Genomic DNA, 144,179 nt, shown 5'->3' with positions numbered 1-144,179 from the left:
TTTGCGATAGAACTCAACTGTTAAACCGTCGTTTCCCGGTGACTTGTTTTTTGACATAAGTAATAGGGATGATGTACATTCCTCTAACGTTAACGGCAAGTCACATTTACTCTTGGCGTCCGAGGGTAACTTTGGAATATTTTCTTGTCCTAAGAATAAGGAGTTTTGCCTCGAGTCGACATTAGGCTTTTTATATAATTGTGTATAAAATGATTTTATTTCAGAATTAATATTTTTCATATCTGTAAGTATGGAATCACCTTGCTTCAGCTTAAAAATTGATGATTTATTTTTGTGGCCTTTTTCTAAATTAAGAAAAAATTTAGTATTTTTCTCCCCAAATTCCATCCAATTTGCTTTAGACCTTAATATGATACCTTGTGTTATATAATCTAAATAAGACTCATATTCGCTTTCAATCTTTTTATATTCCTCAACATGCTTTTCACCCTCGGAATCCAACAGAAACTGCAACCTTTTTAGCCTGTTTTCCAGTTCTCTTCGCCTTTCTTTCCTTTTCCGTGCCTTTTCAATACTGTATTTACGCGAAAATAGGCGAATATTATACTTGAGAAATTCCCAACCTATTCTCATATCATCAAATTGTGAAATATCTTTAATCCACAGATCTAAATTTTTTGTCATTTCAGAACAGAACACTTCATCGTCGCATAGGGTATTATTAAATTTCCAATTCATAGCATTACATCTTGTTTCTTCTTGTACCTTAAATTCTAATTTTCAATTATACTGAACGTATTTGTGAATATACGCGCTATGAATAAATTGAGAATCAAGCAGTCTTTTCTCCAGACCCGGTTATTTAAAACTGAAAACTAAAACCCTATAGTAATGCCTTCATATAGCACAAAAGTCCAGTCTTTTTCCAGACGCAGTAGTTTCAAAAATTATAATGTAAGTCCAAAGTCTTTTTTCCAGACCCAGTTATTTCAAAAATTATAATATAAATCCAAACTATTAAGATACCATAATGATATTCCAGTCGAAAAAAAAAAGAAAATCGAGCTTAGCCTTTTCTCCAAACCCTGTTATTCAAAAATTGTAAATAACAATACAACAACAACAAAAACCGTATAAAGACCCCATAATCTCATTAATGCTGGATAACATGGACATATAGCGTAGTCTTTCAGCCAGACCCAGTAATTTGTTTTTCAATTTTAAAATAAGGCTAAGAGTAAAAATATAAATAACTCCAAATCTAATACCAAGCAATCCTTGAACCTAAGAACATGTTTTTAAAATGAGGTTTAAAATGTTGTCTTTATTCCAGACCTAATCATTACAAAAAAAAATCTTCTAACATAAGACCCTATCATATTCTCTTGGAATAACATGAGTTGTAAAACGTACTCTTTCCTCCGGACCAGGTTATCTAAGAAATGAATTAAAAGAGAAAATCAAATCTAAAACCAATTTTTAAAATTTACACCCAGTAAAAAATATGTCTGTACCCCACACCCAGATTCTTTTGTATAATAATACTAAGACCCCTACAAAACATTGTATTTATGCATTTGCAAAGAAAACGTCCATTTTCCAGACTTGGTTATTATTTAAAAATAAAATTGTCTAAAACAAATACCCAATAATCTAACTACTGTGGAATAACATGGAGATCGATTGTAGACTTTCCTCCAGACACAATTATTTCAAGAATAAAAAAAAAAAAACGAAACGAATCTAAGAACCAACAATCCTCCAAATTCAAGGGAAATCCAGCCTTGGCCACAAAATGTGTTAGGAAGAAGAAAAATGAATTATACAGAATGGTGAAAGTTTGAAAGAAATCGGACGAGCAATAAGAAAGTTATAGCTGCTTTAAGATTGAAATCACTAATACTATGAAGATTTCAAATTGGCAACTGGGTAAGTAAATAATGACAAGTGGAAAGGACAACTTTCCCATAGGCCATGTACTTTATTATCACGGATTTGTGGGTTTTTTCCTAAGTACCCATTCCCCTGGGGCAGAAATCTAAATATAGCCCAGGTAGTATATTGTTTTATGTCCTCATGAAAGAAGAATATGATTTTAAATAAAACTTTTGGGGAAAATGACATTTTAGCCATAATATGTATGGGAGTTTATGGAAGAGTAGTCCTTGCCTTACATCACTATGACATCCCATATGCTGCCAATTTGAAGTCTCCATGGGTATAGTGATTACCAATATTTACAACTTTTAGAAATTCATAACTTCCTTGTTATTTGTACAATATTGGTCGAACTTTCACCTAACAACTTGTCTGATTTTCCTTTTCCTTATAAAAACAAGTTTTTATTTGGGTTGGATTCCCCTTTAAGACCAAGTACAAAAGTACATGTTTAGAGCGTTGTCTTTATTCCAGACCCAGTCATTTACAAATTAATTCAAACAATCTTAAAAACATAAGACTTTGTCATACTCTTATTCCTGTTGAATAAAATTATTATTATGCTTAGACCTTCGTCTAGACCTAGCTATTTATAAGATAAACAAATATTGAAAAAAATCAAAGCTGAGACCAATCTTTAAAATTAAACCCAGTTAAAATGCTTGGGATTAGAGAGTTGTCTTTACCCCACATCCAGTTCTCTTAAAATACAAATTAAGCAAAAGATTAATCTAAAAACTTAGATACCAGCATCTCCCAAACTATAAAACCCTGTGATAAGGCATACCGTAAGTTGGTATACAACTTGTTTTTGTTTGATGGAAGTGAAATAAATAAAATTGAATTGAATTGAATACCACAAAAACGTCAAATTAATAAAAGGTGTAAATATTCAGATCTGAATTGTACGCGCCTTAAAAACCAAAAACAACAACAACAACAACAACGTTATTCTACATCAATGATATTGTGGCGTCTTTGTTGATATAGTTTGTCTGTTTTTATCGTTTCTAATAATTTCCTATTTTGAAATAACTGCATGGGTCTAGAGCAAAGACTACACCATATTTAAAGACTTGGCGTTGTGCGCCTGTAATCCAAGCTATGTGGGGAAGTTACAAATTGATGCAGAGGTTCGAGGTTCGAGCCCTGGTCACGTCTTTCGGATGGTGACGTTAAAGGTCGGTCCCAGACGTAAATAATCATATCTGAATGAGACACGTTTTACAAAACTCAAACACACACACACCCACACACGTTTGCCCCCTGGGAAGATTAAACCTCAAGATGTTGATGGACCTGAATCCACCGACGGGACAGCCTAACTCCGTAACTCTGGTACGGGTGTGGGAGGGGGCTCTTCTTTCTTTGCCTGTCTCTCTTTCAGTCATTTCAAATCAGTTTTTTTTCCTATCTTACCACTTCTTGATCACATAAATCCCCTCTCTCTCTCTTTACTTAACGGGTTAATATAACCCATGAAAATATATCTTAGGCCACTGAGATTATTGGAATTGTAACTAATAAAAATAATGCTGAATATATTACAAATGGTGCTTGGTACACTGAAAATTTAAAGTACCGAAGAACTTGTTAAAATTTTATCCCCTCTTGCTAGAATGATTTTCTTTTATATAATATCTCATAGATCGTCGATTAACAAGCTTATCGTTTACGGGAAGTAATCCCCATATTGTGTGCTGATATCTTATTCCTCAGTTTTTTGTTTTATATGTTTTTAAAGGTTTTGTGTTTTTTTTCATAAAAAAGGAATGAATATACAAGAAATAATAATAATGAACAAGTGGAATGCCTCTGACCGTCTCATCTGCATCACGCGATTCAACATAGCAGCAGTGCTGACTTTGAAAACTACTATAACTCGCACAAGATGTTAAGTGATACTTGGTTACTCTTATTTCCACGTTTTATGAACTAGACCAATACACTTACAGAGATAGGATGGTAATTCAACAAATACCCCCAATGTGGCCAAAATTCATTGACCTCACATGACCTTTGACCTTGATCTTGTGACCTGAAACTTGCACAGGATATTCAGTGATACTTTATTACTCTTATGTCTAAGTTTCAAAAGTCAGATCAATAAACTTGCAAAGTTATGATGGTAATTCAACAGATACCCCCATTATGGCAAAAGTTCATTGACCTTTGACCTTGGTCATGTGACCTAAAATGCACACAGGATGTTCAGTGATATTTGATTACTCTTATGTCCAAGTTTTATGAACTAGACCAACATACTTTCAAAGTTATGATGGTAATTCAACAAAAAAAAAACCAATTCGGCCAAAGTTCATTGACCCTAAATGACCTTTGACCTTGACCATGTGACCTGAAACTTGCCCAGGATATTCAGTGATACTTGATTACTATTATGTCCAAGTTTCATGAATCAGATCCAGAACCTTTTTAAGTTTTGATTGTAATTCATAAGATACCCCCAAATCGGCCAAAGTTCATTGACCCTAAATGACCTTTGACCTTGGTCATGTGACGTGAAACTCATGCAGGATGTTTGATGATACTTAATTAACCTTATGTCCAAGTTTAATGAACTAGGTCTATATATTTTTTAAGTTATGATGATATTTCAAAATCTTAACCTCAGGTTAAGATTTTGATGTTGATTCCCCCAACATGGTCTAAGTTCATTGACCCTAAATGACCTTTGACCTTGGTCATGTGACGTGAAACTCTGATAGGATGTTAAGTAATACTTGATTAACCTTATGGCCAAGTTTCATGAACTAGGTTTTTATACTTTCTAAGTTATGATGTCATTTCAAAAACTTAACCTTAGGTTAAGATTTGATGTTGACGCCGCCGTCGCCGTCGGAAAAGCAGCGCCTATAGTCTCACTCTGCTATGCAGGTGAGACAAAAAGAAGTAATAAAAATAATACTAAATAAAAATTGTTACCCTACTTCTCATACAGTGGGTGGCAAAAATAGTCAATCAAGACTTATTGCCAAATAAAAACATGGAATGGAATGGTTATCCCCTCTTGTTAGAATGTTTTTCTTTTATATAATATATCATAGATCGTCAATCAACAACTTTATCGTTTTCGGGAAGTAATCCCCCTACTGTTTACTGATATCTTATTTCTCATTTTATTCATATGTATTTTAATGTTTTGTTATTTAGGTGTTTTCAAAGAAAGAAGGAAGGAATATACAAGAAATTATTTTTTTTAAAGGACAAGTCCACCCCAACAAAAACTTGATATGAATAAAAAGAGAAAAATTCAACAAGCATAACACTGAAAATTTCATCAAAATCGGATGTAAAATAAGAAAGTTATGGCATTTTAATGTTTCGCTTCATTTCACAAAACAGTTATATGCACATCTCGGTCGGTATGCAAGTGAGGAACTGATGACATCACTCACTCACTAATTCTTTTGTATTTTTTAAAATGAAATATGAAATATTTTTATTTTCTCGTCATTGTCATGTGAAATGAAGTTTCATTCCTCCCTGCAACACGTGGCAATTTATTATTTTAACATTTTGTGCTTTAGGCAAGGAGGTCCTAATCGTCAAATTCGTAAACATTGAAATAATGTATAATTCAAACAATGAAAACCAAAAGAAAGAGTGAGTGAGTGACATCATCGACTCTCTCATTTGGATGTAGCTGGCTCGTTCATATAACTATTTTGTTAAAAATAAACAAAACTTTGAAATGCCATAACATTCTTATTTTACATTCGATTTTGATGAAATTTTCAGCATTGTGCTTGTCTGATTTTTCTCTATTGATTCAAATCACCATTTTTCTGAAGAGACTTGACCTTTAATGGTTGCAGGGTCTTTGTTTTGTTGTTGTTGTTGTGTTTTTAATGACTTTTATAACTGGGTCTGACAGAAAGACTACGCTACATTTCCATGTTATTCAACATAAATAGGATCGTGGGTCTTTGTTTTTTATAATTATTATAATTTTTGAAATAAATGGGTCTGGAAAAAAGACTTTGGACTTATATTATAATTTTTTGATTAACCGGGTCTGGAAAAAAGATTTCGCATTTTTGTGCCATATAAACACATTACTATAAAGTTTCAACTTTTAGTTACCGGGTCTGGAGCAAAGACTATGCTTGATTTTCAATTTACCATTAGCGTCTGGAGAAAAGACTAAGCTCGATTCTCATTTTTATTCCACCGGAATATCATTAATGTATCTCATTTGGGACTAAAATTATAATTTTTCAAATAACCGGGTCTGGAAAAAAGACTTTGGATTCATATCATGATTTTTTTAAACACCCGGGTCTGGAAAAAAGATTTTGGATTCATATCATGATTTTTGAAACAACAGGGTCTGGAAAAAGACTTTGGACTTGCATTATTATTTTTTAAACAACCGGGTCTGGAATAAAGACTTTGGACTTATATAATCATTTTTAAAACAATCAGGTCTGGAATAAAGACTTTTGGCTCATATGATTATTTTTGAAACAACCGGGTCTGGAATAAAGGCTTTGGACTTATATTATTTTTTAAACAACCGGGTCTGGAATAAAGACTTTTGATTTATATTATAATTTTTGAAACAACAGGGTCTGGAAAAAGACTTTTGATTTATATTATAATTTTTTAAACAACCGGGTCTGAAAAAAGACTTTGGACTTATATTATCATTTTTGAAACAATCGAGTCTAGAATAAAGACTTTTGGATCATATGATTATTTTTTAAACAACCGGGTCTGGAATAAAGACTTTGGACTTATATTATTATTTTCTAAACAACCGGGTCTGGAATAAAGACTTTGGGCTCAAATTATTATTTTTGAAACAACCGGGTCTGAAAAAAGACTTTGGACTTATATTATCATTTTTGAAACAATCGGGTCTAGAATAAAGACTTTTGGATCATATGATTATTTTTTAAACAACCAGGTCTGGAATAAAGACTTTGGACTTATATTATTATTTTCTAAACAACCGGGTCTGGAATAAAGACTTTTGATTTATATTATAATTTTTGAAACAACAGGGTCTGGAAAAAAGACTTTGGATTTATATCATAATTTTTGAAACAACTGGGTCTGGAATAAAGACTTTGGGCTCATATTATTATTTTTGAAACAACCGGGTCTGGAATAAAGACTTTGGGCTCATATTCTTATTTTTGAAACAACCGGGTCTGGAATAAAGACTTTGGATTTATATTATAATTTTTTAAACAACCGGGTCTGGAATAAAGACTTTTGATTTATATTATAATTTTTTAAACAACAGGGTCTGGAAAAAGACTTTGGATTTATATTATAATTTTTGAAACAACCAGGTCTGGAATAAAGACTTTGGGCTCATATTATTATTTTTGAAACAACCGGGTCTGGAATAAAGACTTTGGGCTCATATTATTATTTTCGAAACAACCGGGTCTGGAATAAAGACTTTGGATTTATATTATAATTTTTTAAACAACCGGGTCTGAAAAAAGACTTTGGACTTATATTATCATTTTTGAAACAATCGAGTCTAGAATAAAGACTTTTGGATCATATGATTATTTTTTAAACAACCGGGTCTGGAATAAAGACTTTGGACTTATATTATTATTTTCTAAACAACCGGGTCTGGAATAAAGACTTTGGGCTCATATTATTATTTTTGAAACAACCGGGTCTGAAAAAAGACTTTGGACTTATATTATCATTTTTGAAACAATCGGGTCTAGAATAAAGACTTTTGGATCATATGATTATTTTTTAAACAACCAGGTCTGGAATAAAGACTTTGGACTTATATTATTATTTTCTAAACAACCGGGTCTGGAATAAAGACTTTTGATTTATATTATAATTTTTGAAACAACAGGGTCTGGAAAAAAGACTTTGGATTTATATCATAATTTTTGAAACAACCGGGTCTGGAATAAAGACTTTGGGCTCATATTATTATTTTTGAAACAACCGGGTCTGGAATAAAGACTTTGGGCTCATATTCTTATTTTTGAAACAACCGGGTCTGGAATAAAGACTTTGGATTTATATTATAATTTTTTAAACAACCGGGTCTGGAATAAAGACTTTTGATTTATATTATAATTTTTTAAACAACAGGGTCTGGAAAAAGACTTTGGATTTATATTATAATTTTTTAAACAACCAGGTCTGGAATAAAGACTTTGGGCTCATATTATTATTTTTGAAACAACCGGGTCTGGAATAAAGACTTTGGGCTCATATTATTATTTTCGAAACAACCGGGTCTGGAATAAAGACTTTGGATTTATATTATAATTTTTGAAACAACCGCGTCTGGAATAAAGACTTTGATCTCATATTATTATTTTTGAAACAACCGGGTCTGGAATAAAGACTTTGGATTTATATTATAATTTTTTAAACAACCGGGTCTGGAATAAAGACTTTTGATTTATATTATAATTTTTTAAACAACAGGGTCTGGAAAAAGACTTTGGATTTATATTATAATTTTTGAAACAACCAGGTCTGGAATAAAGACTTTGGGCTCATATTATTATTTTTGAAACAACCGGGTCTGGAATAAAGACTTTGGGCTCATATTATTATTTTCGAAACAACCGGGTCTGGAATAAAGACTTTGGATTTATATTATAATTTTTTAAACAACCGGGTCTGAAAAAAGACTTTGGACTTATATTATCATTTTTGAAACAATCGAGTCTAGAATAAAGACTTTTGGATCATATGATTATTTTTTAAACAACCGGGTCTGGAATAAAGACTTTGGACTTATATTATTATTTTCTAAACAACCGGGTCTGGAATAAAGACTTTGGGCTCATATTATTATTTTTGAAACAACCGGGTCTGAAAAAAGACTTTGGACTTATATTATCATTTTTGAAACAATCGGGTCTAGAATAAAGACTTTTGGATCATATGATTATTTTTTAAACAACCAGGTCTGGAATAAAGACTTTGGACTTATATTATTATTTTCTAAACAACCGGGTCTGGAATAAAGACTTTTGATTTATATTATAATTTTTGAAACAACAGGGTCTGGAAAAAAGACTTTGGATTTATATCATAATTTTTGAAACAACCGGGTCTGGAATAAAGACTTTGGGCTCATATTATTATTTTTGAAACAACCGGGTCTGGAATAAAGACTTTGGGCTCATATTCTTATTTTTGAAACAACCGGGTCTGGAATAAAGACTTTGGATTTATATTATAATTTTTTAAACAACCGGGTCTGGAATAAAGACTTTTGATTTATATTATAATTTTTTAAACAACAGGGTCTGGAAAAAGACTTTGGATTTATATTATAATTTTTGAAACAACCAGGTCTGGAATAAAGACTTTGGGCTCATATTATTATTTTTGAAACAACCGGGTGTGGAATAAAGACTTTGGGCTCATATTATTATTTTCGAAACAACCGGGTCTGGAATAAAGACTTTGGATTTATATTATAATTTTTGAAAAAACCGGGTTTGGAATAAAGACTTTGGACTTATATTATAATTTGTTAATTAACCGGGTCAGGAAATGAGACTTTGCACGTTTGTGCTAAATGAACGCATTACTATACGATTTTAGCTTAGAACGGATTTTTCAAAAACCCCTTCAAATTTATTACATTTGTGGGTAAAGTCATTATTACATTTGTGGGCGATCAAAAATTATTACATTTGTGGGTAAAGTGCATTATTACATTTGTGGGTGAAATTATTACATTTGTGGGTAAAGTGTTATTACATTTGTGGGCGTTATTACATTTGTGGGTAAAGTGTTATTACATTTGTGGGCGTTATTACATTTGTGGGCGATTATTACATTTGTGGGTGTAACAGGGGGGTCGTGTCCACCTTAGATTTGAGGTTGGGGGATGGTCCCCCCCAAAAAGAATCTGGTTTTTTTTTCTTTTTTCTTGCTTGTCAATGTTTTTACCTGTGTCCATCCCAAAATTTCAGGTTGACCCCCATAATTTTTTTTTTTGGCTTCCGCCGCCAATGACAAGCCTTACGGCTTTTCAAAACTAAATGCTGCGTAAGGCCTCCCGGCATATCATGCTGTGTTCAAATTCTGATAAAAAAGTATATATAGAGAGATACACCTGGGTAGAGCTTCATGGAAGGAATTGTCGGACGTTTTATCCGTCAAGACAGTGCTTCTCGGTCGATACAGATCAAGGAATCTGTTAGATCTGACAACTGGCCTGTCTGACAGAAATGTTGCTGAAACACTCACCAGGCGCTAGACGACAAATGATATAGGGATTGGGAAGTTATCTGTTCCGTTGTTAGCTTTTGGCAGTGCACATTGGCATTAATTGGGTAATAATGTCATCATCATCATACCAATAATTATCAATACTTTTTTCTCTACAGTAAATGAGATGAAATGAATATCGAAAGTAATAAATAATCACCAAATCATGAATTCTTGTTAGTTAATTTGAAAACCATCTTGAATATTATCTCAAATAAACCTTTCTCCCAACTCTCACAAAAATACTACACCAGACATGCTTTGGTCTATATTATAACCCATCGGTCATCTTCGCATTCTCTCAAATATTCAGAAGTATCTCCTCTGATACTGATAAAACATCGTAACCAGTGGAGGAACGGGGGGAGGGGTGGGGATAGAACTTCGCGTTCGCATAGCATATGGTTTCCGTGGCATGATTCAAATATAGCTTTATACGATTAGTGAGAAAGTATGATCTTCAAGAATTTCTACTAACATTCCTTAAAATTGTCTTTTGAGTCCTAAAAAATTATGATCTTTTCGGTGGAATTGTGAGTCACTTCTTGAGCGCGCAAGAGACTTTTTTTTCGGGGGGGGGGGGTTTACCTAAGCCGGAACTAACGTTACAATATAAAAACAATATAAACCGATACACCCGCAATTAAACCACACCCACTCACTCCAACCACACCCGCGACTAAGCAACACATCCACACATTCCACTCATGACCATCCACACCTTAAATACCAACCGACACACCAACACTCATCCACAAATTGAATACAAACCAGGACACCCACTCACTCCACCCACACCTTACATACCAAACACACAACCACAGTCCACAATACATACCAATACACCTGCTTATTAAACCACATCCACTCACTCCACCCACATCCTAAATATCAACCAACATACCCACACATTCCACTCATAATCATCCACCATTCAATACCAACACACCCACACTCCAATTTACATACCAAAACACCTGCATATCAAACCACACCAACTCACTCCAACCACACCCTCAACTAACAAGGCACACCCACACTCATCCACAAACTCAATACATTACTCCCACATATCAAATCCACAACCACTCTGTCCACTGACACCTTAAATGACAACCTACACAACCACACTTCACAATACACACCCACATTAAACCACACCCTCAATACCAACATACCCACACATTTCTCTCATAATCTTCCTCACCTAAAAAAGAACACACCCACACTCAACAGTATATACCACTACACCTACATATCATAGCCACACACACTCCACATTAAATACCAATACACCCACACTCCAGAATAAATACCAATACACCTGCATATTAAATGCACAACCACTCACTTCACCCACACCCTCAGTACCAAAAAGACAACAACACAGTCCACTCATAATCATCCACCCTTCAATTCCAACCAGCACACTCACTCATCCACAAATTGAATACATTACTCCCGCATATTAAATCCACACACACTTACTCAACCCACAGCTTGAACACCAACAAACCCACACTCCACAATACATACCAATACACCTGCATATTAAATGTACACCCACTCACTCAACCCACACCCTCAATACCAACAAGACACTCACATATTCCACTCATAATCATCCACACCTCAAATACCAACCAATATACCCACACTCCACAATACATACCAATACACTTTTATATCAAATCACACCCACTCACTCCAATCCCACCCTCAATACCAACACACCCACAAATTCCACTCGTAATCATCCACACCTCAAATACCAACAAACAGACCAACACTCCACAATAATACACCTGTATTTTAAACCACACCCACTCACTCCAACCACACCATCAATAGCAACAAACATACCCACTCATGATCATCCACCCTTCAATACCAACCAACCTATCCAGAAATATCACCCGCACAGCACATCTCACTCACACATTACACCCACACTTTGATTACCATAACGTACCAACAAGTATACGCACACATTTCCCACCTCTTCAATGTATCTATTTCTTGTGTACTCCTACAATAGGATATTATGTATTTTTATGTATATATCAAGTGGGTCAAATCTGCACCTAATCTCTTCAAATGCATGGGAACCCCCATTCTCATAAGTGGAAAATGTTTGAATTAGGAATATGATCACAATGATCACAGCTCCCAGCTTATTTCAGAATTGACAGACATAATATTAAAAAAGTGGCAATTAACAAAGGCATGCCATTTTTACTAATTTGTAAGGTGATCTTTTTAAAACATGGATATTACAATGTTTTTTTTAACAATATCTACATTATTTATGTCCATTTTCGCTGAGTTTTGAAATTACTTGAGCAGAAGCATTATTATAATGCCGTCAACAAAAAATAATGAATAAACAATATATACCAATACACCCGCAATTAAACCACGCCCACTCACTCCAACCACACCCTCGACCAAGCAACACACCCACACATTCCACTTATGATCATCCGCACCTTAAATACCAACCGACACACCAACACTCATCCACAAATTGAATACAAACCAGGACACCCACTCGTTCCAACCTCACCTTACAAACCACCAACACACCCACACTCCACAACATACACCTGCATATTAAATGCACCACTCAATCCACCCACACCCTCAATACCAACAGCAAGACACCTACACATTCCACTCATAATCATCCACCATTCAATACCAACACACCCACACTCCACTTTACTTACCAAAACACCTGCATATCAAACCATACCAACTCACTCCAACCACACCCTCAATACCAACAAGACACACCCACACTCATCCACAAACTCAATACATTACTCCCACATATTAAATCCACAACCACTCACTCCTCTCATACCTTAAATGACACCCAACACAACCCCACTCCACAATACAAACCAATACACCCACATATTAAACCACACCCTCAATTAATACCAAAACACCCACACTCCACAATACATACCAATACACCTGCATATTAAATGCAGGACCACTCCCTTAATACCAACCACACCCTTAATACCAACAAGACACCTACACATTCCACTCATAACCATCCACCCATCAATACCAACCAGCACACTCACTCATCCACAAATTGAATACATTACTCCTGCATATTAAATCCACACCCACTCAGTCTACTCACACCTTAATACCAACCAACACACCCACACTCCACAATACATACGGCCATGCGTTTTAAGTTGGGCCCGCAAATAGGTGGTATCGTTACATTTGCACGACAAGCACAGAAATAATTAATGGTATAAAACTTGAAATACATGTGCTACATGGGTATATTTGGTATCATATTAAAGGGAATCTTTATACCAATTACTTAAAAGAAAAAGAAATACTTGAGATTACTTCGTTTACCAGTAATTAGCAATTATGTAACATCAATTGGCCATTTTTGCATGGTGGTAGACGAGGGGAGCATAAATTTTCATTTCATTAAGAAACTAAATGTGTAACATCACAGTACCTAAATATGTAATAGTTTTGGGGCTCACTAGCTTATTCTTCAATCATAAGTGGGTCAAATTTAAACTTTTAAGTTTAAAGGGTACCTAATTAAGCTAATTAGTATAATTAATTGATGTAAAACATGAAATTAACATGATTGAAATTGTGACTGTCTGATGTATAGGAAATGAGGAGAAATAAAATACAGTTGTGGGTTACACCTTGAATAAAATTTAGAAGAGCTCTGCATAAATTTCAAAAAGAAAAGCACAAACTAATTAAAGGCTTCAGAGACAAATCAATCTATTGTTTTAATAATTATGACCTCATGGTTTCAATATTGACAGCGTAGACTGATAGTGATAACTTTGTGTCAGAATCTTCAGAGTACTCTGGTAACATAGATATAAATACACCTTTTATGCAATTTTAATTAATGAAAACTTGTTTGTTGCAATAAAGTCCTCATCTGATTCTATTTACTTTTTTCTTAATGTTACATCACACTGCTTCTATAAATCAGTAAATGACACATATTTGGCTGGCACAAAAGTGTTCAGAGAATATTTTTCCAAATTATAAAAAAAAACTAAACAAAAAACTACTTGAGAATGAAACTGGTACAAAGATTAAACTAAACAGAGGCAAATGTACCCATAGAAATATGTTCTGTGCATTGACATTCAATTGACCCAGTACCAAGAGACCATGTCCTGCAGAATGTTGAGCAAGAGGGTACTGTATATTTAAAATATAACACTCTAAAAAACATAAAGTATTTTTGCCAGGTGTCTGGATTTATTTATAACTTGTCAGTTTTTTTTGTTGACACTAATTTTAAATAAGCTTAAGCAGTAATGAGAACTTTTCATTGTGCATTCACATTTTTCCTATATTTACATGTATATGTTAAACCTGACTCTCAGTTGTCAACCTGTGGTCCACCGTCTTTGAGCTAAGAGGTGACAAATCCCACAATTTGAGTCAAATGAAATCATTTTTTATTCATAATAACCACAGTAAATATATTATAAATATACTGGTTAGTGTTTGCAAGTGTATTTATGCAACTAAAGGCAAGACTAATTGATATTTTAGGGGTAAATCAAGCATTGATACATATTTACCCGCAAAATTGTGATGTGAAATTTGGTCTTAAAAGATGATTGCGCCCAGTTATTTTGGTAGAGTTATCCCCAACAAGTTATATATCACTGGAAAGGTCTCACTCTAAAGAGTTGAAATATGCATGTTATTTCCCTATAGGGTGTAAAGTTTATCTGATTCTCAGATTTATGAGGAAGTTTTTATTTTTCACAGTTTTCCACATATTTTGACCTTTAACTTTTTATGACATTACCCTATGCCTTTTCTGATTGCATTTTTGAATTCCTCAGACAATTTCCTTTCAGAATATATATACTTTTATGGGTAAAGGATGTCAAACATAAGAAAAAAATACAATTGTATAAAATGGTGCGATTTTCGAGGAAAATTTGAGTTGTAACGGAAATGGGCCCAACTCAAAACGCATGGCCACACCGACACACGAGCATATTAAATGAACACCCACTCACTCCACCCACACCCTCAATATTAACCGACACACCCACACATAATCATCCACCCTTCAATACCAACACACCAACACTCCGCAATACATAACAATGCACCCGCTTATTAAACCACACCCACTCACTCTATTTACACTTTGAATACCAACCAACACACCCAAAATCCACAATACATATCAGTACACCCGCTTATTAAACCCACATCCACTCACTCCAACCACATCATCAATACCAATAAGACACCCACACATTCCACTCATAATCATCCACCCTTCAATGCCAACACACCCACACTCATCCACAAATTGAATACATTACTCCCGCATATTAAATCCACACAAACTCACTCAACCCACACCTTCAACACCAACCCTCAATACCAACAGGACACCCACATATTCCACTCATAATCATCCACACCTCAAATAAAAAACATACCCACACTCCACAATACATACCAATACACCTGTATATCAAATCACACCCACTCACTCCAATCACACCCTCAATACCAACACACCCACACATTCCACTCATAATCATCCACACCTCCAGTACCAACCAACAGACCAACACTCCACAATACATACCAATATTTTAAACCACACCCACTCACTCCAACCCCCATAGGCCCTGAGCAAATTATGTTTCATAAAGTTATGATAAAAATGTTTCTTATGTAATGTAACATAACATAATTATAATATAACATTATAAAGAATAATATTTTCTTCTTTCCCACTACGTTTCTCTTCCTTTATCCCTCTTTTTCTCCTTTTCCCCGTTTTTTTTTTTGTCAGCCGATTGGGGGGCACGTCCCCCCCCCCCCATGTAGTTATGCCACTGATTATGGTTGAACATTTAAGAAATGAATTTATTGAATTTTCACCAAAATTTATCCTCCATCTAAATAATAAAATGTCTTACCATGTTTTTAGAGTGATTAATAGATGTCTCATTCAACAGGTAGAAGAGCTGCTGTCGAGGTGCGAGTCGTAAACGCAAATGTACACAGTCATGACAGTAAACAACTACCTCGAGCAGCGGCGGCGCCACTCTCCAAGCCAGGGATAAACAAAAATCGACTCATCCACAAATTGAATACAAACCAGGGCACCCACTCACTCCACCCACGCCTTACATACCAAACACACACCAACACTCCACAATACATACCAATACATCTGCATATTAAATGCACAACCACTCAATGCCAACAAGACACCTACACATTCCACTCATAACCATCCACCCATCAATACCAACCAGCACACCCACACTCACTCATCCACAAATTGAATACATTACTCCCGCATATTAAATCCACACAAACTCACTCTACCCACACCTTGAATACCAACCAATACACCTAAAATCCATAATACATACCAATACACCCGCTTGTTAAACCACACCCACTAACTCCACCCAAACCTAAATATCAACCAACATACCCACACATTCCACTCATAATCATCCACCATTCAATACCAACACACCCACACTCCACTTTACATACTAAAACACCTGCATATCAAACCACACCAACTCACTCCAACCACACCCTCAAGACTAACAAGGCACACCCACACTCATCCACAAACTCAATACATTACTCCCACATATTAAATCCACAACCAGTCTGTCCACTGACACCTTAAATGACAACCTACACAACCACACTTCACAATACACACCCACATTAAACCACACCCTCAATACCAACATACCCACACATTTCTCTCATAATCTTCCTCACCTAAAAACCAACACACCCACACTCAACAGTACATACGAATACACCTACATATCAAAGCCACACACACTCCACATTAAATACCAATACACCCACACTCCACAATACATACCAATACACCTGCATATTAAATGCACACCCACTCACTTAACCCACACCCTCAATATCAACAAGACACCCACATATTCCACTCATAATCATCCACACCTCAAATACCAACCAACATACCCACACTCCACAATACATACCAATACACCTGTATATCAAATCACACCCACTCACTCCAATCACACCCTCAATACCAACCAACACACCCACACATTCCACTCATAATCATCCACACCTCCAGTACCAACCAACAGACCAACACTCCACAATACATACCAATATTTTAAACCACACCCACTCACTCCAACCACACCATCAATAGCAACCAACATACCCACTCATTCCACTCATGATCATCCACCCTTCAATACCAACCAACCTATCCACAAATATCACCCGCACAGCACATCTCACTCACACATTACACCCACACTTTGATTACCATAACGTACCAACAAGTATACGCACACATTTCCCACCTCTTCAATGTATCTATTTCTTGTGTACTCCTACAATAGGATATTATGTATTTTTATGTATATATCAAGTGGGTCAAATCTGCACCTAATCTCTTCAAATGCATGGGAACCCCCATTCTCATATTGGAAAATGTTTGAATTAGGAATATGATCACAATGATCACAGTTCCCCCCCCCCCCCCCCATGACATGACGTCAGAACTCAAAATGAACATTGTGAGTGAAGACATCACATTTTCATGCAAATCTGTCTCTAACTCAGTAATTATTGATTATCTTTCACCTAATTTTAATATGTCGTAGCTGAGGCTCATACTGTTTTATATGATTGTTTTTATTTTAGAATTGACAGATATAATATCATAATAAAGTGGAAATTAACAGAGGCATGTCATTTTTGCTCATTTGTAAGATGATCTTTTTTAAAAGATGGATATTACATTGTTTTTTTGTTTGTGAACCATATCTACATTATCATTTTTGTCCATTTTCACTGAGTTTTGAAATTACTTGAACAGAAGCATTATGATAATGCCGTCAACAAAAGATAATGAATAAAAATATCTTGCTTTTCATAAGTCTTTGATGACAATTTAAGCTTTTGATTTTTGTCTATTTATTCAAATTAATTTTGCAGATGCAGCGGCCTTGTACCTTAAAAAGCAAGAATACATTACAGAAGTAAAATGTCTCTAAAAATATGAATGAAATATTCTCACTATTTCTTGTTTAGTTTTTTATTGGTCACTGAATCATTAAAATGTATTTAAAAGACTTACTATTATGGCTACTTTGTCATTATTGTAAATGCCATACCAACATGGTACAGGAACTAATCTAAATAAAGGTTATCATGGCACTTATCACATAGGCAAAGCTTTCATGATTGCATTTTAGTGAAATATATTAAAAGCTGGACAAACACTACACATTTTTCATCAGACGTCTGTGAAAATCATAAAATATGAGTCGGATGAATGTAGTTCTTATTCGTATTTATAACATGAAAATAAATGAGCATATATAACACAAATATTAAAGAAGAATGGATAAATAATATCAACTGTTCTGTAAAATATCAATATCCCATTTTATTACAAATCAGTAAGAGAAAGTAAATGAAAATAAAATACATTAATACCACTGTGAAGCAATCACATTCATTTTTGGGGTCTTAAAGTATCAAACAGGAATGCAATACCTATAACAATGTCCTAATAATTTTTTTTTGTCTTAAACTTTCAAATTTCAATTCCTTGTGACAGCAGTCATCGTCATTGATTAAAAAGTTGCAAGACTGCTGCCATCCTAAAAAGATAACAAATAAACCATTGTAGGATTCATGCAATCCAAACGGTGAATGCAAAAGCTTTAGTTGTTTTAAGTTTTAATTTGGCAAGCAATTTACCTTTCAATCATGCTTATAATACTTCTTAATCATTCACATCCATTGTTCGCATCCCATTTCACCCCCCCCCAAAAAAAAAAAATGGCTGTGACAAATGGTTCTCTCAATAAACTATTTCTAAAATCTGATATGAAAAAGAAATAAATAAAATAAATGATGCTTATCACATTTTACGAGAATAACATTTCTCTACGTAGCTGGTACACTGCTACAAGAATGTTCTATGATTTAATGAACAACATTTCTTCATCCCTCGCTTGACATGAAATTGGACAGTTTTTAGTGAATGTATACTTTTCCTATTAGAGAATATAAGACGATAAATAAGACGATAAATAAGAATAAAACAACCTTTAGGCTAACAATGAAATTGACCACTTCAAAGTTTTTTCCCCTGATTTAAGCTCAAACAAATTAAGAACTTGGCAACACACACCAACCACCACCGACATTCCACGTCATATAAATACAGCAATTATAAATGAAAATTACAAAACATGATACGTTTAGCACACATCCTTTTTGCATTTAAACTTTAATAATACAGGCATTCAATTCCAAGTGTTGATAGTTGTTGATAGTGTTGACAGTGCACAAAGTGATATGTTGTTCGAATTTGTGGGTGTGTAAGCGGGAGGGTTGAGACAATCATAACCACTGAACAATAGGTTCTTCGCTCACAACTATGCTAGTACAGTTTATTTTCAATTCGTCTAATGCCAATACATCCAATGACCAACTCGTCTACTAAAATTTGGTTTACGATCAGTTCGTCCAATATCCACATGGTCTACTTTCATTTAGTCTCATGCCATTTCATCTAATAACCAGTTGGTCCAATAGCTATTCAGTCAATTTACCATTTGGTCTAATTGACCAAGTATTAAATTGTGGAAAATTAATGAAAATAAAATGGATATCAGACCAACTGGTTATGACACGAAACGGTGATCAAAGTGATGATTGGAACAAATGGTTGTAAGAAGAAATGTTGGATGGAATGGCATTAGACTAAATGAAAGTAGAACATGTAGTGAGTGGATGAGTTGGCAGTAGATGAATTAACAATTTACCGCTAATTAGTGGTAGGTAGTAAGAACATGACATTGATCGCAAACTTGCTCTAGACATGTAGAGTGTCAAATCATCTGCCTAGAAAATATTTAGAGTATCAAATGAAAGGACTTGTTGGATGTTTTATGCGACAAAGTCTGCTTCCTCGGACGGAGACACATTTACTTCGGCGATAACTCCGGGCTTTATTTCGTCCAAAATATAGGGTTAGGGTTCCAATGAGGTTTTTTGTTCAGTTAAGGATAGGCTATAGTGTTAAATCAAGTAGTAGGTCCCTGGTTAAATCCAGGGTTGAATTGGTCGTTCCATTAATGTGTGGAACTAGCAGCAGAGCAAATGTAATAATAAAAAATAATAATAATGTACATTTATATAGCGCTTATTACAATAGTTTCTAAGCGCTTAACATTTATATCTTAAAGCAATACAAGTATAAGGATTATGAATTATATCACATTACGTTGCATAATGTTACATTAAATTACATTACAAATGTCGCCTGAGCAAACGTCATGAAACCTCCTCAGACAATTTTCACTGGAAAATTCTGACAATTTGTGCCTCTCAGCCAATCAAAAAAAAAAGGAAAGATGTCAAATCGGACAACTTGTTGGACGAAAAACGTTGGTGAAATGCTGGAATCAGTACAATTTGTAACAGTCATTTCTGGCATGTACTTGAGTAATTGATCTAACCGCCCTTTCACACAGTAAACAAATCGTAATTTTAATGATTCCAGTGAAAAAAAATTCTTAAAGTTCAAGTTTTCCTCAAATCATTGGTGGCGCTGGTGAAGTCATTTCTAAACATATGGTAAGCCAAACAAGTCAAAACTTTATTATCACTGTAGTGTATACTGCATTAATGTTTCATGCTTCAGTGGTGCTTTGTTAGTGAAAAGCTTACATGTATTTAGTTATCACTGCTACACCGTTTCTAATTCTTTGGGTTTCAAATAAGGACCCTGTTTCATAAAACGTATTATAATAACACATGCACTACTTCTTTAAGGACAAGTCCACCACAACAAAAACTAGATTTGAATAAAAAGATAAAAATTCAACAAGCATAACACTGAAAATTTCATCAAAATCTGATGTAAAATAAGAAAGTTATGGCATTTTAAAGTTTCGCTTATTTTCAACAAAATAGTTATATGAACGAGCCAGTTACATCCTAATGAGAGAGTTGATGACATCACTCACTCACTATTTCTTTTGTATTTTATTATATGAAATGTGGAATATTGTTATTTTCTTGTCATTGTCATGTGAAATGAAGTTTCATTCCTCCCTGAACACATGGAATTTCCTTATTTTAACATTTTGTGCTTCAGGCCAGGTCATAATCATCAAATTCGTAAAAATTGAAAGATTGTATAATTAAAACAATAAAAAGAAAATAGTGAGTGACATCATCGACTCTCTCATTTGGATGTAACTGGCTCGTTTATATAACTATTTAGTTGAAAATAAACGAAACTTTGAAATGTCATAACTTTCTTATTTTACAACTGATTTTGATGGAATTTTCAGCATTGTGCTTGTCTGATTTTTCTCTATTGATTCAAATCAATATTTTTTGAGGTGGACTTGACCTTTAACAAGTTTACTAAAAGCCAATCAAATCAACCGATTTCAGAAGCTTTAAACTGCAAATTTGTATACATTACACTTTTCATGAACAGGCACCAGCTGCTCAACATAGTGTCAGATTTTAACTGCTGATAGTGGCACCACAGATTTAGACCAATGCAAGGATGAAATAGAGCACACACAGAAATATATTTTTTAAATACATATTTGTAAGCTGCTAACAAGAACAATAAGCAAAATTACCATTGAATACATATTTATAATCGTTGAAGTACTCAGAAATTGTTGGTGCAGCAATGAATCACAATATACATTTATATAAACACACACACATTCACATATACAATAATTTGTCAATATTTGAATGAAAACTAGTTTTCATCAGAGGGTACACTCGTTACAATTCTCGTGAAAATATCTTCTCATGAAAAAAAAAAAAATATTATTATTATTATTTTTTTTGGGGGGGGGAATATATAACAAGTGGAATGCCTCTGGCCGTCTCACCTGCATCACGCGTTTCAATATAGCAGCAGTGCTGACTTTGAATACTACTCTAACTCGCACAAGATGTTCAGTGATACATGGTTACTCTTATGTCCACTTTTTTATGAACTAGACCAATAAACTTACAGAGATATGATGGTTATTCAACAAAAAACCCCAACATAGCCAAAGTTCATTGACCTTACATGACCTTTGACCTTGATCATGTGACCTGAAACTCGAACAGGATGTTCAGTGATACTTGATTACTCTTATGTACAAGTTTCATGAATCAGATCCATAAACTTTCAAAGTTATGATGTTAATTCAACAGATACCCCCGATTCGGCAAAAGTTCATTGACCCTAAATGACCTTTGACCTTAATCATGAGACCTGAAACTTGCACAAAATTTTCAGTGATGCTTGATTACTATTGTGTCCAAGTTTCATGAATCAGATCCATAAACTTTCAAAGTTATGATGGGAATTCAACAGATATCCCCAATTCGGCCAAAGTTCATTGACCTTTGACCTTGGTCATGTGACCTGAAACGCGCACAGGATGTTCAGTGATACTTGATTACTCTAATGTCCAAGTTTAATGAACTAAACCAATAAACTTTCAAAGTTATGATGGTAATTCAACAGATACCCCCGATTCGGCAAAAGTTCATTGACCCTAAATGACCTTTGACCTTAATCATGAGACCTGAAACTTGCACAAAATTTTCAGTGATGCTTGATTACTATTGTGTCCAAGTTTCATGAATCAGATCCATAAACTTTCAAAGTTATGATGGGAATTCAACAGATATCCCCAATTCGGCCAAAGTTCATTGACCCTAAATGACCTTTGACCTTGGTCATGTGACGTGAAACTCATGTAGGATGTTCAGTGATACTTGATTAACCTAATGTCCAAGTTTCATGAACTAGGTCCATATATTTTCTAAGTTATGATGACATTTCAAAAACTTAACCTCAGGTTAAGATTTCGATGTTGATTCCTCCAACATGGTCTAAGTTCATTGACCCTAAATGACCTTTGACCTTGGTCATGTGACATGAAACTCTAATAGGATGTTCAGTAATACTTGATTAACCTTATGGCCAAGTTTTATTAACTAGGTCCATATACTTTCTAAGTTATGACGTCATTTCAAAAACTTAACCTTAGGTTAAGATTTGATGTTGACGCCGCCGCCGCCGCCGTCGGAAAAGCGGCGCCTATAGTCTCACTTTGCTTCGCAGGTGAGACAAAAAGGGAAGCAATTCTACATTCTATGGCCCGTATTCTGAAGTCGGGTTTTACTTAAATTCAGGTTTAAAGTTGTGGTGTAAGTATGGGAAGCCAAAAGTACCAAAATTTTTATTAAGTTGAATGTTTCTTATGTTTACTGTGCTCTTTCCTGATTCATCGATGGTGAAGACAATCACCTATTTATATTTCCTACACAATTATGAATGATTTATTAGAGCCATATGAGCTGAAGTATGATATCCCTACTGTTAATGATTATGTAACAATTGGCTGTCCATACTTAAACCACAACTTTAAACCTAAATTTAAGTTAAACCTGACTTCAGAATACGGGCCTATAAAGTTCACTCATCTGCAGCATCATCAAGTAAACAAGTTGTATCTCTGATGACTAAACTACCTATCAAATTGATACTATATAATCCGTTTACGAATTTGGCTTTGGCACATTTACATTTTCTAATATCAAGTAAAAAAGTCTTGATATACGATTTCTTATTAGACAACTATAGACTTAATTTACACAGTTCATAATACATGCGCGTGAATTGCACCATATTTGAGGAGTCGCTCTGCGTTCATTTTGTAAGATTGGTTGACAACATGATATATGCACTTATAACAGTATTTGTTTTCAAATTTTATAAAGATCTAATTCAAACATTAAGACTTTCAAAGTATCTCACTTGTACTACTGATTTATCCCTATTCTTGGCTGCACTTGAATTCAGAAAACTAATACTTCTCACTTTTTCTCAAGTCTTACTCACATTCCATGCTAAAAAGTGGAGTACCAATATGTCTCTCATAATAATGAACGACGATGGTGCATGTATTATGAAACACATAGTCCCCGTTCTCACTACAGTCCTAAAACTAGTTTAGTGGAAGCCAGTTAATTGGAAACTAGTTTAACTTGTAATGGGAATGCTTGACGCAGTCTTGGAAGCAATCTCCTAGGTTTTCAAGACCGCTTTGCCTTGTTTAGCTAATTTGAGTGTAGGTCATGACACAAGCGTTCTATGAGAAACATTTGGCATGCTACTCCACACACTGTGTCTAGAATGTCTATGTTTCAATTTCAAATTTCATGAAAAACATTGTTACCCCAATGGGAGCATTCCCATAGCAACAAGACCACTATACAAAAAGTTTTTTCAAAGACCACTGTCAGGTGATCAGATGGGAATACTAGCAAAGAGATCTTTCAAACTGGTTTGCTCAACTTGTTTCTTCTACACTAGTTTTCAAAAATATACTGAGAACAGGGTCATGCATGTATATTGCAAAGTGAAATCAAATGTCAACACCACTTATTCATCTTCGAGATTATTGCAGAGGAAGAATTACTGTGATTATTAAAGCACCAACTTAGAAGCACACGCCAAGCAAGGAAGTTTCTATTTGCATCATCCCCTTGAAAACCTGTCTCTTTAATCACCCGAAGATCATTATATGGAGGCTTTTGGCTCAGTCGGTAGAGCGGGAGTTTGATCCACACCATCAAGTGTGTTTGGGTGATACGACTTTGCTCTTTACTTTATTTCATCTCTGATATAGGATTAGGGTTGCAACATGGTTTTATGTAAGGTTTAGGAGATGGTATAGTGTTATATACAGGGTGGAAGTTGGTCATTCCATTAAAGGAATGAAAGGAATTTGCAGCAGTGCGATTGTTATAGAACCAGGGTGCTAATGCCCTGGGGGGGTCAATTTTACCTCCCTCGACAACTTTCGTCACTACACCGTCGCCAAATATTCTGACCGCGATACTCGCTGACTTTTTACTTTCAAGTCTCGTTCATCTTTTTAGATCAGATTTTGCGATGCCCGGGTACGAGGTTCCTAAATCATGCAATATTTTGTAAGTGCATGTCAGACCCCAAATTGCTCAAAAACGTGATTCAGTGTACAAAGTCAATGTAAATTATTTTTATCAATAAAAAATTTAGAGGCATATTATTTGTTCTCATACTGATTAAAATCAATTAATTTCATCTTGGGTATGGTCAAAGCCTGTGACAATTTCCATAGAAAAAAACAATAAAAACAACAAGTCAAAAAACAAAGAAATACATGACAAATTTATAAAACAAAATACATTAAAATAAAATGTGAGGTTGAAATATCTTTAAAGTACATTTGATCAGAATCCTTTAAAGCAACTGTGAACCCAAAATGAGTATTTTAGGGGCATCATTTAGTCAATTAGAACTTTTGATTTTACACATAAATTAGTATATTTAATTAGCAATGAGATTGTTCGCAGAATTTGACCTCATAATTTAGATTTAACATGGGTAATAAATCCCCATGCCAATTTTTGCTGCGAACGCACAATCGATAGCCGAGATCATAAGGCATCGAAATAGCCCAGTCTATTTAGGGTTAAACGATTAGTCCTCTGGATGCTTTTTTTGCAATCAAGTAAAAAATCACTACCACCACCATGAAAAATAACCAAACTAAAATTCACCAAAATCACTTAATTACACATCTATAACTGTTACCAACAACTCTCCGAAAGAAAGGTAACAGGCCCACATAATGCACAGCAGTCTTAGCACAGTGATATATCTATCATTAGCACACTCTGACATTGTTATCTACACCAATTTTTTGGGTATTTTTTCTGTTTTCATTTGTTTCACTGCCTACTTCCCACACAAATCTTGAAAGGAAAAAATATAACAATCAATTGTACACTTCAAATAAATCACAAAATATAAGGACACTTGTGAACACATAATTACCATCATGACAGACGATATAATGCAAATAAATGAAAGTGGATGGCTGATGAATATTTACTGTTGAAAAAGACCTCTAAAAAAGGCCAAAAGAGTAAAAAAAAAAAATGCACTTGTAATTGTCTTGGATACATTCAGTGTATGGATGGCTGTGTGATTGAGGCTTATCATGCCATGCTATGGGAACCGAGTATAAAACAATGTTTAGTGGTGAAAGCAAGGAACATTGACTAAAATGCCTATCTTGTGTTGTCCGATTTCCAACAAAAGCTTCATGCAAACGATGATCTCAAATTCCATTCGTTTCTTGGTGGCTTTTCTGTAAAATAATTCATATGGTCTGGATAACTACTGAAACTTTCTCCACAGCGCTATTTCCAACTGCTGTTCCCACAAAAATGTGCATAGAACTTTTCTCTAGCCTATCCCATAAATCATTGTTCTTTAGTGTTCTAACCTAGGTCCACCAGAGTTAGCATACCCAAGGGACAAGACAGTGACTTGGATAAAGTCACTCAGATAACACACAAAAAAAAGAGTAAGACGATTGATTGAATTCATTGAGGTGGGTTAGTACCATAATTCATAGGTAGAATTTAATACTCTAGCTTAATTATTCATTGCACATAAGTAGCTAAAATTCACTCATGGGGTAAATTTGCACAACCATGATGGTATTTTACAAATTTTATCATTCGGTTGGCAAATTTATTCCATGAGCAGAAATAATGTCAAATGAAGAGGGATAAATCCTTCATAACTTCCTGAACTCCTTCCTCGATATCAGCCAGTTCAAGTTCTACGTTCTGCTTCTCAATCTCTTCTTTCTCCATCTCATACTTCCTACAAACAGCGTTCTTTCTCTTATGCAGCTTCATTTCTTAGGAACAATCTCCCCCTACAAATTCACAATGCTAACAGTGTTAATACATTTAAAGTTATGCTTAAAACTCATCTTTTTAAATCTTGAATTGATCATATCATACGTTTATCGGCCCATTTGATGGTATTTCTGTATTCATGATCTGGTGAGAAAGTTGTAAATCGTAATATTAGTTTTGATATATTTTGTTGTGCAAAGTATTTCTATTTCCTTTATACTTCATTTTCCTCTCTCTTAACCGCTTAGAGGCAAATTTGCGATTTTGCGGTATATAAAATTGTTATTATTACTATTATTAAATCCGACAAATTTCTTTGTATGCATACGTTGACCAGTAAAAGAACCTTGAATCAACATCCAGCATCATACCCTGTATGTCGAGCTTTGGTCAGGTTAAAGGAAAATCAAAGAATAAGATCAAAGCAAGTTTGAGGAAAATCAGACAAAAAATGAGAAAGTTAAGATCATTTTAATATTGCAAACACTAATGCTAAGGAGATCCTTCTATTAGCAATGCAACAAATATTTGTGACGTCTCATGTGAACAAATTTCCCATTGATGGACTACACAATACCAAGAAAACCTCTATTTTGCTCTAAGAGCGATACAAACTCTTTGTCCATAATGTATTTTTTTTAAATCTGTATTTATACATGTCCTCCTATAGAAAATATGCATGATCTTCTGAAAGATGTGATGAAAGAGGGAGTTCAAGTGAATATACAGATAAAAAATGGGGAGAGTTGTTCACATGTGACATCATACATCTTTGTCGCATTGCCAATAGGAAGATCTACATTACAATAATGAACAAAACTTCAAATGCTTATAACACTTTCTTATCATTCATTCAATTTTACCCAAACTTTTGTTTATCTGTTTCTTTGATTTTCTTTTTTCGCACAAGCTATCTTGTTACAAGGGCTTCACTTTCCTTTAAGTGATATGAAGCCATTCTCATTCTGTCTTTTACATAGCTGTTCATATTGAATCTTAACTAGTTAAGAAGATTCAGATGATTTCATGATTTCCTGACTTGACAGACACTGAGAATATAAAAACAAGAACATGGCTAAGATCTTTCAATTAAAAGTTAATTCTATAAATAAGTACATATGCACGAGTGCAAATTTATCATGATAAAGTGCTCTCATTCAGTACCATAAAAAACAAATCAGGAAGTGCACAGTACATATGTGGCTTTGAATATAATTTGCATAAACTATAATTTCATCAGATAGAGCCGAGCTGTGTAAATCTACTTTTATTTGCACAAAAACAGTATAGTACTTAATCAGGAATCTTTCTTATCCCCATTAGACAATGGTATCTGGTCGCCATTTGATGTGACCCCTGACCCTGTGTCGATTGACCTCTAACCTTCTGCTCTTCGTTTCCTTACTGCTCCCATATGTTGATCCTTTCGTCACATCAGTCACTCTCATCATGGACTTGGAAAATCTGAATACTGCAATGACACGGAACAAGGCAATAGACTCTGTAACATTTGACCTTGTCTGGCCATAAGTAAATCAACCCTAATAGATGAAATTTGGAAAACAGTGATTCTGGCTTAGGTATCAAACTGAAGACCAGGGGCCCGTCTTACAAAGAGTTGCGATTGATCCGATCAATCGCAACTATTGATGGCCAGCAAAGTCAACATCTATTATACAAGTTTGCTCAAAATATTTTTTACCTTTGATTTATATTCATTATTCCATGTTTTCTTGAAAACTCACTGTGCTTCTCTTTGTTTACCTAGGACATTGTGCAATTTCCTGTATAAAAAAATATGACACCGATGGATTTCCAAAGATCTACGATTGATTAGATCAATTATAACTGTTTGTAAGACAGGGCCCAGGGGTGGTATTCTGAATATTGTCATGACTTTTCTTGTAACTCAGCAAGATAACAGCTCGCTAAAATTCTCCTTAAGTCGGTATTGTGAAAATTGTCTCATCTCTGTAAGGACGTCCGTTATTTTAGCCCTGACTTGCCTAATATTTTATCATCAATAAATCATTAAACTTTTCATATGTTTCGGTCAACCAAAAGAAGCGTCCCTTCTAAAAACAATTAAGTGCATTGTTGACAAATGGCATAATACACATGGCTTTCCTCAGAGTCGTATTTTCTCTGCAAAGATTCATCATCTCGAATGCCAATTTTCAATTGCTGAAAAGCCTACTAATTTGTCGTTATAACGTCTTTGGAATGTCCCCTTTTTGTAAAACATGTTCTTGCGGGATGCAGCAAGAAATTATTATTGTTGACCCAAAAATATCAAATTCAAGATTAAGTTACAATAGCCCCCTACCTCTTGTAAATTTTCTTGTATTTTGCAAGGAAGTTAACAGAACAAAAAGATAAGAGAATTATCAGAATACTTTTAATCTTGATATGTTATCTTGCATACAGAGATATATGCGCCGTGATTAACTTTACACATCATTCTTACTCTGACGTCATAAGCGCTTAGTGAAAGTTACAAGAAAAGATAAGAGTTTTCAGAACATGGATTTAATCATATTTCCATAAAGATACAAGAATATTTCTCTTCAGACAATTTTCCGAATATGGCCCCTGCCCTGGGCCCCGTAACACAAAGGTCAGCGATTAGTTGCCAAATGAAGCGGCCTATCAGGATCCTCATTACATGCACATTTTGGTCAGTAGACTGACTAGGAACCAATTAGAATTGCTCTTTCAAATTAGCGATTAATCACTAACCTTTGTGTTACAGAGCCTTAAAATTGATCTAAAGAACTCTGTGTTATACTCACCAGCGTAACAGGCTCCACAGATCGTGACGATCAGCACAGCTGATCCAGAGAAGAGCATGGCGAAGGAATAGTAGATGATGGGTAGACCTACAACCAACATCCAGAGCAACATCACTACCAGAGGCAGGAAGGTGGGCGGAGGGATGCACCCTGGTCTAGTGGCATCGTAACCCTCAAACGTGTTGTTCCGAAGGAAGTAGTCGTAGGCCTCATCCTGCGAAAGGACAAATGGAATGGTAAGAACAGTTCTGAGCCCCGTCTTGCAAAGAGTTACAATTGATTCTATCAATCATAACTCTATGGAAATCCAAAGTGTTATAATCATATACAAAAAATTTGCAAAACATTCTTTGTAAACGAGGGAGAACGTACCAAATTGTCAAAAAATCAATGAATTTATGGATATACATTCATATCTAGACTTTTTTTGAACAAACATGCATTTTATGTGAAGACTTTGCTGGCTTCCCACAGTTGAGATTGATCGGATCAATCGCAACTCTTTGTGAGACTGGCACCAGGCTTCCTATTGAATGGTCCCTTCAGCAAAACGAAACTTGACAATTATTTCAGAACATTTTTCGCACGATTAATTGCATCGATTACAATGTGCAATCAATCGTGAAATCAGAAGTACGATTAATCGTTACAGGACCCATGTGAGATCATAAGGATCCAATTGAAGCCAGACACGGATTAGCAGATTTTTTTTCTTCAGAGGCTAATTTTGAGCTCAACAGCCCAAATTTCCTATATTTATTAAAGTTTACATTGGTCCCAAATGAAATTCTGGGGCTTTTTTTATTTTTCGGGGGCTCTTTAGGGCATTTCGGGGGAAGAATTAGTCTTGAGCCCCCATTTAACTATTTTCCTTGGGGATTATAACACAATGAGCTCAGACTAAGTGGCATTTTAGCATGGACCTTACCTTTTGTTTGTAAATATCATGACAATACTGTGCTGTAGCTTCTTCTGAATCAGTTGGTACTTCATCCAATGGAAGATCTCTGAAAAGGAGAAAAGTTTTATCAAAAAATTAAAGTAAAAGAATGTAGTTGTAGCAAACATTTATTTCATGCACTTAACCCACTCCACCCCACACTACCTCTACACTTCCCCTGACTCAGTTTAATATAGCTATTATCAATTCACTGTTGTCACTCATCCCCCTCACTCTGTGCCTTTTGTTCCTTTGCTTGACCGCACTAGTGTTATTGCTCTCTTTATGCTGTACTTTAATTCAACATTAAAGGTAAATGACAGTAGTTGCAGCAAACAATTATTTCATGAGAAGATTTCATGAAAAATTGTTTTAAAATCAACGTTAATTGCCACCTTATTTAGATGTAAATCTGGTACATAAACATATCCTTGTAAATTCATGAAATCTTGGCTCAGAACTGATAATTCAGATGATCACTCACACAGAGAAGAATATGTGGGACAGTGTTCTAATATTACTTCAAAAAATGCCCGATATTTGATGGAATTCAGTGTTTATTTTTCTCATTTCCAAGCAATTAAACACTTTCCTCAAGAGCCATCTATTGTCACATACTTATACATTCACATAAAAACAGTTGGGTGGTCTTTTTTCGAGATTCTGTTGGAGCTCAATTAGAGATCATCACCACAACTGGTATTTAATCCTATAATCTTATCATCCACACTCACAACCTATATGGAGTAGTGACTCATAAAGCAGTCAGTGTATGCCTCCACCATTGCCAAACAGAGAATACATTACACACCTCAGTGGGTACTGTTCCCACTTCAATAGTGTGGACTTCTCTTTCCACCGAGTATTAAAATCATGTTATTCAGTGCATTCTTTACGAGATGTGGTGATACTCAAGGGAACTTGAGGAGGTAATATCTGAAATAAGGAATAAACAATTTGTGAAAAGGCAGATTTTGGGTGCGTTTCATGAAAGAACTTGTCAGACATTTTGGCAGACAATCTATTTCATCTGACAGTTAGCACAGCAACAGTTGGTCCCTTGTGCCTCTCTGCCTCAGACAAAGAACCTTCTACTACTCATAAGCAGAATGTAATTACAAACTGGTATATTCATTTTGCATCAAGTCTGCATGACAGTCTATGATCAAATTACACAATGATAATTGCAGTACTCAACGGAAAATGACGAAAAAAGATACAATGACCTTATTCCTATGAAAAAAATCTGTTTAACTACTCCCCCCATTGTGAACAGGTGTGGATCATATGACATATGACGGAGGGGGTTCTCCATTGCGAAATCACACATATTACGCATATAAGAATGGTATAATTATGGTCGTGCTCTGAAGTTACCCAGTATTTGATCTTGATGTATGATAGCGCTGAAGATGAAATTTTTTAACAAAGAATTCAGACGGTAGAAATTCATGAAATTACATCATCTTTTATTCTCTACAACTCCAAAATCAGAGATCTAAAACGGAAATATGCATTAACAAAGAAAACAGTCAAGCCCGCATCATGTTGCAGGCACAGATCCTGATTAAAACTTCATCAATAAGTGGGTCTTCATCTGAGACTAGCACAAATAAAATTGGCTGTTATAAAGAACGAGAGGAAGCTTTGATGGACAAGGCATTGGCAGGGACCTCAGACTGCATATTCAGACCACTAAATACGGGTAAAGGGTTAGCCAAGTCACCCTAGTGAACTAGAAATTCTAAGTAAGTCTCACCTGACATAGAAATGAAAGTCAAACTTTTTTCCACAGATAAGATCATAGATGGAGGGTTGTTTATTATCTTGGTAGGCTATTGTAACATCAAATATCACAGGAACTGTCAAAAGAAGATACGAAGTGTACAATGTTCGATTTAGGGCTAGTCATAACAATTTTTGTTTTGACCAGTTACTGCTGGTCAGTTCTCGCCAACTGGTGGACCAGTCAAATAAAGGAAAATGCATATGAAACTCATCCTCAAGCACTTTAAGACCTTTATTTATTTTTTAATCTAGATCTATGTACAGTATATCAAAACTTGCACATGACACTCTATTTCAAACATGCAGGACTTGGAATTTTCTTGCCTGAATCTTTCTCCCCTACCCACATATATTATACTTCCATTGCAAAGGTAGCCAATTTTTGCGATTGGCCACTTTGAAATCTTATAACTTTCTTCTTTCACATCCACTATTGTCTCATTTATTTTCTTCTTTTTATACAAATCAACGTTTGGCTGAGGTGAACTTGTCCTAAAAGGACCCCCATTGTGAATTATACAATGTTTAAAGGGTGTCTCTCTACTGACCTTTGCCTTTGAAGGCCTCTATACACAGGTTGAAACCTTTTGTCCTTGGAACAAGATGGTGCTTCAGACATGGTAGTCCATTCTCCCGAGCAAATGCTTGACTCTTCTCGTACTTCTCTTTGGTATAACGTGTGCCTTCGCAAAATATCAGTGTCTGCATTGGATGAAAATTGCCAAAGCAACAGCATAAATATCAGCAATAATAATAATAACAATACATAACATTTATATAGATAATAAACAGCAATAAAGATGACAACTGTTTTTTGAAATTTTGTAATTATTTTGGTTCTTCCTTGAAGGTCAAGTCCACCTCAGAAAAATGTTGATTTGAATCAATGGAGAAAAATCAGACAAGCACAATGCTGAAGATTTCATCAAAATCAGATGTAAAATAAGAAAGTTATGACATTTCAAAGTTTCGCTTATTTTCAACAAAATAGTTATATGAATGAGCCAGTTACATCCAAATGAGAGTCAATGATGTCACTCACTATTTCTTTTGTTTTTTATTGTTTGAATTATACAATATTTCAATTTTTACGAATTTGACGATTAGGACCTCCTTGCCTGAAGCACAAAATGTTAAAATAATGGAATTCCATTTGTTCAGGGAGGATTGAAACTTCATTTCACGTTGACAATGACGAGAAAATGAAAATATTTCACATTTCATATAATAAATTACAAAAGAAATAGTGAGTGAGTGATGTCATCAACTCTCTCATTTGGATGTTACTGGCTCATTTATTTTTTCAAAATAAGTGAAACTTTAAAATGCCATAACTTTCTTATTTTACATCCGATTTGATGATTTTTTTCTCTTTTTATTCAAATCAAGTTTTTGTTGGGGTGGACTTCTCCTTTGAGGAATACAATTTTAACTTAAAATTTAGTTCATTGGTATGGATCCAGGCCTCCAAAGAAAACAAAAACAATAACTGAACATAACATCATACTAACAGGGCCAAAAGAAACCATAGAATTAAAAAATTTGAAAAAGCAAGAAGAAAATAAACAATACTGATACAAGATTACCATTACACCTATTGCCAAAATATGTCATAACATATAAATAACTATTTTAAAAACAATAAAGAATTACAATGTTAGTAGAGATACAGATACATGCATAAGCCATCTGGTTAAAAATATTTTTTTAAATGCAACCAAAGACCAATAATTGTATACTTTTCTGCTGCTACAACAACATAATGAGAGAAATTCAAAGCAGTTTCATAACTGAATAAGAAATTCCCCTACTGCGGTTCTAAGGCAATTTTCACAACTTTGCCCATCTAAAGATCTGTTGTGAAGGCTACAACACTATAACATCCATTATTAAAGTTGAAGTTGCCATAAAAGAATGATGGTCAACTCTTTTTTAATGGGTAGCCTGCAAGCTTCATACATGTAGAGAATAATTTTGCTTTACAAATTTGAATAGCATTTTTGGTCACGAGAAAAGTGCTCAACTATAAATGTACAGTCCTTTGTAAAAATAGGTTATACAAAAGACTTCATGCATAGCAGTCTTTCAAAAATGTGGAGCAACTTACAATGCCAGGAATATTATTCCCTGGAATGGTATCTTACCACAGTGGGAAAGTCATAAGTTGTAACGTTCTCAAGTTGTTTCATTAGACTGGTCTTGTCTTTGGCGTAGTTCCTGTTGACGAATAGCTGTTCGGTCAACCAGAATGACCATCCATAAAAGGGAACGTATTTGATCTCCTGCTTCATCAGACACTTGGCTCCCTGTGAAAAAAAAAGGATCAAAGCAGTATTAAATAAAGGACACTACATAAACATATCATAATAAAGGTGTTATGCAGGGCTCAACATTAGCAGTGGCCCGGGGCAACCAAAGATGAGAGTTGGGCCACAAAATTCTGTAAAAGCCAACACTTGGTTGCCCGGTTGGGCTACCAAAGTTAGATAAATTCTGTTGTTTTCTATTGTTTTAGGGCCACTAAATTTGCTTTACGGACCATCGAAAATATGAAATTTATGATTTCGGTGGACTGATCAGGCCACCAAGAAAAAAAAAGTTCAGTGTGGAGCCTTGTGTTATGGATGAGTTGATACACTGTAGGTGACAGGACTACGAACCATGAGGTCCGGGGTTTGAATCCCACCGCAGTACTCTCATACTTTTGCAGGTGTTTATATTTTACATTTTCCAATCAGGTGTAGTAAACGAGTACCCTGTATCAAATTCTTTGAAAGCTTGAGCCCCAAGCAGGATAGCCGTACTAAGGCCAGGGTAATAATTACAATACCATGTAAAGCAGGGGCAAGTGGGAGAAATGAAGTGGGTATCCTGGGTGAAGTAAGACATTATTATTATTATTATTATCATAACTGCACTGGGGTTGTTACAAGCACCTGTAATGCAAGCAACATAGGGGAACCTGCAAATTGATGTAAAGGTTTGAGCCCTGAACATGTCTTTTGGATGGTGACATCCAAGGTCGGTGACACAACATATTCTCCTAAGACATATTTGCTGCAGTCTTAATATATCAGAAGGCGTAGAGTTAGTGTTAGGAATGTGATAGAGTTTTTTATTCATAAAAAATTAAAGATAAGGAGTAAGCTGTATCTATTTTTGGAGGTTTGATTTTATGCTTGACTTAAAGTACAGATTTTCATCGGAGCAATTGTCGCCGGAGCAAATGTCATGGAGCCCCAAGGTCGATCCCAGGCATAAATATTCATATCTGGGCCCCCATCTTACTAAAAGTTGTGATTGATCTGATTAACCGATGGCGAGCAACGTTAACATCTAAAATTTTGTTCAAAATATTTCTAGATATGATGTATAATCACACATTCATCATTCTCTTGAAGATTCAGTGTGATTATCTTTGTTTACTGGGAGATTAGGGTATGGGTGGATTTCCATACAGTTGAGATTATTTGGATCAATCATAACTCTTTGTAAGACACATCTGTAAATACACATCTGTAAATATTCAATTACAGACATCCAATGGGATAACAAAAGGTGTATTCTTTTCATATTTGTGATCGATCTAATCAATAACAACTCTTTGTGAGACAGGGCCCAGAAGTCACATGCCTAATATCTTGCTTCATCAGATTTTTACCACCCTTTCAACTACATAACGGGGTGTAATTCGAACTAAAACTATATAATCTCAGTCGGGCAGTTTTTTTTTTTTTTGGGGGGGTCTAATCTTTCATATTGAGGTAGTGGCAAAAAGAGAGTATATATTTCAGTGTGGAACACTCAAATATGTGACTGTGTATATGTAAAGCCCGTCTTTTTTGCCACTAAAGATTGTCCCCATTTGAAAGAAAAAAACACGCAGATGAAGGCCACTTGTCTGCAGTTGCTACTTTTTCCCTTTTTATTGGCCTTAATAGATGGGGATGTCTGTATCTGAACATGATAAAGAAAATCAAAGGCATACTGTACATACACAATGGTATACAAAGATCACGGGTACATGTATACTATCAACATTTATCAACCATGACTCATGCCTTGGTCAATATTTGGGGGATTAATGGAAGATAATGCAGTCTACCCTTGGTCTTTTCTTAGAAGATTGTAGCTGACGTTAGCAGCGAGTCTAGCAAGGTTAGACACAACACATATTAGGGGGAAAATAGTCAGACTCTCAAACCTAATGGCCCGTATTCTGATGTCAGGTTTAACTTAGACCATGGTCTTTAAATAAACTCTATGCTAAAATTATGGGAAGCCAAACATGTCAAAATTTGTAATAAATCGTAAGTTTCTTTTATTTACTGTGCTGCTTCCTAATTCATCGATGGTGAAGACAATCGTCTATTTATAATTCCTAGATAATTATGAATGATTTAAGAGCCAAATGAGCTGAATTAAGATATCTCTACTGTTAAAAATTTATGTAGCAATTGGCTATCCATACTTAAGGCACAACTTTAAACCTGAGTTTAAGTTAAATCTGACTTCAGAATACAGGGCCAATGTGTCTAATTTGACTTGATCTGCGCCTATCTGACAAACAGATGATTGATAAAAAATCATAATAATCCGCTTTTATACATCGAAATGATGTCTCTAATCACTTCAGAGATATACATGTACTAGTACGCCAGGCTATTTTGAAAACGCATAGCCCGGGGGGGGGCTATTTATTAGACCCCCTCAGATATCGGCCGTTTATCGACTGATTGCGACCAAATTTGGTGTGTGGGTGTCTCATCATGTATTTTACAAGAATGCGTTGTCAAATTTGTGATATTTATTATCATTTTTTATTTATCTAATTAATTATGCAAATATTCAAATTTTTTCAAGGAATTTTCACTTTTTTGTAGTTCCCCCCCCCCCATCTTTTGATAAAATGCAATGGAATCAAGCATGTTAGTAGCCAGTCATGTAATCTAAAAGACAGCTCACTCAACTGTATTGAAATTGTATAATTATTAGATTATAATAGTAATTAATTATGCTAATTTTTATCGAAATTCTGAATTTCACATATTGATTACCACGTCTGGGCATAAATTTTTTTTTCTAGTTGTGTACTGAAGAAAGGTGATATTTACTTTATATTTTTACATTATATCATCAAAAAGTGAAAATACTTATGCAAATTAGAGATAAATGAATATTCTTCTGACAACACTTCTTGTACAACCCATACATTGTACACACAAAAGTCGATGGAAATTGCCATTTTCGGTGACATTGGTCATGGATATGTGCTATATCTCCACAAGTGTACCCCCGATTTTCTTATTTTTTTGCATTTAGAAATTAATTATCACGAAAAATGTCGAGGGGGGGACCTTTTAGGCACCCCCCGGGCTATATAGGGTTAAGCAAACAACAGGTCTCTCTCAATATTATATTGCCTGCTGAGTTCCTGAAACAATGACTCGTAAACAGCGAAGTGATGACCTTTGAAGTAAATCAAATCTGGCAAGCACTATCGGTACCTTGACATTCACTGACTCTCAATATCACAATAAACACACAGGTTCCGTAAACAAAAATTATTACAGTTTATTTTTTTTTATAGTGAAATAGAGAGTAAATGAACACCAAATGCTACTATTTCTAAATTTTCCCTACGTTTTACCGTTGCTTGAGTTTGCTTTTTATCTTGATTGGATGGATGTGGGGGTATCCAAACACATTGTGAATGCAAACTCATTGTGTTAATTGCCACGCACGACTTGAGTTGCAGATCTCATAGTCATTGAATGGACAAACGAATAAAGTCTGATCAACTCGACCCTCTATTAGCTGAATAACAATGATAAACAATAATATGTCCATTTATATAGCGCAGCTACTATCAGGCCTGTGAGTGGGGTTTCAAAAAAATAGCGGAAAAATCTGAAAATTTACCTTATTATTTACTATCGCTAAGCCGCTGCATTTGCCCATCACGATTCACAGTGTATTAGACCAAAAGCTTCAGTCTCTGTAGTTTGGTTGTTCCGCTGAACTGCGTTGGCTCACTCACCAATACATAGACCGAAGAACATGGAGGTCCGTACGTACAGACAACGTATTTTAGCAGTAACGTTAGATCTAACAGTGGAAACCCGATTTTCCGATCGTTTTTTGTACATAAAATGTCACATTATGAAAAAAAATCACATCCATATTTACGAAAAAATGCTCCAAATTCAGAAATATCGTACCTTAGACCGCAGTTACCGCTAATTCCTTTGAAATAATGATCGAAACATCGTCATCTTCGATCCTTTCGTTGGTCAACGTAAGTTGCCATCTTGGATGACGTCATCATCCTTACAGACGTATTTACCAGTCACAAAATATCGCGATTTGAGCCGCTGCTTTGCGTTTGTATGCAAACAACGGCAACAGTGCACGGTGTGATCCGCAGCAGTTTCATAGAGTTACATATAGTGTATACTAAAAATTCGAAACTTCGCGAAGGCAAAATACAAGGCCCCGTAACGTGTATATTCACAACACACACATTCTGCTCACATCCATTTACCTAGACTTGTTTTCCAGCCGTTTTGGATAAAATAGCGGAATTTTAAGAAACAAGTGGAATGCCTCTGGCCGTCTCACCTGCATCACGCGGTTCAATATAGCAGCAGTGCTGACTTTGAATACTACTCTAACTCGCACAAGATGTTCAGTGATACATGGTTACTCTTATGTCCACTTTTTATGAACTAGACCAATAAACTTACAGAGATATGATGGTTATTCAACAAAAAACCCCAACATGGCCAAAGTTCATTGACCTTACATGACCTTTGACCTTGATCATGTGACCTGAAACTCGAACAGGATGTTCAGTGATACTTGATTACTCTTATGTATAGGCCGTTTTGAAAGTCCATTTTTGATGCACGTGTACACGTAAACACTGTGAGAGCGAGTTCTGTTTTCATGTCGACACGGACCCGCATCAACATGTCATAAAAAAGGGTATATATAGCCTAAGTCACGGTTTTAAAGCTTACCTGATAAGTTTGAAGTTACAATCCACAAAAATTGGTGCAAATTAAAAGTTTACTCGGCTTAGCAGCGCATTGAATTAATAAAGAATGCAAAACAAAATCAGTGCAGGGCCCGAGCTAGCGCCGACGCTCGTTGGATGCGCATTTTGTATACTGTACCGTACATGCATGCACAGATCGCTGCAGAATAAGTGTAACTGAAATTATCGATTGATTTTCATTATTATGTTGCCAATTTGAAGAGCGTTTGTAGGCTTGTAGCACATGCATGCGAGCGTATAACACGTAAGTTGAAGCGATGATCGCTATCGCAATTGGTGATTCTCAAATTGACTCTGAGTGTGATTGAGCAACGCTTTCGAGCTTTCGAGACCGGAGCAGACCCATTTTGTGGTACAAAAACGTGAGTCTCCAGAAAGAATGTGGATTAAATTGGCGATTTTGGAAGTGAACTCACTCTGGATTAATTGAAATATATTGACATATTAGTATTTAATACATGTGCAGTGTCTGAGAACTAACATTTAATGTGAGGCTGTGAGCTTGTTCAATGACTTTGTAGCCCCATGCAAGCTTTATGCAGATGCTACCGTGTACACGGTGATGGAATTTAGTACACGTGCACTGACTTGACCGTGCGTGTACACGTGTACCCGAAACGGGCCTACTATGTACAAGTTTCATGAATCAGATCCATAAACTTTCAAAGTTATGATGGTAATTCAACAGATACACCCAATTCGGCCAAAGTTCATTGACCTTTGACCTTGGTCATGTGACCTGAAACGCGCACAGGATGTTCAGTGATACTTGATTACTCTAATGTCCAAGTTTAATGAACTAGACCAATAAACTTTCAAAGTTATGATGGTAATTCAACAGATACCCCCGATTCGGCAAAAGCTCATTGACCCTAAATGACCTTTGACCTTAATCATGAGACCTGAAACTTGCACAAAATTTTCAGTGATGCTTGATTACTATTGTGTCCAAGTTTCATGAATCAGATCCATAAACTTTCAAAGTTATGATGGGAATTCAACAGATATCCCCAATTCGGCCAAAGTTCATTGACCCTAAATGACCTTTGACCTTGGTCATGTGACGTGAAACTCATGTAGGATATTAAGTGATACTTGATTAACCTAATGTCCAAGTTTCATGAACTAGGTCCATATATTTTCTAAGTTATGATGACATTTCAAAAACTTAACCTCAGGTTAAGATTTCGATGTTGATTCCTCCAACATGGTCTAAGTTCATTGACCCTAAATGACCTTTGACCTTGGTCATGTGACATGAAACTCTAATAGGATGTTCAGTAATACTTGATTAACCTTATGGCCAAGTTTTATTAACTAGGTCCATATACTTTCTAAGTTATGACGTCATTTCAAAAACTTAACCTCAGGTTAAGATTTGATGTTGACGCCGCCGCCGGAAAAGCGGCGCCTATAGTCTCACTTTGCTTCGCAGGTGAGACAAAAACGGAAATGGAACACAGAAAAAAAGCAGAAATTGAAATCGGTCTTAAAAATGAAAATAGCGGATTTCCGCTAGATAGCGGAGATTTCACAGGCCTGTACTATGTGCATATACTCAACTGAGCTTTGATACTTGGTATCATATTTCCCCGGCTGTAGCTAAGCCGCCATATTAATAGGCACTGAAGCATTCAAGGAATAAATCCTACCGGGTACTCATTCACCTCAAAAGGGTCAAGTGAAGTACAATGTGTATAAATATCTTGCCGGAGGAAATTACTCCATGGCTGGGATTCGAACCCATGACCCTCTGTTTCCAGAGGCTAATCCACTGGGCCACAACACTCCAATTGAAAGAAAATTTTCAGAATAGATTAAACAGCACATGTGTTAATTGTTTCCTTCTTTGTACGTGGGACACATTAACAATGGGCATATGTGGGCGTTGTGTGCAAAGAATCCATAATTTGATCAGCTAAGTATAATAAAGGAGCAAAACCAGTAGATACAGATTCAATTAAATTACAGTACTTCATAAGCAAACCCTGTGTCAACAAATTATGACACACAGAGATGCCAAGATCAAAGACCAGCTATGCGTGAGATTTTCTGTGAATCTGAGTAACATTACAGACATTGTGTACAATGTATATGGGGATAGGCTGTGATAGTTGCGTGAGACAGAGACTTGTGGGGATGAACAAGAGTCCAAAATGCTTGAGTCTCACGCATAATGCGTGAGACTTGGTAGCTCTGGACACAATCATCATGGGGGAAATTACGATGGTTCTAGGCATCATGTCAGTAGTCAAATGCATGTCTTTCCAGTAGGAATCCTGCAAGCCCTTTTTCATAATAATAAAAATATAGGATTTGTATAGCGCACATGTCAACCTTGCTAGGTGCTCAAGGCGCTCCTATATTACCCCAGCTAAACTGTAGACCGATTCTGATGCGCACAGCTTTTTGAGGAATTAATTCCTGCCGGTACTTATTTACCTCACCTTTTCGTTAGCAAGCATCGCATTTCGTATTGGGTATTACATGTAAAAGCAAGATAGTCATTACAGAAGAATGAAACCATTGGAACAAGATAGCTTGTGTGAAAACAGAAAAATCAAAGAAACAGATCAACAAAAGTTTGAGAAAAATCGGACAAATAATGAGAAAGTTATGAGCATTTGAATATTGCGATCACTATTGCTATGGAGATAGCAAATTGGCAATGCGACAAAGATGTGTGATGTCACTGATGAACAACTCTCCCCATTACTTTAGTATATATTTCACTTGAATTGCCACTTTTATCACATATATCCATAGATCATGTGTTCTTTCTACATGAGGGCATGTAATACATATTTTTTAAGAATACATAATGGATAAAGAGTTTGTATCATCGTAAGAAAAAGCAAAAAGAGACATTTTGAGGGTATTTTATAGTCCACCAAAGGGAAAGTTGTTCATCAGTGACATCACACATCCTTGTCGCATTGCCAATGGGAGGATCTCCATAGCATTAGTGATTGCAATATTCAAATACTCATAACTTTCTCATTATTTGTCCGATTTTTCTCAAACTTTCTTTATTCTTATTCTTTGATTTTTCTGTTTCTACACACGCCTATTTGTTCCAAAGGATACATGTAGGCAACACAGACTTTTGATAAATTGCCTTTTGGGGACTTACTCTCAGCATCTTGAACCTTTCGGCTATTTGCCAGATGACCAACCAGTCCACGTCCTCCTTGTGATTAACCACCAGAAGAGAGTGGTGTGTACTGACTGTCTCCATGAGTCCTGCTCTTCCATAGAAATGAACTCTACTCCCTGACCAGTAGTCCGTCAACCATACACATTCTGAAAGAGAAGTAATAATAATAGCAATACTCAATTTTTAAAAAGGGCAAAGTACAGTTAAGTCTCTTAGCACTGTAAGAAGTTAGAATGAGAAAGAGAAAGAAAATGAAAAAAAAAAGTAATATGGAACCAACTTGTATCATTATTGGGAAAATTTTGATTTTTCTTTGGAAGACGTAACACTTTAACAGTCTTGAATAGATCAGAAGACCATTCTTTAATATTTTCAGGAAGCTTATTCTATAGTAGCTCAATGGTTGAGTCTCTAGACTTATTAAGCATAAGGTCTGGGGTTCAAATGCCACCACAGCACTTTGTCCTTTGACAAGGCATTAATCTACATCTGCCACTCTCCATCCAGATGTAGTAAATGGGTACCCAGTAGGAAGGAATTCTTAGACCTAGAATGCCTGAGTGTCCGATCAGGGTAGCTGTGCTAAAGCCGGGGTAATAGCTTGCAGCAAAAACATCTGTATTAAGTGCTCTAACTTAGAGCTACATGCATATAAATGTTGCATTAAATATTGAAAGCGAAAAGCAAAATCCCACAAAGCGCACATGACCTTGGGCAGCATTGCGCATTTAGCCAGGCTTATACGGGTATTGCACCTTCGTTTTTACTAAGCGTAATGAATAAAATTGTACTGTGGATGGTACGCTTGTTTGCCATTCAGCCTATTTCCTCGCGTAGAACAAGCTAAGTCGGCGTTGAACAATACAAGGACATCAACTTACGCAGCCACATGAGATTAATGAGGTACCCGTTGATTCTCCGATACCAGCTCTTGCTGAAGGGCCATATTACTAGGGTGAACAATTGCCCCGACGTAACAATGAGGGCGCTTATTATGTGGATACAGAAGAGCCAGATGTGAACAATCGGTGACTGCTTGACGAGCGACACGATGCCCATGTTGGTGGCAGGTTACCTCTGGAGCTGGATCAATGAAAAGAAATACACAGATCTATGAATCACTCATTAAAGGTCCCATGACACCAATTCCATCTTATTCTAGATACATATCTATTATTAGGTAGTTTTACTTAAAAAATACGAATTTGCCATCAGTTCCCGAGTACTACGAACCGGTGTTGAGTTATTCCTTGGAAAAGAACTCCAATAGTAACGCCCATTAAATTTTTTTGAAAGAGTCAACCGATCGACCTGTCAATCATTGTGATGTCATCGAAGGAAGGTTTTCCCAGCTGTGCAGCCAGACCCCTAGTTATTATACATGTTCCTCGTGTAGTTGCTGTTTTGACCGAGCTCATCCTTAACGGATTTTTAAAGATTTTTATGAGGTTTTGATCATGGCTGCAGCATAGTCATCAGCTGCAACTGATTCTTCAGACTTTGAAGATTCAGGTTCTAAATATTGATCCAGCAATTAATTTCCTTTGAATCCACACGTGCAACCACAATAGGCACTTCACGCTTCAAACGTCAACAATATTCAGCAGCTTCCTTCCCTGAAGTCACAATTATCACATGATATACGAAACCAATTCGAGCTGAATTTTCGTGGGCGGGGCGAATATGGCTCAATTATTGACCGATCACCTGCGATAATCTAGCGCCAGCTTTCGATATAAAGACATTTGTAAACATTTGATCGTCTGCTCGGTAAGAAGATGTTTAGACTACAGTTTATGCTTTGACTTTTTCCGACATTTTCACTAACTAACTATTAAAACTTGGATTTCATTAAAATTGGATATTATTTAAGAAAAGAGCACAAGACCATCAGAGTGACAAGAGAAGATAAAAGGTAAGCCGTTATTCCGTTTTTTCCTTTTGTTTAAAATTTTTGATCCAAAATATAAAATATACTCTGCCATAATTTCGAGCTTCTGGTTAAAACTATGGACCAATAGTACCATTCACTTCGGGGCATACCTTAACATTTCCTAAAAATAAGGTTTGAAACTTTGAATAGGGTCTAGACTACTCCATAAAATGTGCCTGGCAATGCATACATGTACATGTAGCATAGGCTCTACTGTGTGGGCTAGTGGCTAAAAATAGGCATTTTAAAGTCTTAATATGCTGAATTAGACTAGCTGTGGAGTGTTTGAGCCTCTTTGAGGAGCCATGGAATTGATGGAAACATGTCACATTGTCATTCATAGATAATCAGAGATAATAGGAGAGCATGTTCTGCCTGAGCGATGGATCTGAATAACCAATTCCATTGCTCAGGTTGAATGGTATTGTGGTGCGATTGGCAATCCCTGGCTGGAGCTGTGCATTGAACTTGACTGCTCGCTCATCCCCAGACACCCTCTTGTCTTTCGTTTTTGTTACCTGCTTAAAACTAAGTTTTTATCGTTTGAATTAAGATGTTTATCAAAAATAATGTCTGGCCAGTGAGGTCATGACCTCAGGAGGGGTATTAGAACCTGACTGCTACTGTGGCGTTACACTGATACACTCAGTGAGCCAGTACTGCCAGCAAACGCCAACGCCGAGCCCCAGGCAGCGGAAAATAACCTGGCCAACTCAGGTAACCTGAGAGGGTAGTGGGACCCTGATGGAGGAAATGCCATCTAAAGGCGGAGGAATCATAATTGATCAACGGCATCCACAACTCACCAACATGCAACTGTGGCCAGCATGGTGAGTCAAGGCCACACCCCCTCAAGACTATGGCAGCACAAAGAAAGAAACGGCCCTCAGTCCCCAGCAGCTCTGGATTGCCCAGCTACGGGAGCGGCTGTGGTAAGGAAGGAGCAGAGGGTGCTAAGAATCTCTGGGCTAGGACAGGCTCCTTAAAGGATGTGACCATCTGTACATATAATGTACGTTCCATTTTAGGAGACGATAGGCTATATGATCTCGAAAAAGAACTAGGCAACATCACATGGGACAAAGTCGGATTGTGTGAGGTTAGACGCCGTGGGGAACATCTACAACAACTAAAAAGTGGTCATTTGCTGTACACAAGGGGAAAGGAGGAAAGTAGCATAGGAGGGGTGGGTTTCCTTATTCACAAGACCATAGCATCCAATGTCATTAGCTACAAGAGCACTTCAGACAGAGTATCCCAGATTATCCTAAAAATCTCCAAGAAACAAACCATGAAAATCATCCAAGTATACCTTCCAACTTCTAGCCATGCGGACGAAGAGGTTGATATGGTCTATGAGGAAATTGCTAAACTACTTGATGAAGACAAAGCAAATTTTACTATAGTTATGGGAGATTTCAATGCTAAAGTTGGTAAAAGGGAAGATAATAGTGAGATGATGCTAGGTAAATTTGGAATAGGCACTAGGAATGATAGGGGAGATCGTCTACTGGAATCTGCTTCAAGCAGAGGTCTTAAGGTAATGAACTCTTTCTTCAAGAAAAAGGAACATCGAAAATGGACTTGGCAAAACCCAAATGGCACTACCAGGAACGAAATCGATTTTATTCTCACAAACAGACCGGACATCATTACAGACGTTTCCGTGCTTAATCGTTTCAATACTGGAAGTGACCACAGGCTTGTGAGAGCTAAAATGCATGTCAATTTCAAGCTAGAAAGAAGTAAACTAATAAGGAAGAAGAATGCCAGCCTAAATGTGGACAAACTTAAACAACGTAAGGATGAGTTTCAACTACAGCTAAGGAACAGATTCCAAGTGCTTCAGGATGAAGTAAACCAGGAAGATATAAATGATATCTACAATAAATTTTCTCACACTGTTCCAAACTTGTGCTCTTGAGATAGCAGGTAAAAGGGAAAATCAAACAACTGACAAGATCACAAAGGAGACACTCGATCTGATGGGAAAAAGGAGACAGATGAAGGTATCAACACAGAAGGATAGCATAGAGTATACAGAATTGTGTAAAACAATAAGAAAACGTATGAAAAGTGAAATTCGCAGCTTCAACATAAAGAAAGTCCAAGAGACCATAACAAATAATAGCAGCTATAAAGCAACCAAACGTAAACTCTCCAGTGGGAAATCACAACTGATAGTTATTAAAGGGGAGGATGGAAGTGTTATTCATGACAGAGACCAGATAATTAATCATGTGAAGATTTTCTTTCAACACTTGTACTCCAGCAAGGTCCATGTTGATGCACCAATCAGCACTCTAGATGCAGATGAGGACATAACTCCAGTAGGAGTAGATGAGGTTGCTAAAGCCTTACAAGAAATGAAGCGTGGTAAAGCACCAGGCAGCGATGAGGTGCTGGTGGATGTCCTTAAAGATGGAGGCGATGTCATCTTAGAACAGCTGGCCAAGCTGTTTACACTCTGTTTAGTAAAAACACAAACACCAGACAGCTGGAACAATGCAATCATAACCCTCATCCACAAGAAAGGAGACATAAAGGATATTAAAAACTATAGGTCAATTAGCTTACTTTCAAACACCTACAAATTATTTACAAAAGTTCTAACAAACAGAATCACTGGAACTCTAGATTTTAATCAACCGAGGGAACAAGCCGGATTCAGAAGTGGTTTCTCTACTACAGACCATCTCCACACACTAAACCAATTATTAGAGAAGACTTGCGAATACAGACAACCCTTGTGTGTGGCATTTGTAGACTTTGCACAAGCTTTTGATAGTGTAGAATTTCAGGCAGTAATAACAGCCTTACAGGTACAAGGTGTGCACCATAGCTACATTAAACTAATTCAGGAAATGTATAGCCAAGCAACTGCAACCATTCAACTGCACAAAGACAGTGATGAATTCCCCATTAACAGAGGAGTGCGACAGGGAGATACTATTTCACCCAAACTGTTCAACGCTGCACTGGAGGAAATAATACGTAAAATAGACTGGGAAAGTACAGGGCTAAACATTGATGGCGAGTGTCTCCATCACCTAAGGTTTGCCGATGATATCATTCTAATCACTGATGATGGCCTCAAGCTAGAAAATATGCTTAACGATCTCAACACTGAAAGTAACAAAGTAGGGCTGAAGATCAACATGAAAAAGACAAAAGTAATGTTCAACAAATTTGCTACGGAGCAAAGAATCATAATGGATAATTCTGAAATCGAGAGAGTAGATCATTATATCTACCTTGGGCAACATGTCAGAATGGATCATGAACAACTGGAAGAAGTTAAAAGGAGGACAAGAGCTGGATGGATCGCTTTTGGGAATTTCAATGACATTATGAAGAGCAATATGCCAATTTGCCTTAAAAGAAAAGTCTTTAATCAATGTGTTATACCGGCAATGACCTATGGTTCCGAAACCTGGTCTGTAACAAAGAAAATGGAACAGAAATTAAAAACCACTCAACACAGTATGGAACGTATAATGCTAGGGATATCAAAACGCGATAGGAAAACCATACAATGGATTAGGAACCAGACTAAAGTAATAGACATAATCAAAGCAATTAAATCAATGAAATGGAGATGGGCTGGCCACCTTGCAAGATCACATGATAATAGGTGGACCAAACGCATCACAGAATGGAGACCATGGCTAGGATCACGAAATCGGGGTAGACAGAAATTGAGATGGAGTGACGAGCTCACAAAATTCATTGGTATAAATTGGATTGCGTCAGCACAAGACAAGCACCTTTGGCACCAAATTGAGGAGGCCTTCGCCCTGCAGTGGGCTGAACATGGCTGATATGATGATGATGATCAAAAAGCATCCTTCCACCACCACCACCTTTCATTTTCAGTGTTTGTATTTTTTTTTACTTCATTTTTTCCTTTTAATATATATTAAGTTGCATTATATTTTCATCATCATCTCAAGTTTGACGTTTGAAATATGTACACTCTATGTATACATACCTGTAAATTGTACGCAATTCAGCCTTTTGGCTGCAAAGTGCAATAATTTTAATAAAACCTTTTCAATTTCAATTTCAACTTGGCTGCCAGAAAATGTGAAGATGTCATTACATTCATTTTCAACTAAAGCTAGGTCTAACAGTTACACTGTTCACTCAAAACAGAGAAAGAAAATTATTTTGAGGCCAACTCACCTTGATCTACAGTACATGATCTATTGACTTTAATTTTTTGGGGGCAGGGCACATGTCCAACGTTACTGCACAAATCGACCTAGTGCCACTGACGAACTACCAGGCGCGTAGCCAGGGGGGCGGTGGGGGCGGTCGCCCCCCCCAAAACGTCCCCAAAAAGAAAAAAAAAAGAAGGGAAAAAAGAGAGGAGAAAAGGAAAAAGGGAGGAAAGGGAAGAAAGGTAGCTTTGTGTTTTTTTCTTTTATTCTTTATTTTTTTCTCACTCAAAAGAGAAACTCCTTCACTCTTCTTGCTCTAAATTCATATATGAATTTTGCTTCCGCGCTGCGCGGTCAAATGACAATATTGAAGTTCTCCATTGTTCCCCCACCTTTTCTCTAACCCTGTTTTTCCACCTCAGCTATGTGCTTCTTGCCAGTTAAAGTTAAAATTGTATACATTAGGGCATGAATTTGAGTAAGGTTAGGCCGAAGTAAATATATGAAGTTATCTTTTTTTTTCAATTGATCGCGCAACTTCTGGTCTGGTCGGCTCCGAGCGGGTAAAATCTTTATATCAGTTTCTGCCGTCACCTCCATAAAGTCAGCTTCTCCCGCTTTTCAGCTCATTACTATAAACAATCATAATTTGGGGGCAAACAGGTTCCTAATTTTAAAAGAGGAAGGTATGGAATTCGTGTCGTATTAAATAAAAAAGTACAATATTTTTTTATCAAATTGTATTAAACTTCATGTCATTTCCCTGTATACATTCATCTCCTGTCCTGCGCCCTCAGTTTGAAATTTTGAATGACACTTAAGTTTCTTTATATTCAAAATGAAGCGCTTCAGGATAAGTCAAAAAAATTAATCATCCTTTATTATATAGATAGATAGTTTCAATAAATCACAGAAGTTTCAACTTTATGCGCACTATTTTCTTTGTAATGAAGTTCAATAATCTTAGAAAATCAATTGAATTAGAGACGATTGGGTATTAGAGATATCTACATTTGATGAAACGTCCGCCCTTTGAAATTTCAGAGTTTCATTGCTCTGCGCGGGGAGGAATATCTTCCTCTACCAATCTTCTCCTCTGTTTTGCGAGTTAAAAATATGCATTGATGCTAAATTGTTTGTAATCAAATCTGATCTTTCCAAAGAAAGTTTCAATATATCTTTGAGAATACCCTTTTCTCGGGACCCTTTTTATGGCAAGAAAAATTGATAAAACACTTTAGCTTCCGCGCTTCGCGCGGAGTTATTATCATTTTAATTTCCTCCATTGTATACCTCTTTTGTGCGTTCACAATCACTTTTGAAAACAAGGTTCAAAATCGCAATATAGTCAACCGAATTGGAGGTACTAGAGACAAGAGAAACGGCTCCTTTTCATTTTAATTTATGAAACACTAAAAGCTTCGCGCGGGAGGGGGAAACTCCCCCTCCCTGCACCCACCCCCTAGGGAGCGCGCTTCGCGCGCTCTGTAAGTGTTGGCACGCTTTGCGTGCATTTACCGCCCCCTCCAAAATTAAATCCTGGCTACGCGGTTGCGAACTACCTACCTAATGTCAGGCCTAAAAAAGTATTCTACTCAATATCTAGAACTGTTAGAGGTCTAGATCTAGCCTACATCATACTTTTGGGTCAACAACATGATTCATGAGAGTATTAGACTTTAAGATAAATGAAAGTACTTGTAGTTGCAGTAAACACTGATTTCACAAGAAAGTCTGTAAACCAGGCTTAATTGTCATTATAATTTATATCATTATGGATCTAGATCTGGTACAGTTACATAAACTGAACTTTGTGAAATACAAAAATAGTCTCTTTCTTTTCACTCCTGTGGTGGTATATTCTTCCAAGTTGATGAAACAATGATCAAAACACTAAATAAGACAAAATTAATAACACTAAAAACACTATTTAACTGTCTAAATACTCCTTGTGATCCGAGTCCCCTTCCCGTGTCGAGTTCGTCCTATTTCCCATAGGAGGGGACTTGGATAACGACTAATAGTACTCCTCGTTATCCAAGTCCCCTCCTATGGGAAATTAGACGAACTCAACACGAGAAGGGGACTCGGATCACGAGGAGTATTTAGACAGTTAAATAGTGTTTTTAGCCCGGGGGGGCCACTTACATTGACGAGTGGATACCATGCGCGACCAAAAAAACACGTAAAAAGGATGTCTTTTTCACGATAGGGCACGTTACGTACGTAACGTGATAAGGGTGTCAAAAACACAAAAATAATGAAAAAAGGTATCTATTTCACTAGGAAAATTACGTGTTTAGGGTCGATTTTGCGGGGATGATGAAACAAAAATAAAATGTTTTATAAAGGATGTCCTTTTTGCCCCAACACTACGTGTTTAGTCCGATTTGCGCGAGGTGTAGAAGGTGGGGTCGAACTAAACCAAATAAGGTAAAGCCGACGACCGAAGGACCCGTAACAATAAAACATTCCTATACTTGTTTAGGGGTTCATTTCGGGGAATATTTGCCAAGAGTATCGTTTTGTTTCCAATACTTGTTAAGAGTAGGGTTTCACACGTCAGTACTTGTTAAGGGGTGCATTTTCAGAATATGGAAATTACGTGTTTAGGGTGCTTTTCGAGACCCAATGGTCGCGCATGGTATCCACTCGTGAATGGAACTGGCCCCCCCCCCCCCCCCGGGGTTTTTAGTGTTATTAATTTTGTCTTATTTAGTGTTTTGATCATTGTTTCATCAACTTGGAAGAATATACCGCCACAGGAGTGAAAAGAAAGAAACGTGTGGTGGAACTGGAAGGAAGTCCCCGCTCCGTGAGAAGCTTCACACCGTTTCGCATCGCGAACAATAGATTTCTTTTGAAAATCTCCCAACCGTGGATCCTAATTTCTATTGAAAGATTGCTGATATTTAAGGTGTGTCTCAAGTTTGTCCCCAGTGACTTAGCTTGGATGACGATAAGGCCAAACTAACTACTGTCTAACTCTAAGGTCTGGAACCCCGACACAAACTTCGGTGTCACCACAGCACAGGCACAGCCGCGGATAGCAAAGGCCAAGCAGCGGAGGGCCTTTCGAACCGGTGGTTACGTCATGCGCCGGAACGTCGGCGTGGAAAATCGGCCCGGCTGACAAATGACATCCTGCAGTCCTGCACATTCATATTAATTCTTCAGGCATGTGCTGCTGAAACTTAAACTAAAATCTAAACAACCCAACCCAAGCACCTTATCCCAACCAAGCATAATTCATATTCGAATTTAACAACAACAATCATAAACAGATGACATATCTCGAGAATCTATTTACCTCGGTAATGAACCAGTTACTGAGTTAGCAGCATGGGAACACCAAAATGAACGCGTGGGGCCGGGGCGCATATACCGCGCGGATGCGTGATGTGGGATCGGATGGATCGGATCGATATAGCGATCGGCAAATTTCGGAATTCGGGAGATCGAGAGATGCTGTGGGCGTGGCCGAGTGGTCGAGTACAGTCACTGTGTTCCAAGGCTAGCGGGGATAATAAAGTCCAAGGTTCGATCAAGGCCTGGCCATGACAGCCATGGCATATATGCCCGTCATCAAGCCGTCTGATAAACATTTATACAATTTTCTTCTTTATTCTTTCTTTTCACATATCAAAGGGATGGTCTAGGCTGGAAATATTTATATCTCAATAAATAAAACAACATGCTGAAAATTTGATCAATAAACTCGATCGGATAACAAATTACAAAGTTATTGAATTTTAAAGATTTGCATTGATTATTCCGGTGAAACAGTTCTAGGCATGTTTTATGAATATTCATCAGGTGGGCAGATGATGTCACATCACATCAAATAGATTATAAATTGAAAAAAATAGGTAGACTGTACAAGTAGACCTTTTTGGTACTACAAATGTTTTTGTGATTATCAAAGAACATGTAAATAAGAAATTCAAAAATATATGCAAACAAAATAATGACTAAAAATGGTCTCACATTCTCCGAACCTACACGGATGCTTCTAGGTCACAAGATGGAAGAACGGGCTCAGCTTTTTACACCGAAACTTACACCGAAACTTACACCGAAAGTTCATCAGATTATGCAAAGTAAATATCATGAGAGTTGAATTGGCAGCGATTGTCATGATTATTATGGCCTTAGAATGAGTAGAGGAATATCTCCCGATCGATAGCGGTAGTGATTTCATCAGACTCATATTCTGCATCAGAAGCTCTCAACATTTTCCAGGAAAGTAGCATAATAATTGAAATATATGAGAAATTTATGATAATTAATAGGTTTGGAATAGAAGTGAATTTTGAATGGGTGCCAGCACACGGTGGCCTAGGAGGCAATGAGGAAGCAGACTCTCAAGCCAAAACAGCGGCTTAAAAAGGTAACATAGATGTTGTCATCACAAAAATAAACAAGAATGCTTGAGTGAAAGGTCATACTTTTATAAAAAGGAATGACATAGAGGTCATGGGAAAACACGAAGAAAGACAGGTAACTTTTTAACATACAACCAGAGGTCACTACACTGCAAAAACTCTGGTGTTGATTTAAATGTCCACAACAGTGAAGTTTAAAAAAACACCTGCTTCGTTTTGGTCTAACCCCAGAATAGGTGTTTATACAACACCAAATAGTATTATAACAGTATCGGTTTGAATCCAAACTGGCGTTGTTTCAATAATCTCTGGTGTGGACCTATTATATAAATTCCGGGCTGGTGTTAGATTAACACCGGAGTTTTCGCAGTGTAATTGTATTATAAAAGTTTTTTTTTGCAGGAACAAACATTGCAGCAATTCCGTCTTGGTATAAAGATTCAATTTCTTGATAAAAAAAACATGACACAAGTCTTTCACTGTTAGACTTTCGAAACCATAGAGCATTGTTATCATGTCTTTTATATACAAGACAGATAAATCGACTTTATTGCAAGTTAAAAAGTTCAGAATCCGAATGGTCGAGGCTGAAAATATTTATATCTTAATACATAGAGTAGAACTCACTGAGCAAAATGCCGAAAATTCATCAAAATCGGATAACAAATAATAAAGTTATTGAAGTTTAAAGTAGCAATATTAATTTTAAGAAAACAGTCGTCATGAATATTCATTAGGCGGGCTGATGACGTCACATCCCCACTTTCCGTTTTCTTAAGTTATTACATAAAATCATATTCTTTTTCATTATTTAATACTTGTGTGAATGATATGTCTCTTTTATAATGAAATAAGTTGCAGCAATAAATATCATTTCTAATGCACTATATCAGTTTTCAATCCAATTTTCTAGTTCTTGGAGGAAAAAAAAATATTGAATAAACCTGATTTCATGCAATAAAAAAAAGTGGAGATGTGACATCATCAGCCCACCTAATTAATATTTGTGACGACTGTTTTCACAAAATATTGCTAACTTTTAAAATTCAATAGCTTTTTATCCGATTTTGATGAAAATTTCTACTAAGCTTTAAACACTTCCAGTCCGGACCATCCATCTAACTTCGTTATTTTCTAAAGACAATTTTCCAGCAATTTCAGCCTTTATAAAAGGCAGTGGAAAATATAACAAATTATAGATAGTATATTTATGCACGTGTTCATATATGTTTATTCAGGCCTATACCATAGGCTGGTTACTACAATACAGTTTTTGTAGTTGTATGCTGCTTATTCAGGTCTACCGCAAGGATTGGACTAGTTGCCTAGAAAAAAGGGCGGGAGATTCCATGAACATGATATTTACCATAATGCAATTCCCTCTTCGATTTGTTCTATCTCGTTAGATAAATAAATATTCCGAGAAATAAGTGTGGGGGAAATGTATGCAGAAGGGCTTGAATTCGCATTAACTAACATCCAGACACAAGAAAAGAAAAAGACAGGCACAATTCATGCTAACTTCCAGATCTAACAATCGATGATTACTAATGTAATAATTGTAAATAATATCAAAAGTGCATTACGCCACTCGAAGGGGAATCTATCTCACACACAGTGCAACTAAGTAAGTATAGCAGAACCAAACGAAGGACGACGAAGCTGTAAAAGGGGAGGGAGAAAACCCCTCTCGCATAGCCTGTGGTAAATCATCGATATCGATGAAATAGCGCCATCATCTCTAAAACCAACCAACCAAAAACACCGCGAAAATTTTTATAGACGTTATAAATGAACTTACATGCTCATTGCTCACGTATGACATTTTATAAAGGTGTCTAGCAAGCAGGCGCGCCGGAACACTTTCAGTTTTGGGGGGGCAAAATCCCGAAGGGGGCACAATATTTTTGACAGTGTGAGATACCGAAGCGATTAAGCGGGAGAGGCTGTGGGACCCCCCCCCCCACGGTAAGGACTTTGTGTAAAAATGGAGTATAAAAGTTGCGTTTCTAAGAGCATTCAAAAATAAATTTCTTGAGAATAAAACAGTCTTGGAGTTCTTTTTGCTCCTTCTGTTTTCTCCCTTCTGACCCAGACTGGTGTTTCTTCATGATCAGGGTCGCAGTTCCAGCAAATGACGAGCCTTATTGCAAAAGAAATTGTTTCAAACCAATGTAATATAGGCCTTTTAAAGACTTTAAGATGACAAACATGACCGTACGCAGCCGGGGGCCGCCGATCGAGAAGGCAAAATTCACAAAATTCACCAAAAGTGTGCACGAAATCCCTCAATTTTATTCTAAAAAATGTGTAAGCTCCCCCATCACAAACCCCCTCGCTCTTAAGTTTCTTCGAAAATGTAGGTCTTGCAGCCCCTTCCACTCTCGGATTGTTTTTTTTTTATTTTTGCAAACGTCCATGAATAACAAAAGCTGGGATGAACCAGAGAACATAGCTGCCATCTCGATCTGATTAGTAACAGGTAATGGGAAGAAGTTTTGGAATCTAAAATACATTTATAAGTGCTATAAGAGCTGAAATAGTATCAGACAAAACGCCTTCCAATTATGCCAATGAAAAGGAATAGAGGAAAATATGGGGCTGTGAAAATATCTTAAGATTTTTTTTTTTATAGTAGAGCAGTACTGTAACGCTTATTTTTTTCTTTTATATTCTTTATTTACATTTTTATTCATATCTCGGATAATGAGTCCGGTCAAGAAGACACTAACACAGATGATTTTATTTTTTTCATGTCTAAACATTATCTCAAGTTGCTTTCGAGTGGGATTCACCATTTTCACAAATTATAAATTATAATCCTCTACACATGATTATTCTGCGTGTAATTTTCTGATAACATGTCTATATTGAATTGAAATGACCTTGGTATTTTCTTTAGGGCACTGACTTGTTAGCACTGTATTAACTCAATTTATATTTAGTTGAAAATGAAATAATTGAAACAAGTTTCTCGAGATTTTATGGTTTCTGGGCTTGACAGCTATGACATAGATTCCATATGTTGCTCGAGTAACTAGTGTTCACGCGCGTTAGTGATATCGGGTCCGGTCTGAGCGTTTCTGGGTGACCGCGCGTTTGTTAGACGACACAGCCAGCATCATAGAGTTATAAACCTAATCATTGGTGGACCACTATCAATTTGCCATTCGCTTTTAGTCTGAAATGTGTTCATTAAAAGGTTAAACGTTATCACACTGTAATAAGATGGAAAAGGGGCTTATCAAAGGTATGTTTCACAGAGGAACTGTTCGTCGAAAGACGCGAGGCTTACTATGATAATGTATTTGCCCCGTCAGGGGCAAATTTTTTTCATTTTTGACAATGGAAATGACAATTTTCAGGCAGAAAAGTGCCTTCGTTTGCTTTTGTCCTTAAATAATTTATCATTTTTCTACTTTCAGGGGGGCACATTGGGGGGGCAAAATCTCGTTTTGCCCCCCAAAAATTTTATTTGGGGGGGCAAGTGCCCCCCCTGCCCCCCCGCTTCCGGCGCCCTTGCTAGCAAGCACATTGGAATGCGTCTAAAAATGGTATATTTTTATATGCTATTCATGATAATGTCTTTAAGCAGGCTTATAGAAAAGGTTTTTCTCGGAAAGAGGAATGCCTCCTTCATCAAATCACAATAGGTAAGTGCAAATTAAATAGCACTCTTCAGGCCTCTGTGAGGTGTGCAATGTATTTGAGCCTATTGAACATTATATTTTATTTTGTTCAAAATATGTAAATGAGAGACGCATCATGTTTTAAAAACTTAAGATGAATGACCCGAATCTAAAACAATTGTTAATTAATCCCGATTATACACGGGAACTATTATGTTTTATATATGCCACTAACCGATTTGACAGTAATAGGTGTGTGAGTTTGTGTGTCCTCTTCTTCAAACATTAGACATGAAAGAAGGATTGATATTTCTTATTAATAAGAAAAGACAAAACAAAAGAATAAGAAGGACGAGACATTGTATGATTGTGATGTCACAATTGAATTGTTATTTAACGAAGATCTTAAGTAATTATCTAAATATAACTAGTCATGCTAGTATAGCCGATTGGTTAGCTGTTGTGCCCTTTTTCACGAACAATCATTTAGCACGCGCGATATTTAATTTCTCTATTTGTATTAAAATGTTTATTCCTCGAAGATGTTTAATTTGGTAGGACCTCTTGATATAATAGGTGGGGTGACTAGTCTATATCAATACGTCATATAATCGTCACCAGTGGTTTGACGTCGTATGGATTGCCTTTGCCGACGACGTCCTACTTACGAAAGCGACTGGCGCGTATAATCTGGAGATATTGAAGAGCGCCAACATATTAAAAAACAACAACAACACCCACACTTGTTCTTTTGTATTTTATCATATGAAATTAGATTTATTCAAAGATTTTCAACCAAGAACCAAACAATTGAATTGAAATCTGATAAAGTGCATTAGCTATTTATTGTCCCAACCTATTTTAGCACAATGGAGACAAATTATTTCATGTAAGATAAAAGAAAGTGGGGATGTGGCATCATCAGCCCACCTTATGAAAACTCAAGACGATGTGCATACCGTAACTGTTTTCACAAAATATTACTAAACTTTTAAATTCAATAACTTCGATTTTTGTTATCTGATTTTGATGAAATTTTCAGCATTTGTTTTGTAAATTTTACTCTATTCATTAAGATATGAATATATTCATCCCGGACCATCCCTTAATTAGCATGGAAAGCAATTATTTTGGACCAGAGCACAATCATGGTTTATGTCATTGACCAATAGCTTAGGCGGATCCATGCAGCCGTTGGCGAAAGGGGGGGGGGTACTGCCGAGCGGCGCACATATTTTTGCACTTCACCGGCTCCTTAAAAAAAAATGTTGAAAAAGGGGGTAAATTCTTTCGCTGGGGGATAGTCTTTGCTTTACTGTTGCTAATATTATATCAGCGTATAATTTTGCTAAGCAACGCCTTTTCTTTTCTTTTCTTTCCTTCATTTCTATTTTGTTAAGCGGCGCCTTTTCTTTCTTTTATACTTTTCTTTTAGATATTAGGGGGGGGGGGGCGTGCGCCCCTGTGCACCCCTGGATCCGCCACTGAATAGCATGGGAAGAGTCATATGGTTTGTATTGGTTTTACTTTAGCCATAGATACATAATGGACTGTATTTTTTGTTATTCTTTTGAATTATTGCATGGTTTCTTTGACCGATAGCAATCGTATGGTTTGTGTCGATTTTTTAAATTGTTATTTTTAGTATTATGATTGCATGCTTGCTATAAGGCGCAACGGCTGATATATCCCGGATATTTTGAAGAACCTTGTAGGACCAAAAGGTATATACCAGCAGATCGGTTTGATTTTCTGTTTTTCGAGAGCTACTTGACTTTTCCAATTTCATTCACATCATGGATCCGACGTGTTGATATTGAGTTCAGATAGTTTACCCTGACCCAGCGAACCCGGATAAGTCAACTAAAAAAGCGGGTCTGAATGAAGAGCGGTTCGAAAAAACGTAGGCCTATATACAGTGCGTCCAATAAAAAACCAGAAAAATAATTGAAAAATGCTTCAGTTATATAAAATGAAGACCTTTTTTATGTAGGTTCGCTGCCGGAGTTACGAAACTCGACATTCGCTAAGTTGACAATCATCCACACTGTAAAAAAAGATTTGAAATTACTCAATAAAGTTGTGGCAAAAAATCGCCTTAATTTTTTCAGTATCTATGAGTTTGGCAGTTTTAAGGAAAATTTACTTATTTTCTTTGCATCCATTTTACTCAAGAAAATTAAGTTACAAAAATTCAATTAAATGATTTGAAAAAAACAAAAACAAATGGGGAGTGGAAATTCGTGATTCGAAAGTTCGCTCCCCAATCGTCCCACTTATAGTGGCAGTCATTTTCATCTTTTTAATAGACATCTTTTATCCAAATATGAGGCTTTATGCGTTATCACTTATCTGTACATATATTTACTGAAATTGATATTTATTACACGATCGTTTCATTCTAAAAAAAAGTACAATAATATCATTTTCCGAAATTCTAAAACGAAATCTGAAATTTTCTGATAAGTGACTATTAATGTTGCTCTTTCTTCGATTCAACAAAAGAATCAAATAGTGTGCACATGCACCCTTACCCCCCCCAAAAAAAAACACAAATAGATATGACAGCTATTAAAAAAACGTAAACATTTACTTGCTCTTAATGAATATTTATGTATGATCTAAATAAGGCGTTAGTTGAAAAAAATATACATTCACCATAATTTTTGAATAATAATAATTTTTGCCTAATTATGCTAATTGAGTTAGATTTACTCAATCGAAGCAAGCTATAGCAATACATGAATTTTCGTAAATGTATATTGAACCCAAATAAGTCAAGTAAAATAAAAGACAAATTAAATCTACTGAAAAATCGATAAATAATTACAAATGATAAATTATACCTTGTATACATGAAGTGTTAACTACTAATTAAGATTTTTTTTAAACCTGCGATGGTTATATGGGAAGGAATCCGAAAATTTCCCAGATTCCTTTAACACCGTTGCGTACAGATGTGTGTGTGTGGGGGGGGGGGGCTAGATTTGTTACCCAAAAGTTTCACATCTAAGAAAAGAGAGAAAACACAGAAAGGTACATGATTTTCTGAATAAGTAAAAATCTATCACTAAATAAGTTTTTTGGTATTAAAAAGGTCACGTTTGCTCGCTCGTAACTCTTTAGAATTAAAATTTTGGCTAACTACGCCACTGGCGGGAAAAACGTTTGGGGTTTTTTTTCCTGAAAATATGGATTAGCAAGAATTATTTCAAAGATAAAGGACTTTTGTTATTTATTTTCATTCAAGGATCAAGTTAAAGATAATTGATTATTTGGAATTGCGATTTTCTTTTTGAAATTAGAATCCCGCCCGACGAGTGACTTTTGATATAATTTCTTCATTTGTCTATTGTATTTGTGCTTAAGTTGCGATAAATTCTTAATTCTTGGTTTCGATTTTTTTTATGGGACGCGCTGTATAGAGAAAAAAAGAGGGTATAACAAACTGCTGCACCGGATCATTCGCGGAGTTAGTTACATTCGGCCTATATACTTTCTGGGAGCTAGGTTCTTGTCGCTTTGAAAGATCCTGCCGAGGAAGGATCTGTTTGGCCTCGATTCATACCTGACATCGATCGAAATTGAGCTTTGATTGAAAATGATGTTATCGAATTTCCTTTTGTCCTTCTATCTATACCTGCAAAACGTTCGAAGTACTTGCGTATCAGGTTGATCACTGAGACTTCGTGGCGTTCAGACCAGACCGGAGCCAGATGAAAGTTGCGAATTATTTTAAATAAACTCCGCCCTTTTTGAAAAGGGGAGGGAGAACGGAAGAAAATGATGAATTTGAAAACAACGGTAACTTTAGCAATAGCAGCGTTATTTCAATTCAATCTTTGCAGTAAAAGAAAAGAACGGTTCATGTGCTTATCAGGGGTGCGATGAAAAGGAAGAAAGGAAAAAAGAGGCGAATAGAAAGGAGAAGAAGTAAAAGATCAATAACAAAGAGAAAAGAAACACTGTGCTCGAAATCCTGACAACGAATAGAACATAAGCCTCCTGCTTTTTCATGTTTTGTTTTGTTGTTGAGCAGCTGTGAATCTATATGAAAGTACAAAGACATGATAAATATCAATAGGGTTGCGATGAATAACAAGAAGATTTAAAAAAGGAAAACAAACGAGGATGGTAATAATCATAAATGAGAAGAAAATTAGAACAAACGTTGAATAAAACAAAATAGCAAATAAGAGACATTAGGAAAAGAGGAAGATTACCTGACAATAAAAAGTAGAAGGGGAAGAAGATGTAGAAGAAGAAAAGAAAGAAGACGGAAATGAGCAAAAGAAGAACAATACAAAAGGAAGAAAATAAAATGAAGAAGAAAAGGGAGAAAAACAAGAAGGCAGAATCCATGGGACTCAATTTTATCGCATTTTGCCTTCAAAATTAAAATTGACTTTTAGTATATTGATATGATTACAACGTATAAATGGTGTAAAGCTGATCAGTAATATCTGGAGGTTTGATGTACACTACGGGACCCTCAAAACTGTAGTCTAATGAACCCCCACCCCAAAATGCATAAATAAATAAAATGAAATAAAAAAGAAATAAATGTGGGGCCAAAATGGCGTACGTATTTGGGAAAGATTTTCTCTGAAAAGCTGCGAGCGACCCCGAAATATAAGCATTGGAATGCCCCCCCCCAAAAAAACTTTGTCATGATTTATGAAATAGTATTCAGAAATATTTCAGTAGTTTCCCTTTTTCTTATATCGATCTCTTGGTCGAAAAAAATTGTTTGGGGCATAGCCCCACTCTTACCCCGTCATCTTACGCTTGTGCCTTCAATTTGTATTACAGTAGATCTGAAGCAAATGTCGTATTTGACAGCATCTAAGTGATAGCCTATATGAGTGCCCTTCTTGCAGTAAGAATTTTAATATCTTGAGTGATCGAATGTTGTTCGGCGGACAAGACAAGCTGATTGGTTACTGCAATGTTTTTATTGCCACGCCCATAAAAATATGATTATTTTCAGCTGGGCCTTTCTGCTTTAATAATCAAAAGAGCCGTCTTCGTAGGTCATTACTGTCGATTTTATTGATCAGTACGTCGTCTGTTCTCTGTAATTTTTGCTTAAATTGGCTATAGAAAAGGTGAGTCCTATTCATGATTATTTGTTTTCATCTACCCGAAACATCGATTTAGCAAGTAAAGAAAAAAAATAGAGATGGGGAAAAACGATGGTAGAGACAAATTGGACGCTGCATGCTTCTCTGAATATGAATTGTCTTATCTGCTGGTATTATTCATTAACCAATCTTTATCCTGAATTCCACTTAAATTTTGAATTATCTATTCGTGGTTATATATTTTTTTCCAGATTGATAGTTTGCCTTTAGCAGTTTTGGGGCCAATCCAGGTTTTCTTTTAGGCATGATCATGATGATATCAGAAGAATATTCTTTATTGATCAGACTCTTTCAATATTGTTTAGCCTTTTATCCACTCGCCTAAAATGCCCCAAATTGGAGGGATTTCTGTAAAAGTTTTTATCAAGTAATCTCTCTCGTTGAAAAGGGACATTACATGCATTATGTAATCACGGCCTTGCCCCCTTATTGTGACTCTAGTATAAGCTTGTTATCATCTTCTCATATAATCGCATGTAATTCAAATTATATAAGGCAAAATTACCATTGCAATGGGAATTCACATGCTATTTTTCCTGCATGAATATGGACACTTCTACCATGACGGGTACATATTATGCTTACAAGATCGGTTTAAAAGGAAATTTGAGAATATTAGTATGCATTTTTTTATCATTTGCCCATGAATAAACGCTATATTCGTTAGCATGGTTACCCACAAAAACATAAATATCAATAATCTGGTTATTTCAAGATAAGGCGACCAAACAATATTTGTCACCAGCTTCCCCCGAACCAACAACATGTCCTCATTGAAAGTTTTTTGTAAAGCAAAAATAATCATTCAAAATGTTACAATTTGGCGGATTGCTTGGAAGTTTCACTGCGTTTGCACTACAGTATGTGCATTTATTTTCATGGTCGTTTTGTTTTTATTCTTTGAAGCTCTCACTGAATCCCTTCTGCATCCAATCATCTACTTCGTGTGGGTTATTGTTAATCAAATCAATTTTGACAAGTTATGTGTCATATGAAAACTTATGATGTCTTTATTTAAACTCAATCAAAAACTCAAAATTCATTTTGATAGACTTACTGTTAGTTTTTGAGCGAATGGTCACATTTTTTTTATCATGAGAAACATATTCTTCAAATTTCGTGTCTGCGGCTTCGATAGGATTTGTGGACAACTTACTTATGTCGTCGTCAGGTACTTATACCCGAATAAGGAAATTCAACTTCGTTATGTTGACTTCACATAATAATGCATTAGCAAAAGAAGAGTTAAATATGAACATTAATTATTTAAATAACATGGTCATTCACTGAAATTTAATTTCTCCTATTTTGATCTGTAAAATATAAATTTATTATCACTTTTTTAAGACTTTAAAAACAAATTTTCAAACAAATCTCCACCTTTTGTTATCTAGAGGAAGAAAGTCACATCGGAAATGGCTGCAACGGCAAGAAAGGCGATTTTCTGTTGCTTCCTAGTGGCTGCATCGATTGGAGCTTCTCGTGCGATTGGTGAGTAGAGAGTACACGAGATTTGCTCTTCTATAAATTTAGATTACAAGTAACTCCAAGTCGGCAATGGTTAGTGACTAGCCGAATACTGGATTTAGATGTAGACTTTAAAGATTTTAATTCAAAGCTTAAATTTTGAATATCTGTTTCAGTTATGGGACTGCTAACTCCTTGTGCTGCTATTACGCCAAGCTGGTGTGTAACCTATTAACACAGGAACCATTTCACGTGTAAATTAATCAGGCAGATTAGCTGTCCTTTCCTGTCTTTTAACCACCTAAAACCATGAAAAGACAGATTTCGATTGTCTCTTTCGGTAGCCGATTTTGATTTATTTAAAAACCCCTCCTGCCTGCAATTTAGAATATACTGTTCTGGTTATTATGGATATTATGCACGTCCGCAAAAAACAGGAAACAGATACCCATGGCTGTGTTTCAAATAGAAAATTCTAACGCGAATGGGATCCACTCTATTTGGGAAGCTTTTAATTATCTTCTTTCACTTTAATGCATGTCATAATTTATGCCTATCATACTTTACACAACTCAATGAGTAAAATCATGAGTAGCAAATGACATCAAAAGTCCTTTAAAGAGTCGATATCTGATTTTAAAATGACACTCTCTATCCAGAAGCGGATCTAGAGGGGGGGGGGGGGGGTTGCACCCCCCCAAAAAAAAAATCCGGGGACCATTTTTAAAAATCTCATCTTTTTTTAACTTGTAATTTTATTTTATTCTATTTCTATGTATTTATTTCATTTATTATTATTATTACAGCAAAAATAGTGGTGTTTTAGATGCAAGAAAACGCCATTTTCACACACAGATTTTCAAAAATTTTCTCTACTGCGGGAAGGGGGACACCCCCCTCCCACACCCTCGCTCCCTCGCATACCACCCCAACCCTCCCTCCTTTATAAAAAGCTGGATCCGCCCCTGCTATCCCCCAAAAATGTTTTATTCCGGTCGTTGACATAGACTTTTGACAGCTCATTCGATCCGGAAAAAAAACTTAATCAAATTCATTTAATATAAATGAATTATGCGAATGCTAGCCGAAATTTTGCTATTTACAGACCTGAGAACGAAACATTTTTTTTAATGACCGCTTGTATTCATGAACAAGATTATTTCACTAAACAGAATTCGTTTTCACTAAACAAATATTTCGAGAGCGAAGCGCGAAATAAATCATTAGTTTGTTGATTAACTGAATGACCTGCAAATGGTTATGCGAGCTGAAATTTCCTAGCTCTCTCAGTATTCGTTATTTAGATAGCCTATCATGCTCATATATTTTTTTTGGGAAATAGTCCTTAAAGGACAAGTCCATTCCAACAAAAAGTTGATTTTCATGCATAAAAAGAGAAAAATCCAACAAGCATAACACTGACAATTCAATCAAAATGTAAAATAAGAAAGTTGTGACATCTTAAAGTTTGGCTTAATTTCACAAAACAGTTATATACACATCGTGGTTGGTATGCAAATGAGGAGACTGATGACATCATCGACTCACTATTTCTTTTGTATTTTATTATATGAAATATGAAATCTTCTAATTTTCTCCTCAATCCTCACTGAACATATGGAATTAGCATTATTTAATACTATATGGTTCAGTCAAGTTGGTCCTTATTGTCAAAGCTGAAAAAAATGAAATATTGTATAATTCAAAAAAAAAAAAAAAAAATAGTGAGTGATGGCCATCATCAACTGTCTCACATGCATGTGAGAAAACTCCAGAAAATGCCATAACTTTCTTATCTTACATCCGATTTTGATGAAATTTTCAGCGTTATGCTAGATTGATTTTGCCTTATTTATTCAAATCAACATTTTTATGGAGTGAAATTGATCTTCAAGCGTGTTCCGTCATTGGGTCAATAAACCCCAAGATTTCATTCAGCAAATCGTCCTGTATACCCTCTCTTTTCATGTCAATACATCAAAAAAGATTTATCTTGGGCTTTTCATTCCCAATATTTCTTTTTGATAAAGATCCCGTTTTCTTGTCATTATTATCACAAATCTGTTTTACGCTCCGCGCTCGCATTTCATTGAGACATGTGGCAGAGTTGAATCTCATATTCATGATTATAAATGTCCCGTTTTCAGGTCAATGAAAAAATGTAGCTCGAGTTTCGCGCTCGCATTATTCATTTAGTTAGATACGAATATCTTTAAATAGTAGTTAAAATGTCCCTTTTAATGTCAGTATATAAAAGAAAATCAGCTCACTCAAAGTGAACTCCTCGAGATAATTATATTTCCGGAAAGATAGGGGCCTATGATTCAAGTTTACAATTACAAATTTACAAATATGCTAATAAAATGACCCATTTTCGTGTGAATATTTCGGGATATTTTATTCGTATCATGTTAATGAATTTCTAATCTTATCGTACTTTTAAAATCAATCCGACGGGTCTGAACAAAATGGAGCAATTTCCTCACCCGAAACCATAGTCAGTCGAGATCATGAAAACTTTGGGTGTAGATCACAAGGGGGTCTGTGCCTCCATTCCCGCGGGGATGTAGGCATATCCTCCAATTCTCAGCTAAAATGTAAAGTTCAATAACTTCTTTATTTGTTATCAGATTTTGATGAAATGTTCAGCGTTGAGCTCGGTAAATTTTACTCTATTCGTTTAGATATGATTAATTTTAACCCAGGCTCTCTCTTAAAATAATCAACGAAACGCAGATAGCAACACACGAGATATCCAGTACGCCTTTATATACTACTGGACATCAAATTTAATTTGGATTTGCAGGAGAGAAACAGACAATACTATCAATCACAAATTAATGCTGATCATAAAGTTGACATTATTTGAGGGGTCCCGTGCTCATAATCATGTATATGAATTCTTTCTTTGAAATACAGTGGAAAGGGCATGTGAAGGAAGAACCCTTTCTCTGGAGTGTCCCAACGGATTCCTAATCAGTATCAACCATGCAAATTATGGTCGTACTGCCGGCGCGGGGATCTGCCCTCATAGCCACATCCAGACAACATCATGCTTCGCCGGCAATTCACTCAGTATCGTCAACGCCAACTGTGATGGAAGATCATCATGCAGTGTCTCAGCTAACAATGGCGTATTCGGCGACCCCTGTGTTGGTACCTACAAGTACCTCGAGGTAGACTACTCCTGCCAGCCTGATCCCGACTGTACAAGAGAACGCAGATGTGAAGGAGGTTCCATCAACCTGCACTGCCCTGCAGAAACCCCGGCTATTCACATCTGCAGTGCCCTGTACGGCCGACAACTTCCCGGATCAGCTGTATGCCCCCACCCTCGTATCCAAACCACCAACTGCGCCGCTTCCAGCTCCTTGTCTAAAGTCCGATCGTTCTGTCAGGGCCGATCTTCCTGTTCCGTCGCTGCTTCTAACAATGTCTTTGGTGACCCTTGCGGCGGAACCTACAAGTACCTGGAAATTGACTACGTATGCGCACGACGTGGTCGAAGTTGTGAAGGAGGTACCCTAACCCTCAGCTGTTCATCTGGACAGACCATCTTAGTCTTGGATGCGTTCTACGGACGCATGGCAGGTCCAGAAATCTGTCCTCATTCCCAGGTGTCCAATCGAAACTGTCGAGCGGCGAGCAGCATCAGCATCGTCGAAACCGCATGCAATGGCCAAACATCATGCTCCGTGGGTGCAAGGAACAGCGTCTTCGGAGATCCTTGCGTGGGGACTTACAAGTATCTCGAAGTTCTCTACCAATGTAAGCATTATTGCCTGCCCACTTAGAAAATAAAAGTTCGATACAATCATGTTGGCCGTATGGAGATTGAAAATGAATTATAGTGAAGTAAAAATGCAGTGTCTACATGGTAAAGGGTAATAAATATCGAGACTGACTACGAAGGCAAACAATCTGAACTGCTTTATTCTTAAAAAAAACAAGTTGCATGGACAAAAATTTCCTTTTCATTGACTTGACTCACAATTATTATGCATGACTTATGGCCAGTATTCCAGAAAGGGTGGAGCCAGAGAGAGAGAGAGAGGGGGGGGGGGCAAAGGGTGACCATGTGTTTTTTCAAGTGGTGAAAAGAAAAAAATAGAAAAAAAGAAAGAGAATGAGGAAAGACGAGGATAACAAAGATAGGCTCGTGCAACTCTCATGTTGTCTTTTTCAATCAAGAAAAAAAACACGCCATTCTCATGTTATATCTTACCCAAGCCCATCAAAATACCCCGGCGCTGTCAGTATAATTCGATTGAGGTATAATTCAATATATATGTGTGTGTATGTGAGGGTGTGTGTGTGTGTGTGTGTGTGTGTGTGTGTGTGAGGGTGTACTTGCGGGTGTCGGGGTATGTGCATGTGTAAAAAGAAATCATACCGTAGATTAAGACTCGAATGCATTGAATATCATTTCCAAAATAATATTCTGTAAAATTACGGAATAAGTGTAATTCTATCAAATATTCATACCTAATATGTATTTCTAACGCTTAATTCATCTCTCTTTTGGCAGGTGCCTGAATATCTTGATATCACGACGCGACGGCTAGACTCACAAACTACTCTTCTGGAGAGAAAACTTCCTGTCTTTTATTCAACTAATATCTTGCTTCTGGTGTACGGTTAATATCGAGTTTTCGCAGAATACTTTCAAGAACATAGAAAATGTATTGAAAATGCCGGTCAAATGACAATGAACAACTGAGTGGTCTTTGTCGAAAATTGGTGAACGGAAACAGCGTTTCGTCCCAAATTTCAGAGTTGTTTTTTTGCAACTGTAACCAGAATGCAGGAAAATGTAATGAAATTCCCAATTCAAATGATAACGGACAACTGGACGGTCTTTCGGAGCTGATATGACGAGAAATTGCAAGTATGTCGTTTGCCCATATAGTCCAGGACGAAACTGCTGATCTGATTGACCAAATTTCGACAAAGACTTGTTTGTTGCCCTTTGTCATGAAGGGAAATTGACAATAGACTTTTGGGTTCTTAAAAATGTTCTACGTACTGGTGGGAGATGGACAATTTTTTACCAACACATTTAATTAATGTGCATTATGATCATTTAGACATGGTTTGTGTCATGTAGTTGTCAATATCTGTCCTGATGCATGTAGCTCGAGAAGTGATTATTGATTGGCGTAACCGACTTCATTCATTTTTAATCATACTTTTTAGAGGTTAATAAATCAAATTAGCGTAATTAAGCGAATAATTAGATAATTTCTAATTTGGGTTTCTTATCAACTTTATTTTTGCTGAGGCAATTTCTTATAAGGAGGTTTCATGGTAAGCGGTATCTTAATATGATATTATGATACCGCTATGATAAAATAATAATACCGCATTATGATAAAATAATAATAATTAATTCTAAGCACCTTTTCAAATGTTAGAAAGCGTATTGATAGTGCTTAAATTCCAAACCATTCATAGCTATTAAAACGTCTATCCTAAAGGGATTAGTACAACATGATACATGTTTGTCTAAAACCTACGAACTTTTTTTTATTTCTCTGCTCTTATAACATAAAATTACAAAATTAAACTTCTGGGTAATGGAAATAAAATTATTATCAAGAATGTTCGTTCTACGTATTATATGTCTGCTTTTCTTTTTTAAGAAGACTTTGTTTGGAAAAAGGGAGATGGGGTGATGTGGTTATAAGTCATGGCCTTACGCAAGGGGGGGGGGGGCGTTGCCTCCTACGAAATTTTGAAACCTACATTTTGTACTAAAATGTTCATAAAACTCCCCAAAATCCATCGAAAAAAAATTGTCAAAGCGGACCCATAAGAAGGTTGGTCTCTTTGCTCTGTTTGCTCACTTGCCCCTTTTTTTCGATTTGTTTGCGCGTCTTGCCCCCAGGAAAAATATTCTGCTGCCTGCATGGATGAGGAAGAGAAGACTAGAAGAAAGAAAGAGTTCGCGCGTGTGAAAGTTTACAGGAACCTACCTCTAAGCCTGCTCTAGGAACAATATCTTACATTACACCTCAACCTAGGACGTCCTATGTCCAGATTACCATAGCCATTAGTTCCTTATTTCATCTTAAAAGATGAAATCTTAGATAGTTTCGTATAGTTAACTGTTTTTTGTTAAGTTCTGGTTCGGCCGATAAGAGTTAAGTGTGTGTGACGTCTCTGTGACGTCATATAGGGCCTACAGTAGCTCCTCATGTTCCAAGTAATATAAATTCCATGAATCTTACTATTTTTAATGGAACATGACAAATAAGGTATAGGGTTCGGAAATTATGAGTGTGATATCCTCCTCAGAGCAAATATCAACACACGCAAACACACTCACGCACATCCACACACATATGAAGAGCTCAATTGCAAAAGGGGTTAGATCAATTTTTCATCGAATTTGATTTTTTTTAATAGATTTTTAGTAGCTCTATTAGATGACTACTAAGAAAAGTTGAAATTGCGATTAAAACGTGAACAAAGAAAAATCTCTTTTCTTCAAGAGGGGTAAGGTCCATTTTAGTTTGTTTGCAAAAGAGCCTAGATCCAAAAAATGTATTAACTTTTGGAAAAATATTTTTTTAATGTGAAGACACTCAATGTAGATTTCCTTTTCGGGGTATCATGACAACACGTGAAAACACGATCTTTAAACCTCGTTGGACCATGCAACCCATGCTGATCCGATTTGGGTACCCGAGTGCAAAAAGCTAGATAGAGTCAATGCCCTCCTGACCACACCCACCAATTGCACCAACGCGCATTTCCTTACTAAGTGCATGGAGCTACTATACGGAAAACCTTTTTGGTGAGGCAGATTCAGCTGGCTTCCGTACTAAGACGGAATATCGGCAGTCGTGTTTAGATGAGAAGCCCTGTTCGTGTTCAGTCCATTTGGAGGAGGGTCCATGGGAACATGTCATCGTTCATGAATAAATTCAGTGTGGTTGTCATGGGTTGGTCACTTTGTTGGGTTCGTTAGAGCTCACTTTGTATTAAACCGCGGAATTTCGTTTCAATGTATTTATTTATTTATTTATTTATTTATTTATTCATTCACTGTTTTTCTCTATTTGAGACTGCAGGGTATGCGTGTTCAGTTATGCAAAACTGCTTTCCGAAGGCGCCCTACGGTTAAACAAAAAACTCAACATAATAGCATGCAATGTAACATAAAATAAAGTAGAAACAGAATACATTATACACATACAGAATGAAATCAACAATTGTCATAGAATCATTACATTTGCAACAAGTTATTCAGTGTAATTACATGTACGTCAGTTCAGATTTTATGATTTACAGAGTTCGTTGAATGCATGGAGGGGCGTGCATTTTTGTATATCACAAGGGAGAGAATTAAATACGGCGGCAGCAACATATTCAAAAGATTTTCTTTTATCATCCGTCGTTGGGAGGGTATTTGAAGGGGACATTCAGAATATCAGAATATCGTGTTTTATAAGTTACATTACTTTTGCAGATAAGTGGTCACAGAAAGGCTGGTGCTAAATAGATTTCTATTTTGAAAGAAAGAACACAAATTGATGTTTGATACGTTCCTCCACTGTTTGCCATTTGAATGTAGACAACAATTAATTTTGGAGAGTAAGATGGTCCTTATTCAAAATTATTCGGGCATACTTATTGTGCAGTTTTTGTATCGTATTTGTGTTGGTTTTTGCACAGCTTCCCCAAGATGTACAACAATAATCAATGTAAGGTAAAATCATGGCAAAATATAATTTCTTAAGAATCCTACGCGGAAGGAATTGTCTGATTCTCTTTATGCAACATATCATACGAGATATTTTAACATTGATACTATCCACTACAAAAAAGTAAGTCACCCTTAAACAAACATCAATAATTTCCGAACCAATGCGAGTTTTTAATATATTTTTACATGAGCGTGTAGGTAATTTTATTTACCTACCCTCTGAGGAAATGCTATGGACATATTTTACGTCATGCTTCAGTGAGCACCGTCAGAAGGCAAAAATGTCACTTTTCAAAAGTCACAAGCCAAATATCATGACTTTGATTCCATTTTATTGGAACTAATTTCACATTCTCATCATGAAAAATAGTCAGAAGGCTTGCAAAAAATACTTTCTAAAAGACGATACAACTTTTTTTGCCAAATTTCACGGTTGAATAAGCACAAGTTCAAATTGGCAATAATTTTAATTTTGACACATTTCTATCAATAAAAATTATAGAATATGATGACAGTTATTTTTGGGAAGAGTATCTTCAACAATATTCATCGTTTCACGGTTCAATGAACATTTATTGAAAACAAAAAATACGATTTTCAAATATCATAGGCAAGTATTTTTTTATTTTGGTAACTTAAAATGATTTTTCTCAACTTTTTCTTTATGTTCATGACCATTTAACATGATTCAATGATTCAAAGGCGTTTAAATAAACATCCACGCTTGAATGAACATGTGGAATGTGATTAGCTCTTTTTTACGTTATTGGAAAAAAAATGAAATTTGTAACTATGGATATCTGTCACAAACCTCCTTGCATATTCCACTTGATTTGATTTTTATGAAAATCCTAATGTTTAATGCATCAGTGAGCGCACAATATTCGAAAATTATGCAAATGAGAAGAAAGTTCAAGGCCTTGGCCCCACTCTGTACCGTATCAAATTGTTATTTTGGTATGCGCCCCTGGTATGCGCGCCTTTTAGATAGTGTTACTCTAAAGCCATATGCCAAGTTTCATGAAGTAACTGTTAGTAGAAGTAACAAAAACCGCTCATGAAACAAACTCTCATTTCATATTTGTTAAAATTTTGACTTCCTCTCTCATAGACTTGTGTACATTATAGGTCCATATGTTTAAGAACAAGTAACCCCTTATTCAATATGGTGGAACATTTATTCAAGGCTGTCTTTAGCAATGTCATTTGACAGATATGTTTATCAACCTATGGGCAAAATCTGTGCAAAAATGAAATCGACATGTTGATTTATGGATGAATGAGCACGAATCAAAGTGGGAAAATTGGTATTTCAATGTCACAGACTCATATTAAAGGGTAATAAAGTGAATATTGGGGGCATATTTGGTTTAAAATGTGACTTTAATTGCTGTTGTTTTTATCATCCATCATTTCTACAACCACACACTTTCCCAACTTTAAACATTTTCATGGTTGAGCGAGCACATTCGAAACCTTTGGAATGAATACTCTTTATACTGCATAAATTTATTCTTTTCCTAACAATTTCTCATGATCAGTTTAATTTACAGATAAATCAGTAGTGGATGCAGAATTTTGATATGGGGGAGGGGCCTATAATCGGGGGAGCCACCAACATTTTCAAATTTTAATATGATCTAACAAGTTGTAAAGATACTATTACAAACCCCTATGATGATACATCACAATGCGGGGGCCGCGGAAAGGTTTTGAAAGTGGGGGGGGGGGGGGACTGAGCCAAAAGTGGAACGGGGGGCTGACCATGCAAAACAATCATAATTATATGGTCATGTTTACATTTTTTTACATGCTTTTGGAAAAGAGTGGGGGCTGAAGCCCCCCCCCCCACACTTCCGCGACCCCTGCAATACATTGTGCTCACTCAACCATGAACATACGATATCAAAATTGTGTGGAGTGGCTAAATGATGGATAGTGAAACAGCATAACACCATAAAATTCACCTAAAATTAACTTTTGCCCAACTTTTGTATTTGTACAATCTGAGAAACGACTCTTGTGACTTTTAAAAATGGTCATTTTTAATTCAATCTTTAATTACTCATGCATGACTCAATCGATCAATCTAATTTTTCCCAAGGGGTTGCCTGAGTGTAGAAAACCAGCTAAGAAATATCATATCTCAAAATAATTCCGTTCAAAAGTTACAACAATATGATTTATGGGGACTTACTTTTTTTTGTTGTGTATAGATACATGTTATCCTCACGTCCTGCCGGCGTCAAGTGTTACATCCAAGTATTTGATCATATTTACATTTTCTATGGGATCATTTCTATATTTTACCATTAAAGCTTCATCTTTAAATCTTTCCTATGACGTAGACACATGATTTTTGTGTTTTGGGGATGCAAATACATACCGTTAAGGTTGAACCAGTTACAGAGATCATCAAAATCACTTTGCAGATTTTTTTTTTTAACCTCCTTAAGTAATACATTATGACAGAACAGAGCAGTATCATCTGCATGAGACCAATTTTGGAATTAACATTCAAATTCAAGTTACACATATCATTGATAAAAATGCAAAATAACAATGGACCCAGTATGCATCCCTGTTGGATACATTATCTATTTTTTTTCACTTTCGCTGATACAATTATTTACAACGACAAACTGTCTCCTGTCTGTTAAATATGCTTTCATCAATCATATTCGTTACCCTTAATTCCATAATACGTCAGTTTTCCAAAAATGAAATTGTGTGGTATAACATTAAACGCTTTACGTAAATCGACGAAAATACCACCGATCATTCGCCACTGATCCATTTTACTAAACAAATAGTCTCTATAATTTCAGTTAGACAAGTAGTAGTAGAATGCAAAGGTCTATAACCTGACTGGGAATTGGTTTGCAGTTTGTTTTCATTCAAGTATTCATAAAGTTGATTGTGGATTGCTTTTTCTAATATTTTAGATAAAGCAGGTAGAACAGATGTCGGTCTAAAATTATTTACATCATATGATCTTCCTTCATGTATTGGAGTAATTCTTGCCGTCTTTAAATATCTTGGAATAGTACTATGTTCGAAATGTCATATTGTATAAATATAACTATGTTGTATTAAAAAAAGAAGCATGTATGCCATCTTCTCCAACAGCCTTTGAACAATCAATGTTTGTAAACTACTTAATGCATCAACTGGCAGGACTGGTGTATTATATGTACTTGCTAACATCTCACTGCATTTCATTTTAGAGTCAACATTTCCTTTTACTTCAACTTCATTATTCCAAAAGGGTAGCTATTCCCCGGAGGGGCCATGCACTTACATTGACGAGTGGATACCATGCGCGACCAAAAAAACACGTAAAAAGGATATCTTTTTCACGATAGGGCACGTTACGTACGTAACGTGATAAGGGTGTCAAAAACACAAAAATAATGAAAAAGGGTATCTATTTCGCTAGGAAAATTACATATTTAGGGTCTAATTTGCGGGGATGATAAAACAAAATTAAAATGTTTTATAAAGGATGTCATTTTTGCCCCAACACTTCGTGTTTAGAGTCCTATTTGCGCGAGGTGTAGAAGTGGGGTCGTACTAAACCAAAGAATAAGGTAAAGCCGACGACCGAAGGAACCGTAACAATAAAACATTCCTGTACTTGTTTAGGGGTTCATTTCAGGGAATATTTGCCAAGAGTATCGTTAATAAGGTAAAGCCGACGACCGAAGGAACCGTAACAATAAAATATTCCTGTACTTGTTTAGGGGTTCATTTCAGGGAATATTTGCCAAGAGTATCGTTTTGTTTCCAATACTTGTTAAGGGTAGGGTTTCACACGCCAATACTTGTTAAGGGGTTCATTTTCAGAATATGGATATTACGTGTTTAGGGTGCTTTAACTATGTTAAGACTTGCGTGGAATATTAACGTCACTCTACGTAGATACATGTAATACCAAATAACTCTCAATGTAGTGCAAAGGAAAAGATGTGTACAAGAGAGTGCACCATAAAGATGAACGTCATTTAAATTGGTAATAATTGAAGCACAGGGCAATGTTTTCCCGGCTTTCAGCCAGGAGCCGTGGTGTAGCGGTTCTGACTCTCGCCTTGTAATCAGAGGGTCGTGTGTTCAAATCCCACCATGGCCTAGCGCCCTTTGGCAAGGAGTCAATCCACACTTTGCCACTCTCACCCACGTGCTAATTGGGTACCGGTAGGAAACAACAGTCATTGTGGTTGGTTTAGCAAGTTTGCGCCTAACAGGCTGCTTGGAATGCTATGAATCCAGTGACCGGGTACTTTGAACAGTCGTAGATTGATAAAGCGCTATATAAATGCCAATTATCATTATTATTACATAATCTTTGAGCAATGATCAAACAACATGTCCAACAATAATAAATTGCAGCAATTACAATATATCACAGAAATTAATGTGTTTTGACTCTCTAATTTAAGCAGTTTTCAGCAGCTTTTTTCTGCCAAAAAATAATGATAATAGGGTATAACACCCCTGTAAATCTTAATTACCTAGATCTTAATCACGACAGTACCTATTATTTTATAGATCAAGACTTTAATATTAAATGTAGATCTGTACAAAATACATTTCACAATGGTAGAAACTTGGTCTGGACCAAATACTTTATAGATCTAGATCTATTTCAAGTAGATAACTTATCAACCGGTGTGTTGGCTCAGTTGGTAGAGCGTTCGTCTCACAACCGGAAGGTCGGGGTTCAAATCCCGGCCGCGTCAGACCAAAAGACGTTAAAAGATGGGAGTTGCTGCTACCCTGTTTGGCATTCAACATTTAAAGGGATAGAGCCTCGTCGATCTGGCGCTGCACAGCGGCTGCCGGGCCCAAGATCAATTGGGCAAAACAGATTTTCGGAGTATTTCATTTCTGGTGTCTATTTCGAACAATAAAATATGGATTTAAAACACAAAATTTAGCTTTTAATTAAAAATACCTTTATGGAATTAACAATTAACATGTCCACCAGCCTGTGTGCAAAGTAAATGTAGATCTACATTCGGATATTTCCTACAACCGAAAGGGAATTTTCAAAGCCATTCAGTTATCACACACCTCAGAACCTTGCCAAGTGGGTGTGGGTGGATGAATCCCTGTTGATAAGTGATTGATATAAAACCCAATGATTTCATGATTACTTACGTCTACAGATTACCCCCGATTACTCAAATGAGACCTAGTCAGTGGCGTACCGTGGGTCACGGTATTGGGGGGGGGGGCACCAGCAAAAATTTCGGGTAACTTAGGGAGCGCGCGAAGCGCGCTCAGTTGTCAGGTTTACTGACCTAATAGAGATATTTTAAGGACATGCAGTGCCATCAAACGGATATATATCTCACTGATTAAATAATGCGAGCGCGAAGCGCGAGCTTAAAATTTTTGATATTGAGGGCTAAAAATTAACATTATAAGCGGATTGTTTTGTAATCATGATACTTAACTGTCTCGCTAAACAGACATGCGAAGCGCGAGCAAAATTTTTTGTATAGGCCTATACTGACCCTAAACAAGGAAATTTTAAGGATTATATTATAGAATCCATTAAGAGTATAAATATCTCACCATAGTCATCTAATGCTATTGCCATACTTTGCTGATTTTGTTAGAATTACATCTATACACAGTCATGAAGCACCTTTTGTAGTCATGTAATCATGATTATCATACGCATCTTACTAATCAAATACTGCAAGCGCAAAAGCGCGAGCTGAAAATTTAGGAAATATAGACCTGAAGAGGGGCATTCTAAGGGTTGTTTATAGGAATTCTTTAAGACCCTACGTATTATTTTGAATAACCAAATGATGCGAGCGCGAAGCGCGAGCTGAAATTTTTGTATATATTGACCACAAACATGGATATTTTAAGGACTATAGTTACGAATCCATTAAGTCAGAGTATACATATCTCACTATAGTCATCTAATGCGAGTGCCAAGCGCTTGCTGATTTTGTTAGAATTACATCTAAACACATGGAGCACTTTTTGAAGTCATTGTAATCATGATTATTATACGCATCTCACTAATGAAATACTGCGAGCGCGAAGCGTGAGCTGAAAATCTAGGAAATTCAGACATGAAGTGGGGCATTCCAAGGCTTGTTTGTAGGAATTCACTAAGATCCCACGTATTTCACTAACCAAATGATGCGAGCGCGAAGCGCGAGCTAAAATTTTTTATATTCAGATCAGAAAAATTGACATTTTAAGGACTGATTTTAGGAGTTCATGAAGAGCAGAAATCTCACCAATCCACTAATGCGAACGTTAGCGCGGACAAGAAAATGTTTTATATTAAGATTTTAAAATAGGGCAATAACTTCAGTAGTCATGAAAAAGAAAAATATATCACTACTTAAAACAATAATAACTCTAATTGCGAGGAAATATATTATTTTTTTGTATATTGATTTGAAAACGGGAGGCTTTAGTACAGCAGGTATATATATCTCGTTAAAAAGTCTATGCGAGCACCAGGAACAGTGAAGACACAATTAAGCAAATAATGTTTCATAAAGTTGTGAAAAAATGCTTTTAACGTTATATAACATAATATAATATAACACTATGATAAACAACAATTTCTTCTTTCCTTCACTACGTTTCTCTTCCTTTTTTTCCTCTTTTTCTCCTTTTCCCCGTTTTTTTTTTGGCCAGCCGATTGGAGAGGCACGTGCCCCCCATGCCCCCCCCGTAGTTACGCCACTGGACCTAGTAAATGCATAAATACAATATGTCCACTGATGAGTGAAACCATGGGCAGTGAATATCTCCAGATATTTCCTACAACCTAAATGGAAATGTCAAAGCCATTCAGTTAACGCACACCCCAGAACCATGCTAAGTGGTTGTGGGTGAAAAAATCAAAAGTGATTGATATACAACACAATACTTCTATGGTTGATTACGTCTACAGATTATCCCCGATTACCGGCCAAAGTATGCACCTAGTATATACTGTAAGTCCACTGATGTGTGAATCAAATTGTATATGATATTTCCTACAAGCACACCTTAGTTCCGATAGTACTTAATACGCATCGTACGTCTTGCTTATGGTTTAGAATCTCCAAGAAGTTGGGAATCTTTCTCTACATCTTTCTCAACTTGGTAAGCCAATAATTCTGTTTATTTTCTAATTTGGGAAGAGTTCCATATGCACCCCACTAAATTTGACAATAGAAATATGGAGAAGGTTCAAAATAATACATCTAGCCCTAATATAGAACATATATGATGGGATAGTGGAATCGAAACATCTGACTTAGTAGCTACCTATACTACGTACATCAGACCGGTATTAGAGTATGCATCACCTGTTTGGTCTTCATCCATAACTGCTCGCCAGTCTGATGACATTGAAAGGGCGCAAAAGCGAGTTTGTAGGATCATTCTTGGTGGATATCATTCCTACAGCTGGGCTGTGGACCAGCTCAATCTTGAATTGCTTAGATCCCGCCGAGAATGTATTCTTCTTTCCTTTTCGCGTGATCTCCTCAGGTCGTCGCGCCATCGTGACTTTCTCCCCCAATCTCGTCAGTCTGTGTCTGGAAGGCAGTTACGGAACTCTCACCTACTACATGAACCCAAATGTAGGACTGCTAGGTATTATCAATCTTGTATTCCATCTGTCGTCCGCCTGTTTAACAATGATATAAAGCCCAATGTCTAATTGTTATCATCCCGAATGACTCTTAATGACGATTTTCGTGATAGTTTTATTGAAACATTTCAATGCAAGTAATATTCTTACAATATCTACATGTAATATACTGGCATATATTTCATCTGGGTGTAATGGGTTCAGGTGTGAATATAAATTTGAGAATATTTCCCCATTCTATTTATTGTCTGTTTAATTTTGTATTTATATTACTAGATTATAATGAATTTTTATTGGATAATTAGTGGCAAATGCTGACTAATCTGTTCAAAATTGCATTAATAACTCGTTTACTTGCGCAAAAATTTAATACATATTATTTCAACTTTGTATTGATTACTGAATTTTGTAATTATTGCACTGGTGTTTAATTGGCATTTCCTGTTGAACGATTTGTGGCAAATTATGATTAATCTATTCACTACTTTCAACGGACCGAAAATTGTCATCATATCAACTATTTTAAGTCTACGAGGTCTAATACATGTATCATTTTAAATTTATATTTTTTTATATGTAGGGGAAGGCGGGGAAAGTTGTGACACTTTTTGCATTTTGCATGTTAGAATTGATATGACAAGTACTATTGTAGAAATAAGTACCTTGCCTTTAAATTTGATTCTTGGGAAATGTTTTTCACCTACATATAACTTTCTACCCCCAAACTGAAAGTCATCGTGACCTTTGAAAAAAACGATGTCAAATGGCTCAACCTGCCCCATATATGGGGTAAGTTGTGCCACCGTCTGGGGGTAAGTTGAGCCACAAAAACTACGTACAAAATGTATGGGGGAGAACCAGGATGTCATTTTTTTTGTTTAAAGTCTTTTTACTTGCTAATTCTCTATAATACTAACATCCTTTAAAAGGAAAAGAGCAGTCATGTACATTTGCTCCTTTCAGCCTGCATTTCACTCAATTTTTAAGGTTTGTTTGTTTTTTAAGATACATTACCATAAAAATTACCATGGCTCAACTTGCCCCATGCTGTTTGGCTCAACTTACCCCAGTCCGAGCTTAGTGCGATAATTTTGTATCCACACATTTATTATGCATCTATCATAATAAAAGACTATGACAAGAATGAAGATCCATATATGGACTAACAATGTTGTTATCATGTCTTTACTATATTTAAAGACGTGTGTGTGAATAAAGTACTTATCTAATTCACACTCTTTTTTACTTTTTTTTGCTGAAATTCATACTTTTCCCTCTAAAAACTACTTTTTGTTTAAACAATTTGGTGGGGTTAGGGGTTATGCTATGGGTCATCAATACATGACAACACCCACAGCAATGTCTGACTCATTCATTATTGGCCTGGGGCTGGTGGCTCAACTTGCCCCTATGCTCAACTTACCCCGCCTTCCCCTATATATATGTGAACCATTTGTAAACACATTTTTTTTCAGCCATTGGCTGCCAAATGTGTATTGTTTTTGGAATAAATAAACCATGAATGATATAAATGCATATCAAAATATGGTTTATTCCGTCAAAAATTCTTAGAAAAATCGAGTTCGTAAAATTGTCCATAGATATCAGTTTATTTACTCAGTAAAGGGTCTATATGAGTCTAGACTCATCTCATAATCGCTAAAAATTCTCTTCTGGTATCAGCGCTTCTCGCTTAGCGTAGCGGAAAGTGATCTTGACTGCAGTTACAAGGTGAGTTCGAGTCCCATGCAACCAAGGTAAGAAACACTAAAACATCTACAGAGAAACCTGAAGTGAACAGTGCTTGAGCACTTAAAACGGAACTCCTTGTGTGAACGCGCCTGGGTGCACTCAATTCACTTAGTATACCCCAACCGTGTTACAGCCAGTAATGCCCATGGCTTGACAGTATGTATGGCCCCCTCAGCCCACGAATAGGTATCGTTCACACCAGGCGCGGATCCAGGATTTCGTAGGGAGCGGGTGTTAAGGCCCTAAACCGCAAATTGCACCTAAACCGCAAATCGCCGCCTAAGCTTGTAGAAAAAAAGTATTTTTGAAACAAAGGACCTTGGATGAGTGGTTTCACTCCCCTGGTAACATTTAGTATTAAAGTTTGAAAATTTTTGAAAATAAGCTACTATTACTACTACTACTACTACCACTAATACTACTACTACTCCTACTCCTATACTACTACTACTACTACTACTACTACTACTACTACTACTACTACTACTACTACTACTACTACTCCTACTACTCCTACTCCTCCTACTACTCCTACTACTACTACTACTAAAACTACTACTACTCTTACTGCTACTACTACTACTCTTACTGCTAGTACTACTTCTACTACTGCTACTCCTACTACTACTACTACTACTACTACTACTACTACTACTACTACTACTACTACTACTACTACTGCTACTACTACTCCTCCTACTCCTACTACTACTCCTACTACTACTACTACTACTACTACTACTTCTAAAACTACTACTACTACTCTTACTGCTACTACTACTTCTACTACTGCTACTCCTACTACTACTACTCCTACTCCTACTCCTACTACTACTCCTACTACTACTACTACTACTAAAACTACTACTACTACTACTCTTACTGCTACTACTACTACTACTACTACTACTACTACTACTAAAACTACTACTACTACTACTACTCCTACTACTACTACTAAAACTACTACTACTACTACTACTCTTACTGCTACTACTACTCCTACTACTACTACTACTACTACTACTACTACTACTACTACTACTACTACTACTACTAAAACTACTACTACTACTCTTACTGCTACTACTACTACTACTACTACTACTACTACTACTACTACTACTACTACTACTACTACTACTACTACTACTACTACTACTACTCTTACTGCTACTACTACTTCTACTATACTGCTACTCCTACTACTACTACTACTACTACTACTACTACTACTCCTACTACTACTCCTACTATACTACTACTAAAACTACTACTACTACTACTACTACTACTACTACTACTACTACTACTACTACTACTACTACTCCTACTCCTACTACTACTCCTACTACTACTACTACTACTACTAAAACTACTACTACTACTACTACTACTCCTACTACTACTACTACTACTACTACTACTCCTACTACTACTCCTACTATACTACTACTAAAACTACTACTACTACTCCTCCTCCTACTACTACTACTACTACTACTACTACTACTCCTACTCCTACTACTACTCCTACTATACTACTACTAAAACTACTACTACTACTACTTCTACTACTGCTACTCCTACTACTACTACTATTTCGTACTGATTATGACTATAATATGAGTACATGGCTTCATTACCCTCGTAACATTTTGTATTAGAGTTTTAAAAAGATTATAATAAATATTTAAAAAATTATTTATAGCGATTCTTTATTTTCCACCTTTCATTTCTTCCCTTTTCCTTTTCCTTTGCTTAAACCTACAGGCGTTAGTCTATACTAGGGGAGAATTAGGGATACACAAAAAAAATCTCAAAAAAAAACACAAAAAAAACGGCACTATGTACAGCCCAAGTTGCCTAACTCCCATAATAACCAAGAGTCCAAAACCAACAAACAAGAACAATAATGATAGCCTATTAGGGCCCATGGGAGACCAACTTTATGTTGAATGAGCACCCTGGTAAAATATTTAAATAAATAAACAAATAAATAAATACGTGTATCAACAAAGGGATCAACAACAACATTTCTCATAAAAATGAGATCAGCGCCCTAGTTCTAATTCCTCACTCTTCAACCTCTATCCATCTGCGATTTATGTTTGCCGCCCTCTGTGTTCACGCCTCTTACGCGCACACGGTATATTAACAAGGACCGTGTGCGCGTAAGAGGCGTGAACACAGAGGGCGGCAAACATAAATCGCAGAAGGATGATTATTATACGCATCTCACTAATGAAATACTGCGAGCGCGAAGCGTGAGCTGAAAATCTAGGAAATTCAGACATGAAGTGGGGCATTCCAAGGCTTGTTTGTAGGAATTCACTAAGACCCCACGTATTTCACTAACCAAATGATGCGAGCGCGAAGCGCGAGCTAAAATTTTTTGATATTCAGATCAGAAAAATTGACATTTTAAGGACTGATTTTAGGAGTTCATGAAGAGCAGAAAATTCACCAATCCACTAATGTGAACGTTAGCGCGGACAAGAAAATGTTTTATATTAAGACCTTAAAATAGGGCAATAACTTCAGTAGTCATGAAAAAGAAAAATATATCACTACTTAAAACAATAATAACTCTAATTGCGAGGAAATATATTATTTTTTGTATATTGATTTTGAAAACGGGAGGCTTTAGTACAGCAGGTATATATCTCGTTAAAAAGTCTATGCGAGCACCAGGAACAGTGAAGACACAATTAAGCAAATAATGTTTCATAAAGTTGTGAAAAATGCTTTTAATGTTATATAACATAATATAATATAACACTATGATAAACAACAATTTCTTCTTTCCTTCACTACGTTTCTCTTCCTTTTTTTCCTCTTTTTCTCCTTTTCCCCGTTTTTTTTTTGGCCAGCCGATTGGAGGGGCACGTGCCCCCCATGCCCCCCCTCCGAAGTTACGCCACTGGACCTAGTAAATGCATAAATACAATATGTCCACTGATGAGTGAAACCATGGGCAGTGAATATCTCCAGATATTTCCTACAACCTAAATGGAAATTTCAAAGCCATTCAGTTAACGCACACCCCAGAACCATGCTAAGTGGTTGTGGGTGAAAAAATCAAAAGGGATTGATATACAACACAATAATTCTATGGTTAGTTACGTCTACAGATTATCCCCGATTACCGGCCAAAGTATGCACCTAGTATATACTGTAAGTCCACTGATGTGTGAATCAAATTGTATATGATATTTCCTACAAGCACACCTTAGTTCCGATAGTACTTAATACGCATCGTACGTCTTGCTTATGGTTTAGAATCTCCAAGAAGTTGGGAATCTTTCTCTACATCTCAACTTGGTAAGCCAATAATTCTGTTTATTTTGTAATTTGGAAAGAGTTCCATATGCACCCCACTAAATTTGACAATAGAAATATGGAGAAGGTTCAAAATAATACATCTAGCCCTAATATAGAACATATATGATGGGAGAGTGGAATCGAAACATCTGACTTAGTAGCTACCTATACTACGTACATCAGACCGGTATTAGAGTATGCATCACCTGTTTGGTCTTCATCCATAACTGCTCGCCAGTCTGATGACATTGAAAGGGCGCAAAAGCGAGTTTGTAGGATCATTCTTGGTGGATATCATTCCTACAGCTGGGCTGTGGACCAGCTCAATCTTGAATTGCTTAGATCCCGCCGAGAGTGTATTCTTCTTTCCTTTTCGCGTGATCTCCTCAGGTCGTCGCGCCATCGTGACTTTCTCCCCCAATCTCGTCAGTCTGTGTCTGGAAGGCAGTTACGGAACTCTCACCTACTACAGGAACCCAAATGTAGGACTGCTAGGTATTATCAATCTTGTATTCCATCTGTCGTCCGCCTGCTTAACAATGATATAAAGCCCAATGTCTAATTGTTATCATCCCGAATGACTCTTAATGACGATTTTCGTGAAACTTTTATTGAAACATTTCAATGCAAGTAATATTCTTACAATATCTACATGTAATATACTGGCATATATTTCATCTGGGTGTAATGGGTTCAGGTGTGAATATAAATTTGAGAATATTTCCCCATTCTATTTATTGTCTGTTTAATTTTGTATTTATATTACTAGATTATAATGAATTTTTATTGGATAATTAGTGGCAAATGCTGACTAATCTGTTCAAAATTGCATTAATAACTCGTTTACTTGCGTAAAAATTTAATACATATTATTTCAACTTTGTATTGATTACTGAATTTTGTAATTATTGCACTGGTGTTTAATTGGCATTTCCTGTTGAACGATTTGTGGCAAATTATGATTAATCTATTCACTACTTTCAACGGACCGAAAATTGTCATCATATCAACTATTTTAAGTCTACGAGGTCTAATACATGTATCATTTTAAATTTGTATTTTTTTATATGTAGGGGAAGGCGGGGTAAGTTGTGACACTTTTTGCATTTTGCATGTTAGAATTGATATGACTAGTACTATTGTAGAAATAAGTACCTTGCCTTTAAATTTGATTCTTGGGAAATGTTTTTCACCTACATATAACTTTCTACCCCCAAACTGAAAGTCATCGTGACCTTTGAAAAAACGATGTCAAATGGCTCAACTTGCCCCATATACATGTATGGGGTAAGTTGTGCCACCGTCTGGGGGTAAGTTGAGCCACAAAAACTACGTACAAAATGTATGGGGGAGAACCAGGATGTCAATTTTTTGTTTAAAGTCTTTTTACTTGCTAATTCTCTATAATACTAACATCCTTTAAAAGGAAAAGAGCAGTCATGTACATTTGCTCCTTTCAGCCTGCATTTCACTCAATTTTTAAGGTTTGTTTGTTTTTTAAGATACATTACCATAAAAATTACCATGACTCAACTTGCCCCATGCTGTTTGGCTCAACTTACCCCAGTCCGAGCTTAGTGCGATAATTTTGTATCCACACATTTATTATGCATCTATCATAATAAAAGACTATGACAAGAATAAAGATCCATATATGTACTAACAATGTTGTTATCATGTCTTTACTATATTTAAAGACGTGTGTGTGAATAAAGTACTTATCTAATTCACACTCTTTTTTACTTTTTTTTGCTGAAATTCATACTTTTCCCTCTAAAAAACTACTTTTTGTTTAACAGTGGGAAACAATTTGGTGGGGTTAGGGGTTATGCTATGGGTCATCAATACATGACACCACCCACAGCAATGTCTGACTCATTCATTATTGGCCTGGGGCTGGTGGCTCAACTTGCCCCTATGCTCAACTTACCCCGCCTTCCCCTATATATATGTGAACCATTTGTAAACACATTTTTTTTCAGCCATTGGCTGCCAAATGTGTATTGTTTTTGGAATAAATAAACCATGAATGATATAAATGCATATCAAAATATGGTTTATTCCGTCAAAAATTCTTAGAAGAATCGAGTTCGTAAAATTGTCCATAGACATCAGTTTATTTACTCAGTAAAGGGTCTATATGAGTCTAGACTCATCTCATAATCGCTAAAAATTCTCTTCTGGTATCAGCGCTTCTCGCTTAGCGTAGCGGAAAGTGATCTTGACTGCAGTTACAAGGTGAGTTCGAGTCCCATGCAACCAAGGTAAAAAACACTAAAACATCTACAGAGAAACCTGAAGTGAACAGTGCTTGAGCACTTAACCCTAAAAAGACTGGGGGGGGGGCTGATTCAGCCCCCCCCCTCAACATTTTTCGCAATAAATCCGCTGTGCGAAATTTTTTGACCGCGTCGCTCGCTGACTTTTTACTTTCAAGTCTCGCGCAACTTTTGAGACCAAAATTGTGACCCCCGGGTACGCGGTTCCAAAATTACGCAACATTTCGTAAGTGCATGCAGACCCAAAATTACTCAAAAACGTGAATTTGTGTACAAATCCAATGCAAATAGTGTTCTTAGCCAAAATTCATAAATGTTTCATTATTTTTCCTTTTACTGCTTAAAATCAATTAATTTTATCTTGTTTATGGTCAAAATAAAGTCCCCGATAATTTCCATTGAAAAAACAATAAAAAACAAAAAGTCAAAAAACAAAGAAATACATAAGAAATTTAGAAAACAATAGAATACATAAGAAAATAAATTTGATTTTGAAATCTTTTTAAAATCAATTTGATCAGATGCCTATCTAGAGTATGTGAAACAAAAATTAGCATTTCAGGGGCATTATTTTATTAATTAGAGCAAACATGATTTTACGCATAAATTAGCATAATTAATGAGACATGAGATTTTTTGCCGAATTTGATGTTATAGTTTTGTAGATAATGCCATGGGTAACGCGTGTGCCAATTTTCGTCGCGATCGCGCGATCAACGGCCGAGATCATAAGGGGGGGGGGCTGAATCAGCCCCCCCCCCCAGTCTTTATAGGCGTTGAAATAGCCCAGTCTATTTAGGGTTAAAACGGAACTCCTTGTGTGAACGCGCCTGGGTGCACTCAATTCACTTAGTATACCCCAACCGTGTTACAGCCAGTAATGCCCATGGCTTGACAGTATGTATGGCCCCCTCAGCCCACGAATAGGTATCGTTCACACCAGGCGCGGATCCAGGATTTCGTAGGGAGCGGGTGTTAAGGCCCTAAACCGCAAATTGCACCTAAACCGCAAATCGCCGCCTAAGCTTGTAGAAAAAAAGTATTTTTGAAACGAAGGACCTTGGATGAGTGGTTTCACTCCCCTGGTAACATTTAGTATTAAAGTTTGAAATTTTTTGAAAATAAGCTACTATTACTACTACTACTACCACTAATACTACTACTACTCCTACTCCTATACTACTACTACTACTACTACTACTACTACTACTACTACTACTACTACTACTACTACTACTACTCCTACTCCTCCTACTACTCCTACTACTACTACTACTAAAACTACTACTACTACTACTCTTACTGCTACTACTACTACTCTTACTGCTAGTACTACTTCTACTACTGCTACTCCTACTACTACTACTACTACTACTACTACTGCTACTACTACTCCTCCTACTCCTACTACTACTCCTACTACTACTACTACTACTACTACTACTACTACTACTCTTACTGCTACTACTACTTCTACTATACTGCTACTCCTACTACTACTACTACTACTACTACTACTACTACTACTACTACTACTCCTACTACTACTCGTACTATACTACTACTAAAACTACTACTACTACTACTACTACTACTACTACTACTACTACTACTACTACTACTACTACTACTACTACTCCTACTCCTACTCCTACTCCTACTACTACTCCTACTACTACTACTACTAAAACTACTACTACTACTACTACTACTACTACTCCTCCTACTACTACTACTACTACTCCTACTACTACTCCTACTATACTACTACTAAAACTACTACTCCTACTACTACTACTACTACTACTACTCCTACTCCTACTACTACTCCTACTATACTACTACTAAAACTACTACTACTCCTACTTCTACACTGCTACTCCTACTACTACTATTTCGTACTGATTATGACTATAATATGAGTACATGGCTTCATTACCCTCGTAACATTTTGTATTAAAGTTTTAAAAAGATTATAATAAATATTTAAAAAATTATTTATAGCGATTCTTTATTTTCCGCCTTTCATTTCTTCCCTTTTCCTTTTCCTTTGCTTAAACCTACAGGCGTTAGATTATACTAGGGGAGAATTAGGGATACACAAAAAAAATCTAAAAAAAACACACACAAAAAAAACGGCACTATGTACAGCCCAAGTTGCCTAACTCCCATAATAACCAAGAGTCCAAAACCAACAAACAAGAAGAACAATAATGATAGCCTTTTAGGGCCCCATGGGAGACCAACTTTATGTTGAATGAGCACCCTGGTAAAATATTTAAATAAATAAACAAATAAATAAATACGTGTATCAACAAAGGGATCAACAACAACATTTCTCATAAAAATGAGATCAGCGCCCTAGTTCTAATTCCTCACTCTTCAACCTCTATCCTTCTGCGATTTATGTTTGCCGCCCTCTGTGTTCACGCCTCTTACGCGCACACGGTCCTTGTTTGTTGGTTTTTGACTCTTGGTTATGGTGGGAGTTGGGCAATTTGGGCTGTACATAGTGCCGTTTTTTGTGGTTTTTTTTGGTGTTTTTTTTGTGTATCCCTAATTCTCCCCTAGTATAATCTAACGCCTGTAGGTTTAAGCAAAGGAAAAGGAAAAGGGAAGAAATGAAAGGCGGAAAATAAAGAAAGAATCGCTATAAATAATTTTTTTAATATTTATTATAATCTTTTTAAAACTTTAATACAAAATGTTACGAGGGTAATGAAGCCATGTAGTCATAATCAGTACGAAATAGTAGTAGTAGTAGAAGTAGTAGTAGTAGGAGTAGCAGTAATAGAAGTAGTAGTAGCAGTAAGAGTAGTAGTAGTAGTAGTTTTAGTAGTAGTAGTAGTAGTAGTAGTAGTAGTAGTAGTAGTAGTAGTAGTAGTAGGAGTAGTAGTAGGAGTAGGAGTAGTAGTAGTAGTAGTAGGAGTAGCAGTAGCAGTAGTAGAAGTAGTAGTAGCAGTAAGAGTAGTAGTAGTAGTTTTAGTAGTAGTAGTAGTAGTAGTAGGAGTAGTAGTAGGAGTAGTTTTAGTAGTAGTAGTAGTAGTAGTAGTAGTAGTAGTAGTAGGAGTTGTAGTAGGAGTAGTAGTAGTAGTAGTAGTTTTAGTAGTAGTATAGTAGTAGTAGTAGTAGGAGTAGGAGTAGTAGTAGTAGTAGTAGTAGTAGTAGTAGTAGTAGGAGTAGCAGTATAGTAGAAGTAGTAGTAGCAGTAAGAGTAGTAGTAGTAGTAGTTTTAGTAGTAGTAGTAGTAGTAGTAGTAGTAGCAGTAAGAGTAGTAGTAGTTTTAGTAGTAGTAGTAGTAGTAGGAGTAGTAGTAGGAGTAGGAGGAGTAGTAGTAGTAGTAGTAGTAGTAGTAGTAGTAGTAGTAGTAGTAGTTTTAGTAGTAGTATAGTAGGAGTAGTAGTAGGAGTAGGAGTAGTAGTAGTAGTAGTAGTAGTAGTAGTAGTAGTAGTAGTAGGAGTAGAAGTATAGTAGAAGTAGTAGTAGCAATAAGAGTAGTAGTAGTAGTAGTAGTAGTAGTAGTAGTAGTAGCAGTAAGAGTAGTAGTAGTAGTAGTTTTAGTAGTAGTAGTAGGAGTAGTAGTAGGAGGAGTAGTAGTAGTAGTAGTAGTAGTAGTAGTAGTAGTAGTAGGAGGAGTAGCAGTAGTAGAAGTAGTAGTAGCAGTAAGAGTAGTAGTAGTAGTAGTAGTTTTAGTAGTAGTAGTAGTAGTTTTAGTAGTAGTAGTAGGAGTAGTAGTAGGAGTAGTAGTAGTAGTAGTAGTAGTAGTAGTAGTAGTAGTAGTATATAGGAGTAGGAGTAGTAGTAGTAGTAGTAGTAGTAGTAGTAGTAGTAGTAGTAGTGAAACCACTCATCCAAGGTCCTTCGTTTCAAAAATACTTTTTTTCTACAAGCTTAGGCGGCGATTTGCGGTTTAGGTGCAATTTGCGGTTTAGGGCCTTAACACGCGTTTCCGTTTTACACCCTGGCGAAGGCATTTTCCGGAAAAGTAGCTAAAAAGCGACTAGTGAAGAGTCTACGTCCACGTTTGTTTACATTATCAGCTGGGCGCGCGATCCAAAGTCCGCACCGAAGTTATCCGCAGAACATACCGTAGGGGAAGGCGGGGTAAGTTGAGCATAGGGGCAAGTTGAGCCACCAGCCGCAGGCCAATAATGAATGAGTCAGACATTGTGGTGGTGTCATGTATTGATGACCCATAGCATAACCCCTAACCCCACCACATTGTTTCCAACTTTGAAACAAAAAGTAGTTTCTTAGAGGGGAAAATGTGAATTTCAGCCAAAAAAGTTAAAAAGAGTGTGAAATATATAAGTGCTTTATAAACACACACGTCTTTAAATATAATAAAGACATGATAACAGCATTATTAGTCCAGGTATGGATCTTCATTCTTGTCATAGTCTTTTATATGATGGATGCATAATAAACGTGTGGATACAAAATTATCGCACTAAGTTCGGACTGGGGTAAGTTGAGCCAAACAGCATGGGGCAAGTTGAGCCATGGTAATTCCTATGGTAATGTATCTTAAAAAAAAAAACAAACCATAAAAATCGATTGAAATGCAGGCTGGAAGGAGCAAATTTACATGACTGCTCTTTTCCTTTTACAGGATGTTAGTATTTATAGAGAATTAGCAAGTGAAAAGACTTTAAACAAAAAATTGACATGCTGGTTCTCCCCCATACATTTTGTACATAGTTTTTGTGGCTCAACTTACCCCAGAAGGTGGCTCAAACTTACCCCATATATGGGGCAAGTTGAGCCATTTGACATCGGTTTTTTCAAAGGTCACGATGACTTTCAGTGTTGGGGTAGAAATTTATATATAGGTGGAAAATATTTCAGAAGAATGAAATTTCAAAGCAAGGTACTTACTTCGACAAGATTATTAATCATATCAATTCTAACATGCAAAAAGCAAAAACTGTCACAACTTACCCCGCCTTCCCCTACTGTCTTGCAAATGCAGCTGCATGAGCTTATACTTTCCAGGTTTGATCATTTGCCTTGCCGACTTGCTGATGTCTGTCTTTCTCTCTATCTGTCTATATATCTATCTCTCAAATTCTATCTCTATGTAACTGCAGTATCTATCTATCTAATAATCTTCTCTGTCTCTCTCATTCTTTATCTAACATCTATCTATCTCAATTAAATCTCTCTATCTATCCATCCATCTGTCTGTCTTTCTCTATTTCTCTCTATTTATCTATTTTTTAACTAGAGTATCTATCTATCTGTTAATTTGTTAATAATCTTCTCTGTCTCTCTCATTCTTTAATTATCTATTTAATATCTCTCTCTATCTATCTATGTATCCATCTGTCTGTCTTTCTCTTATTCTCTCTATCTATTTATCTATTTTTTTAACTATCTATCTATTAAGTTGTTAATATTCTTTGTCTCTCTCCCTCTTTATCTAACATCTGTCTATCTCTCATCTATCTATCTCTATCTATCTATCCATCTGTCTGTCTTTCTCTATTTCTCTCTATCTATATATCTATGTATCTATCTGTTAATTTGTCTATCTTCTCTGTCTCTCTCATTCTTTATCTTTCTATCTATCTAACATCTATATATCTGTCTCTCAAATTCTCTATCTCTCTCCCTCTCTAGCATCTATCTGTCAGTTTTAATATTTTCTCTCTTTCTCTTTGTCCGTCCATATTTCTATCTACAACATCTCTCTCTCTCTTTCTATCTATCTATCCACCTCTCTCTCTCTATTTCTATCTATCTATCTGTCTATCTTGTCTCTATTTATTTATCAGTCTTCTATATCTATCTTTCGGCAGCTTCTAAGTGTATCAATCCATCAAACTTCAATTTGTCTTTCCATTATAAGTATCTGTTTATTTTGATTTTGTCTGTCATTCTATTCATTTAGTTAATAATTTATTTTTAGAAAAAAAAACTATCATAAACAACGCGACTGCAATTCACTCCTGACTGCCGCTTTCTCTGTACATGAAGTGCCGAGGAACTCTGTGCTCTGATCAGTAACTGTGCCATAGATGTAAATTGACACTAGAGTAATCACTCGCATTGACGCGCGCGTAATGCGGCTGTGATTCCATGTATTGCGCAGCCGCCATCTTAAAGAGGGCAAGAGCGCGGATTTTTAACACACGGCTCTATGGGAGAATATCACATATTTCACTTTTTTACATTATATTTTCAATTTAATGCTGTATGCAACGTTAAAATCACAAGGCAAAACATTTTTATGTTAAAATATATGATAACCATGCATATTTTATAAAGGAGATGGACTGAACATCCAGAAAACAGGGGAAAAACGACGAGGTCGACTGAGTAGTAATAAGCCATCATATAGCATATACCGTGACAAGGGTGTAAGATAAGGTCAACTTAACACTTTAGAGTGTTCATATGTTCTCTTGATTTGGTGCTCATTTGACACTCAGTGTTCAAGCAATATACTGTATTGAAACAACACTTAGAGTGTAAAATAAACACCAAATACTCAGAAGTGTTGAAACAACTTGGTGCTCATTTGACACTCCGGCAGTGTATACTGTGTTGAAACAACACTTAGAGTGTAAAATAAACACCAAATACTCAGAAGTGTTGAAACAACACCGTGACAGGTGTTGGATAGAAATATTTTAACAAAAATTATTGTTGAAGTTACACTTCACTGGAGTAACTCAACACTGTCTGTTGTTGGGGTATTTTTAAAAAATACCCTTGTGTTAAGTTACACCGTCAGGCTGCAGGTGTTGAAGAACTTGAAATCGGACACCAAATGATGTGAATCCGAACCGTGAAACAACACCAAAGCTGGTGTTGGTATTTTTTTTACACCAATGGGTGATTTAAGCTTTCGTCGTTTCTGCAGGTGTTCGAGGGTGTCAAATGAACACCGAATGGTGTCAACTTCATAACATTCTCCGACTCGTGTTCAAATCGAACACCAAGACTGGTGTTGATATATTTTAACATCCTAAATGTTGGTAATCTTAACACCAGTGGCAGAACGTGTAACTCCAACACCAGATGGTGTGGTCCTTTATTGATTGGGCTGCTAGATTTAACACCCGTGGTGTTAAATATAGCTATAAAGTCGCATAGTCTCCAATATTATATTTAATGGGATTATCAGTGATTCACCATATGATTTCTACTTTGATTTCGTCAAAATTAACTGAAAGGAGGGGAAACTTCAGACCAAGCCCTGATCTACATCATAGGTAATGCACGTACAGCAACCTATTTTTCCCCGTTTTCTGGATGTTCAGTCCATCTCCTTTATAAAATATGCATGGTTATCATATATTTTAACATAAAAATGTTTTGCCTTGTGATTTTAACGTTGCATACAGCATCAAATTGAAAATATAATGTAAAAAAGTGAAATATGTGATATTCTCCCATAGAGCCGTGTGTTATAAATCCGCGCTCTTGCCCTCTTTAAGATGGCGGCCGCCCCGAACATGGATTCACAGCAATTTGATGAAGTCCGCCCTCTAGTGTCAATAATATACATCTCTATGAACTGTGCAAATTGCATGCGGTGGTGGACTCGCCTGTGTCGCACGCTGCATGCAACCAGCGACGTGTGTAGACTCTTCACTAGTCGCTTTTTGGCTACTTTTCCGGAAAATGCCTTGGCCAGGGTGTAAAACGGAAACGCGCGGGCGGGAGAATGCTCAATATACATTCATTCTTTCAATTTGCGTATACGTAGTTACGTCTTTTTTTATCATTATTATTTGCTTTAGCTGCATGCATTTATGTTTGCATGATTTCGAATTATATGTCTCTGTTCTGATTATGTGATACAATTTGTCTGCTATGTTTATTACACTGTTATTTAATTTGTGTATTGTACTGCTGCAATTATCTTTTTTATTATTTCCTTGATTATGTATATATAAATTTTATTTGAATGAATAATAAAGATTACTACAAAACAAAAAACACTGGACATCAGCTCAAGTACACTCAGCCATTCTGCAGAGTGAATTGCTATACGTGCAGTTTGTTCCCAAGAACCATCCTTGAATAAGACCCACCCTTATTTGGAATACTCTCCCAAACGCTGCTGTAACTTCAACCTAGATGGCTTACGGGGAGCAACATTGCCTATCATTCAACAAATGTTGCCTCCCCTCCCCTTGCGATGCTGTCGCACACTTACCACGCGCACACTGCACTTAGCCAGGCCTGCACTTAGCACTATGTATACACTGCACCAAGAATACCACCACAGTATCACTACATCCCCTATATGGAAGCAGGAGACCGTCAAAAACGCGGATATACGTCGTGTCGTAATTCAATTTACTACACGACGTAAATAATTACGTAGTGTAGCAATTCGAATTACTACACGACGTAAATAATTACGTAGTGTAGTAATTCGAATTACTACACGACGTAATTCCGAATTACTGCCCAACGATTTAATGTCATGACGTTATATGAATTAGTGTCGCTACATCAAATAATTAAGGTCGTGTAGTAATTCGAATTACTACACGACGTAAATAATTACGTAGTGTAGTAATTCCAATTACTACACTACCTAAATAATTACGTCGTGTAGTAAATAATTACTACACGACGTAATTCCGAATTACTGCTCAACGATTTAACGTCATGACGTTAAATGAATTAGTGTAGTGACGTTAAATCAACCAATGAGACCGTTCGTTATATGAGCGCAATGCGAAGAGCTGAGACTACAGAGTATTGTACAGGAACGTACCGGCAGGAAGTTAGTTGGATGTTCGACATTTGATATTCAAACTGTGAAGTTGGTTTGATATTCAGGTTCTATATTCAAACGCCTGTGAAGCTGGACCAATATTGCCACGGACCCGATCCGCATAGTACTGCCCCCCCCCCAAAAAAAAATGTTCTACAACCGAGACCAATAGGAAATGATAAAAAAAGAAAGGAAAGAAAGATGAAAGATACGTTATTTTATGCATACCATGTCAAAATCAATCTCAAAGTTAAAGGTGTTTTTTCTCGCTGGCTCGAGACTTATTACGAAGCAAATTTTTGCTGCATGCGCAATTGTGTGCCCCCTCTTTTTGTTCTTATCACGCATTGAGCTTCGCCCTAATGCTCGGGGCACAATCATAAAACATCCTGTTCATACAATGATATGACCCCTCCGTTCTCCCTTCTCTTTCTCTCCCGTTCCCCCTCCTTTTCTTTCAAATCTCCCCCTTTCGCTTCTCTCTCTCCTATTTTGTATTCTCTTTTTCCTTGTTTTTTTTTTGCTCTATCCACTGGCGGCACCAAGAGATTAGTCAGGAACGTGGTTCCCCATGCTTGAAATATTCCGTTTTGTTAATTTTAGCCCCCCCCCCCCACACCCCGTTATGTGCATGCGCCGGGTAACAGAGTCAAGTTCTACAAGTTAGGGTAGGTGGTTACCCCGGATAGACCGTCGGGATATTCATGGGGGCCCCTTGGGAAAAAAAATAAACAAAATGCGATAAATAGCCCTTTATTCCTTTAATTTTGTTAATTTGAGCCCCCTAAATGTGCATGCACATAGTGTTTAATATATGGTTGCCCGAGTCGATTTCTACAAGTTAAGATACGTGTTATCCCGGCTAGGCCGTCGGGGGTATCCCTGGGGGCCCCTTAGCTTTCAAAACCCCTGAATATATTTGAATATCGAATGTTGGTCCAGCTTCACAGGCGTTTGAATATCGAACCTGAATATCAAACCAACTTCACAGTTTGAATATCAAATGTCGAACATCCAACTAACTTCCTGCCGGTACGTTCATGTACAATACTCTGTAATCTCAGCTCTTCGCATTGCGCTCATATAACGAACGGTCTCATTGGTTGATTTAATGTCACTACACTAATTCATTTAACGTCATGACGTTAAATCGTTGAGCAGTAATTCGAAATTACGTCGTGTAGTAATTATTTACTACACGACGTAATTATTTAGGTAGGTAGTAATTGGAATTACTACACTACGTAATTATTTACGTCGTGTAGTAATTCGAAATACTACATGACCTTAATTATTTGATGTAGCGACACTAATTCATTTAACGTCATGACATTAAATCGTTGGGCAGTAATTCGGAATTACGTTGTGTAGTAATTCGAATTACTACACTACGTAATTATTTACGTCGTGTAGTAATTCGAATTGCTACACTACGTAATTATTTACGTCGTGTAGTAAATTGAATTACGACACGACGTATATCCGCGTTTTTGACGGTCTCCTGCTTCCATACACCTGAAGCACTAGCAACACCCGAAACAGCACGACCCTCTCTAGGGCAGCGTGCAAGCTTTTTGGGAGAGTATGTCTTCATGGTTTGAAAGCTTATGATGTGCGTTTTTTAAACTCAATGAAAATCTCCAAAATTCATTTTTTTAAGACTTATTGTTAGCTTTGGGGGTGACTGGTTACATTTAAGGGTGAAAAATATATTCCTGAAATTTCAGGTACCATGTCTGTTTTGTATTTTTTTACATTTATGCCGTAATTATGTAGGCCTACTCATATACCCAAACTGAATAAGTAAATTTAACTTCGTTGATTTGACTTAACACATACTGAATTGGCAAAGCAAGAGTTAGATATGAACTTGGATTATTTAAATTACATCATTCACCATTTGCTCGGTAAAATATAAAATTCATTATAACTTCTAATTGCAAACAAATTTACCCACCTTTTGTTATCTAGGGGAAGAAAAACACAACGGAAATGGCTACAATGGCAAGAAAATTGATTCTCTGTTGCTTCTTTCTGTCTGCGTCATTTGGAGCTTCTCGTGCTATTGGTGAGTAGAATATATCAAAAAGAAATTACATTTAAGTAAATCCACATCGGCAATGTTCAGTTACTTGTCGAGCACTGATATTTAAATTTAAACATAACGATTTGAATTCAAATAAAAAAAAATGTTTCTGTCATGGTATTGGTGACTCCTGTTTTCATTTAGGAACTCGGCTTTCACAGCTTTTTGTTGGTATTACTCTATTACTCCAAGGTGGTATATTATAACCAATAACATATGAACCATTTCATGCCTTAGTTAACAAGGGACTGTGGTTGTTCTTACCTCAATTTAAATCATTTAAGATTTAACCCTAAATCTCCCGGAGTATTTTGATTCTTGCCATTTCCCGGGGGGGGGGGGGGCATTATGGCCGCCCTTAAGATCTCAGCCGCGGATTGCGCAATCAAAACGAAAAGTTGCATCATGGTAGAGAATGACGTTATCTACGCAGTTGCATAGTTGCAGTTGCAAATTTCACTGAATTCATATATTTTATTTTATATGAATTAATTATGCTAATTTATTCATGAAATCATACTTTTTGCTCTGATTCACTGAATAAGAAGGCTTTTTTGGTGGAAATATTCTTTATAGCATTCCTAACAATTGTAAATGAAAAGAAAATTCTGGTACCAAGACCGATTTCTTATGTATTTCTTTTTTTTTTCTTTTTTTCTCTTGTTTTTACTTATTTTTTTTATTGTTTTTTCGATGGAAATCGTTCTCGACTTAATGCTGATCATAAACAAGGCAAAATTAATTAAGTTTAATTAGTAAAAGTAGAAATAATGATACATTCATGGATTTTGGCTAAATACACAATTTGCATTGGATTTGTACATGAAATCACGTTTTTGAGCAATTTTGGGTCTGCATACATTTACATAATGTTGTGTAATGTCGTAAACGCGTACCCGGGCGTCACAAATTTGTTCTCAAAATTTGGAAACTTGGAAGTAAAAAGAGCGGTGAGGTCAAAAATAAAATTGCAGCAGATATATCGCTAAAATTGTCGAGGGGGGGGGGGCTATTATGCCCCCCGGGAGAATTACGGTTAAAAAGACAGATTTTGATTGTACGGCAACCGGTCTGGATTTCATTGAAAATCCCCAGTCTGCCTACAATTTGGAAAAGACTGAACTTCTGTTCTTTAATATATGCGCGTCAACCAACACAGGAAACAGAGACTCATTGCTATGTTTCAAGCAGAAAATTCTAACACGAACGGAAATTACTCAATTTGGGAAGCTTGTATCACCTTCTTCCATTTTGATGCAGATCATATGCCTATCATAAACTGGGTTCGAAAATAAAAAAAGACAAATCAAACTTCACAAGCTCACTACACAAATTCCCATCAGTCAAAATGAACAAAGTTTTGACACAGGCTAGCTTCAATAATCTTAACTAAACACATGTCAATAATTAAGAGATTTGTTTAATAAAAGAGAGGCTCAAGCCTCTCAAATCAATTGGTTCTGGAATCGAAATTCACAGATTGTCAAAAGAAAGACCGATGAAAATGAGATGGGATTAAACCAAATGGTCATTTTGGAGAGGTCCAGAAAAACACTTACTATATGTTCAAATTTATCAATAGCTTTTGTGTGTTTTTTTTCAACAAATGAAAGAGGAGCATGAGATGTATGATGGTGGGCCCCAAGTCTGCGCACCTAACAATTTTAGTTAAGATTGAACATGAATTTCTTCTTATTTCAGAAAATCTTTCAGTTGATAATGTTCCTTAATGAGTTAGTGAACCAAATATCTCATAAAAATGTGAAAGAAATATATGATTTTCTTGGAAAAAACCTCGGGCAGTCATTTTCAAATTGAAAAAAAAATGGTACCCCATGTCTGCGCACTCATTCACTTTGCACACGATTCAGGGATTTTGATGAGAAAGGCTGCATTTTGAGGCTGTCACATGAAATGCCCTGAATTCATTATTTTCCTACCATTTTGAGTCGGATTTTTTAATGAATACCTGTCTATGTATTGCATGTGTAAAGTTCGTGTTCGTTGCGTATCTCTTTTACTAGAATATCGCAGATACGCGGGTGCGCAGACTTGGGAGACCGCACAGACATGGGGGAACTGACCATACTATGATTTTGGCGGAATCCAAATGTCAAAATGTGAAAGTCATAAATTATATCATATTTATTCAAAAAATGTAATAATCTTGTATATACATGATATATTGCCCTTTCTATTAAAACCTTTGATAGAGAAGGCAATAAAGATATCGGTCTATAGTTAGATACATTATTGTTATCTCCTTTTTTATACACTGGTATTACCTAAGATATTTTCATATTGTCGGGCACGACGCCATTAATTAAGGAAAGATTAAATATGTGTACTAATGGATCAACAATATATTCTATGACATTCTTTAATGAAATTTCATCATTACCATCATGCCCACAACTCTTCTTGTGTTTTAAGTTATTAAAGGGGAAGTTCACCCTGAAGAAAAGTTTGTTGTAAAAATAGCAGAAAAAATAATAAAAACTAGAATTTAATTCGTCATGCGGACGAATTAGGTGGTCTGTCATGATTTGTCATTCAGTGTCGGCTGATGTATGAAATAAATCATTTAGATATCATTGATAATCTTGATCGTAGACATCCTAAGAATAAGTTTTGACCATTACTAAATGTGATTATTGATGTGGTGATGACAATCGTCAGACATACATCTTCAAACAGATACATACAAGATAGATGATTATACCTCACGGATCAACACGGCAATGCCGGCATGATCCGGGGAGGTCCGGGATAGTTTTGCCCCAGATGACTGTGAACACGGCATCAACACGGCAGCTTCACACGGATCTACACGGATCATGCCGGCAGAGCACGTCGTCAACACGGACCAATACGTCAGCAACACGGACCTACACGTCAGCTACACGGACCACCACGTCAGCAACACGGACCTACACGTCAGCAATACGGACGAACACGTCAAATGCGTTATCCATTGAGCTAGCATATTCCCCATAGAGATTACACGTAAGCAAGTTTGAGAATTACAATTCAAATTTTGCAAGCGAAATACTGGCATGATCCCGGCATCTGATCAAAAAATAAAGTGCAAGTTCCGAAAGCTTAGAATCTCAGCTACAACATACTAAAAGCTCAGGGAAAACTGACAAGAAACAATGGAGATATGGCTCACGAAATAGAGGAATGTCGAATCTAGTTTTGAGAAAAGGTCATGTCCCATAGAGATTACACGCAAAATACATGTGATATGAAAAAAGTAATTATAATCTGTTTTATCTTGCTAAATTTAAACTTTTATACCTTTAAATTATCATAAAGGATCATGTAAGAAGCGGCAAAAAGAAAAAAAAGTGAAAAAAAATTCATCTTGTTCACCCCAGGACTCGAACCCGCGCCCTTTAGAAAGCAGTCAAAGCCACGATATTCCCCATAGAGAATACACGTAAGCAATTTTGAGAATTACAAGTCCAATTTTGCAAGCGAAATACAGGCATGATCCTGGCATCTGATCAAAAAATGGTGGGCACATTTGCGAAAGCTTAGAATCTCAGCTACAACATACTAAAAGCTTAAAGAAAACTGACAAGAAAAAATGGAGATATGGCTCACGAAATAGAGGAATGTCGAATCTAGTTTTGAGAAAAGGTCATGTCCCATAGAGATTACACGCAAAATACATGTGATATGAAAAAAAGTAATTATAATCTGTTTTATCTTGCTAAATTTAAACTTTTATACCTTTAAATTATCATAAAGGATCATGTAAGAAGTGGCAAAAAGAAAAAAAAAGTGAAAAAAAAATTCATCTTGTCCACCCCAGGACTCGAACCCGCGCCCTTTAAGAAGCAGTCAAAGCCACGATATTCCCCATAGAGAATACACGTAAGCAATTTTGAGAATTACAAGTCCAATTTTGCAAGTGAAATACGGGCATGATCTCGGCATCTGATCAAAAAATGAAGGGCACACTTGCGAAAGCTTAGAATCTCAGCTACAACATACTAAAAGCTTAAAGAAAACTGACAAGAAAAAATGGAGATATGGCTCACGAAATAGAGGAATGTCGAATCTGGTTTTGAGAAAAAGTCATGTCCCATAGAGATTACACGCAAAATGAGGAAAAATGACATGCCTCTTTTCATCGCTGTTTTACGCAATGATGCGTTTCTCAAAACGAATATTCATGTTAACTGAGGAGAAAGAGTACATTCTAAACCACAACATATCGAAATCTGGGCGAAAAACGATCTATATTCGAGAAGTTACAACCAAATTTGCATAAATTTGATGACGTCATTTTTGAAAAAATGAAATTTTTAGTTTAGGCTCTATTTTGATGACGTCACGATATAATTTAGGGACAAAAAAATCAAATCTACAACTCAAATCTACAACTCATACTCTATCGATATATGAAAAAAAAATTGGGGGTCAATGGACTATTTAAAGAGCTACAGTGAATTTGCAATAGGCATGTTTTTGCCCATATATGGCCTATAGTGAGAGCTCGCGCGCACACGTGCTGCAAACTTTAACGGGTGTTAATTTCGTTATTAATGGTCGTAGAAGGTTGATCAAGGTATCAAATTGTTCAGAATTTTATTATCAATGCAATGATGTAAAAAAAACGGTGTTTCTGCGTTGCGTATAGGCGTTACGCGCGGAAACGCGCGCGCATATGTGCGCGCGCACAAAATTTTGAAATGCTTAAAATGACCTGAAACGTACTCTCGTTTGGTCAAAAGGTGATTTTTAGCATTTTGAAATTTTGACGCGCGCGTACGCGCGCGTCGTGACCTCCAGGTGACCTTTGATGACATGACCTGATGACCTTTGACCTGAAGTTGATGTGATGTTAATTTAATTGACTTTTGATAATTGATAATGGAGATGTGATTGATAATGTGATTTTACAAAATGGCGCCTAGATGACGTCATCATGAACTGTTGACCTTGAAAAGCTTATTCTGACGTGTCCATGACAGATCCTATAAATGACATGAAATTCAATGAAATTGATCAAGTCGATTTTGAGATAACTTGGCGACAAAAAAATCGTTAAAAATAAATAAAAGAAATTGACGAAATTAAGAGGTGATCTGTCATAAATGACAGACCACCTAAATATTGGTGAAAGTTTGAGGAAAATCCGTCAATGATTAAGAAAGTTATTAGAATTCAAAGTTTTTAATTTGTGACGTCATATGCAAGCAGCATTCCTACAAAGCGAATGGTAAAAAATCTATGAAATGTCATTTTCTCAGAAAATTGAAAATGGTTTTTACTGTGCCTTTTGTATATCAATAGACAAATCATTTCACACCCGATCATAAATAGAAAACAAAATAAAGTTATCAGGAACCGTACAAAATTTGAAATTCATTGATTTTTTACCATTCGCTATGTAGGAATGCTGCTCGCATATGACGTCACAAATCCAAAACTTTGAATTCTAATAACTTTCTTAATCTTTAACGGATTTTCCTCAAACCTTCACCAATATTTTTTATTATTTTTTCTGCTATTTTTACAACAAACTTTTCTTCAGGGTGAACTTCCCCTTTAACTGTATCTAGTATTTCATTCCTATGTACTCCTCTCCTATTCGAGAGCAAAGCGCGAGATTATATTTGTTGATTAACTGAATGACCTGCAAATTGTTATTTTAAGTACTATTAATGTACATGTAAGCTTGATACGAGACCGAACTAAAAAAAACTGCAATGCGAGCTCAAATTCTTTGCTCTCTAAATATTCATTGAGATATATTTCATTGAAATAGTTCTTAAACGTATCCCGTCATCAGGTCAATGAATCCCAACATGTCAGCTAGCAAATCGCGCTTACATTATTTGAGAGAGTTACGTATCACGTTTGTGTGAAAGATCAGGGGGTGGGGGTATTTCATCAGCATTTTCATCCGACAAGTTGTTAGATCTGACATCTTTCTCTGGGGAGCGTTTCATCAATATTTTCATCCGACAAGAGGTACTGTTCCTTTGGTAACTGTCGGATAAAACGTCCGACAAGTCCATTCATGAAACGCCCCCTGTTAAATGTCTCTTTTCATATAGAAATGTATCCATAAAGATTCGTCTCGTGTTTTTCACTCCCATCTCTTTTACAAAATGTACCTAATAAAAGTCATAATTTCTTGTCTAAATTATCACAATTTTGCCTGGCGCTCCGCCCCCGCATTTTAACGAGGCATGTGGATAAGATTTTATTAGATATATTACAAAATATCCCGTATTCAGGTCAATCAAAAATGTAGTTCGCACTCGCTTCATTCATTTTTAATTCCAACATTTTAGCTAGCAAATTTAGAATTATCCCTTTTTAAAGGAGAATGAAACCATTGGAACAAGATAGCTTGTGTGAAAACAGAAAAATTAAAGAAACAGATCAACAAAAGTTTGAGAAAAATTGGACAATAAATGAGAAAGTTATGAGCATTTAAATATTGCAATCACTAATGCTATGGAGATCCTCCGATTGGCAATGCGACAAGGATGTGTGATGTCACTGATGAACAACTCTCCCCATTACTTTAGTATATATTTCACTTGAATTGCCTCTTTTATCACATCTATCCATAGATCATGTGTTCTTTCTACATGAGGGCAAGTAATACATATTTTTTAAAAATACATCATGGATAAAGAGTTTGTATCATCATAAGAAAAATCAAAAAGAGACATTTTGAGGGTATTTTATAGTCCACCAAAAGGAAAATTGTTCATCAGTGACATCACACATCCTTGTCACATTGCCAATGGGAGGATCTCCATAGCATTAGTGATTGCAATATTTAAATGCTCATTACTTTCTCATTTATTGTCCGATTTTTCTCAAACTTTCTTTATTCTTATTCTTTGATTTTTCTGTTTCTACACAAGCCTATTTGTTCTCAAGGTTTCATTCCCCTTTAAGGTCGGTATATAAAAAAAATGAGCTCGCGCTTCAAGACCAAATAATTTTTTAACAAATTAATGCTGCTCATAAAGTTGATTTTATTTGTTGTGCCCCATGCTCATAGATTTATGATCATGTATATAAATTCTTTCATTGAAATACAGTGGAAAGGGAATGTGAAGGAGGAACCCTTTCTCTGGAGTGTCCCAACGGATTCCTCATCAGTATCAACTATGCAAATTATGGTCGTACTGCCGGCAAGGATATCTGCCCACATAGATATATCCGGACAACAAGATGTTTCGCCCGCAAATCACTCAAAATCGTCAAAGAAAACTGTGACGGAAGACCATCATGCAGTGTCGCAGCTAACAATGACGTATTTGGCGAACCCTGTTTTGGTACCTTCAAGTACCTCGAGGTAGACTACTCCTGCCACCGCAATCCCGGCTGTAACAGAGAACAAGGGTGTGAGGGACAGGACATCAATCTGCAGTGCCCTGAAGAAACCCCGGCTATTCACATCTGCAATGCAATGTTTGGCCGACAACTTCCCGGATCAGATTTGTGCCCCCATCCTAACATCCGAACCACCAACTGCGCCTCTCCCATCTCGTTGAATAGAGTTCGATCTCGTTGTGAGGGCCGATCTTCCTGTTCCGTCGCTGCTTCTAGCAATGTATTTGGTGAACCTTGCTACGGAACTTACAAGTACCTGGAAATTGATTACGTTTGTGCACGACGTGGTCGGATGTGTGAAGGAGGTACCCTGACCCTCAGCTGTTCATCTGGGCAGATTATCTTAGTCATGGATGTGTTCTACGGACGCAAGGCAGGTCAAGAAGTCTGCCCCAATTTCCACGTGTTCAATCAGAACTGTCAGGCGGAGAACAGTGTCGGCAAAGTCGAAGCCGCATGCAATGGCAAATCATCATGCTCCGTGGATGCAAGCAACAGTGTCTTCGGGGATCCGTGCAAGGGAACTCATAAGTACCTCGACGTTCTTTACGAATGTAAGCAATATTGTCTTTCCTCTTAGAAAATGAAAGTTAAATCACGTCGGCGGTATGGAGCTTAAAGTAAACCATGATAGTCATTAGAGTATAAAGGCCTGGTCACACTGCCCGAGCGTTTTTGGAGCGGTCGTGGAGCGGTAGGGAGAGAGGGTCGAATTTCGACAACGCTCGTCACCGCTCACAAAATTGTGGAAAAATCGAAAACATGGGCGTTGCCTTAGCGGTGCACCGCTTAAGCCAGCGTAGATTTAGCGTTGGTTTAACGGTGACAAGCGGTCGCGAGCGTTGGTTTAGCGGTGACTAGAGCGTTGATAGAGCGGAGTTCTGCGCACCCGGGCGTCGGCTGGACTGGTTTAACCAATAGCGCACCTAATTTTCCACAGGGGGGGGGGGCAAAAACGTCCGCCCAAAAATTTGACAAGCAAAAAAAAGGTCTTCAAGCTCGTCAGGGGGGGGGGGGGGGCAAAAAAGGTCTTCAGGTTCGTCAGGGAGCACAGGAATACGTCCTTTGCATGGCTTGTGACTCGTCAGGGGGGGGGGGGCAGACTGCCCCCCCTCCCCGTAAATACGCTAGTGGGTTTAACACTATGATCATGATGACCAAAATAGTGTATTTATGCAGCTACTTACTGTACTAGCCACAATTACTCTGGTAGACAAAAGTACATCCCTTCATTGCTATAATTTAACAATGAATGGATGAATGCATCGTTCCAGCAATCCTGTGTCCGCTTGGAAAACGCTTACAACCGCTCCACCAAAGTTTGTGAACCGTTTAATCACCGCCCGGGCAACGCGGGCGAAGCAGCGGTTGTCTAGCGTCCAAGATTTCTGCGTTGGCCTAGCGGACCCAAGCGTTCACGAACTTTCGTCTAGCGGTGCCAAACTTTGATGCCAAAGCGTTGTTAGATCGCTAGTCAACTTTGCTGGAGCGGAAAATTGCCCGCTCCTCACCGCTCGCCAAGGGCGCCGGAAGCGGGGGGGGGGGGGGGCAGGGGGGCACATGCCCCCCAAATAAAATTTGGGGGGGGCAAAACGAGATTTTGCCCCCCCCCCAACGTGCCCCCCTGAAGAAAAAATGATAAATTATTCAAGGACAAAAGTAAACGATGAAGGCACTTTTCTGCCTAAAAATTGTCATTTCCATTGTCAAAAATGAAAAAATTTCGCCCCTGACGGGGCAATTACATAATCATAGTAAGCCTCGCGTCTTTTGACGAACATGTCCCTCTGTGAAACATACCTTTGAGAAGCCCCTTTTCCATCTTATTACAGTGTGATAACGTTTAACCTTTTAATGAATACATTTCAGACTAAAACCGAATGGCAAATTGAAAGTGGTTCACCAATGCAATGCTGGCTGTGTCGGCTAACAATTGCGCGGTCGCCCAGAAACGCTCAGACCGGACCCGATATCACTTAACGCGCGTGAACGCAAGTTACTCGAGCAACATATGGAATCTGAAAATGACTGTAAAACAGAAAAGGTTAAAGAGTTAAAGAGGCTTGAGTAGTTGGATTATTGGATAAATGAGACGATGCTAGCTTGAGTCGGCGAATGGAGTGCAGACCAGGAGTAGTTATTTATCAAATACTCAATCCTCTTCACCTTTTCTGGTTTACTGTCTTTTTCAGGACTACGCGCATTTAAACAAAAAATTACTCGAATATCAATTGTTCACTTCCTTCCCTATCGATTTCACTTCTTCCTCTATCCACTTTTTCGAAAACTCCACATGATGTACCGACAACCATATCTGCTATTGGAATGTAATTGTTTTCTTCTAATAATGTTACATAATGTACATTGTGAACTGCGGTAGTTTGTTAAAGGGATGGTCCGGGCTGAAAGTATTTATAGTTAGAGTAGAATTCACTGAGCAAAATGTTGAAAATTTCATCAAAATCGGATAACAAATAACAAATTTATTGAATTAAAAAAGTTTAGTAGCAATATTTTGTGAAAACAGTCGTCATGTATATTCATTACGTGGGCAGATGATGTCACATCTCCACTTGTTCTTTTGTATTTTATTATATGAAAATAGGTTTATTCACATTTTTTTCCTCCAAGAACTAGAAAATTGGATTGACATTTAGTGCATTAGATATTTATTGCTGCAACTTATTTCATTATACAGGTTATAAGGGAGACATATTATTCACACAAGTATGAAATAATGAAAAAATATGATTTTATTTAATAACATAAGAAAACAGAAAGTGGAGATGTGACATCATCAGCCCACCTAATTAATATTCATGACAACTGTTTTTCACCAAATGTTGCTAAATTTTAAACGTCAATAACTTTATTATTTGTTATCCGATTTTGATGAAATTTTCGGCATTTTGCTCAGTGAATTCTACTCTATGTATTAAGATATAAATATTTTCAGCCCGGACCATCCCTTTAATCAGTTCATGATTATTTACAAATGAATATTTCCTGGAATTTGATAATCATCATTTCCTAGTTATGGTCACATTTTCCCCCAGAAAATATAAGAAGATTTTGAAGGGGTCATCTAAAAGTGCTTCCCAGCCATACAAAACATGCAAAAGGAAACACAAATCGAGTAATAAACATGATAAATGTTTAAACTTTAATGATTTTCAGAAAAGTTTTAAATTGTTAGACAATTAAGCTTGACATATTTCTTTTTCCTTAATTCAGTTACAAAATATGAAAATGTATTGCCCATGCATGGATAATCAGCATCTCCAATGCTTATGTCAGAAATGATTTGCATAGAATGGGTATTTAAGTGCTTATTGACGTCTGCCACGTCAAAACAGTATGACATTTTGAACTTGAAAAGACATTCATTAGAATTTATTTTGTTTCTGTTGTTGCGGTTCTTCTGCTTAATACGCTCCTTGTTCTGACAGGAATTACTTGAAACTTATGATGATTGTGCTCTCTCGTGTCGTCCGTTTATGTAAATGTACATAAATATTCCTGAAAGGATATTGCATGAAAAATGTAATTTCTGGTATTTTGAGTCAATATTGGAAATTCAATTGATCAGACACAAAAAAACTTATTCCGAAGCGATCGTTTGGCACGTAGATTTCATAGGTTCTCATAGATTGTGGTTTGAATTTCAAGAAATTTATTTTTGAACGCTCTTAGAAACGCAACTTTTATACTCAGTTTTTACACAAAGTCCTTACCGTAGGGGGGGGGGGTCCCACACCCTCTCCCGCTCGATCGCTTCGGTATCTCACGCTGTAAAAAATATTGTGCTCCCTTCGGGATTTTGCCCCCCCCAAAAAAACTGAAAGTGTTCCGGCGCGCCTGCCGCTCGCAATAGTTTGAGCAGCTCAAAACTTTCGGAGCGGTAGGAGGGACCATCAGCGGTGGCCGAGCGTATTCGGCGTTGCCTTAACGGAGGCCAACTTAACTTAAACGGTGGTGAACGGTAGAAAACGGTGATGATTTTTTTCCCTCCGCTCCACAACCGCTCCAACAGCACTCGGGCGGTGTGACCGGGCCTTTAAGGCAGTGTACATAGGAGTAATAAAGTAAGAGCATGACCGTAATGCTAGCAAATATCTGAACAACATCACTCTTTAAAACGTTGTATGGCCGCAAAATAACATTTCGTAAACTTACAATTATCATGATCAGGGGCCACCGAACGGGAATCTTTTTTTCCAAAACCGTGTGCAAAAACGTAAAAATGGCCATATGAATGTGATTTTTAGCATGGTTAGCCCCCACTTTTGGATCAGCCCCCCCCCCCACTTTGAAAACCGTTCCGCGGCCCCTGATGATATATGTTTTTTTTAATTCCTGGAGGGGGGGGGGGGGGTAGCGACGGTCAATTTGGTTTTTCAAACAGTGTCAAGGAAAAATAATATAAAGAAAAAAAATGAGGAAAGACGAGGATAAAATATTATATATTCGTGTAAGTCTAATTGACGGATAGGCTTACCCCTTGTTTTTTCAATCAAGAAAAAAAAATGATGCTATCCCTTACCCATCAAAATACTCAGGCACTATCTGTATTTCAGTATTCTTGAATAATGCGAGGGGTTTATATATATGTTACGTACACTACTGATTCATAAGAGCATTCAAAGAATTAGCCTGGTTATGGATACAATCAAGGAAAGCTGGGGGAGAAAGATAAAACCAGAAATGATAAAGACCGAAGAAAACTGATTTTTGATTACAGATTTGATTCAACATTTAATAAATAACAAATTTAGAATTACAAATCACACAACACTGCCCACGCAGAATCTACCTGACGCTATCTGTTAAATTGAAGCTGAACTCCTCGTCTGACTCAAATTAAGAATCAATTAAAGGTGGACATCAATTAATAGAACAATCGCCAAAAATCGACAAAATTGCAAGAGAAACAAATGTCGTCTGTCACTGACTTTTCATGGAATTCGAGCTGACGTCATACAGGTTGTGCGCAGGCGCAGTTGATTTGATAAAAAAAGAATATTCCAGTCGAGCGGGGGGGGGGGGGGGTGGGGTCAAGGTGTGAACAAAGTATCGTGGCAACAGAAAAGTAATACATATTTATATACGAGATAAATGCATTGGTAATAAACCAAAAGTAGTAATAAAAGACGAAATCATTATGATGAACTTCAAGATGAACTTTCTCATTATTAAGTTAATAATAATGATGATAATGATAATAAATTAATTCTTTATCATAACATTCACCCGGGTTTAGAAATATTGTTGTCCTCAACAATAATCAAAAAATCTAATCTACATTGGTATGTAACGCCGCGGTGATCGTTTTGTCCGCGTCGAGCGGCGAGACTCTTTGGAAATTGGTATTCCCCTCTTCGATAGGTATGTTCTCAATGTCATCGTCTTCGTCAGTATCAGAGAATGTACATGCTGTCAACAAATTTTTATGAACATTTCTTTCTTTGCCTGACATATTTCTGATGACATAGACATCCTGACCGGACATTCGCCTTACGACCGTGTGGGGGTTTTCAAGCCACCTGTCAGCTAGTTTTTGACGACCAACTATAGCCTTGTTAGCTACCAGTACCTTGTGTCCTTCTACAAATGGCGCCTCTTTGGTCGTTCTGTCATAGAATTCCTTCATTTTGATACTTGTAACATCGGCTTGTTTTTTTGCAATGCGATGTGATTCTTGCAGTCTTCCTCAGATGATCAATGTAAGAGGACACAAGACCATCACTTACTTTAACGTCGTCTTCCCTGTCATCGCCCACAACGATGAGATGAAGGGGATTCGAGGCTCTCGTTCAAACATAAGGGCAAAAGGTGAGAAACCTGTAGCAGAATGCTTCGTTGAATTGTATGCAAATGTCATAGTTTCTACGAAGTCCTTCCAGTTTTTCTTCTCGGGGGCTGTAACATTCCAAGCATATTTAGGAGTGTTGCATTGAACCTCTCCGTCATTCCATTACCTTGTGGGTGGTAAGGGGAAGTTCTAGTTTTCTCCACCTTGAATAAAAGACAAAGCTCTTTGATTACTGAGGATTCGAAACACCTCCCCTGATCACTGTGGATTCGTTCTGGTATCCCATAATGTACAATGTAACGTTTCCATAGGGTATTTGCTACAGTCAGAGCTGTCTGATCTCTCGTCGGGAAAGCCTGAGCATGCCGAGTGAAATGATCAGTTACCACGAGAACGGTCTCTATTCCTCCCTCTGACGACTCCAGGCTCAGAAAGTCAAGACAGACTAGTTCGAGCGGTCGTGAGCTCTTAAACGGGGTTAAAGGTGCTCTGGACTTGGATTCTCTAGTCTTCCTTACTGTGCAACGTTTTCACCGTCGGATGTATTCTGGTACACGGAATTTCATTCCAGGACAAAAGTATCTATCTTGCATTAGAGCAAAAGTCCTCTCTACTCCAAGGTGACCCATGTCTTGGTGTGCCTTTTGAAGGGCTGCTTTCCTCATTCCCTTTGGAAGAACTACCAGTGTGTGATCGTCATCTCTTCTGTACCACAGTACTCCTTTATTAATCTCTAGCTTATTCCATATTCGGAGTAGCAATCTAACAGGAACCTTTTCTTTCTTGATGTGACGTGATCCAGGCTTGCTGCCACTTTCTTTTAGCTCAATGACGCGGTTTGTGACGAAATCTTCTTTCTGAAACTGAGCAATCTCTGCCGAAGTTATTCCTTGTAGCACCGTGCTTTCACACTCATATTGCTGATACTGCTCTTGTGTAGCATTTATGTTGTGATTCTCAGTCACTTTGAAAGGAATTTCCTCTCCTCCACAAATGTCACGGTCAGTGGTAGTGAAGTCCAGGGTGCGCCTTACTTCTTTTGAAGAAATTCTTGACAAGCTGTCGGCGTTGTCGTTGGACATCCCTGGCCGGTATTCTATGTCCAGATTACACTGTGCTAAACCGTTAACCCAGCGTTGACCATGGGCGTCCAGACGAGCTTTACCGAGAACGTATGTTCTCGGTTCTCACAGTTACCGAGAACGTATGTTCTCGGTAACTGTGACTGCCGTAACCTTCCTTCCGATTACATAGTCTCGAAATTTCACGGTAGCAGCCCAATGTAACGCTCTGAATTCAAGCTTATGGGCCGGATACCTGGCCTCTCCAGACGACAAGCTCCTGCTAGCATAGGCGATAACTCGCTCTTTACCATCTTGTCTTGTGCAAGTACTATCCTAGTCCTATTAAAGATGCGTCCGTCTGAAGGATAAATGGCAGCTAGAAATCTGGATATGCCAAAATTGGAGCTGACACCAGTGCCTTCTTGGCAACTTGGAGTCCATTCTACGACATTGTGCCTTCCAGAACCTGCCTTCTTGCCTATTAGCGCAAAAAGAGGAATAGCAATCTTGGCGTATTTCTTGATGATACGTCTGTAGTAGCCAGTGAATCCCAAGAAACTCCTAGCATCCTTCTTTGTCCTAGGGACTGGCCAATCTCGTACAGCGGACGTCTTGTCTGGGTCAGTAGATACACCCTTCTCCGAGACCACATGTCCCAAATATTTGACTTTTGTTCTGAGAATATTGCACTTACTTGGTTTCAGCTTCAAACCATGTAGACGAAGACGGGCGAAAACACGTTGGAGTCTATTCAAGTGCTCTTCCAGTGTTGAGCTGAACACAATTACATCGTCTAAGTATATGAGAAGTTCGGTGAGATTCATATCCCCAAATACCGTATTCATCAACCGCTGAAAGGTCGCTGGTGCGTTCATTAGTCCAAAAGGCATTCTTGTATATTCATACTGACCCATGGGGATGGTGAACGCTGTTTTAAGCCTATCCTCTTTGGCAACTTGTACCTGTAGATATCCTGACATCAAGTCAAGACTGGTGAAGTATTTGGCTTTTCGTAAAGCATCCAGAGACTCATCAATTCGGGGAAGAGGAAATACATCCCGAACAGTGCGAGTATTCAGTTTCCTATAGTCCACACAGAGGCGAATTTTCCGTCTTTCTTCCTAACGATAACGATAGGGGACGCAAATGGACTTTTACTGGGAATGATGATCCCGGCTGCTTGTAGTTCTTTCAGATGATCCTTGACATCACTGAAATCTGATGGCGAGATGCGGCGATAGGGCATACGAAATGGAGTCGGGTCGATGAGAGGGATATCATGGACAATTGTATCCGTACATCCAAAGTCTTCTGGACCCACTGAAAATACATTTGCATTACTCACCAGTAATTCTTCTAAATATCTGTCTCTCATTTGAAGAGTTGGCGTAATGGCCGCCTGCGAGTAAGACGTGACATCTAGTCTCTCCGTAATTTCTCTCAACTAATTTCATATTCTCACATATTTTGGATTATATTGGATTATATCTGTTGATTTATTGGATTCTACATTCATCATGACCAGACATGGCAAGAAGACGACGACGAAAAAGTCAAGGAAGACCGAGAAAGATGAATTCAAGTCTGACAAAGGTGAGAACCTTTCTGATTCCTCGGACCCTCAGACGCCTCCACGGGAGCCGAAACCTTTAGACGCCGGATCTCTCCGTGGCCCTGGGGCCCGTCCGAAGACGACCAGGAACCAAGAAGATATTTCCAGCTCTCCAGATTCCTTGAATTTGCATGACAATGATGACGTAACCCGAGGAGAAATAGATCGGTACTTCAAAGCTGCTACGGAGAAGTTCGAAAAGATGATACGAGATACCGTCGCTTCACTCAAGGAGAACGTAAAACTTGTTGAGACGCACCTGGCTTCTGCCATTGAACATGAGAGTCGAAGAGTAACGGAAATGGAGGGAAAATATACAAGCCTGGAGAAAAGAATGAAGAAAATGGAAACGGAAGTGCTTAAGCTGCGATCCGAAGTTGCCAATCAACGTGTTGAGATCAACAAGAGCGAACGATTTTCCCGAAGGAATAACATCAGGATCATCGGTATTCCGGAATCGACATCGGGAGAAGAAAATTGCGTCGACATCACTGAGAAAATATTGAAGGAAAAGTTTGGTCTCGCTGTCAAAGTAGAAAGAGCCCATCGTGATGGGAAGCGTCTAGAAGATCGACCGCGTCACATCCTCTTCAAGACCCTATCGTATCGCGAAAAGGTGGAAGTCATGAGGAATCAGCGAATGAAGCTCGCGAATGAATCTTACCACATGGTTGACGACCTCACGCGTGACGATCTAATGGAGAAGAGGAAATGGTCAAAGGCAGCTCAGGATTTATTCAAAAACAATATCAAACTTCGTTTCTTCGCCGGTAAATGGAGAACAAGTTCTGGAGTTCCATATGCCTTTTCTTCGGTGGAATAGACTTGAATCTATACTTCTGTGGAACAGACAGTGACCTTGATTGTATTATATGTATATATATTTACTGTATATAATGTTTTTTTTCTTTTCTCATTCAACATATGATGATATGTCAACTTCTGAATTTATACTTTTAAAACATTTTGACAAAAATCTTCAATGATGTAAACTTCTCCTTTTTTCCCTTCTTTCCATCCTACTCCTTCTATTTCTCTCCCTATTCTTTCCTATATACTGACCTCCTGACTCCTATGCTACTGTTATAAAGGGAATATGTAAACTTTGCTTTAATTCTGGCAGGAGAGACTAGATTGCTCCACTATTTAATTGAACCTATCCCTTTGTCACCTCGTTCACGGCTACACTTATTATACGTTAAATGTTTTTATCATGTGTTTTTGTTTGTCTGGGTATCTGCAGCTCTGAATTCCCTAAAAACACATACCATATATTTCTGCTACTTACATATGTTCAATATTATTCGGTAAGGTACATGTATGTCGTATTTATCATGATGTTTATGTACACTGAGATATATACATCCTTACACATCCATGATGAGTTTGTGTAACATTCTTCCTTTTTTAGCATTGGATGATAATGATTTTTATTCAGCTTTCCAAACTTATGTTCATACACCAACTCATGGATCCTGTGGGAATTTTGCCCCAAATGCATTTGATCAGCTAATGGCAGATGATCTTAATACCAACTCATTAAACTTTGATTTTACCCCACATGATGATGAACTATTAATATATAAACAAGATTCAAAATATTACACTGACAATATGTTTTTTGACAAGATTGAAAACAAAATGAATAAATTATGCATATTCCACACAAATATCAGAAGTATGAACAAAAATTTTGAAAAGCTGAATATATTTTTACAACGAAGTAAACATGAATGTTTTGCCATAGGTATAACAGAAACATGGATGTGTGATTCTTACCGCCCTCTTTATTCTCTACAAGGGTATAATTTGTTCACAAATAACAGGATGGAAAAGAGAGGAGGTGGATTAGCTTTGTATGTTTTGAACAACGTAGAATGCGAGATAAAACATGAATTGAATTTTATGAATCATAATATTGAAACTTTATTTGTAGAGATTTCTATTCCTGGCAAGAGAAATATCATTATTGGAGTAGTGTACAGACCACCACAGTCTAAAACTGCTGATTTCCTTGCCGAAATGCAATCTATTTTGTCTAACTGCATATTACTTTCGAAGTCATGTATATTAATGGGTGACTTTAATGCGGATCTTTTGCAACATGAATCTTGTGCGTTTGTTATGGACTTTTTAAATATTATGAACTCGTTCTCCTTATCTCCACTTATAACAAAACCTACAAGAACTACTGAACATTCTAAAACACTAATCGACAACATCTTTTGTAATCTTACTCCCCCTCCTGAAGCGGGAATTATTCTTACAGACTTTTCTGACCACTTTTCAATATTTGCTCTCTTCTCTTTATTAAATGAAAATAGGCAAAATGAGTATTTTTTTCGTAAAATCACTCCAGAAAATACAAATCGATTCAAGAATAGCTTATCCACTGTTGACTGGTCAGAAGTTTTAACCGAAGAGGATGTAAATGAGTCTTATGAAAAATTTACGAATACACTCATGTTGTCATATGAGAATAATTTTCCATTAATCAAACGCACAAATTCAAATTACAAAAGAACTCCCCGCATGCCTTGGGTCAGCTTGTCATTGTTAAAGTCAATAAATAGAAAAAATAGGTTATTCTATAAATATAAATCTAATCCAACACATAAAAATCGTATAAAATACACGAGGTACAGAAATACGCTTACCAGTTTAATTCGTCATGTAAAGAAAGAGTATTATTGTGCTCAATTTGTTAAATGCAATTCCGATATAAAAGGAACATGGAAAACTATAAAGAAGGTACTTAATCCCAGCTCCTCGAACTCTTGTAATTTATCAAAAATCAAGCATTGTGGAACGATTATTGAAGATAAACAATGTATTGCCGAAACATTCAACGATTTTTTGTCCTCTGTAGGTTCAAATCTAGCACAATCTGTTCCGAATGCACAAAGGTCGTTTCATGATTTTATGCCAGGCTTTAATCCATTTTCAATGTTTATGTTGCCCATCGACGAGAAAGAAATAACTGATATTGTTCATAATTTGAAAAATAAGAAAAGCCCTGGCTTTGATAATCTTACGAACGAACTGATTAAAACCATTATCGGTGAAATCATTGTACCGTTAAATCATATATTCAACATGTCAATTTTACAAGGTATCGTACCAGACAAAATGAAGATTGCGAAGGTGATACCTATCTTTAAGAAAGGAGATCCACTTGAGTGTCATAATTATAGACCAATTTCTCTCCTAACTGCTTTTTCAAAAATTTTAGAAAGACTGGTATATAAACGTACAATAGATTTTTTCATACGCTATGAAATTTTATCTGATAATCAATTTGGATTTCGAGAAAAACACACAACTTCACATGCAATTCTTCATTTTATTAACAAATTTCATCTGCTATTGACAAACATTGCCATACAATCGGATTATTTTTGGACTTCTCCAAGGCCTTCGATACCATTGATCATAGTATTCTTTTTTATAAACTACATCATTATGGTGTAAGGGGGAAGGCCTTGGAGTGGTTCAAAAGTTATCTTACAAACAGAAAACAATTTGTCTCATTGAATGGAGTAGAATCTAAACGCCAACCAATTACTTGCGGTATTCCTCAAGGGAGTATCCTTGGCCCCCTGATTTATATCATATATGTAAATGATTTTCAATATTCATCTCCACTTTTGTCTTTTATTCTATATGCAGATGATTCTAGTATATTTTTCTCACATAAAAACCCTCAAATGCTCGTAGATATTTTTAACACCGAGTTGAAAAGTATTTGTGAATGGATATTTGCCAATAGGCTCTCTCTAAATCTTGATAAAACAAATTTTATGTTATTTAGTAACTCTCTTACAAGTTTACCTGACAATATTTTATTGAATGATGTCCAGATCAGTAGGGTAAAATCAACTAAGTTCTTGGGACTTTTTATTGATGACAAAATGACCTGGAAAATTCATACAAACCACATTTGCTCAATTTTATCTAGAAATACTGGTATAATGTATAAACTTAAATCAATGTTTCCACTCAATATTATGCAAATGTTATATTCCACTTTATTACTTCCGTATTTAAACTATGGTATTCTTGCCTGGGGAAATTCTAGTAAGCTTCAACTTGATAAAATTTTGGTTATTCAAAAGAGAGCAATTCGTATAATCTCCAATGCCCATATACGGGCTCATACAGGTCCTCTCTTTTTAGAAAAGGGTGTTTTAAGAGTTTCTGATATTTTCCTTCTGCAGTTGGGTTCTTTTATGTTTCAACTGAATAATAATGACTTGCCTCCGGCACTTAATTATATGTTCATAAAAAACAATAAGTTGCATGACTATCCAACACGCCAAGCATTTTCATTTCATCTTCCAAAAACCAGAACAAAATTTGCCCACAATACTATTATTTATTCAGGTCCCAAATATTGGAATTCACTCAATATCGATATAAAAAGATCTGTTAGCTTAACTGCATTTAAAAGAAAATTGAAAACGTCTCTTTTGAGAAAAGATTACTCCTCGTAGAACCCAACTGTAAGCTTTAAATACACAATATATATTTATCTATTTGTACTCAATTGCGTATTACTTTTAAGACGGTCAGAGAGTGGATTGGGCACCTGGTAGCCAGGGAAACTCTTTAAAACCACATAGCTCTTCTAAGTTTTGCTTCGGTCCTTTGATACTTTTTCTCTCCTAGCAACTATTAAGTTTTTTTTTTCTTTTCCTCGTCTGCCAGGTGCTCTATCCCCTCACTATGTCCGTATGTTTACCATTGTAATGAATTACATGTATTCATATTTACAGCTGCAGATACCCTTACAAAGGACCCGTCTACTATTCCACTGGCATACGATCAATTCTGTCAAAATATTTTACGTCATGCTTTAACGACGCAATAATGAACAGCAATATAATAGACGGGTCTTCTTTCCTTCTTTCCTTCTTTCTTTCTTTTATGTCTTGTTTTGTCCTCCTTGTCTTGTCTAGTAACCTGTGTGCCCCTGTTCTTTGTAACGTTCTCTGTTTTCGTCCTTGTCCAGTTTCTGTAACTTTCTCCGAGCTCAGCTCTATTTTTTCTATAATTATTTGTAGCTATATCAATGATTACACATAAATTATTTGTTAAGGGCCTATCCACAACAAGCTTTTGCTTTACTTTAGGTCCATCCACTTAGAATCTGCCTTTATATTGTAATTATGCATAGTATTTCGGAATGAGTTGTATGTTTTTCTTTGTATTTTGATTGATTTGTGGAAAATAAATGAAATGAAATGAAATGAAAAATGAAATACTTATCTATCGGTACTTCCAAACCAGGAATACTGTCCTTAAAGGTATTGTTTAACTTTGTGAGCAGCCGATTTAAAAAATTCTCAAACCAAGATGAAACATGTGTACCAGTGCATGTATTAGAACTAATAAACCCTGAAAACAACAATTATTGAGAATGAAAAGCTAAAACTACAAGGCAAACCCCGATTTTGTAAATAGGCGACTTATAGAAGCCTAAATAGTACACATAAGTGTATGGGAGGAAATTAAGATGGTGTTTCCGGTCACTTTATATTTCAATTTTTGAAGCACTAAATAATTGTTTTCAAACGCAATTTTTTCTGGGCTTCATTTTTGTAACATATCCTAGACACAGATGACAAGTGTGACCTTCTAGCTCAGATTTTTTTTAAAGTGAAACCAATGTTAACCAATCACTTTAATTTCTTGATTAAGGGTGTTGGCAATGGGCTCTTGATTAGAACGTTCATCGTCTTCGCAGGGGTCCTCTTTTGTCCTGTGCGACAATGGGGTTGCTATCTCAAGTCTCCCTAGCGGTGTATGTCTGTGAATCATCTTCTGTTCAGTTGATAGGTTGCTAACCAATAGCATGACTTTCCCATTCTTGATATGAGAAAACCCGGAATCAATCTTCAGTCGATCAAGCTCGATATTGCCTTCCACTAGGGCCTCAAAGCTGCAACCTTGGGCATGTTTGGGAACTCTGGCATTGACTTCTACATTCTGTCCTGGATTTATGGTGAAAGGTCCCTTCCCTTCAAATCTCACCGTTCCAATATTTCCATTTTGATCAGCAAGGGCGAGGTTATCACCACCTAATGTCTGAAAGGCTAGGAAACAGGCAGACGACGATGATTTTACACTTTGCATGAAATCCCTGCCAAACTTATTGCTGTGCACTAAATCACGAGTAGCACGCAATGCATTCGTACCTAACAGACACGAAATGTTTTTATTAGGCTAAGAGCATTAGGTTTAACATGGAAATTTCTGGTAACAAGCTGATTTTTTTCAGGATAGGTCCAGAAAAATGTCTAGAAGAACATACTAAAAGTCCCCATAAATCCTCCATGGGGGTTTTCCGTTATCATTATTTACACTAGACATCAAATTTCAGTGCATTTTTCATGGTTTAAAGAGGTAAAAAGATCTAGTGATATAGGTTACAGTAAAAATAAGCAGACCATGGTACCTAAAAATCCAAGATGGCGTCCAAAATGGCTGCCAAAGCCTAAAAATCCACTATTCATCTATTACTTACTGTAATGTCCTTAATTTTGTTTCTATTTAATGGTTCTTAATGGTCAAATAATAAATTGGGACAAGTTACAGGGACATTCAGCGGTCAAGTTTGTCCAAAAATCCAAGATGGGTTTAAAAAATGGAGTAAAAAATTGCTGTTTTTTACTTACAAATAGACATAGTTCATTTGATATATGGCTGAGATATGTGATTTTGGTGTCTAATCCATGGTTTGAAAGATCAAATTTGGACATGTTAAAAGGACATTCAGTGGTCAAGTATGTCCAAAAATCCAAGATGGCTTCCAATTTGGAGTCTAAATTGACTGCTGTAACTGAAAATTGTCATACTTCATTAAAAATCCACCTGAGAGATATGATTGTGGTGCTTTACTATAGTTTTAAGTGTCAAAATAGTACATAAGCACAAGTAGAAAGGACAATCAGAGGTCTAGTACATGTATGTACAAAAATCCAAGACGGCTTCCAAAAATGGAGTCTAAATTGATCGCAGGTACTTTAAAAAATACATACTTTATTTGATATCTGCCTGTGAGATATGATTTTGTTTTTTTAAACCCACGGTCTAAAGATCCAAATGAAAAATTGGGACAATTTACAAGGACAGTCAGTGGTCTAATATGTCTACAAATCCAAGATGGCTTCCAAAAATAAAGTCTAAAAATGACTGATGTTTCTTAGAAAATAACATAGTTAATTTCATATCCGCCTGAGAGATAATATTTGGGTGTCTATACTATAGTTTCAAGTGTCAAATAAAACTTTGAGACATGATGATTATGCAATTGTAAATTTTCCTTCATAATCCAATATGGCTTCCAGTATGGCGTTTAATTTCATCGCTTAAAAATAGTCATACTCAATATTCACCTGTGAGAAATAAACTTTATTTCTGCACTATGGTTTGAAATATCAAGTATATATTAAGAACAAGTCGATCACAAGAATGTTCAGTTTTCCATTATATACACAACAAACGAAGTAAGTCCCCACTAAATCAAATTGCTGTAACTTTTCAACCAAATTAGTTTGAGATATGATATTTCATAGGTGGTTTTCTGCACTCATTAGGCAACTTCTGGAGAAAAATGAGATCGATTGGTTGAGTCATGCATGAATAATTAAAAATTGAATTAGAAATGACCATTTTTAAAAGTCACAAGAGTCGTTTTTCAGTTTGTTCATATACGAAGTTGGGCAAAAGTTGTTTTAGCAGAATTTTATGGTGTTATGCTGTTTTACTATCCATCATTCAACCACTTCAGTCCATATTTTGATATCGTATGTTCATGGTTGAGTGAGCGCAATGTATTGTAGGGGCTGCGGGGGGAGGGGGCTTCAGCCCCAACTTTTTTCCAAAAGCAGGTACAAAAATGTAAAAATGACCCTACGATTTTGAGTTTTTTGCATGATCAGCCCCTTTCACTTTTGGCTCAGTCTCCCCCCCCCCTTTTTGAAAACCGTTCCGCGGCCCCTGAATTGTGACGTATCATTATAGGGGTTTATAGTAGTATCCTCTACAACTTGTTAGATCATGTTAAAATTTGAAAATTTTGGTGGCTCCCCCGATTATAGGCCCCTCCCCCATTTTCAAATTCTGGATCCACCACTGATTTGTCCATACATTCAACTGATCCTGAGAAATTGTTAGGAAAAGAATACATTTATGCAGTATAAAGAGTATTCATTCCTAAGTTTTCGATTGTGCTCGCTCAACCATGAAAATTTTTAAAATTTGAAAAGTGTGTGGTGATAGAAATGATGGATGATAAAAACAACAGCAATTAGAGTAACATTTGAAACAACCGAATTTGCCCCAATAATCACTTTATTATCCTTTAAAATGCGTCTGTGACGTTGAAAATAGCAATTTTCCAACTTTGTTGCGTGCTCACTCATCCATAAATTAACAAATCGATTTCAAATTTTGCACAGAATTTTGCCCATAGGTTGATAAGCATTACTGCCAAACGACATTGCTAAAGACAGCCTTGAAAAAAAAGTTCCACCATATTGAATAAAGGGTTACTTATTGGTAAACATATGCACCCATAATGTACAAGTCTATGAGATAGAAAGTCAAAATTTTGAAATAAGGGTTTGTTTCATGGACGATTTTTGTTACTTCTACCAACAGTTATTTTATGAAACTTCGCATATGGCTTCAGAGTAACACTATCCAAAAGGTGCGCACACCAAAATAACCATTCGATACGGCACAGAGTGGGGCCAAGGCCTTGAACTTTCTTCTCATTTGCATAATTTCGAGTATTTTGTGCTCACTGATGCATTAAATATAAGGATTTTCACAAAAATAAAATGAAATGAACTATGCAAGGAGGTTTGTGACAGATATCCATAGTTACAAATTGCAGTTTTTCCAATAACGTAAAAAAGAGCTAATCACATTCCACATCTTCATTCAAGCGTGAATTTTTAATTAAACGCCTTTGAATCATTGAAGCATGTTAATTGGTCATGAACACAACGAAAAATTTAAGAACAGATCATTTTCAGTTACCAAAATGAAACAATATTTGCCTATGATATTTGAAAATCGTATTTTTTGTTTTTAATAAATGTTCATTGAACCGTGAAACGATGAATACTGATGAAGAAACTCTTCCCAAAATAACTGTCATATTCTATCATTTTTATCGATAAAAACGTGTGAAATATCTAATTATAGCAAATTTGGACTTGTGTTTATTCAACCGTGAAATTTAGCCAAAAAGTTATATCGTCTTTTAGAAAGTACCTTTTATAAGCCTTCTGACTATTTTTCATGATGAGAATGTGGAATAAGTTTCAATAAAATGGAATCAAAGTCATGATATTTGGCTTGTGACTTTTGAAACGTGACATTTTTGCCTTCTGACGATGCTCACTGAAGCATGACGTAAAATACGTCCATAACATTTACTCAGAGGGTAGCTTATAAAATTACCTACACGCTCATGTAAAAATATATTAAAATCTCAAATTGGTTTGGAAATTATTGATGTTTGTTTAAGGGGGGACTGTTACACCCACAAATGTAATAATCGCCCACAAATGTAATAACGCCCACAAATGTAATAACACTTTACCCACAAATGTAATAACGCCCACAAATGTAATAACACTTTACCCACAAAAGTAATAATTTTTGATCGCCCACAAATGTAATAACGCCCACAAATGTAATAACGCCCACAAATGTAATAACACTTTAACCACAAATGTAATAATGCACTTTACCCACAAATGTAATAATGACTTTACCTACAAATGTAATGAATTTGAAGTGATTTTTGGCGAATTCGTTCTAAACTAATATCCTATAGTAATGCGTTCATAAAGCACAAAAGTTCAAAGTCTTTTTTCCAGACCCGGTTAATGAAATATTACAGTACAAGTCTTTTTCCAGACCCGGTTTTTCAAAATTATAATATACGTCCAAAGTCTTTTTACCAGACCCGGTTGTTTCAAAATTATAATATACGTCCAAAGTCTTTTTTCCAGACCCGGTTAATTCAAAAATTATAATGCAAGTCCAAAGTCTTTTTTTCAGACCCGGTCGTTTCAAAAGTTATAATATACGTCGGTGAGGGGTAAAGACAACACTCTAAGCCCAAGCATTTTAAGTGGGTTTAATTTTGAAGATTGGTCTCAGCTGTCATTTTTTCATTATTTCTTTATCTTTTAAATAACCGGGTCCAGACGAAAGACTAATCATAATACTCGTGTTATTCCACAAGAATATGAGTCTTTTGTTTTTAGGATTGTTTAAATCATTTTTAAATCACCGGGTCTGGAATAAAGACAACGCTCTAAACATGTGCTTTTCTACATGCATGGTCTTAATTTGGAGGATTGTTGTTGTTGGGGGTTGAGTTTTATTGATTTTTTATTCCTGAAATAATTGTGTCTGGAGGAAAGTCGATCTTCGACAATCGGTCTTCATGTTGTTCCACAGTAATTAGATTATTGGGTATTCGTTTTAGAATATTTGTAAACACTATTTTATTTTTCAAATAGTAACCAAGTCTGGAGAAAGGATGTCTGCTTTACCCACGCGTTATTACAATGTTTTGTAGGGGTAGTAGTATTATTTAAAAAAAGACATATTTTTACTGGGTGAAACTTTGGAAATTTGGTCTTAGATTCGAAGTTTTTCAGTTACTTTTTTTTAATAGCCGGGTCTGGAGGAAAGAGTATGTTTTAAACTCGTGTTATTCCACGAGAATAAGAATATAAGGTCTTATGTTAGAAGATTTTTTTTCGTAACTGTTTTAGGTCTGGAATAAAGACAACACTCTAAACCTCTTTTAAACAGGTTCTTAGGTTGAAGGTTTGTTTGGTCTTAGACTTTGATTTTTTTTTAATTCTTACTATTAGCGTTTTTTTAAAGAAAAAAATGGTCGGGCTGAAAGACTACGCTATATCCAGTATTAATAAGATTATGGGGTCTTTATACTGTTTTTAAACTGTTATTCATAATGTTTAAATAACAGGTAACCGGGTCTGGAGAAAAGACTACGCTTGATTCTCAATTTACTCTTAGTGCATATATTCACAATATACACCGTATTAGTTGAAACAACAACAAAGACATTAATTCCACCAGTTTTAATTAACTGGGTCTGGAGAAAAGACTAAGCTCTATTCCCTTTTTTTCCACAGGAATATCATTATCGTATCTTAGTTTGGGCTTATATTATAAATTTTGAAATAACTGGGTCAGGAAAAAGACTTTGGACTTATTAAAATTCTTGAAACCGGGTCTGGAAAAAAGACTTTGGATTTACATGTATATTATAATTTTTGAAACAACAACCGGGTCTGGAAGAAAGACTTTGGACTTTTATTATATTTTTTTAAACATCCGGGTCTGGAAAAAAGACTTTGGATTTATATTATAATTTTTGAAACAACCGGGTCTGGAAGAAAGACTTTGGACTTGTACTTTGATGTTTTATTAACCCGGTCTGAAAAAAAGACTGCACTTTTGTGCTATATGAACGAATTACTATAGGATTTTAGTTTAGAACGGATTCGCCAAAAATCCCTTCAAATTTATTACATTTGTGGGTAAAGTCATTATTACATTTGTGGGCGATCAAAAATTATTACATTTGTGGGTAAAGTGTTATTACATTTGTGGGCGTTATTACATTTGTGGGTAAAGTTTTATTACCTTTGTGGGTGCAACAGGGACTTACTTTTTTGTTGTGTATATATGTAATTTGGTTCCCAAATTGAGCAAAAATGCCTTGTCGTTACATACTCCTAAATCATTAAGATTACTTTACTTAAATGTATTTAAGCATAGACACCACAATTATTCCTCACATGAGGATATTGTATGAATAATGATCGTTCTTTTAAGTGATTGGAGTCATTTACACGCCATTTTTTAAGCCATTTTGGATTTTTAGGAAAAAAATAGACAACAGCATTATCATTGTTAACAATCCCAAAATATTATTTGACCCTTCAAACTATTGTATTTAGACACCAAAATCATATATATCAGGCAGATATCAAATTAACTATGTCCATTTGTAGGTCTCAGAAGTCATTTTATCATTTTTATTTGTTTAGGCTTCTCCTGTGCCTAGGAGGCAAAAAGCAAACTGAATCACTATGATCAACAAGTCTCTTCTCCAGATATAACTGATTTATACTCCGTTTTGGAAACTATCTTGGATTTCTGAACATACTGGACCATTGTCTAGACATCAAAAACATATTTTTAGGTGTATATTAATCAAACTGTCGATTTTTAAATAAAATTAACCAATCATTACCAATATACCCAATTTTTGGAAGCCATCTTGCAGTTTTGGGCATAATTGACCACCGTCTGCCTTTAACTGGTCCAAATGTATTATTTGACCCTATAAACCATGGTTTAGACACCAAAATCTTATCTCCCAAGCAGATATTAAATGAACTTTGTCAATTTGTATGTAACAGCGGCCATTTTAGACTCCATTTTTGGAAGCTGTCTTTGATTTTTAGACATACTGAATCCCTGACTGTCCTTTTTAATTGTGCTAATATATTATTCGACTCTTTAAATCATTGTTTAGACACCACATCTATCTCTCACGTGGATTTTTTAAATGAAGTATGTTAATTTTTCAGTAACAGAGGTCAATTTAGACTCAATTTTTTGAGCCATCTTGAATTTTTTGACATACCTGATAACTTAATGTCCTTTTAACTTGTCCAAATGTATTATTTGACCTTTCAAACCATGGTTTAGACACCAAAATCATATATCCCAGGCAGATATTTCATGAACTATGTCCATTCGTAAGTAAAAACAGCCATCTTAGACTCCATTTTTGGAAGCCAGATGGATTTTCGGACATACTTGACCACTGACTGTCCTTGTAACTTGTCCCAATTTATTACTTGACCATTAAAACCATTGAATAGAACCAACATTAAAGACATTGAAGGAAGTAATGGATGAAAAGTGGATTGTTAGGCTTTGGCAGCCATTTTGGACGCCATCTTGGATTTTTAGGTAACCTGGTCTTTATTTTTACTCTAACCTATATCACTAGATCCTTTACCTCTTTGAACCATGAAATATGCACCGAAATTTGATGTTTAGTGTGAATAATGAGTGAGTTATGCCCATTTTCTGTGAATGGGGGCCATTTTGGACGCCATCTTGGATTACGGAAAACCCCCATGGAGGATTTATGGGGACTTTTAGTATGTTATTCTAGACAGTTTCCTGGACCTATCCTGAAAAAATTAGCTCGTTACCAGAAATTTCCCTTCTTAATCCTATTTTGGCCTAATGCTCTTGGCCTATATCTCGTCCAATCGTTGGTACGACCAAGGCTGGTACTGAAGTTATTACGGTCCCCAAGATCTGAACATCGATGGGAACTACGCCTTCATATGGAACGTTTTGTTCACCGGCCCCTACTACAGTAATCCTGGCAGGTTTGAGCTTCTGTTTATTGAGGGAAGGATGACGATTGATGAAGTCCTTGGACACTGTAGTCACTTGTGAACCCGTGTCAAGAATAGCCAAACAAGACAATCCGGAGATAACTATCTCCTCTCTATTCACTGGCCCAACTAATGACTTCTGAAAATCACCTTCTTCAACTTCTGGGCTTCTCTGTTCATACACACCCACAGACTGCCCTCCATCTGTGGGTTTTCCTAGTTTGACGGGATGGCGTTGGGGCAGGATCTAGACACGTGACCGATCTGGCCGCATGAATAACATGTTGGAGGTTGGCGATTCCACTTCTTCCCTTTTCCTCCAGAACCTCCTCTAATGTGTTTCTCGAGAGAAGATAATCGAATCTGCTGGTCTCTCATAGACTCGTGGAAAAGTTCCATATGTTGCTTCTATGTCGCGGCCAATTCTCCGACAGCTTTTGTCAGTAGCTCGATCTCTTTGTTAGTGTTCAATCTACCCTGAGCCTCATTGGAACTGGCTCCTTGTCTGAAGGATTGTGCCACTGCACACTTCTCTTCAGCATCAATCACTTTGAGTTCCTTTCATAGCTCCCTGTATGTCATCTCTCTTGGTCTCATCGGAGCCAGACGAGCCTTGACATCTTGACTCCTCAGTCTATGCATGAATTGGGTCGCCAGCATTCTGTCTCTGACATCGTCATCCACCATTGCAGCTTGCTCGCCTCGTTCTCTCGCTACTCTCAACTTCGCTTCTAATGCAACTGCGTACTCTGAGGGCGATTCATTGCTGTGCTGTATCCTGGAATAAAAAGCAGACATTGGCGAAGACGTAATGTCGCCATCACCGTACTCATCAATTAACTATCTAAATGCTCTATTAGCTGACAACTCTTCACCTTGATACAATTCGAGATTCAAGATAAGATCACGAGCCCTACCACCTGTATGTCTTACAACTTCATTAAATTGGGCTTGATGTGACATAATTCATTTTGAACTAATTACATGTTTCATATATCTAACCCAATCTTCTACCTTTACACCACCTTTGCCAGAGAAAACAGTTACTTGCTTCATTTGATGGCATACAATGTGTGATGGGACCGAGGAAGAATGTTTCAGTTCTTGTAATTCTGCTGGCATGGGATCGAATCCAGCCATCTGGAGAGGTGTTACTGGGTTAGACTGCCTTGGAGCTGGAAGTCTTGGAGTAACTGGTGACAGCATCGGTTGGCTGCGAGGATCCGCTGGTGTTACCGGCGTCGATAGAGATGGACACGGTGGCGCTGGATTCTCTATCTTCACGATCCTTTGGACAGTGTTGTGTATAGATTCAGATTTAAGGGCAAATTTAAGTTTTGTCTCTTTTAGTGAATTGTGAAAATTAGTTACCGATCTGATCTGCCATTCAGCTTTCCCGGGTTTCGCACCAAAATTATGTTACGTACATTACTGATTCATAAGAGCATTCAAAGAATTAGCCTGGTTATGGATACTGTTACGAATAAACTTGATAGTATCGTATTAAGGTTAAGTTTATTTCAATATTTTATTTTATCATGTAGTTAGAATTAATATTTTGCTCTTCGGAACAAGGCTAAGGACTGTTTCCATGGTTTCGAAAAAAAGGATTAGGATGGCAATGGCATGAACTGTGTAAAAAGTGGAAAGTGACGTCTTTTATTTTTATCGGGCGAAACTTCGTCGTTCTTTTCTTTTCAACCCTGTATGATTTTGATCCGAGATGAAAGTTAATTATCTTGACTATTAGCTGAACTGAACAACCTTTCTACCCAGAGGTGGACTTTTGTCTGAGCTAGTGTTTCAACGCGTTGAATAGTGAGATTTGGAACAGAGTTTGAACATGTTTCTGCACAACATATAAATGAACTATTGGGACTATACACACCTACCAGAGTACACTTCGGAGATGTAATACACAACATTAATTAGAACTGCACAGTGAACGCTGTCAACTAGTTCAACATAGCGGATGAACTTTATGCAATTAAATCGCGAACTGGACTGTGAGTACACCATGAAAACCCCTGAATAAAACTGAAGTGTCGCTGCTAATACCGTATGGGCCCCAACAATCCGCAACATGTATTTTTGGTAACTTAAGGTAAAATTTAATGTAGATCTAGAAGTAGAACTAAGCTATTAAAGTCTAAGTAGGCCTAACGTTTTAGGCTTAGGTTGAAATAGCGAGCTCCTAGTCATAATCTACTAATAGCCGAAATAAAAGTAAAATGCCTGGGGATTGAGTGACGGTCATACAAATTGTAAAACAATGTTCGATTTACAAGTTTATCGAACCTGCTTATATTATAATTAAAGCATGGTGTTGGAGATTGGAAGAAACTTTTATTTTTTTAACTTTGTTTACAAGATGCAAACTTTTGATTAAAGGTCCAAAGCAGGACGATTTCATTCTTACTTAACTATATGATTGCTTTAGTGTAATATTTTTGTGAGTTTGAAGTAGAGATAATTCTCTGTCATAACAGTACAATCAAGGAAAGCTGGGGGAGAAAGATAAAACCAGAAATGATAAAGACTGGAGAAAACTGTTTTTTATCATAGATTTGATTCAACGTTTAATAAATAACAAATTTAGAATTACAAATCACAAAATACTGCCCACGCAGAATCTACCTGACGCTATCTGTTAAAATTGAAGCTGAACTCCTCCTCGTCTGACTCAAATCAAGAAACGATTAAAGGTAGACATCAATTAATAGAACAATCGCCAAAAATCGATAAAATTGCAGGAGAAACAAATGTCGTCTGTCACTGACTTTTCATGGAATTCGAGCTGACGTCATACAGGTTGTGCGCAGGCGCAGTTGATTTGAAAAAAAAAGAATATTCCAGTCGTGCGGGGGGGGGGGGGGGTCAGGGTGTTAACAAAGTGTCGTGGCAACAGAAAAGTAATACATATTTATATACGAGATAAATGCATATGGTAATAAACCAAAAGTAGTAAAAAAAGACGAAATCATTATGATGAACTTCAAGATGAACTTTTTCATTATTAAGTTAATAATAATGATGATAATGATAATAAATTAATTATTAATCATAACACACACACACATATGTGTATATGTCTGTGCGTGAGGGAATATGGGTGTGTTTGTATAAAGAAATTATAGATTTATGCATTGAGTACCAATGCCAAATACTTATATTCTGTATATTTACGAAATACTGTATATTTAATTCTGTCAAATATTCATATTGTTTGATATCTCACTTGTATTTTTTACGCTAATTTTATCTCAATCTTTTTGCAGGTGTCTGAGTATCTCGGTATCATGACGCGATGGCCTGACTGACAAACCATTTTTCTGGAGAGTAAAATTCAGATTGCTTATTCGTAATATCTTGTTTCTGGTGTATGGTTAATAACGAGATTTCGCACCTGAAAGCAGGACGTTTTCAAAAACACTATAAATGTATTGGAAATGCCCGTCAAATAGCAAAAAATAGCTGGATGGTTTTTGTAAAATATTGATGAACGGGAATAGCAATTTGTTCTTATTTTAGAGCTGACGAAAAAAAAGTGTGTCTGTTGCCCAGACTCCAAGTGGGTGTTTCATAAAGCTGTTCGTAAGAGCATCGTTACGAGCGACTGGTGATCCTTTCTTGAAGTAAATGGTATAATAAAAAATGTTCATTAGCGATGGTTTAGCGCGGAAGAAAGATTTACCAGTCTTTCTTAAAGTCACTCTTAACTTACAAGATGCTTTATGAACGGCCCCCTGGACGAAACTTCTGTTCTGACTGACCACTTTTCGACAAAGACTTCTTCATTGCCTCGAGGGGAAGTGACGATAAATTTTCTATGTTCTTAAAAGCGTACTGCTTAACGGTGCAAAAATTCCCTATACTAACCTTGGGACATGTACAATTAATCTTATCAACAAATTTAATTGATGAGCATAATGATTATTTAGACATTTCTTTGATAACAAGTTTCTTTCTACAGCAAAGTGAATGTTGATTTGCTTGACCGACTACATTAATTTTTAAAAATATTTCTTAAGTGTTGTTTAGAAATTAAATGAATCAAATTAATCTAAAAGTGAGTACTTCAATAGTTTCTATTTGACAATAATTGCTTCTTATTAACTTTATTATTGCCAACTAGTAGGCGTTTTTTTTCTTACAAGCATCTGTCATGGTAGGCGGTATCTAATTTGCATCATCATAATGATAATTACACAAAAGCCCTTCTTTAAGTTACAAAGCGCATTGGTAGTGATTAAATTCTACACTATTTTTACAGCTATTAAAACGTTTATCACATGGTGTTTATTACGACATAATACATGTTACTCAATAATCGTTAGCATTTTCTAATTTCTCTGTTCTTATACATGTTATATTATACAATAGCTTTTTGGGGTAAAGGGAATAAAATAATTATTAAGAAAGTCCGTTCTGAGTAATGATTATATTTATGAACTTCTTGTTTATATAGTCAAAGTAGATTTGGTTTTATAAATACAGGAGGTGATACGTAGAGGAAAGGAAGTGAAACGAAATGGAAATGAAAAGGAGGATGAGAGGGACAGAACAAGAAACTAGAACAAGAGATTGTGTGTGTGTAAAGTGACCTACTTTTGGGGACAATTTCTTACATTCTACACCTCAACTTGGGACGTCCCATGTCCAGACAACTATGTCTATCAATTCCTAATCTAATTTCAAATCGTTGAATGTAATTGTTGACTCATGTTTTTTTTAAAGCTCCTGTTCTGACAGACAAACCCAAGTTGAGTGCGTGTAAGACGGGAACGAGCGTACCCGGTTAGCGAATTATGTTAACATGACAGAAAATGTAACCGGTTAGTAAATTAAAATCACATTTTGGAGTATAGGAGAACGCGAACACATGCCCCCGGTTTGGCAAAGAGCTAAAGATTAAGGTCACCCTGATAGATTACAATACTGGTGGCGATTTCATGAAAATCATAAAAAGAGTTTTGATTTTCATTGAGACGCCATAATTACACCAGCAGCTCCCCCAATAATATGAATTCCATGAATATCTTATTTTCCTTGAAGGAACATGATTGATAAAATATGGGAGTTAGAGGTCCCCTCAAAAAATATTGTATATACATATTGAGAGGCACGCTCCTTTTTAAATCTACTACTGTAGCAGCGGTTTTTTACCAAACCAATTACAAAATAACAAATTTGATCATTTATGTCATACAAAATTTGGAGCATCTGCTTGTCTGTGAGGTCAAGAAACAATAGATAAAATAAAAACACAATTCCGTTATCATTTTCTTATATCGCTTACGAACTTTTAGTTTCTTTATTAAATATTAATTTGAATATTCCTCTTGTGGTGTGAAAAATGGCGTGACTGCCTTGTTCATCATGTAAAATCGTCATTCAAATTACTGTCTGACGTAGTGGGTTTGTCCTTTACGATTTTGCCGAATGGGAAATCACAAAGATCTAAATGTGACTTAAGGGGTGATGCAAGGAATTAGAAATCGATTGTAAGTCAATTCTAGACCATGAAATCAATCAGAAGTATTCTAATTACTAATTCTAAATTTACTATTGATTACTGGTCTTCTCTTTACAACAAGAATAAATTTACTTGTATTTATTCATATCAATATTTATTTGTATATGTATCAATCTGTCACATGTAAATTTGAAGTTTTAATTTGCAATTGATTGCAAATATGTTCTTGCAATATTCCCATAGTCTCATTTAAAGTCCGGGTTACGTGCATATAAAATCGTGCAAAAAAAGAGGATGCGAGCTACTTCATGTCAATCATGGAGTTGTTTAGTCGTGTTCTCACTGAATACCCCAAGCTCGCTGACCAGACTCGCCTCATGAATCAGCCTCGGCTAGTGGTATTTTTCTCCCTCGCGTTCACATTTAGCCGCAGTTCGCGGAGCAGACTCGTCTCGCGAGTCTACTTCGCCAATTACCCACAATCCTCTGTGATAAATAAAACTATGGCGCGCGCTTGCCTTGAAAATTAACCACGACTGAAAACTGTACTTCGAGTACACTCTGGACTGACAGCGTGTGAAATACACAGGAAATTTGTGATCATTTGACGGGGTAGACTCGGCTTTCTGTGTACACTGCCAAAAAAAAAATTGCCGTGTCTCCCTCGGCTCGCGGGTCGATCTGATCGTACCTTTTTGGTGGGGCAGAAAAGGCGAGTCAGACTAGCTTCGCGGGGCTGATAATTTCCGTTCACATTGGGAAAAAGGCGAGTTCGACTCGCCTCGCGGGTCTGGCTCGCGAGCTGCGCGGTATCTATTTACCAATCAATACGGTTACGCGGTACATCATAAGCGCACCGGCACTTATGCATTGTTCACACAGAGCCGAGTTCGGTGTACGAGTCCCTGCGAGCTTCCGCGAGTTCCAACTCGCGGAAACTCGGAGGGAAAATGGTACATTTTCAGGAATGTTAACCAGAGCGCAGTACGAGTCACGAAGAGTTATCAACTCAATCTTTTCTCGAGTTCGGCAGAGTTTACTGAGAGTCTTTTATGATCTTCATACGAGTAATTCAGCCTTTGATAGGTGGGCATTTTCGTGCATTCTGTTTTTTTCGAGATGGATGACCAAATGGACCTTCTAGTCTAGGCTAGAAGAGGCATAACCTTTTTTTCATATATACAATATTTTTTTTCTGGTTTTTAAAATCAATTTGAGGGTGCTGATTAGGAATCTGATTGATACCACTCGTGTAAATCTTGAGCCTTTCGGCAAATTGGAAAAATTCAACGTGGCCGTCAAAATATGCAAATTACCCGTGAAAATCACAAGATTGGCGTCACAACGCTAAAAAAATCCATGTAATTGTGTGGCAGGAGTAAAATACTCTCTGAATATTTTTTTTTATAAACAAAATATTGATATTCAAAATGGCTGCCATAGACCCCTGTATACTCTTATTATGTACAATATGAACTTTCACAAAAATGAGCACTATTACTGCAAGTAATTATGATCTGTGAACGAGGCCAGGGGAATGAGGTTACGTATGAAAATAATTGTAACTAACGAGATATATCATTTATTATGTCATGTATGGGATAAATGCTGTATTTTGATATTCAAAATAGCCGCCATTTGCCCTAACAGTATTATGTACAATGGAAATGAGGACCCTAAAATAACAAGAGTGCACTAAAATGCATGATTTTGTGATAAACAAATGGGATACTGTCTAAAAAAAATTTGAACGAAATATATATTTCAGGTTCATATTTTTGTTAAAATACTCTAATTTGACTTTCAAAATGGCCACCATAGACATCGACTGTATTACATGTACGTATAATGTGAATTGGAAACCAATTTTCACAGGAGAAAGCACCACAGATGTACATAATTGTGATTCTAAAAAACATAATTTCTAACAGGATAAGTCATTTCTTCTGCTAGGATGGTGCATGATAAATACTGTATTTTGAAAGTCAAAATGGCCGCTACTGGCCCTAACAGTATTGAATGGGGACAAATAATTGTATAATAGAATTTGTCTTTTCTTGGGTAAATGGTGTTGTATGAGAAAATTATTGTCTGAAAACATGATTTCTAATGAAATATATCATTTAGGTGATAAATTTTATATTTCAAAATTAAAATGGCCGCCCTTTGTCCATATGCGATATATTTAGTTATAAATCCTGTTTAAGACTATATTTTACTTATACATCACAGTTATATGCATTTTATGGTTCCGCTCATTCTTGTGAAAATCAGTTTCCCTAGAACATGTTACATAGGTCAGTTAGGGTTTGTAGTGGCCATTTTGAGTATAAAAAAATAAAATGTTCGTCAAAAATCACTTTTCAATTAGTATTTTACTCCTGCAACACAATTACATTGATTTTATAGCCCATGTGCTGGCAATTTTATGATTTTCATGGGTAATTTGCATATTTTGGCGGCCATAGGCCTATGTGCGGAAAATGATAAGTTGCATCATTCAGATTCGTAATCAGCACCCTCGAATTGACAAGAAACCATCATAAGATATTGTATATAAAAAAAAACAAGGCTTAGTCTATTTGCTCTGGGGCCTATCCTGGACTAGATTGATCCAAATACTCTCGTAGCTAAATTCATCTCCCTGCAGAAACTGGTGAATTGTGAGACTTTCTTTCTCAAAGACTTTTTAAAACCACTTTATTATCAAGTAAAATTGATTATTTTTGTACCATAGAAAAAGAGTAAATGTCACTCTTTTATATTGGCATGATTGGTCAATTCGTTTGAATAAAAACATGTGCTTTTATATTTTAAAGCATGATAAGTCTGTGCCTAAGTTTGCAGCAATTAATAAATGAAACCGAGGCCATTATTGAAGTAAATGATTGAATTCAGAATTCTATAAAGAACAATACAATCAAAGGTTACATAAAAATATGAACTGCCGTTTGCTATTATGATTAACGATATACCTGAAATTCAAACCAGTGTCATGATATTCAACATAGTTAAGTTGTTACGTATACTTTTATAAATATAAAAAAAACATAATAAAGTACTATATGCATTGACCCAAAATGACCATGATCATGTGACCTAAGACGTGTGCAAAATAATCATTCACATTTGAATGCCCTTATGTCTAGATATTTCATGAACGAGATCGATGAACTATCTAAGTTATAATGCCAGTTAGACAAATACCCCCAACACGGGCAAAGTTCTTTGACCTTAAATGACATCTGATCTAGTCATGTGACCTGTAACGGGCACAGGATATTGAGGGATACATTGTTGATCTCATGTCCAAGTTTCATGAACTAGATCCATAAACTTTTAAAGTTATGATGAAAATTCTGCACATACACTCAACACTATCAAAGTTCGTTGACCCTAAATGTTCAGGGACCGTCTTGATAGAAACCAAAAATATTCAAACTCTTCATAACTCGCTATACTCTTGCAAACCTCGTGGTTAGCTCCCAAGTGACTCGGCAAGCTCGTGCAGAACTCGCAGCTGGTCGTATTAAAATCGCGGGAACTCGTGTATGGAAATTATATGGTAATTTATGCAAATTTCTTCGATTTTTCACGAGTTACAAAGAGTTTACGAAGAGTTTCTCACGAGTTTCGCTAGTCTACTTCAAGTTGTTCCGAGTTTGATCGAGTCTTTCAAGAGTTCTCGAAAGCTTGGCAAAATTTTGAAATTTTTAAAAATTGCACGAGCTTACTGCGACATCACTCGAGTTGCGTCGAGCTGCCAAGAGTTGTAAAGAGCTGTGCCGAGTTGCTGCGAGTAACGGAGAGTTATCAAGACTTGAATAAAGAGTTACCGCGAGTAGCCCAAAAATCAACTCGCCACAACTCGCACAAACTCGTACATCCAACTCGGCTCGGTGTTAACAATGCATTAAAAGCATCATTTGTACTCACAGTTCATTCTTTGTGAAACACCCCCTTTTGTCTAATAGCAGACTGCCTTTAATTCATATCAACACCTAGGTGACAGGGCGCAATTGGTTAGACTCGATTTATGATAACAAAATAAGGGGGTGTTGCAAGAAAATATTTGCAATCAATTGCAAGTATTCTGTTACAATTTTACAATTGACAAATCAACGTTGGCTGTAGCAAATCAGATTAAACTTCATGTTACAAGGAGCAGATTAACAATCAATCACTAATTTGCAATCAAGTAGAAGACATATGATTGATTTAGGGACCAAACTAGACTTGCAATTGATCGCAAGTTTTTTGTTACACCCCATAAGTGATGTAAAGTCAATTAATATGGATTGATGAATTTGCACTGAAATATAATTGGAATCTGCGACAAGGGTTATTTCATCTTCAATACATTGACTGACAACCTCGCTTGGTATTATTTGATATTAATTTTAAGGCCATTAGGGGGTTTGATGGTTGAAGGTGGTTATTATGACATCACATCGCTTTTCAGAGTGAGGCTGTTGACTGTAATCGTCCTGTGAGAAGAAACGAATTGTAAAAGTGATTGTTTAGCCGTCAATTTTTTAATCAGCAAAATGCAATTTATGATCACGTGCATCTATGAAGATAAACCACCCACACACACCCATGCACACTCACGCACAAACGATGGATGATTTCAAATTCAGTGTTGACATTTTTGTGCCGGTGTTAAGTGTATTTATTACATGAGTATTACACCAAGCATAAAATGAATATGGTCCTGAAAAAATCTCATTATAGGTGTTGAGTTGTCAGTATTGTAATTAGGATTATTTGTGTACATGCACTTGGAATAGGTTTTGAGGCTACGGAAAGCGATCCAATTCGTGCTTCCATCACCAACACCAGACTTGAATCACTCATTTAGTCCCACATTCACATACAAACTAACTATTAACTCCCTTTGCACGCCTAAATATCCACACGTTCCTGAGGCGTCAAGTTGTAATAGCAAAAAAAAATTACAACACATTTGAATCGTAGCATTGCTATTTAACGAGTCTAATTAATTTTTTTCATTACAACATTCTTTAGAATAATATATCACTCCACAATTCGTCAACAATGTTTTCAATGTTTTTGTTTCCAATATCAGCGATGTTAATATGGACGCGATATTATATTTGTTCACTAATAAATAGAATAGTCAAAGTCTTCATTTGCTAAATAATCATCAATTTATAAACTACTTTTTAACACATGTAAAGGTTGCAATGCATATAAACGTTTCTCAACAATCTTTCGGCCAATGGCTTTACTAACACCTATATTACAATTATCAAGACAATTATATTTATACTGAATAAGCTTCACATTCTATACACGGAGGCCAGCGATGCTGACATGAAAAAGTTAGGATATAAATATTACACTCAAACCAATAATTTTTATTAAGCAAAATAGATCGATGATGTTCAATGCACATTCATTCATTTACCCTGGCCCGTATTCTGAAGTCAAGTTTAACTTAAACTCAGGTTTAAAGTTGTGGTTTACGTATGGACAGCCAATTCTTACATAAATCACTAACAGTAGAGATATATTATTTCAGCTCATGTGGCTCTCAAATCATTTATAATTGTCTAGTGTGTTTAAATAGATGACTGTCTTCACCATCAGTGAATCAGGAAAGAGCACAATTAACATAAGAAACATACAACTTTATAAAAAAAAAATTGACACTCTTGGCTTCCCATAATTTTAGCACAGAGTTAGACCATGGTCTAAGTTAAACCCGACTTCAGAATACGGGGCCCCTGACATGCCTGAGTCGGATCAATATGCAGGAGAAAGAAATGTATTTCAGAATAGGTTCCTAAACGAAAGAGATGTACGCCATGTATTTTTAACACAATACATCAAAAAAACATGTCAGTTCACATCGTCTCATATGCCCCATCAATATTCTTTCGGTTCCGGGGCAACGTCACTTTGTACATGCCTGCTATGTACCCACATCCAGATAATGTGCCATAAGGTTACCGTTTCAGGCACCCAGGCGAAAAGGGATTGTTCCTTCACCGTCATTCGTCAGCAATTGCCACTTGGGGAAGCTTTCTTACACTCTTTAAAATCGGGTATCTCATTTGTTTATTGGGAAATGCTTAAGTGGGCTTCTTTTGGGGGATGTACCATTTTTTCTCATTCAATTACATGTTTTAGATGAGAAGGTTACTCTAGTAAGGCACCAAAATTATTGATTCTTACAGTTTTCAATGGTGAGCATCCAAGCATGCAAAGAATATCTAAATCATCAACTTCCATATTGGTGCCAATTTGGCTGCTATGCTTTTCCCAATTATTACGTTATTTAGGATGTATTTATGAGTTAGTTGCCTTGTTCACGTTGTTGGTCTTCTTTAAAAGGATGGTCCGGGCTGAGAGTATTATTTTATAGCCTAATCAATGGAGTAGAATTCAATGAGCAAAATGCCGAAATTTTCATCAAAATCGGATAGCAAATAACAAAGTTGTTATAACAACAACTGTTTGGGTGAAAACAGTCGTCATGAATATTCATTAAGTGGGCTGATGATGTCACATCCCCACTTGTTCTTTTGTGTTTTATCACATGAAATTAGGTTTATTCATGTTTTCCTCCAAGAACTAGAAAACTTGGATTGACAACTGATTTACTGCTTTAGATATTTACTGCTGCAACTTATTTCATTATAAGGGAGACATATCATTCACACAAGTATGAAATAATGAAAAAAATTGTGATTTTATGTGATAACATAAGAAAACGGAAAGTGGGGATGGGATGTGACATCATCAGCCCACTTAATGAGTATTCAAGACAACTGTTTTCGCAAAGCATTGCCAAACTTTATTACTTGTTATCGGATTTTGATGAACATTTCGGCATTTTGCTAAGTGAATTGATATTTTTAGCGAGGACCATCCATTCAAGTAGCAGGCTATGTAAAGAGTGACCCGAATTATTCTATTCACCATATTCATGATTTGTATTAGTTTTTATAATTGTTATTGCAAGTCCAGAGCTTATATGCAATCACGTATTACCCTCTAAACCTATAGCATTATCTAAACGTCTGAATATATGAATGAATTGAAATATTGATTCTTTGATAGCGAGCCTGTATTTGCTTTTGAAAATATAGGGAATTAGGATGTTTATCGCGGTCGAACCAAGCAAGCACCAGGACCATGCCATATCAGCCCAAAATGGAAGAGGAACATTTACAAAGAGGAGACTCAGACTAGCGCAATAAGGTCCCCAGAATATTACATAAGCTACCAAGTTGGCAACCAATGCAAGAGAGGCTTTCTGGATGTGCTGGATCCTGTTGAGGAACCCTTCATTGTCGCAAGGTGGTAGATTGTTTCTCACCGCTCTTTCCTGTTCCGTTATTATCCTGGAGTGTTTGTACGTCACGCACAATAGCCAAGTGTATGTGACAACGAGAAAAATGGGGGAAGCGGTAAAGAATGAAAAAACAATTGCCTGACCTATCTGATCAGGAAAGACATCATGGAATCCCATGAGGCATGTTCTTGCCTTGGTCTCATAAATCACATCAGTACCATTAACTGCGATGATGACAGCATGTAATAGAGAAGGACAGAGTATATTTCCCGCTGCGACTACGTGAGCAATTCTTTTTGTGGCTAGTTGCGTGTAACGAAATGGCGCCACAACGGCGAACAACCGATCAAACTCTAGGAGACCTGAAAGATAAACGGATATAGAAGTGCAAATGCTCAGTACAAAACCAAAACAAATGCAATAGGCATTTCGAAGAGGCCAATGGTTATTGACTATCAAAGGGCTTGATAGAGCGAAACTTGCAGCCCATATTATATTGACGACACTTGCGTAACGCTGGCAGATCGTACTGAATTCGGTGAAACCGTCGAAATGTCGAAGGACGCGAAGATGGGCAATATTCAGGAACACGTAAACACCCGCTGACAAGCATATCAGAACCGCAAATGTTGTGGTAGCGCTTTCAGGAGGATCTGGATGACCACCACTGGTGTTGTTGAAGAGAGTGTCCTTGAAGGTTTCGTTGATAGCCATTATTGATAAAACGTCTTATTCAGACCCATGAAATATTTTGTAGACTGTCTACTTAAAAGGAAACGCTGTGGGCAATCCGACACTTATGAAGCGGGACGCTTAATACATTTTTAACAGTTTCCAAACAACTTTCTGATACCATCACTTCATCAGAATATAAGGAACGAATAGGATAACCTGAAGAAGATTGAGTTAAGCGAAGGCAACTCATCGGTGTAACACTTGGTAATATTTCATTACATATTAAAGTACTTGAAGTAACAAGACAAGCGTGGACTCAAACATCAAAGCAAATTATATGTAAAAAGTAATTCCGTTCACTTGGAGGAAGCATCATCAGAGTTCTATTGCAAGGGCTGTCCGGAACTAAGGACAATTAATTGAGAAACTGATGTATCCATATTATTGCTCGAATCTAAATTAGAAAAGGGCAGAACCATTTAAATTGAACCCCCTCTGTCATCATCAGATCATCGACGTCAATTTTTGACAGCGCACAGGAAAGGCGCAAACTCTAAGAAAATAATATCATGGAAATAAAAATTATATACTTCAAATTGTTGGGTTGTCAAACTATACGCCTACAGATTTTGTCAATTCTTAATCCACAATTTTTAGGGACAAATTTCATATTGCAAATGAAAATGAATTATTGAAACCACATTTTACATTTTCACTGAAAGGCGCGCACTTTTAGAAATAAAGATCAAGCGAATAGAAATATATATATATTTATAGTTAAGTAAAACTGTAGGGTTGTCAAAAATATTCGCCTACGCATTTTGTCAATTCTAAAGCCACAGTTCACATTTTACATTTGCATTTTTGTGCATTTCCATGCGAAATACAGCTGAATTTTCACCCTCTTGCAAATAAAATTTATACGATTGCTAGCTATTGTCTGTTCTTACATTCATCCGAATGAAACTTTGTTCCTCTGCGTGGAAGTTTGTGCTTAGATATCTAAACTTCCGGGGGGGGGGAGAAGATGGCATATAGACATTGATTTCCACTGAGCTCGGAGCTACCGTTCCTCAAGACACCGTCTTAAACTAGTAGTTTTCTAACGTTACATTTGGCACGGACAACCTATAGTAGAAAATTTATAGTGGTAAATGGCACATAAACACGCAAACACATACCTATCGCAAGCCTAGGTTTAAACCAGCAGAAACACACACGCACTCCCTCTTACACATTTTCATACACCCACTCCACCAACGCACACACTCCCATGTACACCTTTACATTGTACTCCCATACACTCAAATCTGATGTCGTAGTCCGTAATTACCGTAATCTAGAGTAGATGTGAACCGAGCATGCTCAGTAACTAAAGCGAATCCTAGAAATTGGTCAATAGCCTTATTAACCTTATATCAAGATTATTAAGCAATATGATTTTTTAAGAGGGTCATTGATTTAATAACCCTACATCCGATTCATGAAAATCTTGCAAGAATGTTTAGGTATCAATGGTGTTTCTCTGAATTAGATCATGTCATAAGTTTCACTGATGCCGTTGCCTCAAATTTCTATCCAAGTACCCTGTTGAGTGCCCAAAGGCTAACTGCTCATTCCCTAGCTTTTTTGCATAATACACTAGTATTGTTATCAATAGCATTCAAAATATTTTCCTCGAAGTTTCTTGTCAGTGCTAGACGAATTATAAATATCTTTCAGGCCGTCTTCCATCACTGCAGACACAACGGTTTCAATGCTAGAACAGTGTATTGCATATTCGTAATAACATGTGTATGCTGACTTATAATTTTTAATTGAAATGATAGCAAAAGCGAATTTTTGCTCATCGGTACCTTGCAGCAGATCTGTAAAATTAGATTCACTGTATACAAATTGGACTAAATAATTTGAAACCTTCTGAGACAACAAGGAGTTAGGAGTATAGTTTGATAAAGGCATGAACATGGGAACAAAAGTAACAAATATATGGAAATCAACAATCTTCTATACAATCTTAGGCGCATCCGCAAATATTTCAAACAATCAAAATTCTAATCATATGCCCCTAAGAAAAAAAATCGTGTCACCCACTCTCCACTGGCCTGCTAGCTACGCACCCATATCCACAAAAAGCATCGAAAGTGTCACGTATCAGGCATCACGGCGAAAAGGGGTTGTTCCTTAACGTCCTTCGAAGGGAATCGCCACGTTTTTTCCCAATTGTTACACCCTACAGGAATGCAAATTAGGTTATGCAGATTTCTCCATTAGAGGTGCAATTATAACTTTTGTTCATTGTGTAGTTACTAGTATGCATTCGAGAGCTTGTTATGGGTGGTGCACCGTTCGTGTCCCTTCCAATTACATCTGTTAGATGAGAACGTTAGTTGGTAAAGCAGCAAAATTAATGATTTTTATTGCTTACACTGATGAGCAGCCGAGCATGCATACAATATCTAACTTACTCGATTTCTTTATTGGCGCCGATTCGGTTGGAGTGATTTATCTGTTACGTCATTTCGCACGTATTTCCGATGTTGCCTTGTTCATGTTGTTGCTTTTCAAAATGAAAAGCATGCAGGTTATGTGGTGAATGACCCGCATTTTATTCCATTAATCAAGTTCATGACGTAATTTTGTATATTATTTTATTTTATGTCTCCAGCTGAACCAAATCAATTGATACCCTCTAACCCTATAACATTATCTGTATGTCTGAACATTTGAATGAATTGAAAAAGGGAATCTCTGATAGCGAGCCTGTATTTGCTCTTGAATACATAGGGAATTAAGACGTTCATTGAGGTGGAACCAAGCAAGAACCAATACCATGCCATTTCAGCCCAATATGGAAGAAGAACATTTACAAAAAGGAGGCTCTGACTAGCGCAATAAGGTCCCCAGAATATTACATAAGCTACCAAGTTCGCAACTAATACTAAGGAGGCCTTCTGGATAGATTGGATCCTGTTGATGATCCCTTCATTGTCGCGAGGGGGCAGGTTGTTTCTCACTGCTCTTTCCTGCTCATGTATTGTCCTAGAGTGTTTGTACGTCACACACAATAACCAAATGTATGTGAGAACGAGGAAAGTTGGCGCAACGGTAAAGATTGAAAACACAATTGCCTGACCTATCTGGTCAGGAAGGATATCGTGAAAGGCGATGACGCATATTTTCGCCTTGGTTTCATAAATCATATCACCATTACCTGCGATTGTGGCAGTAAGTGATAGCGAAGGAAACAGTATAGTTCCTGCTGCGACTACGTGAGCAATTCTTTTTGTGGCTAGTTGCGTGTAACGAAATGGCGCCACAACGGCGAACAATCGATCAAACTCTAGGAGGCCTGACAGTAACATGGATATAGAAGTGCCTAGGCTCAGTACAAAACCTGCACAAATGCAAAATGCATTTCGAAGATGCCAATGGTCTTTAACTATCAATGGACTTGAAAGAGCGAAACTTGCAGCCCATGTTATATTGACGACACTTGCGTAACGCTGGCAGATCGTACTGAATTCGGTGAACCCGTCGAAATGTCGAAGGACGTGAAGATGGACAGTATTCAGGAAAACGTAAACACCCGCTGACAAGCAGATGAGAACTGCAAATGTTATGGTAGCGCTTGCGGGAGGATCTGGGTAATCATCACTGGTGTAGTTCAGCAAAGTGCCTTCGAAGGTTTTGTTGAGTGCCATTATTAATTAATAAGCCGTCTTATTTAAATCTGAGATGGATTCTGTAGACTGTCTCCTTAGAAGGAAATGGAAGTCACGTCTGTAGCCTACAATGAGAAAAAGGCCAATGAAGCGGGTCGGTTTATATCTTTTTACAAGTTTCCAAACCACTTGCCAATAGCGGTAGGAGATCAGAACAAGAAAATCGATTGCGGTTATCTGAACTACATGAGCTCTAAGGAGGCAACTATTCATTGTTGGAATTTGCTAATATTACATGTTTGCTAATACTGCCTGACAAAAGTGACAAGAACTGTTGCTCGGCTAGTGCCATGAGCGTCTACTGACGGTGTGCGCGCTCTACAAATATACACTGTCATTATTATTATTATTAAGACAAGCTTGGGCTAAAACCTCAAAGTTAATTAATGTGCAAAGAGTAGTTCTAAAGAGTAGTGCTATTGGAGCATCAACAAAGTTGAATTGAAAGGGTCGTAATATGGGACAATAATTGAGAAGCTAATGTATCCATATAATCAATCGAAACTCATGAGAAAAGGGCGGAACCAATTATATTGAGACCTTTATATAAATCATTAGGTGAGTGTTTTATAAAGCTGTTCGTGAAGTTACGCACGACTTTACGCACGATATGAACGTGTTCTTCATGTTCTTCGGTCATAAATCAACTACATAGG

General features: G+C 36.6%; 4 protein-coding genes across 7 annotated transcripts; 3 read left to right on the top strand and 1 right to left on the bottom strand.

The window, feature by feature from the left end:
- Nucleotides 1–27,894: 27,894 nt before the first annotated feature.
- LOC121414428 (1-acyl-sn-glycerol-3-phosphate acyltransferase gamma-like) lies at nucleotides 27,895–52,254 on the bottom strand. 2 transcript variants are annotated; one of them, XM_041607603.1, is made up of 9 exons: nucleotides 52,147–52,254; nucleotides 43,622–43,823; nucleotides 42,717–42,886; nucleotides 34,668–34,829; nucleotides 33,072–33,225; nucleotides 32,495–32,597; nucleotides 30,724–30,802; nucleotides 29,796–30,009; nucleotides 27,895–28,474 (listed from the first exon to the last, which is right to left on the bottom strand). In XM_041607603.1, exons 2-9 carry the CDS (start codon nucleotides 43,797–43,799, stop codon nucleotides 28,323–28,325), a joined length of 1,212 nt encoding a protein of 403 aa, XP_041463537.1. In that variant the 5' UTR covers nucleotides 43,800–43,823; nucleotides 52,147–52,254; the 3' UTR covers nucleotides 27,895–28,322. The 2 variants fall into 2 exon arrangements, with proteins under 2 accessions (XP_041463537.1, XP_041463538.1); XM_041607604.1 differs by having other exon boundaries at nucleotides 52,167–52,222.
- On the top strand, nucleotides 45,533–46,597 carry LOC121413132 (craniofacial development protein 2-like). Its single transcript, XM_041605895.1, has one exon. The coding sequence runs from the start codon at nucleotides 45,533–45,535 to the stop codon at nucleotides 46,595–46,597; it is 1,065 nt and encodes a 354-aa protein (XP_041461829.1).
- Nucleotides 52,255–61,850: 9,596 nt separating the features above from the next.
- Nucleotides 61,851–68,599, top strand: LOC121414427 (L-rhamnose-binding lectin CSL3-like). Its single transcript, XM_041607602.1, has 4 exons — nucleotides 61,851–61,958; nucleotides 63,389–63,485; nucleotides 66,381–67,229; nucleotides 67,990–68,599. Exons 2-4 carry the CDS (start codon nucleotides 63,410–63,412, stop codon nucleotides 67,995–67,997), a joined length of 933 nt encoding a protein of 310 aa, XP_041463536.1. The 5' UTR covers nucleotides 61,851–61,958; nucleotides 63,389–63,409; the 3' UTR covers nucleotides 67,998–68,599.
- A 9,563-nt stretch (nucleotides 68,600–78,162) lies between these two features.
- On the top strand, nucleotides 78,163–129,855 carry LOC121414426 (L-rhamnose-binding lectin CSL3-like). Of its 3 annotated transcripts, none has more exons than XM_041607600.1 (4): nucleotides 78,163–78,300; nucleotides 96,860–96,956; nucleotides 104,054–104,902; nucleotides 129,602–129,855. In XM_041607600.1, exons 2-4 carry the CDS (start codon nucleotides 96,881–96,883, stop codon nucleotides 129,607–129,609), a joined length of 933 nt encoding a protein of 310 aa, XP_041463534.1. In that variant the 5' UTR covers nucleotides 78,163–78,300; nucleotides 96,860–96,880; the 3' UTR covers nucleotides 129,610–129,855. The 3 variants fall into 3 exon arrangements, with proteins under 3 accessions (XP_041463534.1, XP_041463533.1, XP_041463535.1); XM_041607599.1 differs by lacking the exon at nucleotides 78,163–78,300 and adding an exon at nucleotides 83,737–83,869; XM_041607601.1 differs by lacking the exon at nucleotides 78,163–78,300 and adding an exon at nucleotides 83,978–84,364.
- Nucleotides 129,856–144,179: the final 14,324 nt, after the last annotated feature.

This window comes from Lytechinus variegatus, chromosome 4, assembly GCF_018143015.1.
Source record: "Lytechinus variegatus isolate NC3 chromosome 4, Lvar_3.0, whole genome shotgun sequence".
NCBI classification, from domain to species: domain Eukaryota; kingdom Metazoa; phylum Echinodermata; class Echinoidea; order Temnopleuroida; family Toxopneustidae; genus Lytechinus; species Lytechinus variegatus.
The sequence above is the reverse complement of the archived record's forward strand: the minus strand, read 5'-3'. Positions and strand labels throughout refer to the sequence as shown.

Excerpts from the sequence above, each read along its gene's own strand:
- LOC121414428 (XM_041607603.1), bottom strand. The coding sequence starts at position 43,799 with ATGGGCATCGTGTCGCTCGTCAAGCAGTCACCGATTGTTCACATCTGG. Across the intron at positions 33,226-34,667 it reads CTTATGACTTTCCCACTGTG|ACACTGATATTTTGCGAAGG; the intron begins GTAAGATACCAT and ends CATCCAATGCAG. Across the intron at positions 28,475-29,795 it reads CTGTGGAGCCTGTTACGCTG|TATTCAGATTTTCCAAGTCC; the intron begins GTGAGTATAACA and ends GTGTCATTGCAG.
- LOC121413132 (XM_041605895.1), top strand. The coding sequence starts at position 45,533 with ATGGCAGCACAAAGAAAGAAACGGCCCTCAGTCCCCAGCAGCTCTGGA.
- LOC121414427 (XM_041607602.1), top strand. The coding sequence starts at position 63,410 with ATGGCTGCAACGGCAAGAAAGGCGATTTTCTGTTGCTTCCTAGTGGCT. Across the intron at positions 63,486-66,380 it reads TGGAGCTTCTCGTGCGATTG|TGGAAAGGGCATGTGAAGGA; the intron begins GTGAGTAGAGAG and ends TTTGAAATACAG.
- LOC121414426 (XM_041607600.1), top strand. The coding sequence starts at position 96,881 with ATGGCTACAATGGCAAGAAAATTGATTCTCTGTTGCTTCTTTCTGTCT. Across the intron at positions 96,957-104,053 it reads TGGAGCTTCTCGTGCTATTG|TGGAAAGGGAATGTGAAGGA; the intron begins GTGAGTAGAATA and ends ATTGAAATACAG.